The sequence below is a fragment of the Antechinus flavipes genome, chromosome 4 (assembly GCF_016432865.1).
Source record: "Antechinus flavipes isolate AdamAnt ecotype Samford, QLD, Australia chromosome 4, AdamAnt_v2, whole genome shotgun sequence".
NCBI lineage: Eukaryota > Metazoa > Chordata > Mammalia > Dasyuromorphia > Dasyuridae > Antechinus > Antechinus flavipes.
The window spans coordinates 23,545,080-23,653,124 of record NC_067401.1 but is presented as its reverse complement, the minus strand read 5'-3'; the positions used below and the strand labels follow the sequence as shown (position 1 = coordinate 23,653,124).

The 108,045-nt window shown below is 46.5% G+C and overlaps 2 protein-coding genes across 3 annotated transcripts; one reads left to right on the top strand and one right to left on the bottom strand.

The window, feature by feature from the left end:
- Positions 1-35,424: 35,424 nt before the first annotated feature.
- Positions 35,425-74,612, bottom strand: CRCP (CGRP receptor component). 2 transcript variants are annotated; one of them, XM_051992029.1, is made up of 6 exons: positions 74,520-74,612; positions 61,345-61,381; positions 60,398-60,496; positions 56,723-56,817; positions 42,393-42,450; positions 35,425-36,005 (listed from the first exon to the last, which is right to left on the bottom strand). In XM_051992029.1, the coding sequence occupies exons 1-6, from the start codon at positions 74,525-74,527 to the stop codon at positions 35,865-35,867; spliced, it is 438 nt and encodes a 145-aa protein (XP_051847989.1). In that variant the 5' UTR covers positions 74,528-74,612; the 3' UTR covers positions 35,425-35,864. The 2 variants fall into 2 exon arrangements, with proteins under 2 accessions (XP_051847989.1, XP_051847990.1); XM_051992030.1 differs by lacking the exon at positions 74,520-74,612 and adding an exon at positions 69,803-69,822.
- Positions 74,613-77,554: 2,942 nt separating this feature from the next.
- Positions 77,555-95,133, top strand: ASL (argininosuccinate lyase). The gene is made up of 17 exons (XM_051992028.1): positions 77,555-77,669; positions 77,928-77,983; positions 84,546-84,740; positions 85,478-85,561; positions 85,981-86,037; positions 86,194-86,291; positions 87,989-88,066; positions 88,206-88,283; positions 89,461-89,513; positions 89,851-89,913; positions 90,138-90,252; positions 90,606-90,690; positions 90,871-90,930; positions 91,686-91,769; positions 92,518-92,598; positions 92,857-92,963; positions 94,187-95,133. The coding sequence occupies exons 2-17, from the start codon at positions 77,972-77,974 to the stop codon at positions 94,329-94,331; spliced, it is 1,395 nt and encodes a 464-aa protein (XP_051847988.1). The 5' UTR covers positions 77,555-77,669; positions 77,928-77,971; the 3' UTR covers positions 94,332-95,133.
- Positions 95,134-108,045: the final 12,912 nt, after the last annotated feature.

Genomic DNA, 108,045 nt, shown 5'->3' with positions numbered 1-108,045 from the left:
AGGCAGTGTGTTATGCTGGGTGGACAGCTGGCCTGAGGGGTAAAAAGATCCAGATTCAAGTCTTTACTCTGACATAGACTGGCTCTGTGACCTTAGGTGTCCTTTTGGTGGCCAGAAACTTTGGTAAGACTCTACATTGAAAAGGAGGTTCCCATCAGCCTTGGTAAAGGAGGTCCTATCAAGGAGAATGCCCTGATGGATGAAAACAGATCTGAGCCAAACAAAAAATAGTTCCACCTTGAATTAGCATAACTCTTCAGTGTCTAAAAAGGACTTTCATATATGAGGGGTGGGGGTAGGGAAGCTTTCTTTGGAATCCACACCCCTGGAAGGCAGGCAGGCAGGGCAGATATTGAAATTCTCATTCGACAGCTGAGTAAACTGAGTTCCAAAGCAATTGAGCTGCCCTGGGTCATCTAACCAGAAAAAGATCCAGCTAGGACTCCATTCCAGGTCTTCAGAAGCCAAGTTCAGTGGGCTGGCTCAATCCCATTTCACTTTTGAAAGGGACGCTCTGAAGGTGCTCTTCCTTTGGCTTTGGGTCAGAAAAAAGATACACACTGTCCAAAGAAATGTTTCTTACAAATCATTCCAGAGTAATTAATCGAGTGGTTTTTTTCCAAAAAGAAAGAAAAGAGAATGTCTCTGTGTGTGTATATGACAGACAGAAACAGAGACACAGAAAGAGAAATAGAAACAGGAAAAGAATAACAGAGAAAGAAGAGAAAGAAAGAGAAAGGAGAGAAAGGGAAGAGAAAGACAGAGAAGGCAAGGGCAAAGGAAAGAAAGAAAGAATGAGAAGAGAAAGGAGAGAAAGTAAAAGAAAGAGAGAGAGGAGAAGACAGAAAAGAGGAAAAGGGAAGAGTAGAGAGAGAAATAAGGGAGACAAAGAAAAAGAGAACAGAGAGGGGGAAGAGGGGAAAGAGGGGAGAGAGAGAGGGAGAGAGAGAGAGAGAGAGACAGAGACAGAGAGAGAGAGAGAGAGAGAGAGAGAGAGAGAGAGAGAGAGAGAGCAAAAAAAGAACACTTTTCTTAGTTCTCTGAAAGACTGGCATCCTTCCAGCATAAATTTAAACACTTTTTGTACTTGGAAGAAAAAAGAAAGATGGGATTGATTCCAAGAATCATCACAAATCCATCTAGTCCAACTCCTTATTGAATTGAATACACCCAAGGAAACTGAGGCCCAAGGAGATTAGGTAACTAAAATCATAGACTCTAGGTTTCATCAGGACACAAATATCATTAAACTTTATGCTAAGCCCTGGGAATACAAGGAAAGGGAAATGAACATCTCTATTCTCAAATTTAAATTTTATTTCAAAATATTTTAAATAGCTCACAATCTAATGAAAGAGACAACATGCAAATGACTCCAGATAAACTAGATAGACAGAGACTGGAGAAACTGGAGATAATCAACAGAGGGAAAGCTTTAGAATTAAGAAAGAGAAGGGACCTCAGGATCCATTAATCCAAACCCTTTACTTCACAAATAAGCAAAAGGAAACACAGCAAAATCAAGTGATTTGGGGAATCATAGATTATAAATTTCAAGATGAAGGGACCCCAGAATCCATCTAATACAAGGGTTCTCACTCCCAACCCCCAAGGAAGTTAGAGCAAGAGGGTTGCTGGTAAGTGTGTAATTGGCTCTCCCCCCAGAAAAAATTGTATCCTCAATGCATTTTTGAGTTTAAAATGCATTCTACATTTCCCCCATCACTTTCTTAAGTCTAGACAGTCAACAAAGCAATAAATCAAGCTCTGACTAATGGCTTTTGCTGATTTCAAAGGTATCAATGCATTTTAAGCTGATTCCAACATACCCCTGGGTCTATGGATAGAGGGGGAGTGGGAAGTATATCTTTCAGAGGAAATAAATAAACAAACAAACAGACAAACAAACAAATTAATTAATTAATTAATGAATGAATGAATCAATAAATATATATCTTTATTTTCATGAATCTCTAGCTGAATTGAACATTTCTTTCCATTATTTAAAAATATTAATCTGAGAATAATCTATAGACTTTGCCAGATCACCAAAGGGATCCATGATATAAAAATGTTAAGAGACCCTGATAGAATGAAAAAAAATGCAAATTAATGTGGCTTAGTTGTACTAGACCTAAAGCTATATTTTAAAAAGCAGCAGTCATCAAAACCATTTGGTACTGGCTAAGAAATAAAAGTCGATCAGTTGAATAGATTAGGTTCACAAGACACAATAGTGAATGACTGTGGTAATCTAGTGTTTGATATAATCAAAGACCCCAGTTTCTGGGATAAGAACTCACTATTTGACAAAAACTGCTGGAAAAATTGGAGACTAGTATGGCAGACTAGTATGACTCACACCTAACACCCTATACCAAGATAAGGTCAAAATGGGCTCATGATTTAGACATAAAGAGTGATACTATAAGCAAATTAGAAGAACAAGGGATAGTCCATCTCTTGGATGTATGAAGAAGAAAAGAATTTGTGGCCAAAGAAGACCTCGAGTACATTACTGAAAGCAAAATGGATAATTTTGATTATATGAAGTTTAAAAGTTTTTGTACAAAGAAGCTATCATCCACTGAAACTTTTCATTTTACAAATAAGGAAACCAAGGCCTAGGAAGCATCTGATCATAGATTTAGATAAAGAAGGGACCTCAAAATCCATTTAGTCCAATCTCATCCTTTATAGATAAGGAAATTGAGACTCAGCAGGTGATTTGCTGAAAGTCACCCAAGCAATAAGTATCCGAGATAAGGTTTGACCCCATGTGCTCTAACATCAAAGCTTATGTTCTTTCAAATCAGATCAACTTCCTCCCATTTTACAAATAAAGAAATTTGGGATTACAGAAATTAAATGACTTTCTAAAGATCACAAAGGCAGCAAATGTTACATAGGGATCTGAATCCTCTGAGCTTCCAAGAAACAGTATGGCCCAGGGAAAAGAGACCCAGTTGTGAATATTTAAAATATCGTATATATTTAGAAAAATAAAAATCCAAAAGAACTTGGATTTGAATCACATTCAATCTCTGTGACTTTGGGCAAGCTATTTAGTTTCTAGTAGGCTCTGATTTCTTCATTTGTAAAAGAAGGAAACTGGATTAAATGGATTCTGAGGTCCCTTCACTAAGTCACTAATCTTAGTGACTTGGGGACACATAGAATCTATGATTCTAAGTCACTTAACATTTCTGGGGTCTCAGTTTCCTCCTCTGTAAAATCTGGGGCTTGAATTTATATGTTTTGAGGTCTGCTAAGGGCTTCCCTTCACCTTCCATCTTCAAACATAGGCTGGATGACCATTTTTGGTATGTTCTAAGGATGTAAATTTTTCAAGATATGGGTTGGACAAGAGGGTGGCTATGGATTCTGACAACACTGAGGTTCTCTGGTGTTCAAGAATCTTCCTAGGAATTGAAATCAAGTTTACAGAATCACCGAATTGAGAACTAGAAGGATGGTTAACAGCTTGGACTCTAAAAGCTTTCACCTGCCCTCCAAGGAGATCCCCAAGCATTATTCACTCCAATCAGCCTCCAGCACCTTATGTCTTCTGAATCCAGAAATGCCAGAAATGATTTCCAACCTCAAGAAAAAAAATCTGCACTTACGTATTTGAGGATTGAAGCCAGAATTTGCTGACTGTTTGGGGTGCTGGAAAATGGGGGAACTTAGTATGTGAAACCAGCTAAAAAAGACAGGCACCAAATGAAGACAATTCTGAAGTACCACTTCACACTTCTCAGATTGGCTAAGACGACAGGAAAAAGATAATGATAAATGTTGGAGGGGATGTGGGAAAACTGGTTCACCAATACATTGTTAGTGGAGTTGTGAACTAATTCTGGAGAGCAATCTGGAACTATGCCCAAAAGATTATCAAACTGTGCATACCCTTTGACCCAGCAGTGTTACTACTGGGCTTATATCCCAAAGAGATCTTAAAGAAGGGAAAGGGACCTGTATGTGCCAAAATGTTTGTAGCAGCCCTTCCGCAGTGGTAACAAACTGGAAACTGAGTGGATCCCTATCAACTGGGAAATGGCTGAATAAGTTATAGTACAAGAATGTAATGGAATATTATTGTTCCATAGGAAACAATCAGCAGGATGATTTCAGAAAGGTCAGAAGAGACTGACATGAACTGATGCTAAGTGAAGTGAGTAGAACCAAGAGAACATTGTCCACAGCAACAAGATTGTGTGATGATCAACTGTGATGGACTTGGCTTTTTTCAAAAATCAAGTGATTGAAGGTAGTTCCAATAGTCTTGTGATAGAAAGAGCCATCCACATCCAGAGTAAGAATATGGAGACTACATATGGAACAAAGCAATTTTTGGTGGTGATGGAGTTTGTTTGCTTGGGTTTTTTTCCCTTTCTCATGTTTTTTACCCCTTTTATCTGACTTTTTGCACAACATAGCAAATATGGAAATATGTATAAAAGAATTGTGTGTGTTTAACCCATAGTGAATTGCTTGGCTGTGTAGGAAAAGGAGGGCAGAGGGGGAGGAAAGGAGAAACAATAGAAACACAAGGTTTTGCAAAGGTAAATGTTGAAAACTATTGTTGTATGTATTTAGAAAAATAAAAAGCTATTATTGAAAAAAAAAGACAGGTAACTAGAATCTGTCATTTTAGAAGAGACCAAACTCCAGATCAAAAAGATTTTATAAAAGATTACTAGATTTACACCTTAACCAGATATATGACACACAATTGGAGAAGCAGAAAGATAACTCAGAGAGATCAGGGCCACAAATGGGGACTGTTTGCTTCTCCTGAATATTCATTCTTTTTCTCTTTGAGTTTTCATGACAATGCTACTAGTTTTTGGTTCTCCTATTATCTGTCTGCCCCACCAGGGACTCAATTGAAACCGGCCTCCTTTTTCCTTTCTTTTCTTTTCTTCTTCCCCTTCCCTCTATCCAAATAGAATATAATACCCTTACCTATGGATGCTCTACCCAAAGGAATGTAAATTTTGATTGCTGAAACTTCACAAGATATCTAGGGGTATATGGGTAGGACTGATCTTAAATCCAGATCATTCTGGTTCTCCAACGATTAAGTGCCAGGCAAGCCCCTCTGGTTGGGCCTTGTTTGGCTCAGGGTGAATATAAATAGCAATTGTTTCGGTTTTGGTAGGAAACCTGAGGACCTCATCCTTCCAGAAAAATATCTATATACACATATGCACATATATATGTGTGTGTGTGTGTGTGTGTGTGTGTGTGTATATACATATATATATGAGTGTGTATTACATATATATTTATACCTATGTAAATATATGCAGTTTTATATATATAAATATATATGTGTACACATGTATTTTTAATTAGCTAAAAGAAGCCATTCTCTGTCTTATTTCTTACCTGGCCTTAGTCACTAATTAGGAGTTGCCTCAGTCAAACTAAGACCTGTTGAAGACCTTAGCTTACTAAGACCAAGGTCTCCCAGTGCATCCAGGGCCATCTCCAGTCTTCTTGATCTATATCTGACCACTGAACCCAGATGGCTCTGGAGGGGAAAGTGAGGCTGGTGATTGTGCACAGGCCCCCCTCATTTAAATTCAATTCACTCACATATCATGGCATCAACTCCCTGATGTCAGGGTCCCCTTCAAAAATAAAGGACAAACAATAATAACTGCTCCTTCTCAGTCTCTGTGACTATGCTCCATGTCTCCCTCTCCCTTAGTTAAGGATTTCCATCTCTCTCTTTATTTTTTACTAACCTCATCAACTCTCATGGGATCAAGTATCATCTCTAGGCAGATAAATCCTGGAACTTAACATTCTGTCCTAGTCCTATTGCTGAGCTCAAGCATGATACCATCAATCGCCTATTTGGATGTCCTAAAAGCATCTCAAACTCAGCCCAAAAAAAGGACTCATGGTGTTTCTCGTCCTTCTCCTTAAGTTCCCTTTTGTTGTAAAGGACACCACCATTTTTCTAATTACCCAGTTTCATCACCTTCGTCCCTCACTCTCATGGCCAATCAGTTGCCAAGTCTCATTGATTCTACCCCTCTAGGCTGCCGTAGCTTATTCCTTAGACTTCTAACTTGTTGTCCCAGCTCATATCTCCCGCTTTTGTTCATCTGTTCTCCCTATCACCGCCTGTTCATCTCACTCCTCAGTCAAAAAGGTCCTAATACAAACTCCTCTGTTTGGGCTTTGAAGACCCTTCATGATCCAGCTCAAGTCTATCTTTTTTGGCCCATTATACATTACTCCCCTTTCTATGCTTTATGTTCCAGCTAACTAACCTATTTATTTTCCCCTAGTACCAAGACTTGCATGCAATAAGGCCTTAAAACATGCTTTTTCATTCATTCATTCCTCACACAAAACTTCATCTGCTGAGTCCATGACCTTACACTACCTCCTTGCCTTCAAATACCACTATATGAATGAAGCCTTAACCGATGTACCTCTTGGCTAGTGCTTCTCTCATCCACTGCAAGAAATTATCTTGTACCTACTGTGTATGCATTTTGTATTTCCTTTTTGGATATGTTATATCTCTCCAGTATGATATAAGCTCCTTGAAGGCAGGAACTGGTTAATTCTTTGTCTAGTATCCCCAGTATCTAGTACAGTGCTTGGTTCATAATTAATGCTTAATAAATGCTGGTTGATTGATGTAATACTATAAGCACATCCCCCCACCACTACCCCAAAGCAGAACATTTGGGAAATCTCAGGAAGAATAAAAAGTAGCAAAGCTATTACAGGGGATACCTTAAATCTGTCATCATCTTGGACAAATCCAAGGTACCCTGGATTTGTCAAATCTCTAGGTCACAACTGAAATGGGTTCTTCCATTATCTTCCTCTTCCCAATCCCAGGATCCAAAACTTTTGCCAGAAATCTCAGGAAGATGCAAGTTCAGGTCTGTTACAGCATCCTAGGGAGCCCATATATTAGACCCAGGAGACTGCAGACTTTCCCTGAACTGAACCTTCCCTCTTCCAAACGTACTCAACCCTCCCATGGGAGAAGTTTTACAACTTGCAGCTGGATGCCTTGTGGGGTCCCTGGAGGCTTCTCCAAGCAGGCCTAGGCTAAGGTCAGGGCCAGTCAAGGAAGGGAGCTCAGAAGGAATATTTTAATTACACTAGAGGCCACTTCTGAAGGGCTCTGGTTCTGAGTCCAGCTCCAGCTATAGGTTGTTCTTTGGCTGATGAGAGTGCCTTATGGTCCTTGAATAACTAACGCCCAGATTCCTAACTTTAGACTCACTTTAGCTTTAACCTCCTTAGCAAAACAACCCTCTTCTTGGGACAGCCAGTAATGTACTCACTTTTGGTGGACGAGGTAGGTTAAGGGGTAGGGGGTGTGTATATCTGAAGAAAAGGAGTCATCTCAAGCTGGCTGCTCCCCTTTCCTTAGTGATCAGCCTGCATGAGAACAGGGCCCTGTTTCCCAATTAAATATTACAGCATTCCCTGGACACAAAGGATCCTGGCTTCCACTCCCGTGATCCAAAGATCAAACCTGCCCCGGAAGTCCAGGATTTAGATAGATCCCACTTGTATATGTGTGTCTCCATCTCTCTCACTATGTCTCAATTTTCCTTTCATTTCTTTTCCCCATTCATACTGAGGATAAAATTTATAATTCGAAATCTGGAAAGGACTCATAAAGGTTATCTGGTCCAGTTCAATGCCTCCAGGCAAGGATCATCCATCAGTCAATGATTATTTAATAGCAGTCATCCATCAATCAATGATTATTTAATAGGGGTCATCCATCAATCAATGATTATTTAATAGGGATAACCCATCAATTAATGATTATTTAATAAATTTCTATTAAATTGAATGAAGTTATTTTAAAAAATCAACAAATGTAAAGAAAACCAAAGTCTTTTGGCTTCCTCCTGTGAAAAATGAGGGAGGGAATTTCCTGGGTGCTCCTTTAGGTTTGACATTCTAGGTTCGAAAGCTTTGCTCAGCTCTGACTTTCTATGTTCAAAAACTCCTCCTACATCTGATATTCTGTGTTCTAAGGGCACCTTCCAACTTTGATTTCCCTTGGTTCAATTTCTTCATCTATAAAATAAGAGCATTAGATATGACCCCTGAGGTTCCTTCCAGCCTTACATTTGTCCAAGGTCCCAGAAGGCACTTGTAGGGGAAGAGACAGACATCTGGAGAAGTTGGTGTGTGAAGGATTATCTCTTTACAGATTGTTACCCATTTCTTCAAAGGATTTAATGAGAAGGAAGGAGTGATGGTGGGAAAACAATAGCTTGTGAGAATTTGGTTAGATCTGTGGAAGAACTGGATGGTAGAATACAGATTAAATGAAGCTCTGAATTCTCCATAAACATCAGGTAGTCTTCCTCCTTAGCTAGTGGAATGGCTTACGTATGTCCCTTAGAATGTAAGCTCCTTGAGGGAAAGTATTATTTTATTTTTGTCTTTGTATCCCCCAGTGCTTAGCACAATGCCTGACACATAGTAGGTAAAGAATAAAAGCTTGTCAAGTGATTGATTGATGACGCTATCAAAAACAGACCTGGCAACAGTCATTCCACAAACATGTCTTAAATGCCTATTGTGTGCCAAGTTCGATGAAGGTCGCAGAGGGAAGAAATGTCGGTTGGTCCTAAACAGAGGAGCAAGTTCTGGGTTCTTTGCAGAGTCCTGTGTTCATGGCATATTCTATTTACTTGTGTGTCTGCTGAACATGTCAATAAGTTAAAATAAAGGATTATTTTGGAGAGAGGGGAGAGGAGAGTGCAGGAGGTTGGGCTGGTAGAATACTCTGATTCCAGAGGGTAGATCCCAGAAACACTCGGCCAGAATACTGGCCTTGCATGTTTCCCAGGGCACATTCTGAAGGTTTCCTCTGGAGTCAGAAGGACAAGTGAAAGACTGCCTGGTCACCATACACTTCTCAGCTCCCTCCCCAAGAAAGGAAAGGGGCAACAATATCATCAGAAAAAGAACTGACTCAAAGCATTTTATCTTCATCCCCATTATCTCATTTCCTCTCAACAACCCTCGGAAGTCAGTAATACCAGTATTGATATCCCCTTTATCTCCTAGTGGATCCAATGACTTCAAGCCTCGCATCAGGAAAATCTGAGTTCAAAACCAGCCTCAGACACTTACTGGCTGTGTGACCCTGAGCAAGTCAGTTAATCTCTGACTTGGTTTCTTTACCTGTAAAATAGGAAGAATAATAATACCTTGTGGGGTTGTAAGCTTCAAATGAGATAATATTTGATTTTTTTTAAGTGCCTAGCACAGTATCTGGCACATAGTAGGCACTTCCCAAATGCTTATTTCCTTATACTTTTGGAGGGACTAGGCACATGATTTCATCAATGTGAGAAACTCCCAATGAGGAAATGTTCTCTGCTAATGCAGAACAATCATTTAAATCCCTACTATGTGCCAGGCACAATGCTAAGAGCCAGGAGTCCAAAGTGAAAGAATGGACTCTCTCAAGGAGAAACTCTAACCAGGGAGACAAGTATATCTAGGAATACACGCAGAATTAATATAAAGAGAATGAATACAAAAATAAATGCCTGCTTTCCATCTTCTAGTCTGAAAAACTTGCCAGAGGCAGTGGGGGATTAAGTGACTTATCCAGAGTCATGCAGCCAGTATGGCTCAGAGGCAAAACTAGTTCCCTATTGCTAAAAATTCTCTAAGCATTGCACTACACTGCCTTTCATTTTCATATTTCAGGAGAAGGAACAATCTCAGACAGGTGACATGACTTGCCAAGAATAGACAGACAGACTGACACATACTGACATAAAAACCCCACTAGTCAAGTATCAGAAAGAGGATTTGGACACAGGATCCTTTAATTCCTCACATGGATGGTGAAATATGCCAGGAGGAACTTTCATTTCATCCCCCCAGGGAACAAAAAAATAAGATCTCTCTCTCTAGAGTTGGCTGCTGGTCGTGGCTGCCCTCTGAGGATCACTTCTTCCCACCTTCTTTTAGAGAGGAAGAAAATGAGATTCACAGGTTCGGCGACAGCGAGTACTTGTCGGAGGCAGAATTTGAATCGAGGACCTCTGCCTCTCCAGCTTCCATGCTGGGTCCTTTCCCAGATGCCTCCAGTGTCTCTCCTTATGTTTCCTTCTGCCTGTCTGTCTCTCCCAAGCTATGACTGAGTAAGGAAGGTGATGGAAGTGGGCAGGGTGGGCAACGGAAGGGAGCCCCCATCCCCGGCCCTGAAGTTTTGGTCCAAGAAGCGCCATCTGCATTGAACTCCTTTCTCTAGTGCTTGGGAAACACCTGCAGGTCACTCTGAGGTGCCCAAGGGGCTCAGCTCCCAGCAGATCACAAAGTTCACTTACCTTCAAACTCCAGATGGGGCAGAGAAGGCTGGGAGAGACACCTTGCAGCTCTCTTGGAGCATGTTGGACTGAAGGCGCTTTTGAGGAAAGAAAAAGGAGGAAAAAGATGACTCAGTTTTAAGAAAGGAAAAAAAAATTAGTTACATCTCCACCCTCTCCACCCCTGGATCTCAAGACCTGGCTAGGCTGAGGCTCCTCAGCCACGTCATCCCTTTAAATGAGAATCCAGCCCCGGCAAGGGATGAGGGCATTTTCCAGCAGAATTCCTGCACCTTCTAAAAATACCTATATAAGTGCTGCTCCCGCCAGGCAGGGCTGAGAGCCCAGGCTGGACTGCCACTGAGCGGCTTCCCCTAGACCCGGGCACTGACTGCCACCTGCCTGCCCTGCAGGGAGCTCCAGACTAATCCCTGCTGCAACAGGGTTAGTCACTGCTGCCCTCCAGCATGACCCCCCGCCCTTCATGTTGGGGGCTCTTAGGAACACAGGCTTTTCTCTGGCTCAAGAGGAAAGGAGCTTGATCAGCAACAAAAATTATAATAATAAAAGCTGAAGTGATTTTTCTAAAACACTTTGACCAAGTTGCTCCCCTGCTCAGTAAGTTTCAGGGGCTCCCTATGGCTCTTGGGATAGAATATAGATATTTAAAGGTCCTCACAATCTGACCCTGACCTTCCTCTCCAGTCTGATCACACACTAGTCTTTGTATACTCTACAATCCTAGAACACATTCCTTTCTCACTTTCACCTCTTAGAATTCCCAGTTTCCTTCAAGACTCGGCTCAGGTACAACTTTACACGTGGTCATCCCAGACGATAATACTCCCCCTGTCCCATCAGCTTATATCTCTCATGTTAATGTATTTGTTTTCTTCCTCAAATAGAATATAAGTAACGTGAGAGCAGGGTCCACTCGTTTCTCTTTTGTTTCTGGCTCCAGAACCCTGCACCATGTCTGACACACAGTAGGCATTTAAGAAAACTTTTCCCAAAACTGATTTTCCCAAAAACTGATTTTTTTTAATAACCTCAATTTTTTTTTGTTGAAAGCTTTTGGGTTAAGATGGTGATATGGAAGGTCACAAAGAAGCTTGGCTCTCCCACGTATATTATGGAAATAATCTACAAAAGGTATCAAATCAAATAATGATCAAGTAATCCAAAAGGAAACAGTGGTAGGATTCTTCATCCAAGCCAAGTCTGCATGAAAAAATCATCCAAAACTGGATGCAGCCACCTCCCAGGAAAGCCAGCAGGAGTTCGGCTACCTGGACGTAGCAGTACCGGGATAAGGAAGGCCCCCATGGGATGTGTAGGGGAAATAAAACCCCAAAGATGCTTACTGGGGAACACTGAAGCTTATCAGCTCTTTAAGTATAAATATTGTGGTAGCTAAGTGACAATGAATAGAGAGTCAGGCCTGAAGTTAGTAGGACCTGAATTTCACATTTATTAGCTGTGAGACCATAGACAAGTCACTTAACTCTGTTTGCCTCAGTTTCCTCATCTGTAAAATGAGCTGGAGAAAGAAATCACAAACCACTTCAATAGCTTTGCTAAAAATCCCAAATGCTTTGATCCAGCAGTGTTTCTACTGGGCTTATATCTTAAAGAGATATTAAAGGAGGGAAAGGGACCCACATGTACAAGAATGTTTGTGGCAAGCCCTGTTTGTAGTGGCAAGAAATTGGAAAGTGAGTGAATGCCCATCACTTGGAGAATGGCTGAATAAGTTATGGTATATGAATGTTATGGAATATTATTGTTCTGTAAGAAATGAATAAAATAAAAACAAAACTCCCAACTGGAAATCCTCCCTTATGTTCTGCTGGGCACATGACAATGTTCTTTTTTGTGTTGCTTTATTTTGTTTTGTATTCCTTTTCTGTGTTTTTTTTCTTATTCTGTTTTTAAAATAAAATAAATTATTTTTAAAAATGTTTAAAAAGAAGAGTACTAGCAGCCAGAAAGAACAAATTCAACAGCCAAGGATATACAATCAATATCATACAAGCCTTTGGCATAGTATAATAGAAGGTATACTGGATTTGAAATAGAGGACTTGGGTTCAAATTCTACCTTTGCTGTTTACGACCTGTGTGGCTTTAGGTAAATTTTTTTAATCTTTCTCATCCTCATCTGGCTAATACCTCCACTTTCTCATCTATAAAATGAGGAGTTTGGACCAGATTTCTTTAGCAGCTTGGAGGTTCAGCAGGAAAAGTCTGTTATACCAGCATGAGAGTTGAGTGCAGTCCAGTGCAGGCAGTTCCAGCATAGTTTTGACCCCAGCAAACCAGGAACAGGCCTCCAGGTGACTGAATCTGTGGCAAACACAAGAATGAAGAGAAACCTAGAAAAGTAAATACATTTGAGCAATTAGAAGTGATGCAGAACTTACCTTCTAATAGAGGGGGAAAGAGATAAATAACACTTCAATTCCTTATGTTTCCAAAGACCTTAGAAGAAAGAAAAAGGGCGAGGGGTGGTCTGGTTTGATTTTGATGTTCTTAAGAGAGGAAAAAAGAGAGGGAAAAGCATACACATGGGAAGAAGTGAGGAAGAAGGGGGTAGAATTACAATGTTTCATAATTAGGGTATTTAATAAAGATATATAGATATGGAAGAACGGTTTGTGGGGGAGTGGGCATCATATGAGCTTCATTCTTATCTGAACTAGACAAAGAAGTGTTGAACACATATACATACATAAACACCCAAAGAGTTTAGTGTAGTAACACATTAGCTCAATAGAGAAACAAGGAGGAATGGAGGTGGGGAAGAGAGAAGGATTTTAAAGGAAAGATAGAGTCTGGGATGAAATATTAATAAACAAAATAAACTTGAATTTAAGAGGAATAAAGGAAGTTATAAAAAGAAAGAAAGTGTATTAGCTAGTTATTGACATCTATGTGAGAGGAAAAGAGGAAGAACAATGGAGTAGAAACAAATCACTTTACAGATCATGACCATTAAATGCATTCCTTCTCTTTCATCCTCCTCTTCTTTTTTGTAAAATGGGACAGGGGCCAAAAAACAGGGTAGGAAAAAGTATAAGAGTCTGTGATGGAGGGAAACACACAACTCATGATCATAACTGTAAAAGTGAATGGGATGAATTCAATGATAAAATGGAGTAGGGTAGCAAATTGGATTAGAAAGCAAAGTTCAAGAATATTCATTCACAAGAAAAACACTTAAATAATCCAAGACAATTCCAAAGGATTTATGATGAAGAATGCTATCTACCTCTAGATCTGACGGAGTCTGAATGCAGATTGAAGCATAATTTTTTCATTTTCTTTGTTTTTCTTGGTTTTTTTTTGCAACATAGTTAATATGAAAATATGTTTTTATGATTTCATATGTATAACTGATACCACATTTCTTGTCTTCACAAGGGATGGGAAAGGATAGAAATAGGAAAGAGAAATAGTAATTTTAAAAATTTTAAATAAATGTCAAAAATAAATAAAATAATATCCCCAAATAAATATATTGATATAAAGCAAAATACTTGAAACGTAAAGATTCATACACTGTTAATATGAGGAATTATATCAGTTTCTTATATGCTTCAGGTAAACTCAAAATAGCAGGGGTCATAATGAAGACCTCACACAAGATAACGATAAAATAGACATGATTAAAAGACATAAAGAGGGAAACTATGTTATGCTTCAAAGTATCACAGATAATAAAATAATGTGTATATTTTGTGTGTGTATATATATGTGTGTGTGTGTGTGTGTGTGTGTGTGTACATATAAACACAAATGGTATAGCGTCTAAAGGAAAAGTTAATAGAATTACAGGGAAAAAGAGAGAAAAATGACAATAGTTGGAGACATCAGTGTATCCTTTTCATACTGAGAGAAATCTAACAAAAAGATAAACAAGAAAAAAATATAAGTACCTGAAAAAAACTGAAGCAAAGTTAGATGTAAGAGTTCTGGAAATATCAGAATGGGCATAGAAAGGAGGATATAATTATAGACATTGTGGTATCTTTTAATATCATTAGAAATAAAGATCTAAAATGAAAAGCAGACAACATATACAAAAATGATAATCTAGAAGCTTCTTTCTCAATAAGGACAGAAAGAAAGCAAGGATGCTCACTCTTTCTGCTATTATTGATATAGTTCTAGAACTTATAGCAATGAGATAACAGAAATTGAACATGTAAAGATTGGCAAAGAGCTACAACTATTACTAAGTACAGATGACATGATAGTTTATTTAGAAAATCCTAGGGAATCAACAAAGATGCTAATTGAGACAATTATAGTTTTAACAAATTAGATTACAAAATAAGTCTGTAACATGACAAAATCCAAGAGAAAAATAATAGAAAGAAAATTCCAATTTGATATAATTACAAAATGTATTAGACGTTGGTCTTAGTTTCAGTCTTCTCTCCCCAGCCAATCTCTTCTTGCCTTAGTCTTAAAATCTCACCATGCACCTTTCAAGAGATTTGGATTTGGTGGGAGGGGGAGGGGAGGAGAGTTGAGGGGGAAGCATAGGTGAGAGGATTCTTATGGAGAGACAAGGAAAAAAGATAAGAATAAAGCATCATTGAAGCATTTAAAGCAAAATTCAACAAAGTAATTGGAAGGAGATTTAAAAGGCAATACAGATAGCTTTGGAACTAAGACATTGAATTAAATACATGCTTAAACAAACTGTAGGTGCATGGGTGAGATTTTCATTTCATATGCAATCTTTTTTCTTTGTAGGTGGAAATCTTCCTGTTGTTATTTGTCAAATTCAGAATAACACAAAAGAGTTTTTTAAAAGATATGCTGACAGTATTGATTGTTCAATGTCCCTTCTAAAATACATCACCCAGAACTGAACTAAGTGCTCTGGGTATGAGCTGACCAAAGTACAACCCAGTGGGACTACCATTTTCTTCCTCACACATTCTAAGACTCCAAGAGACTTTCTTAACTTATGGGATTCAGTGGGAAGAAAGCAGAGATTCTGAGTATAGAGAGGGTAGGAAACAAGAAAATCAAGGGATGAGAGCTTAAGGAATAAACATCAATAAGGGGATGAAGAAAATGATTAGATGCCAAAGTATTTAAAATAATAACAATTACTTACTATTATTGCATTTATAGAATGATTTAAGCTTTGTAAAGCACTTTATACATATCATCTCATTTAATCCTTACAACCATCTTGGGAGGTGAGTATTATCATTATCCTATTTTACAGATGAGAAAGGTTGCTCCCTAGTCCAGACACTAATCACTTCTTATCTGGACTCTTGCAAAAACCTCCCCCCTTCTCCAATCCTTCCTCCACATCTCAGATATTCCTAAAGTACACATCAGACCAGGTCACTCTTTACTTAAGAAGTGTTGATGGCACTTAATTGCCTCTAGAATAAAGTACAATTTTCTCTGATGATCCAGGACTCTGTTACAAGAACTATAGTAAATCCATCATGTGTCCTACTGATGGTGGGTTAGTAAAAATGACACAGGACTACAATGCTTTCATTTGACATTCATCCACCAAGCAAATAATTTATGAAGTAACTATTAGTCTAGACATTGTGAAAGGCTGAGGATAAAAAGAAGAAACCTAAATATAATGGAATATTATTGTTCTATAAGAAACGATGAGCAGGATGATTTCAGAAGATTTGGAGAGACTTACATGAACTGATGCTGAGTGAAGTGAGTAGAACCAAGAGATCCTTGCACATGGCAACAAAAAGATTTTGTGATGATGGCGGACTTGGCTTTTCTCAACAATGTGGTGATTCAAGGCAATTCCAATAGACTTGGGATAGAAAATGCCAATTGCAGCCAAATGTGGATCAAATGTAGATTGAATTATAGTATTTTCACCTTTTTTATTTATTTGTTTTTTTTTTCTTTCTTATGGTCTTTTCCTTTTTGGTCTGATTTTTCTTGTACGACATAAAAATGGAAATATGTTTAAAAGGATTGCACATGTTTGTGTAAAAATGTTTGTAGCTGCTCTTTTTGTGGTAACAAAGAATTGGAAAATGAGTAGATGCCCATCAGCTGGAGAATGGCTGAATAAGCTGTGGTACATAAAAATAATGGAATATTACTTTATATTAAAAAAATGATGAACAAGGAGCAGCTGGGTGGCACAATGAATAGAGCACCAGCCCTGAAGACTGGAGGACCCGAGTTCAAATCTGATCTTAAGACACTTAACACTTCCTAGCTGTGTGACCCTGGGCAAGTCACTTAACCCCAAGTGCTTCAGGGCAAAAAAAAAAAAAAAAAAAAAAAAAAGTCTGATTTTAGAAAGATCTGGAAAGATCTGCCTGAACTGATGGTGAGCGAACCAAGCAGAACCGGGAATACACCGTATACAATAACAAGAGTATGTGATGATCAACTATGAAAGGCTTGGGTTCTTTTCAGGGTTGAATGATCCAAAGCAATCCCAATAGACTTTGGACAGAAAATGCCATCTGCATCCAGAAAAAGAACTATGGAAACTTAATGAAAATCAACACATGCTCTGTTCACTTCTTTCTTTCTTTTTTTTTCCTCTTCCATGGTTTTTTCCCCTCTGTTCTGATTTTTCTTTCCCAACATGATTCATAAAGCAATGGGTATTAAAATAAATAAAGAAATTTTTGAAAAAAAAGAATTGTCCATGTTTAACCTCTATCAGATTACTTGCTGTCTTGGGGAGGGGGGAGATGAAGAAGGGAGGGAGAAAAATTTGAAAAATAAAGTCTTACAAATATGAATGTTGAAAACTATCTTTACATATATTTGGGGGGAAAGTATCTAAAAAAAAGAAAAAGAAAAAGAAAAGAAAAGAAAAGAAAAGAAAGACTACATGCCCTTTCAATTCCCCTACTTCGCTCAAAGGCTCTTCCATTCTACCAGTCCCCCAGGTTTGCAGCTAGAAGTGGTCCTCAACATTGACTCTCACCCCCCAGCACCAAGCAGTGTTCAAGTCTCGTCCAGTCCCTCTCAGCATCTCTCACGGCTATTTCTGGAAGCGATTAGGGGTTGGTTTGTGTTTTTGTTTTTGTTTTTTGAGGCAATTGGGGTTCAGCGACTTGCCCAGAATCATACAGAAGGGAAGTGTTGATATTTGAACTCTTGACTTCAGGGCTGGGGCTCTATCCACAGCGCCACCTAGCTGCCGCCAAGCGAGTACGTATTATAAGGGCCTGGACTCGGGAAATCCTGAGTTCAAATTCAAACTCCCGTCGGAAATATCTGCCCACCCTTTAAAGGAATGTCCCAGGGAGGAGGTTGGGGGGGGGGGGGGGGCGGCAGCGGGCGCCCCCGCTCGCTAACTGCTCGCGCAAGCCGTGACCCCTGGCAGACGCAGAGACGCAGGCTGAAGCCGGGCCACGTCTGACGGTTCTGTGCGAGTTCCCCGGCCCGGTTTCGTGAGGTGACGGGAGAGCCGCTCGGAGCCACGTGGCTTTGAAGGGCTTTTTCCAGCAGGCCCAGGACCAGGCCCGGGGCTCAGCGAGGGGAGAGGCGCGGCCCGCGCCCTCAGCAGCTGCTTTCTCTCCGGGCTGTCCCCGCTCCCTTCCCCCTCCAAGGCTGCTCCTCCTGGGCAGCGCCCCCCTCTCGGAGCCTGCAACGGCTGCCGAGTCAGGGGAAAAAGGGGGTCATGTGAATTCCTCCGGCGGCTGCCAAGAGACAAACGTGGCAGCCGCACGCGCCCGCCCGGGCGCACAGACGCAGTCTCCCCGCGCCGCCTGGAACGTACCTGCTCGCTCCCTCCCCCTCAGCCCTCCAGGAAAAGCTCCGCCACACTCACCGAGGAGTACGTCCCGTCTACAGAAACCCTCAAACCCGCCCACGTGCAGAGGCAGGGCCGCGGACCGAGACAGGGGCATCTAAACGCACGCCGAGGGGCGCCGTCATCGGTACATGCAGAGAGGCAAGTCGGGACAAACGTATGAAACGGGCACAGAGAATACTGCGGCCAGGGACGGCCAGGTGGCGCAGCGGAGAGAGCCCCAGCCCTGGAGGCCGGAGGACCGAGTTCAAATCCGCTCTCGGACACTTAACACTTCCTGGCTGTGTGACCCTGGGCAAGCCACTTAACCCCAACTGCCTCAGCAAAAGAAAAAAAAATACTACATGCAGATAACACACCCCCCCTTCTGTGGGAATGACTGGGTTCAAGTCCCCTGCCTGTGGCCCTGAAGAAATCACTTCCCTTCCTCGCGCCCGCTTCCCCGCAGGCACCGCATTTTCCATCCTGGGGACCCCCCCCCCCATGCTTGGAATGCCCCCTAAGCCTTTACAGCCAACTCAAGAACGTCTTCCCCCCAGAAACCCAAAATCAGGACCAGAGAGAGGCCTGAGGCTGGGAGCGAGCTCAAAAGCCTTCTCACTCATTTTGCAGGTGGGGAAACTGAGGTCCAGGGACGTTACAGGGTCCCCAAAGTGACAAGAGTTCTTAGGGCTGGGATTAAACCCGAGTCCTCAGGTCCCCACTTCCCTGATGCACTTTTCTAGTGCTACTTTGCACCAATAGCTTTTCTCTTACTGAGTAAACTCCACAAGAGCAAGAACTCTTTATTTTCTCTAAACTTGGAACACAGAACTCTACACATGTGTTGTTACTGACTCTGTCATGATGACTTAGCAAAGATATGAGTAGTTTGCATTTCCTTCTTTGGCTCATTTTACAGCTGAGGAAACTGAGGCAAGCAGGATGAAATGCCTTGCTCAGGGTCTACCCAGAGTAGGTGTCTAATTAGTATTTGTTGAATAGACTTGGACCGGAACCTGTGCCCTAAATGCTCAGTCTTTACAAAACAAACCATTTATGGCCCCATCGCTTCAGTCCAAAATCTCACAGGTCACAGCCACCCAGGGCTCTCCTAAACAATAGTCTCTTGGGCTGATCTCCTGGCCTTTCACCTTCACAGCTCTCATCCAGCCCACCCGGCTCTTAGATTCTTTGGCTCCTCCTGCTAAATAAAGCCCCCGTTCCTCGACCTGGCATCCAAGGCTCTTTGTGACTCGAAGCCTGTTCTGCCCTTTGAACTTTCTCACTTCTCCCCTTCCTGCAGCGTCCTTTGAAATCCCGCTGTTCCCTAAACATGGCGCTCCCCCTGCATCTTTGACCATCCTCTACCTCCCACTGGGAGTGTCCTTTCTGCCAGCCCTGCCCAGTTTAACCACCGGCTCCTCCATCAACCTTCTCAGACCCCCAGAGCTCACCGGAACAGAGTCGTCCTCTGAACGGAGCCCACTGGGGACTTCCCAGATGTGCTTTCCCATGGCATCCTTCCCCATAATCCCATACCCGTCTCCTGAAGTCACCTTGCAAGGATCTTGTATTTCAGGGTTGTCCCTCCTGGTGAAATGGAAACTTCTGAGGGCTCTCGGCTCTCTCCTTTAACCCCTGCATCCCCAGCACCTCCCAGGGTGCCTGCCACATACGGAGAGGAATAGGGACGTACCCAGGTGAGATAATTCCCTCCACCAAAGCCGGCAGCACCTCGATCTAGAAATGAATTGGTTTCCTATAAGATCCTTTCAGTTTTTAAATCTATGATCCTGTGAAGTGTCTGTGAACCTTAGATCAGGATCTGAACTGACAATCCAAACCCTATCCATTAGACAAGACTGCCTTTCCAGGGGCTGCCTGTGCAAAGAGATTTTTTGAAACAGATGAGGAAGGAGGAAACTTTTCCTGTTCAAAACATATGGGGGACAGAGCCCTCCAGGAGAAACAGGAAGCTCAGCTGTATGCATCCTGCAGAAGAACATCCCAGCTGGGTGGTCACTCATGCATCCCCAGCACTCAGGCCCTGGAGCTCCCTACAGCTGCAGTTAGTTAGTCCCACGCCGACAGGGTTCTGGTGGACGCTTCACGCCTGTTCATTCAGCCGATTCGGTTTCCGTCAGACTGGGAAATTCCCGAAGCAAGGACAACCTTCCCACCTCCTCTTTGTCTTGTCCCATCGTCCCAGCCAGTAAAAGCTTAACTTTCCGGGAGAAAACAAGTTGTTCCGAGGGGCTGATTTCCCGATAGCTGAGAATTTGCCGTCAAAACTGGTTTTTAAAATTCTTTAACCCTTTTGAATGAAAAAAAATATTTCTCTGCCTTATAAGCACAGTAAATTGAACATAATTTAATCTTTTCTTGATGACTTAAAACTATCCGTATGAGTTTTCGTTTCTATGCTAGGCTAATTGTTTACCCCGATATTAAACAATTCCGAGCACCCTTTTAAACTTTTTAGCCCCTTTAAAATGTTTTCCTACTTCTCTCTTTCTCCTCCCTCTCTTTCAAATTGAACATAATTTAATCTTTTCTTGATGACTTAGGACTATCCATATAAGCTTTAGTTTCTATACTAGGCTATAAGAGAGGGATGACCTTGAGATTGTTTACTCTGATATTAAACAATTCCGAGCATCCTTTTAAATTTTTTAGTTCCTTTAAAATGTTTCCCTACTTCTTTCTCCTCCCTTTCTGCCAAATTGAACATAATTTAATCTTTTCTTGATGATTTAGGACTATCCATATGAGCTTCAAATTCTATACTAGGCTGATTGTTTACCCCGATATTAAACAATTCTGAGCACCCTTTTAAACTTTTTAGTCCCTTTAAAATGTTTTCCTACTTCTCTCTTTCTCCTCCCTTTCTTTCCCTTTCTCTTCTCCTCCCTTTCTTACCCTTTCTCCTCTCCTCCCCTCTACCCTTGCTTGTGTATGTACAGCAACTCCTTTCCTCTCTTTTAATTTGTTGCTTCGGCAGAGATCAGAAGCCAACAATTGGATTCAATTCCACAAACATTTATTAAACACCTGCTGTGTACAAGGTTCTGTTTGGGACTGAGTCTAGAAAATATAATGAAAACAAATTTAAAATGGTCCCTGCCCTGGAGGAGCTTGAGGATTACAGCCTTGAAACAGTCAAGTGTTGGTGAGATTCCATTAGAGGAGCCAAAGAGCATTAACTACCAAGTCAACTACTAATGGTGTGACTCCCTCATGTGTGTCATGGACCCCCTTAGCAATCTGGCGAAATTAATGTTCCCCTTTCGGAATCATGGATTTAAAGGAATAAAATAAAATATTCAGGATTACAAAGGAAACCAATTATACTGAAATATTATTACAAAAAACATTTTTTTAAACAAGTTGATGGATCCCAAGTTAAAAACCTCCTACAGGGGCCAGCTAGTTGACGCTATAATGTATAGAGTGCAGGACCCGGAGTTAGGAAGATCTGTCATCCTGAGTTCAAATCTGACCTCAGGCACTTAATAACAATGTGACTCTGGGCAAGTCACTTCACCCTGTTTGCCTCGGTTTCCTCATCTGTCAAAAAACTGAAGGAGGAAATGGCTACAGCATTTTTACCAAGAAAAATCCAAATGGGTTTTTTTTTCAGACAAAAGTCTGAAATGATTGAACAGCTCAACAATAACTAGGGGAATCATGAAATGCTTCTCACAGAAGGTGATGTGCTGAGTCTTGAAGGAAATCAGGGAGGGGAATAAGTGAAAGAGCATTCTGGGCATGAGACCACCTGGCAAAAAGGGAGAGGAAGGAATGGCATTAAGCTGGTCTGGTTCATTGTCAAGAAAATAAGAGGAAATGTGCAGACGAGAGGGGACTCTGATGGGATTTATGGTGTTAACTTTGTGCTCCCTCCCCAATCCCTAACATGGTTCCCCCATCCCATCTCCTTCAGCTACGTTCTGGATATGGGAGACCCCTGGGTTATTGACCTCAGAATGAGCAAGTCTGAGATCCATCTCTAATTAATTGATCTAGCCAGCAAATGGTCAGTTGGATCTGCCCACAGAGGACAGGCCAAAGATCTGGTCATCTACTAGCTGTGTGACCCTAGGAGAGTCATCGCTTCTCTGTAAAAGGCGGAAGACCATGAGGGAGAAGGTTGGAAAGACCCCCTCAGGTCCCACCTCTGATACTACATGACCCTGGATAACTCACTGAGCCTCAGTCTTCCCATCTGTAAAATAAAGGCATTGGATGTGATGAGATGACCTAAAAAAGTCCCTTGCAGTTTTCAATGTATTATCCTATGACTTCTAAGCGCTGGAAATCTGCAAGCCTAGGATTCTAATAGGACTTGACACGGGTCTTCTGAGTTCTTGGCCGTTCTCCTAGAGAGGGCCCTGGGAGGAAAAAAGGGGGTTCAAAAATGAAAGCTGAGGACAGTGACTTGAAGCGGGCTTAATGGATGAGTTAAAAGATCCTCAGAGTTTGCTGCCCTTTGGGGGATTAGCCACATGTGGATATATTTTAATCATTAACTCTCCGGCTCAAAAAAATGTAGGGCGAGATGCTTTCCAAGAAGTATCTCTGCCTTCGCTCTTTCCACCCCTTCTTGCCCATCAGTGGTCCCGGAGCAAACCTGGGCATCCCAAGGGAGCAGAGCCTGCCCTGGTCAGGGTAGTCATCCTGGGGGTGCCATGGTACCCCCAAAGGAAAAGCCTCTTGGAGTTCTTCCGGAGGGGGGAGATAACGGGGGGCAGAAAAGCAGCCAAGTGTTTCTTGGCCACCCCTTTCCCTGTCTGGAGGCCAGTGAGCCCAGCTGCAGTTTCAGAGGCAGGATGGGATCGGGCTTTGGGCTTGCCCCAGAACACCAAAAACGTAGCAGGAACCACCTTTGTGTACTTCTAGAGAGTCAGAGATCTGAGAAATCCATTTATTTAACTCAAGTCCCCAGCTAGGTCAGAGGCCAATTACAAATGACTGAGTTCACCAGGTCGTTTTCAACCAGGGCCAGTTGGCTCTGTCTTTCTGTCCTGGTCACTGGCCGCAGCCCTAACTGGGTCTGTCTGAGTCATCACAAACAACAAAGACTTCCTGAGCACTTGCCATGTGGCACAGCACTGTGCTAGGCACTGAGGGGAAAGGGACGGGCGCCCGGAATCAAATCTTTTTATTAATTTATGAATTAACGAAGAATTTATTAAGACTTTATTAAGCAATGCTCAGCGTTGTGTTAGGTGCTAAGGAAAACAAACAAAAACAAAACAGTCCCTCCCTTCAATGAGTTTACATTTTATAACCTATACATAGATAAGAACATATCATTTCCTTTTCAATTAAAAACATCTTATTTTTGTCCATGTCTTTTGTTTGTACATCACTGTCATTTCTGAATATATACTTCCCTCCCCCATCTGTCACTATCCCACGTGACCAATATTTTTAAAAGAAAGAAAAAAAGCAATTCTGCAAAAATCAATCAATGTGTCAATTATTTCTGAAGGTATATACAACATTTGCCATCCATAGCTCCTCGCTTTTGCAAAGGTCCCACTCAGTTATGGCTCGATGATCTTGTAAAGGTCCCTTATGAGTTCTATTAACGCTTGCCCCAAGTCTTCCCATCTCTGCTCCAGGTAAGGCCTGCTTTCCTATTAATAATAATAACAGATAATTACCCAGTGCTCTGGGATTTGCAAAACATTTTACAAATGATATATCATTTGACTTTCACAACAACCCTGGGAGATAGATGTTATTGTTATCTCCATTTTACAGAGGAGGAAATTAAGGCAGATATAAAGTGACATGTTCAGGGTGATACACTCAGGTTTCTTGACTCAAGGAACATCCTAGTGCTACTCAATGTTCTCCAAGCACACTGGGATTGCCTCTCCCCCGCTCCCTTTCTATCCGTCCTTCTCCAGCATTACTGTATCAGCCCCCAGGAAAGTCTCCTCATCCCTGGCTTGGCTTCCAATGGATATCCAGCTTCCTTCTCTACTGACCTTGGGAGACCAGACTCACGACCTTCAGAGAACCTCGGCTCTCTCCCAAGACTCTGGAAAGAGCTGAGCTGGGGCTGTTATAATCAAAAGTCTCCTCCCTTTCTGATAGCAATCCCATTTTTCATTCTCTATCATAATGTCCATGTGCCCCCTGCCTCTCCTATTCCCCCTCCCAGTTCTTGCTCCATCTTCCTAGTCTCACCTTAAACAACCCTGAGACTTACGGGAACTCTGTCTTGGGACTCAGAAAGCTCCAATGGAGAGAGCACTAGCTCTCTAGTCAAAGGACCTGGGTTTGAATCCAGCTTACCTGGAAGGACCCCAGTTCCCTTCTCTTCCCTTTGTCATAGAAGGCTAAAAACAGTTTATTCAATAACATTGTTGCAAAGACAACTCTAAAAGACTTAAGTTTCTTGAGGACCCATGATACTTTTTAAACAGAGCCAATATATGAATTAGTTTTCCTTGACTATACAAATCTATACAATGGGTTTCTTCTTCTTTTTTTTTTTTAAAATGGCTTGGCAGGTTTTTGTTCATTAATAAAACTTTGGGGGCAGTTCAGTGACACAGTAGCTAAAGCACTGGCCCTGGAGTAAGGAGGATCTGAGTTCACATTTCAGACACTATCTGTGTGACTCTAGACAAGTCACTTAACCCCAATTGCCTTGCCAAAAAAAATCCCACAACTTTAATTATATAAGATAAATGGGGGGATTTGACTATGTGGTTTTAACAGCTTAGAGAGCACTAATGTTTCTTACCAGTAAAAGTTCTACAGCCAACTCGCTGGGTCCCATCACTCTGATCCTCCCAAGCTCCCCTTCCACCACTGACAAATAAGGACCACAGGATCCTATATGCTTATAGTTGAAAGAAGCTTTAGAGCTCATGGAGTCCAGCCTCCCTATTTCATAGATGAGAAAACTGAGGCCTGGAGAGATTATGAAACATGCCCAAAGTCAGACAGCTCACAAGCATCTAAGAGTCCCCTGCTTCAAACCCAAGGCCTCCCTGTCTCCATGGTTAGAAAGCCCAGGGCTTTGTGACTCCAAGTGCAGCATTCTAGGCCCTTTACCCCGGGTCTCTGGGCCCTGTCGGCTCTGAATTTCTCTGCTGATTTTCTCACTTCCCAGACTTGTGGAACCCGACTCCTTTTCCTCCTGGCTCTTCGGCGACCTGCCCAGCCTCTTTTCCTGCTGACTCAGTTGCTCTCCTGCGGTGGTGGGCCTGGTCCCAAGGGCTGGGCCTTGCAAGGGAAGCCAGTCTGTTTAGCTTGGCTGACTCCAGACTCTCACCCCCTATCTGGGCCTGGCTGCATCTCCCTTCTGGATGAACTTCTGCAGTTGCTCCAGATGGAAGGGAAGGCAGCTCAGCCAGGGGCCTGACAGCCATGGAAAAGCCCAGTCCCGGGGGAAGGGGAGGGGAAGGGAAGGGGCTCTGAATGTAGACCTTCCCTCTCTTACCACTGACCACTTATTACCGTTGGATCATTTATTAATGATCCAGGCTTAGTCTGTGAACTGAACCATCGTATCCAGAAGCTCAAATTATTGACATACATATAGATATATAGATATTATGTAAACATATTCATAAATAGATAGATGGAAAGAGAGAGAGAATGGATGGAGGAAAAGATAGATATGGAAAGATGGATGGATGAATAAGGAAAGATAGATGGATAAATGAATGAAAAGTAGATAGATGAAGATAGAGATGAAAAGATGGATGGATAGATGATGGATGGATGAAAAGATAGATGGACGTATAGACTAGATAAATGAAAAGATAGATGAAAGGATAGATAGATGGGTGGATGGATGAAAAGACACATAGAGATAGATGATAGATATGAAAAGATGGATAGAAGGATAGATAGAGGGAAGGATAAACAGCTAGATGGATGGAAGGATGGATGATGGGTGGGTGGGTGGATGAAAAAATACATAGAGATGAAAAGACATGGATAGATATGAAAAGATAGAAAGATAGATATGGATGAAAACATAGACAGAAGGATAGACAGCTAGATGGATGGAAGGATGGATGGATGAAAAGATATATAGAGATAAAAAGACAGATAGATATGAAAAGATAGAAGGATAGATAAATAGATGGAAGGATAGACAGCTAGATGGATGAAAACATAGATGGAAGGATAGATAGAGGTGAAAAGAGATGGAAGGATGGATGGATGGATGAAAAGATAGATATAAGGATAGAGATAAAAGATACATACATATATATATGTATGTATATACACACAAAAACATATTTATTAGATGGCACTCAGCCAGGTATTCTCTAAGGTTCTCTCTAACTGAAATTCTCTGACTTTCACACAGATACTCACAGAATTTCTCAGACCCGAGAAGCCTTTTCAAGCTTAGCTCTTTCTTAGAAATTTTCCATGCCTAGAAAGCGGTCGGCTGCCCCAGTTGCCAATGAACTTCACCGGTTTTCCGAGAGATCTCCTAGCATGGTCTCCATCCTTGCTTCTCTTCCCAGAACCGCTTCTCCTCTGCCTGGGGTCCCTTAGCCCTCTAGGCCGCTGGCCCTTGGGAAGGGACCCGAGCTCCATCTCAAAGATCCTCGGTCCCTGGGCTTGAGAAAGGAAAAGAGCTTCCAACTCTTTGAAGATGTATGTGGAGACATGGGAAGGGAAGGCAGCTCTAATGTTCGATGGCGGCGTCTCTGGGCAGAGCTGTGAGGAAGCCCAGTGGGAAGCCCCTCACTGCTCTGTGCCTAAAGGAGTCCTCTCCCAGACCCCTCAGGAGCTCAGCATCCACATGTTGTCTGAGTTTTTCTTCTTTGGAAGTGTGGAAAGACCCCCTGGAGGTGGATTCAGAAGAGTTCCAACTTTGCCTCTCCCTCTTGCTGGATGTGCGACCTCAGCCTTGTTATTTCCCCTTCCTCAGTTTTCCCATCTCTGAAATGAAGATATTACGTTTAACCTATGGCACATTTTTTGCCTTCTCAAAGTGGGGGAAGGGGAAAAGAGGGAGACGGGAATTTATAATTCAAAATTTGAAAAAAAAAGTTAAAATTTTTTCATGAGGAAAAATCGAATGTTAAATATTTGAAAAATTTGAAAAACTAAAAAAAACTTGAAAAAGATTAACAAAATGAATAAAAATATAACACAACATAGGAAAATAAATAAAATGAAAGTATTGAACTAGATCAATGTTAACCTGGGGTCTCAACAAGAGTCTATCATTAGATAGACTTCAAGGGTCTTTGAAGTTGGATGTAAAAATGGCATCTTTATTTCAAAATAACAATTTCCTTTGCAATCTTGCGTATTTTCTTTTATTCATTTAAAAGCATCACTCTGAGAAGGAGCCCACTGATCTCACCAGAGGGGCCCTGGACACAAAAAACCTAAGAACTCTGGACTTTTTGTCCAGCAGGGTCCCCATCCATCGGACTGGCCCTGTCTGAGAAGGAATCAAGGGCTTTTATGAATATGAGAAATAATTACTTATATTCGTGGAAATTTTTTTTATTTCCAGGTAGCACGGGGTAGTGAATGGGGCATGTGAGGAAGAACTGGATTTCCATCCCAACTTGGAAACTTTCTAGCTGTGTGACAGTGGGCAAGTCATTTTATCCCCTGACCTCTCCTCATCTGTCGAATGAGGGCAGTGCTAGCGCCCACCCCACAGGGCTGTTGTGAGCATTGGTGAGATAATGTCTATAAAGAGCATCACCGACTTTAAAAGGCTCTATTAATGTTGGCTATCATCAGCATTTGTGTAAGGAACTTCCAGTGTGAAAACTCCCTGTGCCGGTTGCAAATGAGAAACCTCTCCATTTTATGATCTGGCTAAGTGACTTGTTCAGGGTCACAGAGGCAATATGGGTCAGAGGCAGGGCTAGAAACTCATCCCCTATACCAGGTCAGACTACACTATCAGGTTAACTTTGGAACCTTGGAGGGTGGGTCTTATCAGATCTCACCTTAGACACTCACCGTTTTATCCTGGACAAGTCACTTGACAGCTTGCTTGGTTCCTCTGTTTCCCCATTTGCAAATGGGGGTAAGAAAACTTACAATATTATAACAAAAATAACATAACAACAATAATAACATTTTCTAGATGGGAAATCAAGGACCTGAGAAATCATGTGGCTTGTCCAAGGGAAGGCAGCTAGTGTCGGAGCTCACATCTGAGTCCAGGCCCCCCTGACAGCGAATCCCAGGCTTTTCCCACTCCCTGCACATCACCAACAATGCTCCAGCCTCCCAGGACTCCCCAGGGACTAATCAGAAAGGCCTGGAGGGACGAGCACTGAGGTTTGGCAGTGGGAGTCAGGCCCCAAAGCCTTCCCTCGACCCAAGGATTTCACTAATGATGCAAAAAAGACATGTTCCCTCATTAGCTAAGAGCAAGGTCCAGAGGGAGACAGGGAGAAAGAAGGCTCCATTTCAGCCTGCTGGGAGCTTCTCATCTAGTCTTCCCTCAGTTTTGCCTAAGGGCCAAATGTTCCCTCCCACCCTCCTTAAACTTTCCTCAAGTGAAAGGCTTTCTAGGTTCTAGGGGATGCTCTCCCTCCCTCCCTCTCTTCTTCTTCCTCCTCCTCTTCCTTCTCCTCTTTCTCCTTCTTCTCTCTCTCTCTCCCCCTTTTTTTTCTCTCCCCCCTCTCCCTCTCTCACTGTGTCCCTTGTCTCTGTCTCTATATCTGTGTCTCTCTCTGCCTCTGTCTCTCTGTCTCTGTCTCTATATCTGTGTCTCTCTCTCTCTCATCTCTCTCTATCTCTGTGTCTCTCTGTCTCTGTCTCTGTCACACACACACAGTCCATCAGTTTTCACTTCAGCCAGCTTTTTCCATCTCTGCGGGAAGAATCCCAAGTTTCTCCCGGAGCTCCCACGAGCCAGGGTTTCTCCTTCCCTCCTTCCCACCAGCCTCGTGAAGTCCCAGTGACGTGGCTTGCTTTACTCACAAGCAGATGGTGCGGCAGCCAGAGCCAGCGACCGGCCATGCAGAAAACCCGGCTGGCCGGGAGACGACTTCGATTCTAGCACCTACCTTCTATCTCCCCTGGAAGGACTCTCCCGTTTCCTAGGTCCTCATGGTGACCTTCCCCTGGTTGTCATTATTTCTCCTCCTCCTCCTCCCAATAATATCTATATTATTATCAGTAATATAGATATATGATTACCAGTAATGACTGCTGTTGGAAATAATATAATTTATAGCTACTATGAACACAATAATCATTTATAATAATGTGATTATCTATATATCATACTAGTAATAACGTATTATACTAATCATTATGTTATATACTATATACCAAAGCTTTTTAAACCATGAGTTGCAAGCCTGTAGAGGGTCTTGTTACTGAAGGTGGGGTTTGCAAAATTATGACTGTCAGTTAATGTTTGATTTCAATACCTGTTTATATACTCATATATTAGGGGAAATATAAAAATTTCCTATGGCAAAAAGGGCTCACAAGTGGGAAAGGCTTAAGAAGCTGGGCTAGACTAAATATTATACTAATATTATTATGATATATATTATATGCTATCCTATATGTATATAATATCAAAGTTTCTTAAACTATAGATTATATATACTAGACTAAATATTATATACTACTAGTAATATTATTATGCTATATTATTATTAACAATAATTATTGATAATTATTATTTAATAGTAATTACCATCAATATTATTGAGGAGGAGGAGGATATAAATAGCACTTTTAGGTTTGCAAAGTGGCTAACCTGGGTGGAATGACAGACTCACCTTTCACCCATCTTGAAGCTTCAATGGGTGAGCAAGCAGCGATTTTCTGGGATTATTGGCTGTTAATCAAGAGAAACTCATCCTCGTGGCCATCAGGAAGTTCTGGCTCTTCTGTGGTCCATTGCCGTAGTGAAGAAATTGACTTTCAAAGAAGTCAAATGGCTTCCCTAAGGAAATAGTTCCAGAAAAGGGGATGACTAGTCCCGAGTGTCGTGGGATGTAGGGAGGGATGTCCTGAATTTAATTATCCCTTTAGTTGACATTGAAGCCCATGAGGGTAGACAGCTAATAAATGCCAGCCAGAGCCAGGGCTGGCACCGGCGCTTCCTGCCACCAAACCCAGCTTCCTTCCACTCTCTCCAAATCTCCAGATACTAGTCTATTGTTCTCTCCCTATCAGGTCATAAAATACCTGTCCAGCCTGTGGACTTGAATTACTTTGTTATCTGTGGCTTTCTTTAAGGTTATATTGGTGACTTTTGTTTTCAAGCCATCGATTGTTTCTGGATCTTCATTTTTTCTTGGGTAACTTTCCTTGGTAACCAACTTAAGTAAAATCAGAAGTGTGTGACCGTGTATGCAGCATCCCAAACCCATAGTCCTCCACCTTTTCAAGGAAAGATGGAGTATTTCCCCATCTCTGCCCCTGGTTGGCTTGGTTTCTATCAGATACATTACACTTTTCTTTAAGCCATGGTGAATCTTCAGAGGGAATAAGGGCCCTTAGAGGTGCTGGGGTCCTGAAGGAGATGAGAAATCCAGCCCGTTCCGGATGTCCCAGAGGCTGCTGAACCGCTTTGGAGCTCCTATTCCCCAGGTCCAGAACGCCAGCATTCAAAGCCAAAGGGCAGTCAAGGAGTGCCCCAGAAATGCCCAGAGACTGGGCTTAGAAGCTCACAGATGACAACCCACATCAAAAAGAGAAGCTGGAACTTGTCCAGATTGGCTCAACCCCAACTGCCCAAACACGGTCTCAGCCTCGAGGAGACAATGAGAGTATTGATCGGGGAATGAGACATCAGCTGCCTGGGAGATTCTGAGGCACGGAGTCCTCCCTCAGGACCTCCATGTCGAGCCCGGGCTACAGGGGCCCCGCCGAGGCCATGGGAGCTCGCCAAGGCCTCCTTATCCAACACAGATCTTACTCAAGTGGCCCACGCCATCTCCCCCATTTCCCTTCCCATCACTCCTTGTCAGCAAACATTTTTTCCAAACGCACTCACTTGGATCCCACCCACTGGCACATGCTCCTGGCCCGCAGCCTCAACGTGGAAACGAGGCCTGGTGGGGCTGACTTAGGCAATGGTGTCGCGGTCTCATCCAGATCTGGGGGATGCAAGGCGGGGCGAAGAATCTCCCCTCGCTCCCCTTTCATCTGCAAAAGCAAGCAGCCAGGACATTTAACTGGCTAGTTTCATCTGCAAAACAGCCAACAGATCCCCAACCCTTACTCCCTTATAGAACATAGAGTTAGTGCAATGGGGATACCAAGGAAAAGCAAAAACAGGCCTGCCCTCAGGGGTTACAATCGAATCAGGACGTCCCCATCCAACGTTGGTTGCATTCTCTAATAAATATTGAGACTGGTTGCCTGTTAGTTCATGAAAGAGCTTCCAACAGCCACTAGGTCACATAATTATGGGTATTCAGCAGGTACTTAGTTTTTGCAGCCTAAAGGGATGCGCTATGTTTGCCATTGCCTTGCATTGATCACTAGATGTGAGCTCCTAACGGATAATTCTTCTGTACTTTGCTGTGTCATAGATGTGGTCCTGAATGGAAACCCTATCAGCTCCCACAAGCCCATCTGCTGAGTCATCCATGGGCTTGGAAGAGTCTTTGTTCCCACAACAACCTGCTCATGAGCATCTCCATCGAAGGCTCTTGGCCAACCCTCGAATATCCCAGGGGCTTCAGGGCTGCATCTAGAAGTGAACCCCTTCTGTTCCATTTTCCACGAAGCCCAGGAATGGAGATCTGTTGCTTAGCTTTACTACTGTGGGCAAAATAACGTTTGCTCATTCCCAAAGAATTTCGGTGAGCGTTCGACTTCTGTCGCATGTTCTAAGAATGTCTACTAATCCTCTTCCTCCTTTTTGGTGTGGAAACAGGGAAGCAATATGCACACATGATGGTTAAACCAAGGTAACTGGAAAGAACAACAAAACGATAAAAATCTAACGCTGTGAAATTATAAAGACAGAAATAAAAAAGAGATACGAGAAGTTTGCCTCCCTCTACTTCTTTGTGGGGATGGTACAGATACAGAATACTGTAGATATGTTTTTTGATGTTAGTTTTGCTGGGTTTTTTTTTCTCTTTATTCTTTTGTAAGGAATAGTTCCCTGGGAGATGATGAAGATGAAGATATCATGGGGAAAGAAAGGTGATGCTATCTACCTCCAGAGAAAGAACTGATATTCAGAAATATGCATAATATAGTTTTACTTATATTTGTAAATCTGTATTAAATGGTGGCCTTCTCTAGTGTAGGGCAGAGAGGGAAGTAGACAGTTCAAAACTGAAAATGTAACAAAAATACTTTAATTTTTTAAATTATAGCTTATTTTCAAAATATATATATGGATAATTTTCAATATTCACCCCTACAAAATCCTGTGTTATAATTTTTTTCCTTCCCTTTCCAAAGAAAATGCAAGCAAATAATAAAAAGAGTAAAAATGCTATGTTGTGGTCCACGTTTAGTTTCTCTCTCTGGGTGCAGATGGCTTTCATCACAAGACCATTGGAATTGGTCTGAATAATCTCATTGTTGATGACAGCCATGTCCATCAGAAAAATAATTAAATTTTTAAAAAGGGATGGTGATAGGAGGAATACTTATTTGAAAAGGTTGCCTTAGACCAGGGCTTTCTTAAACTTTTTCTACTTACAACCCTTTTTTGCCTGAGAAATTTTTACATGATCCCAGGAATATAGGTATATAAAATAGGTACACAAATCAAACATTTACTGATAATAAATCGTAATTTCACAACCCCCATATTCAGTTACAAGACCCCATATAAAATCACGACAACAGTTTAAGTAGCTGAACTTTAGATGGTCACCCTTCCAGCCGTCCCACTCTGAAACTGTTTCTGTTACGCCAAAAAGGGATGGCTGGAAGGAGAATGACATGCTGCCATTTTCCTCATGGATCTCTTCCTTTCCCTGATGACTCAACTCTATCCCTGGATAAATGAAGAGATCGCCGCCATCACCCCCTGACAGCAAAGGCGATTTGCCATAGTTCCAGTGAGCTGGGGGAATTCTAACCCGTAATCAGCCTTATTTCCATTGCGCCAAATTGTCTTCTCCAACTTACTTTGGGGAAAGGGAGAAGGGGAAGAAGTACCTGGATTTACGAACGCTAACGGCCTCAAAGATGGCGTCACAAGTTCCCGAATACTTTCCCTTTTTTTACATCCATTGTTCTAAAAAGATGGCATTGGACTAGTTGATTCCGAAGGACCCTTCTACCCTCAAAAGCACTCTCCTACACCTGGATCGTTGTAAATGAATTCGATACACAGCAGTGAGGACCTCACTGCTGACAATATTTCTGATAATGGCCCCCAGAAATATCTACTGCTGCTCTTCTCTGGGATTTCTTTTGTCTCTCCATCCACGAGCCAACTACTCAAGAGTTATAGGGCTTCCCTGGAGCCATCGGACAGCTGGAAATGATTTATCCATCGATGGATTGGGTGCTAAAGGAGGTCGCCTTCAGTAAATCACCGCCCGCACTTGAATTCTCTGACAAGGACATCGGATGGCCCGGGCTCAACGTGCCAGACAAACTGACACAGATGAATCCCTTGCTCACTTCCAAGGTGACCATAGCTGGCTCAGCTTAATCCTGGAAGGGGACCATACGGCTGAGCCCAGCCAACAGGAACCAAAACGGGGAACTGCTGCCCCATCCATCTCCTGGATAACGACATGAAAAAGAACCTCACAGAACAAGGGAGGCAAAAACTCCAGAAAAGAGTCTTGGACTAAGCCAAAGGGCCCAGGTTCAAATCTCCTTGTCTATAAAATGAAGGGCAGCCAGACGGCTCGTAGACAGAGAGCCAGGGCTGGACCCGAGTTCAAATGCACCCTGGGATATTAACCGGGTGACCCTGGACAAGTCACTTTACCCTGTTTGCTTCGGTTGCTCCATCTACAAAATTTGAGCTAAAGAAGAAGACAGGAAGCTATTCCAGTATCTTTGCTAAAAAATCCCAAATGGAATCGCAGTCAGACACAACTAATCAATGAAAATAATATACGCAAAGGGGCATAAGCTGTCCCACATGATGTGGCTAATGTGTGGAGTGGCTATATGTCTTTGTGACAAGGAAGGGTCTGGAGCCAGACCGTGGATGACAAGATCCTATGTCTATGGCAGAAAAACAAAATGTGTGAATTAACCTAAATTAAGAAATAAAATTAAGATGAGGTTGGACCGGATGACTTTTAAAACTTTTTATTCACATCATCTTCCATTCTAAACCTCTCTCACCTTCTTCCCCACTTTACCCCATCCATTCAGCAAGCCATTACTTATTATAAAAAGGGGGGTGGGGAGGAACATAAAACTAACCAATACAATCAATCAAGTCAGACAGCATTTGCAGTGATCCACCCCCACAGCCAGGATGGAGAGATGTATTTTCTCTTTCCCAGCTCTAATTTCTACGACTCCTGTGTCTGGCCCTTAAACTGAAAACCATCTTTTCAGCTCTGATTTACCTGCTGGAGGAGCAAAAGAAAGAAATGGATCTGAGTTCAAATCTCAGCTCTACCGCCAAACGGAGGGGCCAGAATGGCCGGCCCCTGCCGATCTTCTGACTCCAAATCGGTGATCCCGAGGAGACCCCCGGATGGGGGTGGGGGCTCTCAACTCCTAAGCCTTGAATGGGGCAGGAAAGGTACAGATGTCCAATCAGGCCCAGAAACAGGACGGAGGGGCCCTTTAAACCCGGCTGGTGGGTCCTTCCCCCTCCTCTGTTCCCCTCCAGATAGAGGCTTCCTACACTTAGGTCACGTTCAGGACGGGATGATTCACTGACAGATGTGGTCATGGCATCCAGCTGTTTCCACTTAATTGAGTTTTTTTTTATTGTCGTTAGAAGGTTCAGGCGGATGACAGAGAACGCTGTCCACCTTCCACGGAGAGCTGCGGCCTCAGGGGGCAGGAGGGGCAGTTTTGGATGTGGGTCAGTGGGGGAATTTGGTTTGCATCCATGTTACCAAATGTTACCTTTGTAACATGTAACAAATAAAATGTAACAGCCCCCCCCACCCACTCCCCCAAATAATAGAAAAGACAGGGCTCCAAAAAGGAAGGATTAAGCTTGGAGCGATGATTTCCTTGACCCAAGAAAGGCTTTAGACCAGCGCAGTGGACCAGCCTGAGGCAGACAGAGGATCAGAGATGGGACTGGAACCCAGGCCTTGGAGCCAGCTCCCTCACCCACTAAGCCAGAGCTGTCTCCTCTGAAGGAGCCCTGACCTCGAGACAATAAAATGAACTTAAGAAAAAGGCTGGCTGCAGAGACAGGGGAGAATGTTTTTTAATTATTCATTTCTTCTTTTCTTTCTTTATGGTTCTCTAACAGAATAATAACATAGCCCGGAGAGAAAGGCAGCTGCCCCCTTCACAGTGCTTGGAAGCGGATCTGGTGACAAGGTCCTTTGGGGGAGAGAGGCAAACGAAAGCATTTAGGACCCCGGCGTGGGTCAGGGCCCTACCGCGGGGCTGCAACGAGACAGACAGAACCATGGCCCACGGGGGTTTGTGGGTTGTGGCCCTTCCCCCTCCTCCCTTCTCAGCTGCTGCCCAGGAACCGCCTTCTCCCTGGCTCTCTGCATGGGAGTGTCTCCTGCCAAGTGGGGAGGGGGCTTCTACAATGGCCACAGCAAGTCCCTGGGACTCTGGGGTGAGACCAACAGTTCTGAATGTCTTTGAGACTCTCAGCAGTCCTGGGGCCGGCAGTTACTCGGGGTCCCCTTCGTCCACCGCCATGTCCTCGGGCTTGGGCCCGGCCTCGGGATCCCCAGGCAGGATGCTGGTGACGGTCTGCAGGAGGTCCTCGATCTGCTCTTCCGTCAGCCTTTCTTCACTTTCTTCCACCATCTGCAGAAGAAAATCCATCAGCCTGTTAATAAGGGGGAGGGGCATGGGGGGCAGGGGCTCAGGGGGCAGGGGCACAGCGCCCCAGGGGATAGGGGAAGGTCCCAGAGACCTGGGGCTGTGACGGAGGGCATGGCGGCCCAGCTCCTCCTGAATCCAAGCATGGGGATCCTTCAGGAAGCCCCCCTGCCTCTCAAAGGACACCAGATTTGGGAGAGAGGGAGCCCCAGATTCATCTCAGCACTCAGTGAGCTCTGTGACCCTGGGCCGGCCACTCCTCTGGGGGCTCAGTGATCCACAAGATGAAGAAGGCCCCAACGGCCCTTCAGCTCTAAAGCCGAGGCGTCAGAATCGGTGCTACCGCAGAGACACACAAAGTGGATGAATTAGTGGCTTCGATAAGAGTCTTTTCCCCTTTTAAAAAAGTTTTTGTCACAAGGGAAGGCACAGAGGAGTGGGAGAGAATATATTGTACTGGGGGATCGCCATGGGGGCTGGCGTGACTGGAACGGGAGCAAGGGGGCCAGGAGCTAGGCTGGAAAGGGCTTCAGATGCCAGAACAAGGAACCTATATTTTACCTTAGAACAATGATCCCCAAAGCCTGTCAGCTTATGCATCCCAGCAACAAAAAGATTCGGCACCCCCTCCCAATATTTGTAAGCTTGCTTATTTATAAAATATATGAATATATGCATATTGTATTATATTATTTATTAATATTAAATAATAAAATTTATTTATTTATTTATAGATTATACAGGAGATCCCAAAGTCTCAGGGCACTTTAAAGCTACTAAAACTACAATATGACTTATATGTAGCTTATAAAATTAGTAAATACAAAAATGAACAATTGCAAAGAATGCTAGAAATATGAAATAAAAATCTGATCCCAGAAACCATCGGGAGCACTGAAGTTTGAGTGGAGGAGGGACTAGAGTGGGGAGAGCCGTGAGGAAGCCACGGCGATAGTCAGGGAGAGAGGGGGCCTGGAGCATGTGGTGTGGAGGTGGGAACCACAGAGGCAGCACCCGTGGGGAGGCCGCGGTCAGTTCTGGCCGGGTGCAGGAAGGCTGGGGGAGGAGGGGGTTATAGGGGAGAAGAGAAGGCACTAATATCTACTGGGCCTGGAGACTTGGCAGACAGGAGGTAGAGCCGGGGGGCCGCTGCCGACCCAGTCTGAGCCACAGAAAGGGGAGCCACCGCTCCCAGCTCTCTCAGCAAGTCCACGACAGAGCGGGGATTCTAGGAGCAGCCCCCACGTCCTCCCGGGCTTTCCCAGCTGGGGGAGAACAGTGCCCTCCCAGACGACCTCCCATCATGCTCTGAGTGGGGGGACCCCACCACGGATCCCTTTCAAAAGCTGAAATGGCCCAAAGAAAGCTCCACAAGGGGCAGACACTCTCCCAGGAAGCCTTAACGTCAGTGAAACAGAATAATATAATAATTAGCCAGCACCAGGGCCATCCTGTTCCCAAGCCAAAACAGTGGGATGGGCGGTCAGGCTCTCGCAGGCCCCGGCCCGGGACACAAAGGGGTCTGGACCCCACAGAGGCCCCCCGAGGCTTCTCTTATCGCCCCCCACCCTGGCTCACTGGACACATGGTCTTTATTCTCTCCACGCTCGATCCCCTCATAAATAAATAACAATATATCCTGCTCTCTGGCCACAGAGCGGGGGCCGAGCTGTTCCAGACTAATGGAAACCAGGTCTGGACTTCACACAGAACACAAAGGCACACATACACACACACACACACACACACATACACGTATCCACAATCTCTCCTGTTTGGAGAGACCTCACAGTATCAATTCACTCAGCCTAGAAATTGTAATTGAAATAGAAAAGGGCATAGGATTTAATGTGGGGGAAAAACAACTTAAAAAAATATCATTCTTTTGAAGAAGATCTGAGGTTCCAGCAGAAATGAAGCATCAGCCAGGGCGCCCTCCCCCAGAACCCCTTTAAAAATGATGGGGATGGAAGAAATTGAAACTATTTATAGACATATGAAAATATGCTCCAAATCATTATTAACCAGAGAAATGCAAATTAAGACAACTCTGAGATACCACTACACACCTGTCAGATTGGCTAGAATGACAGGGAAAGATAATGCTGAATATTGGAGGGGATGCGGGAAAACTGGGACACTGATGCATTGTTGGTGGAGTTGTGAACGAATCCAGCCATTCTGGAGAGCAATCTGGAATTATGCCCAAAAAATTATCAAATTGTGCATACCCTTTGATCCAGCAGTGCTACTACTGGGCTTATACCCCAAAGAGATACTAAAGAAGGGAAAGGGACCTGTATGTGCCAAAATGTTTGTGGCAGCCCTATTTGTAGTGGCTAGAAGCTGGAAAATGAATGGATGCCCATCAATTGGAGAATGGTTGAGTAAATGTGGTATATGAACGTTATGGAATATTATTGTTCTGTAAGGAATGACCAGCAGGATGAATACAGAGAGGCTTGGAGAGACCTACATGGACTGATGCTGAGTGAAATGAGCAGAACCAGGAGATCATTATATACCTCAACAATGATACTGTTTGAGGATGTATTCTGATGGAAGTAGACCTCTTCGATAAAGAGAGCCTTAATTGATCAAAGATGGACAGAAGCAGCTACACCCAGAGAAAGAACACTGGAAATGAATATAAACTGCTTGCATTTTTGTTTTTCTTCCCGGGTTATTTCTACCTTCTGAATCCAATTCTCCCTGTGCAACAAGAGAACTGTTCGGTTCTGCACACACATATTGTATCTAGGATATACTGTGACCCATTCAACATGTAAAGGACTGCTTGCTATCTGGGGGAGGGGGTGGAGGGAGGGAGGGGAAAAATCGCAACAGAAGTGAATGCAAGGGATAATGCTGTAAAAAATTACCCTGGCATGCGTTCTATCAATAAAAAGTTATTTAAAAAAAAAAAAAAGAATGATGGGGATGGGGCAGCAGGTGATGCGGACAATAGAACCCCAGCCCCGAAGTCAGGACCTGAGTTCAAATCTGACCTCAGCACTTAACATTTAAAAAAAAGAATAATGGAGATTGGTCACACACAGCAGAGGCTCCATAAAGAGGAGAAATGACCTCAAAAAACACTCAGGAGTGGGAACCCCCCAAAAGGAGGGCCAGTGTCTTCCCCCTCCGGTCCCATCCAGATCTGCGGGAGGAGGCAGGACTCACGGCAGCTCCATCCAGGAGGTCAGGATCTCAGCCTCAGGCACAGGTGGAAGAAGGGTAGAACGCGCAACAATTAAGCCCCTACTGCGAGCCAAGCACTGTGCTTTACAAATACCATCTCACTGGATCTTTCCAACAACCCCGAGGATGGTAGAGTCATTATTATTCCCATTTTACAACTGAGGAAACTGAGGCAAATTCAGAGAGAAGGATCTGGTCCTGACTCAGCTTCGGGGGAGGAGGCCTCCAGATTCATTGTCCTTCCCCCGGGCTACCTCCTCCCCACTAAGCTCTCTGAGGCCAAAGTGAGAGGCAGAAGGAAAACCAGAAAAGATACCAAAGAGAACCTCAAAATGGGCCCTTGGGAGCGGGGATGGGCGTGCTGCTGAATGAACAATGCCTCTTACAAAGCACCAATAAACCAATTTTTGAAGGAAAAGAGCAGCAGCTTTCGTTCTATTGTCTCAAAATCCAACAAAGAGAAATCCCTGAAAAGGTCCTTCTAGGTCACCGGATGGCACAGTGCAGAGGGCGCTGGGGCTGGAGTCCAAAAGACCTGAATTCAAATGCAGCTTGGGACGCTTAGCCGTGTGACCTCTGATCCGGCTTCCTCAATTCGAAAATGGGGAAAATGGCGGAAGCTCCCTTTATAGGGAGATGTGAAGAGCCAAGAGGGAGCGGTATTTCTAAAGCACCCAGTATATGCTGGTACACAGTAAGTGCTTAATAAATGCCTGTTTCCTTCCTTCCTATACAGAGTGATGATTTTGGCAAATTATTTCAATTCAATAAGAAAAATACAAAGAAAGAGCTATTACTATTATTATTATAACCTTGAGTGCTGACATCGGTTCTGGTTAGGTAACTGGAGCAGGACTGGAAAGCCCACAATTCCAAGGTCCAAAAAACACGGACTCTCCCTGAAATGCAAGGATTCACGAGCTCTTTGCTTCAGGGCCGGAAGGAACCTCAGACACCCTTTGGAGCAGTTCCTTTTCTTTGGAGACGACCAGGTCACTGAGGGCGGCAGAGGCGAAGCCCAAGGTCACAGAAACAATTAATGCGGAGGCAGGAAGGACGGGAGACCCGGCTTCCTGAACCCAAAGCCCGAGCTGCCCCCGCTGGGCTAGGCGGCCGTCGGCATCCCCGGGTGCCGGGCACTGGGGGACCCCGGGATACACGAACACTCACAGCCCGTCTCCAAAGAGCCTTTGCTCTCCCCGGGGACAAGAGGATCAAGGGATCCTGGGCATGTCAGGGGAGGGGGAAGCGCCAGCAAGAGAGCGGGCAGTGAGGAGCCGGCGCTAGGGAAAGGGGGCACCTGAGAGGCCGCCAGGTACGATCCCCGGCCCCTTTCCATTTTCCACTTTCACAGAAGAAATTTGTTGTGTTTTTCAGTTGTGTTCAACCCTTGTGACCCCATGTGGGGTTTTCCTGCCAAAGCTATGGGGTGATTGGCCACTTCCTTCTCCAGCTCATCTTACAGATGGGAAAACTGAGGCACACAGGGTCACACGGCTACTGTCTGAGGCCAAGTTTGCACTCAGGTCTTCCAGGCCCCAGGCCCGGCCCTCTATTCACTGCACCCTCCGGCTGCCTGGGATGGAATGAATCAACTTTGCTTGCCAGCAAGTGAGGATCCATAAGCAGTTGTACTGCTGCCCCCGAAAGAGAAAATCACTAGCCCAGTGCAAAGAGAAGGGAAGGAGAAAAAAGAGAGCATCTCTCATAGGGGAAAGAGGGAAGAAAGGAAGGGGGGAGGAAGGAAGGATGGGGAGGGAAGAGGGGAGGGGGAACTCTAGGGGAGTGAGCTATTGGGGCTGGAGGCAGAGAGGCTGCCGGCTGCTACAGCAGAGGAGCTTTCCTCAATGGGGTCTCCCTACCCCCGGGGAAGTCATGGGTCCAGCCCCTGCCCCCTCCCCCAAACCCACTCGCACGGCCTTTCATGTGCTTTATGCCCTCCTCTTGCACACTTTTCCCAATTTCAGTGAGGACGAAGTGATCTCGGGGTGATTTGGAGAAGACCTAGAGAGAAAAACTGACGACTGTCCTTGTGTCTCCAAACTCTGCCCCCCCCTCTCTCTCCTTCTTTTTCTGCTTTATTTTCTTCCCAAAGCTTCTGACAAGCAGCGCGTGGGACTCCCTCAGGCCCTCCTCCCGCACACCCAGGGGAAGCTGCGACACCAACAGCACTGGACTTCCCATCTCTGGAGCTCACCAGCAGACACTCGGGGACCGCGCAGCCTTCGGCGACGTGTTATTGGCGGCCCCTGCGGGAGCCCGTCGTCACTGCCTGGAAGGAGCCCACTGCACTTGGGGGTCCCCGAGGCCTACTGCAAGCCAAGTCAGCTTCTGAGGCGTCAGTCACCTGCCCCGGCTGCTTCTAACCCTTAAAAAGGTCCCCCTGAGGACGTATCGAGGCCGCCTGGTACAGGGCCACCACTCCTCAGAGGACACGGATTCGGATCCCAGCCCTTGCCAAGTAGGGGGCGCGGTGCACGGGCACTGGGAGTCAGGAGCCCTCGATTCCGATCCTGCTTGGGATTCCTACCGGCCCTGTGGCCTTGAGCAAGTCCCGCTCCCAGCCTGGTTCTGCAAACTGAGGAGGACGGATCCTCTCACAGGTCCTTCAGGAGGCTCAGATGATAAAATCCTGCAGTGTTCGGCCAGCGTTAAAGCGCTAGACAGATGCTGACCTACAGCAGCGAGTACCTTGGCTGCCTTCATGGGTCTCTGTCTCCTCCTCTGTGAGCACAGATGGCTTCTGAAGCCCCTTCCCCCCCTACACTGTGCCCGAGGACCCTGGCTCCTGCCTCCTCAGACTCAATCTCAGCTTCCGGCTGATCTGGGGATCCCAAGCTCAGACAGGACCGGAGCCACCTGTAGCTGAAGGTCTCCGAAGTAAGAGATGAGAAGGGACTACCCAGTGTCTGTTGGGAAACTCCCAGGGAGAAGGGGCCCAGAGAGCTCCCATGTCGGCCTCAATCTGCCTCTAAGCCACAGCCCACTCCCCAGTCCCCGGGCCAAGCAGGACCCTCCACAAAGACCTTCAAGTAAAAATGCCTCAAGAGACAACAGGAGACCTCCGCCTTCTCGGGGAAGCGCCTCCAGTCTCCTGTGCCCTCGTCCGGCTCCAAGAGCGGCCAGCCGTCCTTCCCACCCTCCCCAAGCCCCCGACGCGGGCTCACTCACCAGCTGGATCTCCACAGCAGTCATGGGCCTGTGGTTCAGCAGCTGCAGCTTCTCCGCCCTGTCAGAAACAACGCAGAAAGGCTTAGTCCCTCTGGTCAGATCCGAACTCAGATAGTGCAACTATCTGGTGTCTGAGGCTGAATTTGAACTCAGGGCCCTCAGGGCTCTAGCCGCTGGACCACCCAGCTGCCCGGCCACTAGCTCCCATTTTCTGAGTCCTTTCCAAACAATCCGGAGGTGTCCCCTCCGGTTCTGGAGTTCCTAAGGAGCATTTGATGCCGCCCTCTCAAAGGGGCAGGTAAAGGTATCTCTTTAATGCTGTAAGAAATGACAAACAGAGAACATGGGAAGGACGGAAGATTTATATGAACTGATGCAAAGCGAGTGAATGGAACCAGGGAAACAAGATGCATGCGCAATGACTACAACAATACAGACAGACAGAATTACGATAATTATTATAACAGATAAATAATTAGATAAATAAACAGATAAAGAATTATAATAATAGCAACAGCTAGGAAGCGAACGCCGTGTAATTAGAACGCCACGGCTGGACACCAAAGCAAGGTGAATGGGGGGCACGTGCCCTCCTCTGCAGGAGAAAGGGGCCTGGACAAGCTCTGGAGTCGGGGGCCTGGAGCCCAGTCTCCCCTTTGTGCTTAACATTCGAATGACCTGGGGAAAGTCCCCTCATGGTCTGGGCTTCCTACACAAAACCAAGGGGGTCGGGCCGGCCCTCTGGCCTCTGAGATCTCCAGGTCCAGATGGGGGTGGGGGCGGGGCATGGACCCATAAGGAAGAATATAGAAACCGGCACCAGACTGGAGGGAAGCCGTCAGGTTTCCTGAGCGCTCTTTCTGTCTCTTTTTTATTCTGACTATGGGAAACAGCTCAAAAACGATGTGATGATTAAAGAGAGTAATAAACTTTAAAACACTGGTCGCTATCTGCTCTATAGCTGGTACGGGGGACTGAGGACCAGGCCCGCAGTCAGGACTCCCTTTCCCGCCCTGACTCTCTGCTGACTCCAGTCCCACATCCCCACTGCCCTTCCCACATCTCCGACAGGATGTCCAGCAGACATCTGAAACCTGTTACGTCCAAAACTGAACTCGCTCCCTCCGCCCTTCCCTACTATTGTAGAGAGCAACATCATCCCCCGGTCCCTCAGGCTGACAACCCAGGACTTCTCCTGGATGCCCCCCCATCTCGCTCTGTCTGTCCATCTGTACCTCTTTCTGTCTGTCTGTCTCTCTGTGTCTGTCAGTCCACCTCTCTCTCTCTCTGATCATCTGTCTGCCTCTGTCTTTCACTCCTGTCTGTCTTTCTGTTTCTCTGTCTCCCTGTCCATCTGTCTATCTCTGTCTGCCTTTCTGTCTGTATATCTATCTGTATGTCTGTCTGTATATCTGTCTGTATGTCTGTCTTCTACTCTGTCTATATGTCTGTCTGTCTCCTGCTCCTCTTTCTGTGTTTTTCCACCTGTCTCTCAGTCTGTCTCCCACTCCTCTCTATGTCTCTCTCTCTCTCTCCTCTCTCTGTCTCTCCCTGTGCCTCTAAAATCCCACCTCATGCAGAAAGCCTTCCCCGACACCTTCTCGTCCCAGCAGACTCCCCTTCCTCCCCCCTCACCCCACCGATTCTCTCTTACTCGTCCTGCGTAGAGCCCGCCTTGTCGGTGCTCCCACGTGACTTCTCTCATCCGACGCCCGCTCCCTGAGGGAAGGGCCTTTTTTGCCTCATCTGTAGCCCCAGCCCCGGTCCCAGGGAGGTAATGTTCACTGAACTGAACCGAGCCTCCCAGAACGCCCTTTCTCCCCGGTGGGGGACGCCCCCCTTCAGGCCCACAGCAAGGAGATGGCTGCTCTCTTTCCCTTCTGGTCCAGGTGAGAACTGTGCACCTGAACAGTGTGAGACTCAAGCATCAGCCCTTGGCTGTGGCTCAGCCTGGCCTGAGGAAAAGCCGAGGAAATTCGCCCTTCTCCCCTCTCTGCAGAGGCTGGGGGGGGGGGGCACAGTATTGCTTTCCCCATTGGACACCAGGCAGGGGGGCAGGTGTTGCTGAGCCGGCCCCTCCTTCCTCCTCCTCTTCTCACATTGACCAGGGGAGGGGGAAGGGATGCATTCAGAAATGAAGTTCGTGCTTTAAGAAATGAGGTTTGGAAAAAAAAAATAGTAGACTAGGGGACAGCTGGGTGGCGCAGTAGATAGAGCCCCAGCCCTGATGTCAGAAGGACCCGAGTTCAAATTTGCCTTCAGACACTTAATACTTCCTGGTTGTGTGACCTGGGCAAGTCACTTAACTTTGCCTTAGCAAAAATTAAAAAAGGCAGAAGAGGGAGGGCTGCATCATTGTCATGAGGGGAGGAGGGCCCCACACTAACATAACCCTCAGCATTTACAGAGTACATTAAGGTTTACAAAGTACTTTATAAATATCTCATCCTCACAACAATCCCGGGAGACAAGTGCTGATTGTCCCAACAAGGGAGACAGAGATGAAGTGATACGGCCTGGATCACACAGCCAAGGGCGCTGAGGCTGGATCTGAAGTCAGGTTTCCTTGACGACAGGACCGGCTTCCCATCCACTGGGCCACCTTTTAAATGCAAATACCTCTCCACACACACTCTCTCAGTGCCTGTTTCCCTCTCCTCTCTCTCTCCTTTTCTCCTTTCTTCTCTATCTTCCTATCTGTCTCTCTTCTAAAGCAGTGAGCTTAATTCTAAGAGAAGTGCTGAAAAACCCTCTATTTAAGAAATTAAAGTCATCTATAGTTACGTGGAAAAGTGCTCTACATCACTATTGATCAGAGAAATGCAAATTAAAACAACTCTGAGGTATCTCTACACACTTCTCAGATTGGCTAAGATGACAGGAAAAAATAATGGCGAATGTTGGAGGGGATGCGGGAAACCTGGGACACTGATGCATTGTTGGTGGAGTTGTGAACATATCCAGTCATTCTGGAGAGCAATTTGGAACTATGCGTGCCCTTTGACCCAGCAGTGTGACTACTGGGCCTGTATCCCAAAGAGTCTTAGAGGAGGGAGAAAAGGACCCACATGTGCACAAATGTTTGTGGCAGTTTTTTTTTTTTTTATGGTAGCAAAGAAATGGAAAATGAATAGATATCTGCCCATCAATTGGAGAACGGCTGAACAAGTTGTGGTACATGAAGAAAATGGAATATTATTGTTCTATAAAAAAATGATGATAAAAAATGATGATTGTAGAAAGGCCTGGAAAGATTTATATGAACTGATGCTAAGTGAAAGAAACAGAACCAGGAATACACTGTATACAGTAACAGCAAGAATGTCGGTGACCAACTATAAAAGGCTCAGTTCTTCTCAGTGGTTCAGGGAGCCAAGGCAGTCCCAACAGACTCCGGACAGAAAACGCCATCTCCATCCAGAAAAAGAACTGAGGAGACTGAATACAAATCAGCACATGCTAGATTCACTTTTTTCTTTTTTTTTAAATCTCTCCCATGGTTTTTCCCTTTTGCTCTGATTTTTCTCTCCTGACATGATTCATAAAGCAATGAGTGTTAAAAATAATAAAGTGAAAGAAAAAAAACCTCTTCATTTGAGTCTTACTCGGTGCCTGCTTGAAAAAAGAATACCTTGGAGCTTAGATGACAAAAAAGAAAATGGCAAACGTTGGAGAGGATATGAGAAAACTGGGATACGAATGCATTGCTGGTGGAATTGTGAACGGATGCAACCATTCTGGAGAACGGTTTAGAACTATACCCAAAGAGCTAATCAAACTGCGCACACCCTCTGATCCAGCAACACCCCTGCTAGATTTATACCCCAAAGAGATCCAAAAAAGAGAAAGGACTTATTTGTACAAAATTATGCATAGCAAGGAAAGCTAGGTGGCGCAGTGGAGAGAGAACACAGCCTTGAAGTCAGGAGGACCTGAGTTCAAATCTAGATTCAGACACTTAACACTTCCTGGCTGTGTGACCCTGGGCAAGTCACTTAACCCTAAATGCCTCAGCAAAAAAAAAAAAAAAAAAAGGATAGCAGCTCTTCTTGTGGTGGCTAAGAAATGAAAATTGAAGGGAGGCCCATCAATTAGCAAATGGCTGAACAAGCTGACGTGTATGGTCGTAAGGGAATATTATTGTTCTTTAAGAAATGTCAGGCAGGAGGGTGTCTGAAAAACCTGGAAAGACGGACTTTCATGAACTGGGGGAAAGTGACGTGAACAGAATCAGGAGGACGACATATCCAGTAACAGCAACACAGTTCAATAAATAACCGGGAGCGACTTTGCTATTCTCAGCAATACAACGACCCAAGACTATGCCCACGGACTAATGAGGGGGCACACTGTCCTCCTTCAGAGAAAGAACGAATACTGACCGAAGACAGATTGAAGCAAGTTATTTTTCACTTACTTTCATTTTTTCCCTTTTATTCTACTTGTCTTGTACAAAATGGCTAATGTGGAAATGTTTTACATAAATTGCGCACGTATAATCTAAAAAAACCAAAAAAGAACACCTTATTTTCTCCCAAGAAAGCAGGGCACTTACATTTCTGGACATGGCCAGTGTGGAAGTGTTCTGATGCATATTGATTATGAAAGGGTTTTTTCCTTCTCCATGAAGGAGGGTGGGAGGAGAGAGAAAATAAACGCTTGTTAATTTAAAAAGAAAAAATTAAACGTTTCAGGGAGAAAAAGAGAACGCTGGGTTGCAAGGCAACCGTTGCCTTCCCTGACAAAAATGGAAAGCCTCAGAGGGATCACGGGCCTTGGGTTTTTTCCATTAGCAAATGGTTTTCTTGCCTTGGTTTCTGTAAATTAAATTGCCAGGCATTGTTGTCTTGGTATTGTTGGTGACACTGCGTTTCTGATGTAGGAAAAATGATCTCATCTGATGAGAAGAAAAGCTGCTTCCTCCGTGTCACTTAAGAGCTTAATTCTAAAAGATGGGCCTGTTTGCACAAAAGGCCACAAGAACCAAGCATGAAGGACATATGGCTAAGGTCATTGGAGAATGGGGCATAAAAACTGCTTCTGAACAGGGGAAAAGCTCCGGCCTCGGTCAAATGGCTTTCGGATTTATCTGATCAGGGAAGCAGGTACTGGCCTGTCCGCTCCCCTTCTCCCTGCTCCAGAAACTCCCCTGGCTCCCTGTTGCCTCCTGGATAAAATGCAAACTCTTCCTCTTAGCATTTAAAGCCTTTCACAAAGCACCAGTCCCATTTCTCATTCCTCCCCTTCCTGTGCCCAAAGTCAAATTGCTCTCCTGGTGCAACTCCCCGGCTGAATCCTTCATCTCCCATCTCTGGGCCTTTGCACAAGCTGTGCCCCTTGCCCTGCACTCCACGCTCCCACCTCTCTGTCATTTCTTGGTCAGGCTCCTCTCCCAGGCTGCTTCCGGCACAAAATCTTTCATGATCCTTCTAGGACTGAGCTCTCCTTCCTCAAAGAATTGTTACTCTATGGCTCTCTTTCAGGTCCTGGCCTCCAGTAGAATGTGATCTCCTTGAAGGAAGGAAGGTTGTTCTTTTTGCCTCTAGATCCCCGATAACTGCAAGGGTCTCTGGAATTAGCATTAAAGGACCTGAATTCAATCCCATCTCTGTCATCCAGCCAGCCATCTACTTATATTTCTATATCCATCCACCCATCTGTTTGTTCCTCAGTGTAACGTTTAACCAGGCTGGCCTCAGTTTCCCCATCTGTCAAATGGGGGCGTTGGCCTAGATGGCTCCAAGGCCCCTTCCGGCTCTCGGCCAGGGAGTCCCTCCCCCCAGGAGACATTTAAACTGGGACCGGCGGGGAGCCTTCCTGAGAAGTGGGACCTGGAGTGCCGGGAGGATGGCTGAGAGCGCGGCTCCCCCTGGTGGCAGAACGGAGGCTTGCAGCAGCTCGCCTTCAAAACCGGAGGTCTCGCCGTGGGCCCCTCCTCCGCCCCCTGGGAACCCCAAGTACAGCCTGGACCCGGCAGAAAGCGACCGTCCCCCCACCCGCCCCCCCCCCTGCGAGCTGAGCTCTAAACTCAGTGCGAAGCAGCAAGTCCACTGCACACGAAGCTTTTACAGAGCGCCTACTGTGTGCCAGGCACTGAACTCTTGTTTGGCTTGGTCCGCACAGCGACCCGGGGAGGCAGACGCCACCACATGACAAACTGGTGAAGACAAGACAGTGCATTATTCTGCCCTTTCCCTACTGCCCAAGAGCTATCTGCTTATCTTTCTTTCACTCTTTCCATCTCTCTCCTCCCCCTCCCTCTCTCTCCTCTCTCGCTCTTTCTCTGGGCCGTCCTCCCCTCACTCTCTTTCTGTGTCCTTCTGCCTCTATCCCTCCACATACTCTGTGACCCACTCTCTCTCTCCCTGTCTTTCTCTCCTTCCCTTCCTCCCTCCCTCTTTCTGTCTCTACCCTCTCCACATACATTGTGACCCAGTCACACTCTCTCTTCCTCCCTTCCTCCCTCTATCTCTCCCTTTCTCTCTGTTTCTCTCCCTCTTTATTTCTCTCTCCCTTCTCCCTCTTTCTTTTTCTCCCTTCCTTCATCCCTCCCCCCTCTCTCTCCTCCCTCTCCCTCCCTCCTTCCCTTCCCTTCTCTGTCTCTCTGTCTCCTCTCTCTCTCTCTGTTTCTCTCTCTCTCTCTTTCTTTCTCTCTCTCTCTCTCTCTCTCCCTCCCTCCCTCCCTCCCTTCCTCTCTCTCTCTCCCATTAAACTTCAAGGTCCTACAGGCACCTCCATAATCTTCTACCTTCCCAATCTAATTGCTCTCCAGCCCACCTCCTTCCCACCAGCGCTGAGCCCATTGCTTTACAAGTAGCAAATGTTTAGGAAATGTGCGCAAATGGGGGAACAGGGGAATGGGGTGTGGAACAGTACCTTGGTCCAGGGGGGAGGAATCAAAAATGGCTCCTGCCCAGGCTCACTGGAACCTCCGGTTTCCCTTCATCTTCAGCAGGCACTTCCTGGTCTCCTCCCCCAACCCCCCAAATTGTGGGAACCTCCCCCCAGGTCCTCTGACCTCAGTTTGTGGGAGCTGGCCCCCCATTCCAGAACAGGGCCCTAGCAGGCAGGGGCTGTTTGCTTTTTTGGTCAGTCCCAGCAGGGCCTCGGCCACGGTGGGGGACTGAGAAATGTCCACTGATCGACTGATGCTCCTCGGGCACGAGCAGTTTCCTTCCAAAATACCTTAAATAGGAAGTGGACTGAGCCAAGATTGGGTCTTTTTTTAAAAAAGTCTGATGTTTGTTTTTTAAGGAGAGGAGGAGGAGAAGAGAGCCCACGGTCAGTTTGGTCTGGCTGACAGCGACAGAGCCAGGGCCCGGTCCAGGCCGAGTGCCGCTCCCGGGCCTGGAGGAACCGTCCAGGCCTCCCCGGGCTCATCCTTTCAGACCCGGTGGGATGTCTGCTCGTCCCTGCTCGCCCCTTCTCTCCCAAGGAAGGAGAAGAGATCAGCTGCGGAGCACTCCCTCTGGCCACGGAAGCACAGATTTTATGGGGAAAAAACAGAAGAGAATCCCCGGACAGCACAGAATGAGGCTCACTGTTTATCTGTAGAAGGAGGGAGGCTGAGGGACGTTGAGAGTCAGTCCCCACAGCAGAATCTTGCTGAGTAAATCACTGGGTCATATTGTTATTGATATTGTTGGGTTTTCTACCTTTATTTCCCAAAAATCCATCCCTTCCTCCTCCAGATGCCAGAAGCTGTGCCTTGGAACAAAAGATTAAAAAGAAAAAGAAGAGGAAGAAACCTATCCCCCAACCAACTCAGATCTTGGGAGGCCATGTCATGTACTGGAGCCAGAGATTCTGGGTTCAAATCTCAGCTACACTCTTTGCTCTGTGTGCAAGTCATTTAAACTCCCTAGACCTCAGTTCCTTCATCTATAAAACAAGAGAGTGGGTCTAGGGCCCCAAGGCCGCTTCTTGCTAGATCTAGAATCTACTCACCATGCAATATTCCACCCCACAATCCCCCACCTCTGCCAAGAGACATGCGCTTTTCTTACCTCATCTCCAAAGCCCAGCGTAGTGATTAGTAACTACACGGTATTAAGTTTCATTTGTTTCCTTTCTATTTAACCTCGCAGTCACGATGTAAACAACGCTCCTCTTACAAAATCCCCTTAATCTCTCAGAAGTCGGAGTCTCCAAATTTTTGCTAATTCCTATCATATTAACTATGAAAGACTCGGTTCTTCTCAGCGCTCCAGTGATCCAAAGCAATCCCAATAAACTCTGGACAGAAAACGCCATCTGCATCCAGAAAAAGAACTAAGGAGACTGAATGTAAATCAACACATGCTTTGTTCACTTGTTTTTTTCTCTCCCCCGTGGTTTTTCCCTTTTGCTCTGCTTTTTCTGTCCCAACACGATTCATAAAACAACATGCATTAAAAAAGAAATAAATTTACTACAATTAAAAAATTCCTATCACAACAAAATTACGAGTATCCATGGCCAATATGTATAGTCATAATATAGTCACACGTATATTTATAAAGTACATACAGGTATACCACATTCATAATTATTTTCAGAGAAAAATTAGAAATTTGGAAAGGAGGAGCTACAGATGGAATGCCTTCTGGTCCTGGAGTCCACAGGAAGCCATCTATATAAGTAAGAGTAAAGAAATGACCTCTGCTTTAGAAGGACCATGTGAAGTAGCTCGGAGAAGGGAGGCAGAGAACCAGGAAGGCCAAAGGTCACACAGTCCAGTCAAGAGATGATGAATACCTGGCACACAGCAGGAGCCTAATAAGTGTTTATTAGCTAACCGATTAATTAAAGTAGGGGAAGGCTGGATCAGTGACAAGAAGGGGTCAAATGAGAGATGACATGAACGTTAAGAAGGACAGAGGTTGTAAACCTGAGTGACAGGAAAGATGCCCTGGACAGCAACAAGGAAAGTTAGAAGGGGGGCAGAAGGGGTATAAGTGGAGGTGGCAATGTCATAAGATCTGCAGCTTTCACAACCGGTTCAGCCCTGCTCACAATGAAAGGGCGGAGTGATCTTTCTCATCTTGCCAGTCACTGCACACAGTGGCCCTCAAGGGAACACGCCCATTAGGCAATCTGGTGGGCAAGGGACGGGTAGGTGGGAAGATGAGGATTTTCCCAGTAGTATTTGTATGGCTGTCACTGGGTGCCCAGTTATAACTGCCTGAAGGCAGGTTCTCAGAAGACTGAAACTCAGATCACTAATAAAAAGAAACAAATTCACCCAACACTGAGGTTCTAGCTCACACCCACGGATTAGCCAAGAAGGCAAGGAAAGATTGTTGGAGGGGGTGGAGATCCAGGCCTAGTCAGTGAGGCTTTGGACGGCCGGAGCAATTTGGAACTGGGCCCCAAAAGGGGAAAGAGGACCCATGTGTACCAAATATTTACAGCAGGTCTTTCTGTGGGGGAAAAGAATTAAAAACTGGGGGATCAAGTGGACACGGCTGGACGAGTGATGGTCTAGGAACGGGATGGAATACGACTGCGCCATTTTAGTTGACAACCATGACCTCGAGAAGAGGACGCCATGACTTATGACTGAATCGGACAGAAGTGCGGGAGGGCTGGGCAAGGTCACCGGCCTCACTGTCCCCTCCAGGGCCAGCTGGGCCCAGGGGCCAGGTACAGATCTGGACCACTGGAGACCGCCCAGGATGTCATGGGAGACCTTGGGCTTTTTAAGCTGAGATCTTCAACAAGTCTCAGTTTGACTGCAGCAACTCCCAATCAGTGGTTAAGAAATGATGAAAGAAAAGAAAAAAAGAAATGATGAAGGGCAGTTTCAGAGAACCCAGACTCAGAGTGAGAGAGATAACTATATAATATTAACAATGCTGGGAAGGCAGCCCTGGGGAAGCTCACAGATCTCTGATCCGTACAGGGGCCGGCGAGGACTCTGGAAGGCCTGATGGGAACTCTCGGGGACGGGCTCACGTGGAGGGCCACAAAGAAGCGGTCACTTTCAGATAGGCCCCATAAAGCACACTACTCTTTTTGCTTGGCTGGCCCCTGGTGACAAGAGCGGGCTTGTTCTGGGCTTGGGAGATGGGGAAGTGATAGTGACGCAAAAAAGGAGAAACAGACAAAGAAAAGAACAACCAATGAAATGTGTTTCTTAAAAAAGACACAGAAATTTCAGGAGGGGACAGAGACAAGCAGGGCATGATTGATGCTGTCGTGTTAAGACAGATAATAACAGCAAGAAGGTGCGATGATCAACTATGAAAGGCTTGGTTCTTCTCAGTGGCTCAGGGATCCAAAGCAATCCCAACAGACTTTGGACAGAAAATGCCCTCCGCAGCCAGAAAAGAACTGAGGAGATTGAATGTAAATCAACACATGCTACTTTCACTTCTTTTTTCTGCTTTTTTCTCTCTCATGGTTTTCCTCTTTTGCTCTGATTTTTTCTCTCCCAACATGATTCATAAAGCAAAGCATACTAAAAATATGTAAATTTACTAGAAAAAAAAAGACAGCTGTATAATTTTTTTTTTTTTTTTTTTTGCTGGAGTAACTGGGATTAAGTGACTTGCTCAGGGAAGTGTTAAGTGTCTGAAACCAGATTTGAACTCAGGTCCTCCTGACTTCAGGGCTGGGGCTCTATCCACTATGCTATCTAACTTCCCCTCAGATGTATAATTTTTAAAAACCAAGCTGTAAACATGGTAGATTCACAGTTTCATAGGCAATCCTTTTTCATCCTTTTTGTACAGAAATATATCTATGTGGATGACTGCCAAGCCCATAATTTTTTTTTTTTTTTTTTAAGGAAGCAACTGAGGTTAAGTGACTTGCCCAGGATCACACAGCTAGAAAGTATTAAGTGTCTGAGGCCAGATTTGAATTCAGGTCCTCCTGACTTCAGGACTGGTGCTCTGTCTACCGCACCACCTAGCTGCCCCTAAGCCCATAATTTTTAAATAATAAAATATTTAATTAGGTGGGAGATAAAATGTCAGTACAAGGAAGGAGTTTTAAGCTAAAAAAAAAATTAAGGAGGCTAAACATACCACAAAGAAATCAAGAGCAGAAAAGCGGCTGGGTGAGCTGTGCTCATATAATAAAAATGACAATTCTACCTAAATTGGTCTGCTTGTTCAGTGCCACACCAATCAAACTGTCAAAACATTATTTTATAGCGCTAGAAAAAATAATAACAAAATTCATCTGGAAGAACAAAAGGTCAAGAATATCAAGGGAATTAATGAAAAAAAAATAAAGATAAAAGAAAAGATAAAGGAACAGGATTCATATGTACAAAAATAATTATAATAGGACTTTTTGTTGTAACAAAAAATTGGAAACAAACCACTTGTTCTCTGGGGGATGGAATTCCACCGCAACACGGTCCCATGAAAAGACTGCATCTGAATCCAGGCTCTGCCTTTACTACTTTGTGTGCTCTTAGGTGAATCATCTGCCCTCCTTACTTTAATAAGGGGGTTAGTATAAATAATCTCTAGGGCCCTCTCCAGTCCTAAGCCTATAATGTTATGATCCTAATTATGCTTTGCATTTTTTCAAGATGAACTCATAAAAGAAAGTCACGGGGAAGGAGCAATATTGGCAAACCCAAGAGGACATGTTGGCAAGCCACTTTGGACTAAAATGAACACCAGTGGGGAGGGACTGTTTATATAAGTCCTTAGTAGCTGAACTTTGCTTCCCAACCATTTTACTGTGAATTCTGGTCTTAAAAGAAATGAAGATGAAGATGAAGAGAAGAGAACAGAGAAGAGAAGAGAAGATTCCCAGATTAAGAAAATCCAGGAACTTAAGTGCTGAACTTGTCTCTGTAAGACTCAGGTTACAGAGTTACAGTCAATGTATGACATCTCTTGGCAAAAAAGGTAATAGACTTAGGATACAGACTAAGATAGATGTTTTGGATATGGCCACTTTGGGAATTGGATTTTTTCTTTTTTTTTTTTTTAAAGAGCTTTTTATTTTCAAAAAATATGCAGAGATAATTTGTATTCCAAATTTTTTTCCCTCCATGGCAAGTAATCAATATATGTTAAACATGTGCAATTCTTCTATATATATTTCCACAATTATCGTGCTGCACAAGAAAAATCAGATCAAAAAGGGAAAAAACTAGAAAAAAAACAAAATGTAAGCAAGCAAAAGAAAAAAAGTGAAAATGCTATGTTGTGATCCACATTCAGTCCCCCCATAGCCCTCTTCTGGATACAGATGGCTCTCTTCATCACAAGACTATTGGAACCGGCCTGAATCACCTACTGTTGAAAAGAGCCATGTCCATCACAGTTGATCATCACATTATCTTGTTGTTGCCACATACAATAATCTCTTGGTTCTACTCACTGCATTCAACATCAGTTCATGTAAGTCTCTCCAGGCTTTTCTGAAATCATCCTGCTGATTATTTCTTACAAAACAATAATAGGGAATTGGAAATTTAAAAAAAAAAAAGTAGATTCAGATTATTAGGACTTTCTTTTTTATTGTCCAGGGCAGTGCAGAGAAAACAGCTTTTTGGTCATTGAAAAAAAAATTTAATTTTAAAAAATGTTTTAAAAGATGAACAGAACCTCCAGAAAGAGGAACACAGGGAGTGAATGTGGATCACAACATAGTATTTTCACCTTCATTGTTGTTTACTTGCTTTTTTTTTCTTATTTTTTTTCCTTTTTGAACTGATTTTTCTTGTGCATCATGACAATTGTGGAAATATGTTTAGAAGAATTGCACATGTTTAATCTATACTGGATTACTTGTGATCTAGGGGAGGGGGATGGGGGAAGGAAGGGAGAAAAATATGGAACATAAGGTTTTACAAAGGTAAATGCTGAAATCTATTTTTGCATGTATTTTGAAAATAAAAAGCTATTAAAAAGACAAAGATAATGATTTCACAGTAGTTTTACGGTAGTAAAGAACTGGTTCCTGTTGGCTAAGAAATGGCTAAACACACTGTGGCTGTGTGATGGCTGTGTGTGTGAAGTGGGAAATTACTGCATGGTATAAATCAAGTAAAAAGATTCCAAAGAGGCTGGGTGGGCTGTGCTCATATAAAAATGACAATTCTACCTAAATTGGTCTGCTTGTTCAGTGCCACACCCATCAAACTGCCAAAATGTTATTTTATAGCGCTAGAAAAAAGAACAACAAAATTCATCTGGAAGAACAAAAGGTCAAGAATATCAAGGGAATTAATGAAAAAACTACAAAGGACTTAGCAGCACCAGACTTAAAGATGTATTGTAAAGCAGTGGTCATCAAAACCATTTGGTACTGGCTAATAAATAAGATTATTAGATCAGTGAGATAGGTTAGGTACATATGACAATAATCAACGACTATAGTAATCTAGTATTTAAAGAATCCAAAGATGCATGGAAGGTCTTAGGAAGGTAGAGCTAGGGAAAGACTCTACACAATGACAACCCTGTAAATAGAAAGAATAAATCACAACTGAACCCTGAAGAATTATAGTGACCAAGAAACTTGACTCAAGAAAAGAGCTGAGAAAATGGACTGCCCTGCTTTCACTGCACGGGGAGGGGACTTGTAAGGTGGGAAATATTACATATGATGTCAAATATGATCATTGTGTTGTATAGCTTAATGAAATGCCTTTTTTTGTTCTTTAAAATTTTTTTTCTTATAAGAAATGGCACACTAAATTGAGTGGGAAATAGAGATAGTAAAAAATTAATATTGAAAACATAAATCTGGGAAATGAATATAAACTGCTTGCATTTTTGTTTTTTTTCCCGGGTTATTTCTACCTTCTGAATTCAATTCTCCCTGTGCAACAAGAAAACTGCTCGGTTCTGCACACGTATATTGTATCTAGGATATACTGTAACCTATTCAACATGTAAAGGACTGCTTGCCATCTGCGGGAGGGGGTAGAGGGAGGGAGGGGAAAAATCGGAACAGAAGTGAGTGCAAGGGATAATGCTATAAAAAATTACCCTGGCATGGGTTCTATCAATAAAAAGTTATTAAAAAAAAAAAAAAGAAAGAAAGAAAACATAAATCACCATAAGAGAAGGAGGGGGCTGATAATATGGATTAAGGAAAGTGATGATCAGAAGCAAAACACTTTTGAGGATGGACTGGGTGAAAGGAGAGAGAGTAGAATAAAAAAGGAAAACAGGATGGAAGGAAATATATAGTAATCATAACTTAAAATTTTATGGCAACTTTCTCCGATAAAGGCCTCATTTCTCAAATTTAATTATTTGTTTTCATTTGTGCAAATATAAACATGAATGGCCTTCCTCAAGTATAATTCCCCTCATGCGCCTCTCCATATCCCTCTTCCTGCTCGCAGGCCAGTCAGGTTTAAGACTTACTTGGTTAACTTGTGGCTTTTCATGGCTACGAGGAATTCCCTGAGGATCTCCGGACTCTGGTGCCTGCAGGGTGTTTTGGACAGGTATTTCATGGTCTGGAAGGAAGGAAGGGAAAGGTATGAAACAAGGCAGGGAGCTCGGGAGAGTCTCCAAACCGGCCCGGCTGCTTTCTCAAGAGCGTCTGAATCAGGGGGTCCCATCCATCCCCGTGTCTAGCACGCTCGTGCCCTGGCACTGGCCAGGATAATAACATGAGATGCAATGACCTGAGAGAACTCACAGATGGAAAGCAAGCTGGCCAGAAGGCCCGAGGGCTAGAGAGAGTCACCTGGACCAATCCCCTAATTTACAGAAAGAAAAAAAAAAAAGCAAGTAAACAACAAAGAAGGTGAAAATACTATGTTGTGATCCACATTCAGTCCCCAGGTTCCTCTTTTTGGATATAAATGGCTCTCTTCATCTCTTAAAACATTTTTTAATTTTAAAATTAAAAAAAGTTTTTTTCCATGACCAAAAAGCTATTTTCTCTCCACTGCACTGATTTTACTGAGAATGCATCATGTAAGATTTGAACTCAGATCTTCAGACTTCAGAATCATGGTACCACAATGTGTACATGGGCTATGGAATCCTTAGTTTAAGGGTAGAAAGAACTTAAAAGATCACACGTTAAACAGGAGCGGACTGAAGTCCAGAGCAGGGAAGGGTTTGGCTCAAAATCACGTGGTGGAAAGGAGCAAAGAAAGGATTAGAATCCAGTTCTTTGCCGGGATGGTGACGAGGTCTCTTTTCCATTAATTACATTTCTCTCCAGGGTAATGGCGAGTTTAAGGGCCTCCAATTTTATCTATTTTTCCTGTGCCCATAATTCAATCCAAGGGGAAACAAACACCCAAATCCTGGCTGGTAAGCACAGCTGGAGGCGCTCTCCCACCCCCCATCCCCCTACCTCCCCCCAGGCACTCAGCTGGTCCAGATCTGAAGCAGTTTGAACCTCGTTCTTCCTGAGACCGGCACAGACTCAAATGCTGGATTCTCCCCAAACTGGAACCTGAGGAGGGGGAACAGAGATGTCCCACTCTGGGATGGGAGCCCTGCTCACAGGCTTCGGGGCCTGCCACCGGCTCCTTAACACCTGTGTGACCTCGGGTTCATCCCATCAAAGGCTCCTCCTCTGAAGGAACCAGAGGAAAACCTGGGGAGAAGCCAGTCCCCTCACGCTCTCTCCTGGGGCCTCTGAGAAGTTCCCAAATCTCATTTGTGGCCCCAGCACCTGGAAGAGGGCCCTGCACACAGTAGGTGCTTAATAACATGCTTCCTGGTTGATTAGCGTGTGTTAAAAATAGGGCTATTTCTCCAACTGAACCCCCTAAAAATGCTCATGATTCTTCTTAGAGACACCCCCTAAAACTCTTGGTTATACGAGTTGACTTTGTGTATACTTATATGTGTCCCCAACAGACAGTCAGCCCTTTAAGGTCAGGGACCGTCACTTTTGTGTCTGAACTCTCACTGCCCAGCAGGGTGTTTGGCACACAGTAGGTGCTTGATAATTACAGACCGCTAAGTGGCACAGTGGGTCCATCACTGGACTTGAAGCAAGAAAGCCCGAGTTCACCTCTAACCTCTGACATTTGCTCAGCTACGGACCCTGAGCCACTTTCCTCAACTATAAAACAGTAATAGCCATAACAACAGGGGATAATAATAGCACCTAACAATAACATTTCCTTTACGTTATATTGCTAGTATAAGCAAAATTATATATTAAATAACATATAATAATAATAATAATAGCACTCCCAGGATCACTGTAAGAATTCAATGAGGGATTATTTATAAAGCATTTTTGAAATCTAAAAATACTATTACATAAATTCAAGATGTTATTATCTTTGTTGTTGCAATGATCATTATGTTACATATATGCAGTTATTTTGTTATATACATGTCATGTTATAATTTATGTTACATAAATGTTACTTAATATTGTTATAAATTTCGATTACATATAATCATATCAGCTGTTATATAGCGTGTATTCTTATATTATCATTACTATTATATTATTGTTGTTATGGAGATTACACATAATTTGTTGTTATAGAATTCTTGCTGCTCTTGTCACTGTTATATATTGTATATTAATTATATTATCATTATCAATGTTACATATTCATATTGCCTGTATAACTTGCTATTCCATATGATTATATTATCATTATTGTTACAATTATATTCTGTAGGATGTGTTTATATAATCGTGTTATATATTATTTTTATTATATGCCTTACAATTATATGGTCAGTGATATTATTATATAATTATTGCAGTTGTTATTGTTGTGCAGTTGGATTATAAATATCAGCGATGATTTTATGATTCTGGCTGTTGTTATTGTTGCTATCTGAAATTACACTATTGTTGCTGTTACAGCATTGCAGCGTGCCCATAACTCGGGTCCCAGCGTTTGGGGCACCTGGCAGCTTCCCTACTGGTCAGTCCCTGAGGGGACGATGGCCCCAGCGGAGGCTCCATGGGCAGCCCGGCTCCCTTTCCGCTGCTTGCCAGCCCTTCGGTTCTAGCTCTCACAAAAGCCTGTCCCCTTGAGTGACCCCAAAGTGTCGGTCAATCCAGGCTTGCCCAGCTCCCCCGAAGCTCGGGCAGGGGGAGGGGGAGACAGGCAGGGGATAAAGGAGAAAGGCCGCTTTATCTTCAGACCCCGCCCGGCCAGCCTGAATCTTCCATCATCTCCCGGCTGGCCCCCCTAGAACAGAGGCAGGTTCTCTCTCCGACTTTAACCTCACCTGCTGTCCAGGTGAGGGAGGAGTCCAGAGAGAGAAAGCTATTCCTTGGACCAGGCCCATGCAGCAGCTGCGGATGGGTGGCTTCTCATACAAGCCCTCCGCTGTGCGGGGGCCAGGAGGGGTCAGGAGGAAATCCCTGAGACCATCTCAAGGGACCTCAAAATGGGGCGCGGTGATGGAGAAGTCAGGGACAATATGGCGCTCCAAGACCCGCCCTCACCCCCCATCTCCCTTATTCTAGTCTCCAAGATCACCTGAACTGAACCGGAAAGCGCGGAGACCACGGGGCCCCTGAAAATGCAGCTGAATAAGCAGGACACATCTTAATGCAATTAACTGACAAAACACAAGTACGCTCCAGGTCGGCGCGTCTGCTTCCGCCATCCAGAAGACTGGAATTGGGAGAACAAAGTGCGACATGTGTCCGCGCCCCATAAACTGCCTCCCTGTTCACCCACCACTCTGTGCCTCAGTTTTTCTGCTGTTAAAATGGGGGAAATAGTTGGCACCTTAAGCAACAACTAAGTCTAAAAAGTGCTTCCGAGCCAGTGTTGCTGGAACCAACTGTACCCAACGAGCTGATTGTTAAACTTTTAACAGGAGCATTTAAATCTCAGAAATTGGAAAATGCTAGAAATTAGGATTTAATTTAGGGTTTTGATGGTCTAGACTTTAAAAAGAAAAAGAGGGAGAAAAGAGGGGAGAGGAAGAAGAGGAACAGGGGAAAGGAGGAAGGAAGAAGAGAGAGAAGGACGGAAGAAGAAAGGAGGAGGAGAGGGGAGGAAGAAGAGGAACAAGGGAGGGAAGAAAAGGAACAGGAGAAGGGGAGGCGGGGCAGACAGACAGACAGACAGCTGGACGCCTCACCTCGTACATGATCGTGTTCAGGTTCTGCTGCCCCGAGCTGTGCTTGCTCTTCCCGCTTTCCTTGCGCTGCTCCTTGAGGTCTGTGAGTAGCTGAAACACCTACGTTTGGGGGACAGGAAGGTTTTGAGGGGAAATCTGGGGCCGTGACCCAGCCACGATCTCCCCTGCCCCACAAGAGGCCTCGTCCCACTGCGTGTGAACCTCTGGGGTCTTTGAAGAGGAAGGCGCCCTGGAGCTGGAGTCAGGGAGTGCGACCTCCAGCCTGGCCTGGGGCACTGACCGGCAGGCAGAGCCTGGACAGGCGCCTCTGTGTCCTCATCTCTTAAAGGAGAGAGAGAACACCCCAAGTGGAGCCCTGACGCCATGTCCGAACCCCCCAAGTCCCTGCCAGGATTGCTGTAACTCTGTGACTGTCAGCTCTCCATGGGAGGCTCCCCTCCCTCCCTAGGTCTGACTGTACATGGAGAGCTCCACAATAAGGCAGCCCCTCCTGGGTCACTCCCCCTTCAGGCACCCCAGGGAACGTCACCCATAACTCCCCATCTCCCACCCCCCCATCTCCCACCCAAACTCAGCTCATGCCCGATCTTCTCCAGGAAGCCTTTCCTGACTGGATTCAGAACCAAAAGGACCTGCCCACAGCTTAGGAAACCCTGGCGAGTCTATCAGTCTCCTCGAGCCTCAGTTTCCCCATCTGTCCCTTCCAGCTCTAGAGCACACATACTAACGACCTCGGGGGCTCATCTCTCTCATCCCAAGGTGGCCTGGATGACCCCTGACCTCTAAACCCTCTCATTCCCAACTGCTGTGGCCGGAAGAGAGGGATTGGGCCGAGTGACCTTCAGTCCACCTGAGGTTTCAGACACAAACCCTCTCTATCCCCTCGGGGATCAGGCGGCCCCAGGGACCGGGAAGCCTGTCAGATAATCCAACCCAGGGCCAATTACCTCGTAATTGCTGAGCAGGGCAGCATTGGCATCCTTCCTGCAAAGGAAACAGAGCCGTAAATACAATTAGCATCCCAGCAAGAAAAATAAATGGGCCAAGGGCGCAGCGGGACAGGCACGGAGCAGGGGCAGCAGGGAGGGGAGCAAGCAGAGGCAGGGTCCGAGCCCAACATGGTCAAAGGAGAGAAAGACCAAGGCCAAGGACAAGACCGGGAGCCCAGCCTCCGGACAAAGACAAGGACAAGACCGGGAGCCCAGCCTCCGGGCCAGGAAGAGCCAGCCTGGAGCCCAGCCTCCGGACAAGGACAAGTTCAAGGCTGGGAGTCCAGCTTCCAGAGAAGGACAAGGACAAGACCGGGAGCCCAGCCTCCGGACAAGGACAAGTTCAAGGCCAGGAGTCCAGCCTCCGCTCCAAGAAGAGCTGGGGCCCAATACTCCATCTCTCTAAGCTCTGCCCAAATCTGACACCCCAAGCCTCAGAGAAGGTGCCGACCCCAACTGGTGGAGGGAGTTCTTCCCCTGGAAGGTCTTGAAACCAGTGAAAGCACAGGCAGAGTCTCTGGTCTCTGTCTCCTATGTCTGCTCAGCCTCATCCCAACTGAAGGACTGGGACTGATGGGTGGAAGGACCAAAGAGAGTCAAACTTCCTCCTAAACTGAGGCTCACAAGTCAATGCCTAACGGAGAGTTCCGTTCCACGCACAGAGCGAAGGGCCCTAAGAGCCTGGTTAATCCAGGCATTCGTTTTACAGAGAAGGAAACTGAGTCTACCTAGACTTTTCCAAGGCCACGCAGGTCATACGCTTCAGAACAGTGAGAGAGAAGGGCTGCAAAGAGACAAATTCAGGAAAAATGTCCTGACGAGGAGAGCTCGTTTAACTACGCTTGTCCCCTTTTCGGTGTCAGGGCTCACTCTCCCTTTGGCAGGCGAGGAGAACCTGTGGACCTTCTCAGAATTATTTGTAAAGCCTTCAGAATGGAAGGAAATGCTAAATATCCAGGAGAGGTTGGTAAAAATAAAGATTTCTTTTTATCCATTCATGGTCATGGACCCCATCCACATGCTCCTCAATAATACCTATTAAAAAGTTAAAGTATGAGGGAGGGAGAGAATTTGAAACCTGAAAAGTGTTTTTAAAAAAGAATACATGTAATTGGGGGGGGGGGGGAATAAAATAGCAAATTAAATAAATAAAAAGTGGAATGCTCGGCCTTTCCCCTCGCTGGAGGCTGGATCTGCTCCAGCTGTTACGGAAGAAATTTGTTTCCAGGCGTCTGTTGGATGAGACAGCTGCTGAACTCCTTTCCAACTCTGAAATGCTGTGATTCTATTCAAGTGTTGGGATTTCCTGAAGTCCCAAGTTGGGATTTCCTGTAGTCCAAAGTTGAGAAATGTCCAATTCTGTCACACGTCCGGGGGAGCATGCAGAAAATGAACGAATGGTCTGTCACTATCCCTGTCACATCAAGAGAAAGTATGGAAGGTCCCTGGCACGCTGAGACCCGAGACTAGAATATGAGCTCCTTGGGGCAGGGAATGTTCCATTTTGGTTTGTGTTCCCAGAGCCTAATAATAATGCACGGAAGCTGATAAACACTTGGATAAATGTGAATTGAATGACTCTAGGATAATATCTGTTCTGACCAATGAGCAATGAACTGGACCACACATGGGTCCAGTCCATGGTCTTGGGATTCATCACTACAGTACGATCCACCCTCTGTACCAGCCCCCACGGGTGCCCCATGGCCTCTGGACCCTAAAAACGGCTGGTTGTGGTAACACATCACTGCTTCAGGAAATCAAAAGCAAGACATACAAAGAACCACCTTCCTCCCAAATGACCTCATTTCTGATTCATCCTTGGAATAGAAAGATGAATTTCCAAAAAAGCCCTCTCTGAACAAAAAGATCTAATTAGTGTCCAGAATGTACATTCATCTCAAGCTGAAAATGGCTAACCAGATCCTACAGCTTCTTCTCTCATTAAATAATGTAATTCAATTTCATGGAAAGGCAGGCAGTCCAATAGACTGAGGACAATCTGTGAGCCCTAAAATACTTTGAATGATGGCTCTGTTCGAAAATGTGTTCTCCCAGAAGAAAGAAGGTTCCTCCTGCCAAGGGAACCCAAAAATATGTGTGTATGTGAACCAAAAAAATACATGTGCATGCGTGTGTATGGTGTATGTGTGTATGAGTGTGTGTTTGTATTTGTGTGTAACCAAAATATATACATGTGTGCATGTGTATGTCTGTATTTGTGTGTAACCAAAAAAAGTGTGTGTGTGTGTGTGTGTGTGTGTGTGTGCCAAAAAAAAATGTGTCTGTGTATGTGTGGACACAAAAAAATAAATGTGTATGTGTGTGTATATATGTGTACACCCACACATACACCCACACACATACACACACGCAGTTAATCAGTTGCTATCCTTCGTTCTTGAGGAAGACTAAGATGGCACAGCTTTGTTAGTCGAGTTACATTGTGTCCGACTGGGGCTGATCAGACCAATACAAGCTTGGAGCGCTCTGCCACAGGTCGGGCACAGTAGTCCCTGTGACCTCTGGGGGCTTCTCTGTGCACATCTCGCGTTTCCTCGGGCTCATTCCATTCTGCTTTGCTCACAGAGCTCAGCACCTTCTCTGAGGAGGGCGCGCCACATTGGGCGGTTCTGGGCCAGCGTCTCCGTATCACACAAGCGATCTGTATGTGGATATGTATGGATATGTATGTGTATGTGCGCACATGCATGTATACGTACACATCTACACACACACACAGAAGAAGCCATGCTCCAACTTGGTGCAGTAAATGAGCACAATATTTGGTCCTGGAGGAACCAGGTTGGAATCCAACCTCAGACACTTACGCTTAATTGTCATTTCCCTCAGTTTCCTCCTGTGTGAAGTGAGAGTACTAGAACAGAAGGTCTTCCCAGCTCTACATCTACAACTACGATAATAATAACAATCAGTATTCATCGGGTACTTTGATGTTTGAAAGCACTTTCCAAGTTCTCTCATTTGACCCTTACTGCAACCCCAGGTAGTAGAGATTAATATCTGTGGTGTTCTTGTTCTTTTTTATAATATAATGGTTCTCTGGGAGCAGATTTCTTGGGGAGGTTTTCTGGAGGCAGCCTTAGTTTCAGTTCAGAGTAACAATCACTCCAAATACAGCCAGCTAATAAAATCCAAACGTTTATTTCTTGTCTCTTTCCTTGGGCCCGGTTAGCTTTCTTAGAGGCCTCTCTGCTTGCTTCCACGAGCTCTTGCAGCTTGTCCTTTGCCTCTGCTTTCTTCAGTCTCCAGACAGCACAAAGGTAGAAGATGGAATGAATCTGACTTCTCCTCTGAGAGTGGGCTTGTGGGCTTCTGTATCTCCCAGAGTGCTCTGTGGCCCTAAGAGCTTCTTGCTTATATGAGCTCTCTAAAGGTGTGAACACAAGCATTGTTTCTATCAGTTCCACTTAGTACCTTGTTTCAAGTTCTGGTCCATAACATCTCCTTGTAAGATCAGATCAAGGAGACTGAAGCATGCTAAATTAGATAATTATTGTCTTGATCAACTCATGACTTAACACTTTGTAAGGATTCCAACAACTCTCCAGGCCCCTTTACAGATGAGACAGACAGAAGTTCAATGACTTTCCTACTCCAACATTATCCACTGCACTGCCCAAATCTATAAGGATGATTTTCCCCCCATTTTCCCCCATTTCCCCTCTGATGATGTGTGGCTCACAGAACTCTCTGGGAAAGCATGAACTGTATGTACATTATATCATATGTTTCTTGATGTTACAGTTAACCTATTTTTCAGGTGAATAAACTGAGTCTTAAAAAGGATAAATGGTTTGCCTACAGCCACAGAGGGTGTCTGAGGATGGATTTGAATCCCAGATTACAAGTCCAGCATTTCCACCACAAATCATCTTCTTTCGGGCCACATCAAGATCAATCCTGCTGGGCTCAAAAGGATTGATATCTTTACTGGATCTAATTAACAGGAAGTCAAAATTATGTTTTCAGCCTCATTTCCCCAGGGTGGGGGCAAAGAAAGAGAAGCGCTAGGGGCAGTCGGGAGCCCAGTGGACAGAGCACCAGCCCTGAAGTCAGGAGGACCTGAGTTCAAATCTGGCAGACACTTAACACTTCCTGGCTGTGTGACCCTGGGCAAGTCACTTAACCCCAATTGCTGCAGTAAAAAAAAGAGAGAGAGAAGCACTTGATGGTGGGGTGGGCTCTGCGTGTTTCTGGATGATAAAGGACAGATGCTCTGGTCCATATAGATCAGTGGCAGTCCATAAATAAATGAGGTATGTATTACACTCACATACAAGTTCTGTATATGAGATACAGACAGAGTGGAAGCGATTTATAGCTGGACATAAAAGAGGAGGGAGAACAGAGACCGAGAGGATGCAGGGAGAGGATGGTCAGCAAAGCCAAATGAGGAAAAGGGACCACGAAAGGCTCCATTCCTGAACAAGGATTTATCAGAAAGCACCTTGCCCCGTAGGACAGCCAGGTGGCGCCATAGTGCACAGAGCATCTGCTCTGGAGCCAGACTGCTCCTCCTGAGAGAAAAGCCTCAGACAGTTACCGCCCGCCTCAGTTTCCCCATCTGTCCAACGAGCGGAAGAAGGACATGGCGAGCCATTCCAGTATCTCTGCCCAAAAACCCCAGACGGGGTCACCAGGAATCGGACTCGAGCAAAGGACCGAACCGACAGCCTGTGAACCGCTGGCCCGACCCCAGATTTCTGTCCTTCGAGCTCTGGGACTGACGCACTTATCAGTGCTCACTGACCAAGACCCTAGACCGAGAGCTGGAGGTGACCTCGCAGATGACTCGCACCCAGTCCAACTTCACCCCCAACCCCCAAAAACACTTTAGAGAAAGGAAACTGAGGCCGACCCGATTTAAGCGATTGGTTCCATCAATTAACAAGCATATTTGTTGCGAACTTGGAAAGAGAAACAATGTCTGCTCTCAAGGAATCTACAAAGTATCAAAGTATACAAAGTATACAGATTTATATCTTCCGTACACACGCAGGATACATATAAAATAAAAACATAGTTAGGGAGGGTGGGCACCAGCATGAGGGGATCAGGGAAAAAAACTTCTTTCTTTTAGAAAGAAGTATTTGAGAGGTTACCTTGAAAGAGAGGAAATCTCGGGGGTGGAGGGGTAGGGAGGAGGAAGAATGAAGGGTATTCTAACTCCGGGGGTTACCAGTGCAGAGATGCCAAGGAGTGGAGAGAAGCCGGTCTGGCTGGACCCAACATGCGCAAAGCGAGATAACTTATAATGAGGATGGGGGAAACAGGAAGGTCAAAGGTTCCAAAAGTCTTTAAAAGTCAAAGAGGAGTTTCTCTTTGATCCTGGAGGCAAGAGGGAACCTTGGGGGGTTACTGAGTATGAGAGAAAGGAAAACCCCAGGCTGCCGTGGGGAGATTCGGGTGAGAGATGAGGAAGGGCTGAACCTCCTGCTGTGGAAGTGGGAAGCCCAGATGTGAGGACTGATTGGACAGAGGGCCACCCAGGAGAAGTCTGAGGCGATGACCCGAGGATGCCAGAAGAACAGCGGTACCTTCCACAGAAATGGGGAATGGAGGAGAGAATGAGGTTTGTGGGGAACGGTAAAGACAAAGACTTGGGTTTTAGACAGCTGGGTACGTGATGGTGCAGGAGCATCCAGTTTGAAATGTCTAGGAGTGGAACTTAGAGAGAGATTTCTTAGGAGGTATATATAGAGAGAAAGACAGACAGATGAATAAGACTGACGGATGATTGGATGGACAGACAGGTGGATAGATAGATGAAAGGTAGATGGATGGATGGATGGATGGATGGATAAAAAATGGATGAATAGAAATAGATGGATGAAAAGGTAGACAGAAAGATAGATGGATACATAGATACAGATAGATGAATGAAAATATAGGGAGATGGATAGATAGATAAAAAAATGATAAATAGAAAGACAGAAAGGCAGAAAGCTAGATAGATTGATTGATCTGAGAATCACTACCATGATTATTAAACCCATGGAATTAAACCCAGGTCACCAAGCAAGAGAATATAGAAAAAGAAGAGAGCCATGAAAGAGCTTTGATTGACACTGATCATTGTGGGCCATGACATACAGGAAGAACCTGCAAAGGAGATTGAATAGGACTGAACACAAAGGTAAAAAAAGAACCAAGGAACTTGAGTCAGAAAAAAATCTAGACTAGAGGGAGAATCTAGGGAGAGGGGATCCTCAGATGCTGGGAAGAGCGAAGGTTACACTGGTCTCAATGTCAGAAGCAAGATGTGTAACCAGGTCCTCAGATTCCAGCCAGGCGGTACAATGGATAGGACACCCTGCTTGGAGTCAGAAAAGCCCGAGTTCAAATCCAGCCTCAGACACTAGCTGTGGGACGCTGGACAAGTCACTTTACCGTCTGCTTCAGTTTCTTCATCTGTAAAACAAGCAGGAGGAGGAAAAGTCCAACCACTCCAATATCTTTGCCAAAAAAAACTCCAAATGGGGTCTGAAAACTACTAAATAATAACAAAAAAAAAACTGGAATTCAAGAAGCATGAAGTATTTCCTCCTAAATTACTGTTTCCCCATAGTATCAAGAAACAGTAACAAGATACCGAGTAGCTAAGTGGGTGTCAAATCAACAAGGAAAAGATTGAACAAAAGAAAGGGGGAGCTACGGGTAACCCTAGAGAACTTCTAAATTTAGTTCTCTATACCATTAATTTTTTAATCTTTGATAAAGATGCACTGGCTCCGGCAGACAGGTTTTATAACCCATCAGAAGAGCGGTGTCCAGTGCGAGCAGCTCCACTATCTTTAGATAATCGCCAGGTGATGTGGAGAGATCCAGAAAGTGGTGAATGGAAGGGACCAGATAGGCTAACTGCTTGGGGAAGAGGGTTTGCTTGCATCTCTACAGGTGGAGAAGGAATCAGATGGGTGCCGACGAGCCGCATTCGCCTTGTCCATCGCAGAGAGACGGAGCAGACCTTTGAAACAAAGGAGAAGACCCAAGAAATATCGGGTGGTTCTGTTGCTGATTGTGCTCACCATTGAAAGAGCATGGCTGACAATGAGACTGTTAAAAGGACTTTTAAAAACTTTAGGAATCACTGGATTTCCTAACACTAAATGAAACTGTTTTAGTTCTTGAAAAACCAGCAAGAATCATTGGATTCCTTCAGATGAAAAATTGTTGATGAGACTTTTGCAGTACTTCAGAGCTTACAGGAATTATTAGATTCCTGGCACATGAACTAATGGACAATGGATTCCTTATGGACTATTTCTAGGACTTATGGACATGTGTAAATTTTCAGGATGATTCTTGTTATCTGTTACATTACTACTAGCCTGTGTTATATTGCTATGTGCTATTGTAAATTATGTATAATGCCTCCCATATTGATGGATTTATGTATAGCATGTATATCTGTTTCAAAGTTCTGGCCCATATTAATGGATTTATGTGTACTTGTTTCTAGTGAGCCCCTTCAGAAACCCCCTAATCTAATCTGACTTCCTATTTCTTTTGGTGTTTTCATCTCCCTTCCTGAGGTGTCAGGGAAGGCGTGATCACCTTTTTTGGGGAGTTCTCACCTCCTTGAGAAGTCAGGGAGGTCATGACCATCCTGTGTTTTAAAACAAAAGAAAAGGGGAGATGTTGGAATCTTTACAAACTACTAACTCATTAGAGTTGATAGATTATTGATCTGCTCTTACAAGAAGATGTTTTGGGCCAGACCTGAAACAAGGTACTAAGTAGGACTAATTAGTACAATGCTTGTGTTTACACCTTTACTCATCAGAGTTCACAAGTATAGAAGTTTCACAAAGTAAACTTTGTAACTTTGTGAATTCACACCTCGATCAACTCTAATGAGTTAGCAGTTTGTAAAGATTCCAACACTGAGCTACAAATAAAATGGAATATTATTGCACCAGAAGAAACCATGGGAAATTGAGAGAAACATGGGAAGATGTGCATGAAGGGATCCAAAGGGAAACAGAAACCGGAAAAGAACACCCCCTGTATCCTGAAGGCTGGGTAACCAATAGGTTGAAACTTGGAGAGGGGAAGAGCCAAAGCATCTGCTTTCTTAAGGTCGAGAGGAGGAGGGAACAGGTACAGAATATGGCATACACTGTCATCCAGTCACTGTGCTAGTCCGTCTTTACTTGTTTGTTTGTTTTTCCCCTTGTTTCAAGGGAGAGCTAAATGGTGGGAGTTAGGGAGACATTTGAAAAAGAAGACACACAGATACTCTAGGCTTAAGTGACTGTGTTCCTAGTGGTGACACGCCGTGGGCATGAATAACAAAGCGTCCATCTGGGAAGACTTCCTGGAAGAGGCGACTCTTCAACTCTGAAGCACATCACAAATTTGCATCCTCTTCCTCCTCCCTATGTGTTACCTCATCAGACCTTCCTGGAGGTAGTTCAGAAGAAAGGCACAACCCGCAGTATCAGTGAGTCACTCTCACCCTCAGTTTCTCCTCCTGTAAAAGAGGGAGAAGCTTGACCCACAGCTACCTCAAAAGAGTGCTGTTTACTATGAGATTATAGAGTTAATTCCATTTTAAAAGCATTTTACTGCTATCTATTCAGATGCCCCCATACAAACTCTGTTAGGGTAGATAGATGATTCCCATTTTACAGATAAGTAAACTAAGACAGAAACCAAGTAGCTTTCCCATGGCCACAAAAGTGATGGGGGAACATGGGAGAAATCTAGCCACATCATTCCTCTAACAACAAAATATACCATCAAACTAGACTCAAGGCCTGAGTTCAAATTCCAACTCAATGTTTACTAACTACATGACCCCCAGCGATCATTAAACAAACTCTTTGGGGCTCACCTGCTGACATAGAATGAGAGGAGTGGGCTGTGCCCCAACTAGCCTGATCCATGGTCACGTGACATCCCTGACTGGAGGAAGTCTAGCCACCCCTGTTCTAAAGCCCCAAGCTGAGAACCCCTAAGAGGGAAGAACTCCTCCTTCTTCTACCCTCTGTGGGTTCAACCTCTAGGAAGCAACAGTCCCTGCTCACTTCACTAATTTCACAATCAGTCCACAATCATCTCACAAAGTTGTGAAATAAGTCAGAACAGGAATATTTTTACTCACATGGAAAAATAAACCCCCAACCGTGGCCTTGAAATCTGACCACCACCTGGTAAGGACTAATGATGGTGACCAGGGAGGGTCCAACCTCATGGGTGGGTCCAAGACAGGGAAAGAGCCCAGAAATGGGAGAAGGGAAAGCCAAATCCCAGCTCGCCTAGCCCAACCCGGGCTTGCTTCCCAGAACTGCATTCCCTGGGCACCTCCTTAGGAAACCCAACCACCAACACCCAAGGCTTCGGTCTCCCTGGTACCAGACAAGGATGTTGAGAAAATGCCGAAACTAAGTGAAAACGGAAACAAAAATCCCTTACTTTCCCCAGACGTGTCACTTCATTCATTCTCTAACTGGGCAGGGCTTTGGGTTTTTCCAGAGCTGCTTGTAGGGCCAGATTTCCAAAAAGCCACTGGCAGGGCAGGGAGGAGACACCAGCATCAAAGATTCAAAGCTGGAAGAGCCTTCAGAGGACATCGAATCTGTCTCAGTTCAGAGGGGGAAACCGAGGCCCAGGGAAGTTAGCTGACTTGAGCCACCCTGCTGGTAAGCATTTGAGGCAAAGAAACCAAAACTCAACTCACTCTACCCAAGAAGTCCTTCCTCCTAGAGACCGTGACAAGTAGAAAGACTTGGACATCTTTTCTCTTTCTTACTAAAGGAGATAAGAATCCATCTACTTAAGGAGTTTACTTACTAATATGCCCCACAACCCTGGGGGGAAAAAAGGGTTAAGACTCATTGAGATCAAGGTATGTTTTCATGTGTGGGGATCTCTGGTTTCACTGAAGTGGGCACTCGATCCCAAAGGTTCCCAAGTCTTGTCGCCCCATGCACCTCCTGTAAATAAAGCCCCACACAGCCTGGGGCCTTCTTGCCTCTCATGGACATCCAATTTGCACCATGGACTAGGGGCTGCCTAGGACATGTCCTGAAGGAACCTCAAACTCAATAGCAACAAAACCAAACTCATCCCAACTTCTCTGTTCCTGCCCCTCCATCCTCGTAGTCGCTTTGATATCCAAACAGAATTCCTCTTCTCCCTCAACCCTCATATGAAATCAGTTGTCAAATAACACTGAAAGTAAGAATTTTGATCAAAACAACGATCACCCATGATCACACAGATAGTGAAACATACAACCGATCTCCTCACGGAGGTGACGTCACTGACCACAGACTGAGATACACATTTCTTGGACAGAATCAATAGGGGCAATTTGTTTTGCACGACTATACCTATTTATTACATAGGTTTTTTTTTTAATTTTTTCCAATGGAAGAGAGAAAAGGAAGGGAAAAATACATTTCTGCCATTTTTAATATTAAATTTTAAAATGTACATTCTATATCATACACAGTAACAGCAATGTTATACAATGATCAACTGTGAATGACGTAGCTCTTCTCAGCAATACAATGATCCAAGACAACTGCAAAGAACTCATGGTGAAAAATGCTGTCTACCTCAAGAAAGAACTGATGGAGTCTGACTACAGATTAGAGCAAACTTTTCCACAACATGGTGAATATGGAAATGCTTTGCATGACTCCTCATGTTGCCTATTCTATAAGGATGAATGTTGAAATGATCCATGTATATATTTTGAAAATAAAAACCTTTGCATTTGGGGTTAAGTGACTTACACGGATAGGAAATGTTACGTGTCTGGGATCACATTTGAACACAGGTCCTCCTGAATTCAGGGCTGGTGCTCTATCCATTGCACCACCTAGCTGTACCACCTAATTAAGAAAAAGGAGATTAAAAAAAAAAAAAAACCTATTCCCACAGGACCGGAGAACATCCATATTGTCCTGCATTCATGGGCCTGTCAGGGGAAACCTGAAAATGATTATACTGTAATCTACCCTCCCAATTTGCAAACTGCATTCCTCACTCTGAAAGTAATTTATGGAACCTCTACTGGATCTCTAAAACTTGCCCCTAGATCTGCTTTGTTCGACTCCAGCAATTCACAATTTAGAGACCAAGACAGAAAAATTCTGTTAAAACAATTTTAAAGTCTTTGTACAAACAAAACCAATGCTGGTAAAATTAGAAGAGAGGCAAGTAAATAGGAGGGAGGGAGGAACCTTTGCAGTATGTTTCTCTGAAAAAAGCCTCATTTCTAAGGTATGAAGAGAACTGAATCTCAAAGTTCCAAGAACATGAGCCATGCCTAAATTCATAAAGAGAAATAAAAGGAAATGAACTGGATGTTTTCAGAGGAAGAAATCCAAGATATACGGGGAGGAAAAAAAGCTCTAAATCACCAATCATTACAGAAATCAAATTAAAACAATTTCTGATGGCCTTAATCCACTGGAGACGGAAATGGCAAACCCATTCCAGTATTATTAATATGGACAGTATAGTTCAGACAACAACAAATGGACAATATTCATCCAATGGGCAAAGGGGGGAGGGGGAGGAAGAGGAGGAGGAGAAGAATAAGAAAATAAGAAACAGAAGGGGTTGAGAAAGAACATTAATACATTATCGGTATCACAGTGAATCATCCAGTCTTTCTGGAAAGCAGTTTGGAGTTATACCCAAAAAAGTTGTTAATTTATACGTACCCTTTAACCCAAAGAAACTACTACTAGCTCTATTCAAAGAAATCAAAGAGATCTGATTTTTCTTGTGCAGCATGATAAATATGAAAATATGTATAGAATTGTACATGTTTAACATATATCGGATTATATGTTGTCTAGGGGAAAGGATGGGGGGAAGGGAGAAAAATATGGAACACAGGATTTAGAGTGAATGTTGAAAACTATCTTTGCAAATATTTTAAAAATAAAAAGCTTTTATTAAAAAAGAAAGAAAGGAAGATCAAAGAAAGAGAAAGAAGGCCCAAATGTACATAACTATTTATAGCAGCTAATTTTGTGGTAGCAAAGAACTGGAACCTGAAGGGGTGGGTGGTTGAACAAGTGTATATGAATGTGACCAAATAAGAAATGAAGCAGGGTGTGGTTCCAAAAACGAGCAGTAATTAATACAGTGAAATGAACTGAATCATTTCATAACAAAAATACGGCAAAAATGGCCCAGTTCTAAGGTTCAGCAGCTCTCAGAATCCAGTGATCTCAATTTCAGGGGGCTCTCCGGGGAACATGCTCCCCACTCCCTGAGTGGGGCCATACATATTGAGTATGTATTCCCAGGATGAGAATGTTTGGTACAAAGGCTTTTTTTTTGTTCTTTTCTCCACCAGAGCAGAGGAAAGATTTTGGCTAATTAAAAAACTTATTTAAAAATATATCCAACGAGGAAGTTTCGGTCTTTGTCAGCCCTTTGATGCTGGGTCCATTAACTAGTGCTTGCTGACTGATGGATTTTAGGATGAGGAAACTGAAGCTCAACAGTGGAGTGTCAGGTCAAGGTCGGAGGCCACAGGGAGCCCGAGTCCTCAGTGCTCGAGACAAGTCAGCAAGACCCGAAGGCATGACGCCGGACAGGTCAACAGCCCCTCCGGTAGCCCAACCCCTATCCCACCCCCACCCCAGCTCTGAGGGTTATATAAAAATGCCGATAAAAGGGCCAGTGGCCGTTGTCTGGAGTCCAACGTCCGAGGTTGAGGGGAAGGGAGGGAGGGGGGGAGGGGAGAGGGGGGAAGAGGGGGGCGAGGTGCTTTGGTGGGCCGGTGGGAGAGAGATGAAGCTGAGTGCAAACACGCCTGGCCTTTCCCAGGTGTTCACGCGCCCTACTCCCACCCTCACCACCGCGGCCCACGCGGGAACGAAAGCACGGACGCACCTTCTCCCTCCCCCCCCCCCCCCGCAGGGACCGTCTCTGGCCTTACTCGGTCTCCCCAGCACTTAGCTCAGTGCGGGGCACATAGTAGGAGCTTAATAAACGCCTACAAATGCACGCGCCTGCAAGTCTAGAAATGCGCGCGCGCGCACGCACAAACGCACGTGTGCACCCACACGCACGCACAGACACACACACACGGGCACATCCCAGCCGGGGCCTTCCTCTCTCATCCCACTCACACTTCCATCGCGGATCCTCCTCCTCCTCCTCGCTCTCCCACGCTCCGGAACCCGGGTTCCACACGGAACTGTAGGCCGCGGAACCCGCCGGGGGGCAGGGCTTCGGCTTTGCGTCACGGAGCAGCCCAGCCTCCGACGCGCGCGCACGCACCGCCTGCCCGCCTGCGGATGCACGCAGTGCGCTCGCTTAGCTCCGGTCCCGGAGCCGCGGGGGCGCTTCTGTGTGGCGGGGGGTCCCGGAGGGCGCCCTTCGCCGTGGCCGCGGGTCTGCGGACTTGGCTCCCCGCGGGCAGGCACGGCCTCGCTTTGACCTCCCCCTCCCCCCTGGGAGCTGGATCGTTCTTGTCCCATTCATTACCGCCAGCCCTAGATGCCCCATAGAGCCCGGCACACGCTGTCAATCAATCAATCAAGTTTTTAAGCTTCCGCCCTGCCAGGCGCCGAGCTAAAGTGCTGCCCGTTGTTGTTGTTTGCCTCCTTCTTCAAAGGGCCCTCTGACGTCCGGGAGCGACGCCATCCCACGCAAGGGGCAGTCCCGGCCTCGCCGCCTGCTCCGGGGCCGGATCCCCCGCATTTGTGGCGAGCTGACCGAGTGCTGGGCGCTTTGTAAATATCTGAGCTTCCCAACTACCCCCGCGAGAGCTGCTCTCATCCCCGCGGGACGGGGAAAAGCTGCAGATAAAGGCACTGTGCCTCGAGTCTTACGCGGCCTTAATCCCTGTTGCCTCAGTTCGGGCTGGGTAAGAAACTGAAGCAGAGAATGGCCTCTTCTTACCTAGTCAAAAAACAAAAACGCAGTTCGAGAGGGGTACGCTCGGGGTTTCTGGCCAAAACGGAAGCAATCACTGTGTATACTCACCTCGGGACCTCAACAATGACCAAGTGAGGTCCGGACACGAGAAAAGGCAAAACTTACTAAGTGCTTATCGGTGGATTGAGCTTCCCATTCTAGTACTTTGCACCAGTGCGAGTGAGAATGGGGATAAGAAATACTCAATTACAATTTTTCAATCAATCCAATTATTAAGCACCTAGTTTCTTCCGGGTGCTAGGTACCAAAACAAAGAAGAAAAGCATCCCTACTCTTAATGATTTAATTGGTTAAATAATTAATGCTACAAGGTAGCAGTTAATTTGATCAAGAAGATATTGACTTGAATGAGCTGCGATAGGTAGGTAGACTTGGATTTTAAACTCAGTCTTCCCCTGTTTTGGGTCAGAAAGTCATCCTATTGAAGGACCATTCAAATAAATATGCCCCGTGTCTGCCTTGGTTGTCTCACCCTTTATGGTTTTCTCAATAGAAAACTCTTGGAATTTTATATCCACTTATAGAAGTCGATAGATATCTCTTCCTCATTTTCTGTGACCATATGTGACCAACCATGGGGTGGCTTCTAAATTACTAAGTGTTTGATGAATGAATGGAAGATCTTATTTATGTTTATCTCTGCCTTTTAAGGATAAGTCTGGATTTACACAGGTAAGCACAAAAGTTGTTCCAGAATGGTTTTCTGCACATTTGCTTTCTTAGATGAAGAATCTGTGATTTAATCAGTGAGAGGAATCAACGCAGAAGTGATTGAAAGATCATTCTGGAGAGTATTTGGAACTATAATAACTATCTTTAACATGTACTATAAGTGTCTGAGGTCAGATTTTAGGGCTAGTGAGTTATCCTAGCGGCCTCAAGAAAAGCTTTTTGTAGGTGGCTCAGGCTTGAAAGGAGTTTGAGATTCCCAGAGGTGAGAAGGAAGAAGGGAGAATTTTTCCAGATTAAGGATAACCTATATCTAAAGAGATGATAGAAAGTCAAGAACGGGAGGAAGCAGAAGAGCTTGGCTCCAAGTTAGACTGTATGGTGGACAGTAAAGTGAAATCAGTCTAGAACATCCATTGGGAGCAAATTTGGGTCTTTGGCATGGCGATTAGAAAGGGCCTCGAAGGCTAAACTGTGAAGTTTGGCTTTTTTCCTAGAAACAAGAGGGAGCCACTGGGACTTCTTGAACATCATGATGGTATCAAGGACGTCAATTTGGCATCCATGCAGAGAACAAACTGGGCAGAGGAGGCAGGCCAATCAGGAGGCTTGTTGTAACATTAAATCCAGCTGAGTCAGGTCCACGACGATCAGGAAAAAACAAGTCCCCAGGAAGGGACAAGCTGGAACTGACCAACTGCCCCCCGGTGACATTTTGTAGATGGCGCAATAATCGAAGGGCGTTTTCACTGCACCCAGAACCGTAGTGTATGCACAAGGGGTTCAAAGACACGACCCCTGCCCCCGCTGCTTACGGGCTAAGTGTTCCATGCTAGCTCTGAGGTCAATGCTCTGGCGAGGAGAGGGACCGACCCAAAGCCCCGGCCAGCAGCGTGGATCCCGCATCCCCAGAGGGCTATCCCTGTAGGGGGGTTTGCGTGAGATCTTGGCCAACGGCAACTTTCAGAAGTCTTACCCGAAACAACGTGGAGTGGGCGCAGAACCTTGGCCCGTGCCCTACTTAAAGAAGAGCAAGCTGACGCTGGGCATAGAGAATAGGGCACGGAACTGGGCACGGGAGGGCAACACGGTGTGGGGGAAGGAACTCTGGACTTTGAGTCGGACGAGCTGGTTCGAATCCCTGGTCTTCTTGTCTGTATCTGCATAATCCTGCGTACGCCCCTTCAGAGCTGCATGCCTCAGTTTCCCCATCTGTGAAACGAGGAGGGCAGCCCTCTGAGGTCCCTTGCAGCTCGGGATCTGGGATCTGAGGAGGAGGCGGGGTCCGGCTCCATGCAGATGGGGAGGGTGGGAGAGGGGCGTAGCAGCCGGGGAGGAGCCGGTGGGGGGCGGGGATGTCATGAACCCGGGGGACATTTTCCATCCGGCCTGAATTCGCACTCGCGAGCGGGCAGTCAGATTTCATCACAGTCCCGGCTCAACAGTTGGCCACACAACTATGGGAGGCGCCGGGTGACGCTCGGGGACAGGAGGCGACCCACTGGAAGAGCAGGTAAAGCCGCTCGCCCCACCTCCGAGAAGAGAAGACCCTGATTGGTGTAGCGCCAGAGGAGGCGGGGCCTGGGGCGGGACCCTGGTGACGTCATTCTCCCGGGGAAGGAAAAGCCTCGGCTGAGGGACTGGGGTCTGAGCAGAAGCTGTTGCGTCAGGTGAGTCGGGTTCTGTCGGCGCCCTCCGGGAGGGGGTGTGGCGCGGGGGCAGCGGCGTGCTGCCCTACCCTGCCCTGGCACGCCTGGCCGGAGCTCGGGGCTCCCCGATGGCCGGGGGCACGGGGCGGACGGGGGCTGGCGGGGGGGACCGGCCCGCGGCCACGTCCCTGTGCGGGGGGGTGGCGGGGACCCCGCCTGGGGCACCTGGGGCTGTCTGCCAGGGGTCGGCTAACCCACCACCCTTGTCTTCCTTTCCAGATCATCCAGGGTCCGAGATCAGCAAGGGAAAAACCTTGTCCGAAATGGCATCGGAGGTGAGCCTCTCTCTACTGCATCTAAGACAAAGCTGCCTAAACTTTGCCCACTCGAGACCCTTCTTCCCGAGAAATGTTTAGGGGACCCCCGGGTAGAGAGACACATACAATAGATATACAAAGCAACACTTGCTGATGACGAATCATAACCTCCCCACGGCCACATTCATTTATACGAACAGATGCTCCGATCTAAGACCCCTCCCGCTCCCCCTGCTCTCCGACCCTCCCTTCCCTCCACTCCCGAAGAGGCTGGAACAAAGGCGCCCCTTATCCCCCGACTTTTCTCCTGGGAAATGCCGAAGAAGAAAGAGACCGTTGAGAGGAAGGGGCAGTGGGAGGGCCACTGACCCCTGGAGAGCTGAGGAGAGAGAGAGATTGCCCCCCACCCTTTTTTTTTGCTGAGGCAATTGGGGTTAAGTGACTTCCTAGCTAGGAAGTGTTAATGTCTGAGCCCAGATTTGAACTTAGGTCCTTCTGACTTCAGGGCTGGTGCCTTCACCACCCAGCTGCCCGAGAGGTCCTTTCCTTTTGCCTCCTGGCCCCAGCTCATCCTGACTCATTTTCCCTCCCTTCCCAAATCACAATGAGATGATGCCTTTATTCCTGAGATCTGCGGAAGAGCTGCCACTACTCTTTCCCAAACCCTTCCTTCTCTCCCATTGATTCCTTATCTTATCGTCTCACTTGCTTAAAACAGCCCCCAGTTAGGTGAAAACTCCCAATATCCACCTGTGGAACTGCACCATCTCCGGCATTGCCGGCACTGCCCCTCCCTACTTCATGCTTTGCTCTTTTACTCTAATCCCCAAATCTTCTGGCCCTGATACCCAAGGGAGCCTGGGGATCCTACAGTTCAAAAATTGTCTGGGGAACGGCTCTCTAGGGGAAGGGAAGGGAAAAAGAATGGGAGGAAATAGCAGAATGTATTAAAAACTAACCAGCCCTGCGCTCCACCTTCTCCCATAGTAGCAGAAAAAAAGCCGAGTTCCATCTCCCATTGCTTACTATGTGGGACCTTAGCCGCTTTTCCCCTAAGCCCTCTGTAAAATGAGGGGGTGACCTTTGCCGTCACTTGTAGCTTTAAATCTATCATCTAATCTCCTAGGTTCAAACCTTGGCCCAGCCAGTCACATTGGACAACACCTGTCCTGCCCCAGCTCCAGTCAAATGAGGGGGTTCTATTTGCCCAATTTCTTAATCCCATGATGCTTTTCATGCCTCCTTTTTTCATCCCCCATACCTTTTTCAGCTTTCCTTATTCAAGTTCTTAGATTTCCTTTGGCCAGTTTTGTTTTTCTTTTAACTTTCTAAGTTCCTAATTTTTAGGGAAATCCAGTGAGGGGGGAGGGTGGGGAGAGGCTTGTTCCAAAGAATCCAAGAGGGGCAAAGTGCAGAGGAGGGGAGAAAAGAGGGGGAGGGGAAGTCAGTAAATGAGGCAGAAACAACATGGAGCGGTGTCTCAATTAGTATCTCATGGAAGCTTGTCCCCGGCCACTCGGGGGCAATGAGGCCAAGACAAATGACCTCGATTTATCTGTCAAAGGGGGATAATAATGGCTGGCAGCTTCTAGGGGTCGGTGGGAGGACCACCGAGGTCAGGGTCCCTCTGGACTTTGAACCCTTGAGAATAGAAGACGCCACTTGCTATTTATGTGCTTGTGTGTCCAAGGGTGCTTAGCGGATGGAGCACTGACCTGGGAGTTAAAAGACCCAGCTCTGCTCTTTTTGACCAATCAGCTAACTGCTCCAAACCTCGGTTTCCTCCTCTCTAAAATGAGATGATGATGATGATGATGACGACGACGACAATGATGATCCCTTCCCTACCAACCTCCCTGGGTTGTTGTGAAGACCAAAAGAGCTAATCAAAACACTCTGGGAAGTTACAAATAGGATGCAAATTATTATTCTTCTCCCACTGACACTGGGCTAGCTGTGAATCTGCCTCTGGCTGTTATTTCAGCACTGGGAGGGGAAGGAAAGCAAAGCATCTTCCTGGTTCTTCTTTGGCCCTTGCGTGACCCAGTGTGGAAAGAACCCTAGGAGAACCTGAGTTCATATCCCAGCTTGCCTCTTGTCTGTGGGACCTTCAGCTGGTCAGGGCCTCCATTTAAATGAAAAAGGGAAAAGGGCTGGATAGGGGTTTTTAAGCTTAGAATAGATTAGGGGGAAGAGGGATGCTAATGAATTTGGATGGCTTCACTGGCTTTTTGTTTCCTTTAATCAAACTTATGTATGTTTGTGTATTTAAAAATATGATTCCGAGAAAGGGTCCCTGTGATGAGGTCTAGATTTGGGGAACCAAAATGAAATTAGGGTTTAATTGAGGTCTAGTGGCAGGTTCGGGGTACAGGGAGTCAAATAGAGCTCCCCTCCAACCTCTTTGGGTTCGGCGCAAGGATACGGAGTTAAATGAGGTCTAGAAGCAGCGAATTTTTTGACCCTAAAAGCTAGATTGATAAAAGAGGTTTATGATGGGGTTTGGAAGTAAGGTTAAAGTCTAGTTAAGGAAATAGGTGAAGATAGAGATAAGGAGGGCACCGGAAACAGGGTTCCAGCGGACAGAGGGTCCTGGCATGCCAGGGGTAAGGCTGCCATGTTTGGGACCTCTGCAAGGAGAGGGTTCCATCTTGGCCCTTTTATAATGGGAGATTTAGCTAGAGGGGCCTGTGAGTTGGCTCAGATCCAGTGGGGCTGGGACAGGTAGGATCTTCTATTGGAATTTAAAGGGACCAGAAATTGTGAATCAAAAGGTCAACTAGGAGGGGTTGGGAATCAGAAAGAAAGGAATAAGTCAATTCTTAAAGGGACCACACTCGCATCACCGAGGTGTCACCACACTGTCTTCCCAAGGCGCCCAGGACATCAAAAAGTGAAGAATCCCTGGAATAAGTGATTTCTAAAGCTCCACCCACTTCTGGTGCGCATTATGTGTCCTTTTGGAGCTCTGAATGAAAGTCATAGGATCACAAAGATTAAGCTGGGATGGACCTTAAGAAATTGAACTTAGTCATTTGGTAGATGGAGAGACAAACTATGGCCAAGTGATGGAAAATAGCCAGGCCAAGGTTGACGAGTCAGGACCCAGAGTCCTCTGGGAGGTTGTCCAAGTGCAAGGCTTTTTCTTTTTTCTTTTTAATTTGTTTTAATAGAGAAAGCTTTTTATTCTTTTAGGCAGTTAAGTGACTTGCCTAGGGTCACACAACTTCCATAAGTGTTTGAACTCCAGGGTCAATGCTCTGTCCACTGTATCATCCAACCACCTCAAGGGGTTCCTTCTTCTGAACCACAGTGGGATAGTACCTTGAGGACTCTCCTCCCCTTACCCCAAGATTGCCATTTGTCACTTCTAGAATGCCCCATTCCTTCCAAGCCCCTCTGACATGTCACCAGTCTGGGGGCAGAGAGATACCAAAGGCTTCTGGGAAGTTTGCAGTCTTGCACGCAGCCGCCCGATTGGACACTAGGGGTTGGCTGGGAGTTCAGAGATAATTGAGTTGCTTTGGAACCTGGAGGCCCTTAAGTTGTTGTTACTACTGGGCCACAGCCCTAGGCCAGGGTTGGCGTGAGTCATTTGGGAGGAAATGGTACCCATGGCTTTGGCCAGATTTCAGTCCCTAATAACAATCTGAATACTCCTAATTATTATTATTATTATTGTAAGACTTTTTATGATGCTTTAAGGTTTTGGATTCAAAACAGCAAGCTTGAAAGAGACCCTGTCCTCAGATAACTTATGCTGTACTGGGGTGGGGGTGAGGGAATACACAGAGAAAGATTGAGGCTGAAGGGAGGGACTTGGTGGGTGGAGACAGCTCAGATACTGAGAAATGGAGCTGAGGGGATAAACAGCCGCTAACTTTGACCTTCTTTAAGAGGTCTGGGTCTGGCTGAGTTCAAATCCACACCTGTGCCAAACTCCAATAAAAATGGAGAACTTAACCCTTCAGGGACAAATCGGCTTAGAAAATCACAAATTAACATTATCTATGTTTCATTGTATTTTTATTTATTTTGTCAGGTGGGATCATTTATTATATTTAATGAATATAATTTAATATCGATTCAATTAGTTAATTTTAATATAAATAATTTAAATATATTATATTCGATTATATTTTAATCTGCTTCAAGTAATTCTCTAAGTGACTGAAAAGCTGCTGACCCATATTGGTAGAGGGAATACCTCTCCTGGGACTTCCCCTTATCAATAAAATCACAGGTCCAGCCCCTATCCTTAAGATAAGGAAGCTCTTTCCTTAAAATAGGAAGGCAGTTATGGTAAAAAAGAAAGAATACTGCCTGTGGAATCAGAGGACCCAAGTTCAAATTCTGCCTTTGGTGCTTACTACAGGCTCCCACAAGTCCCTTAACTGTTCTCAGCCTCAATCTTCTCATCTGTGAAATGGGATGGTTTGATCAGACAACTCTGTGAATTCCCTTCTAGCTCTAGGGACAAGAGCCTGGGACAAGAAGTCTTTTGAATCTAGATCTGTAGTCCTATGAACCCGTAAATTGGGTAATAGAAAGGATTGTTATCCCATTTTACAGATGGGTAAAATGAAGCACAGAGAGGTAGCGTTATCTGTCCCAAGTCACACAGCTAGGCATCTGAGAAGGAACCAGACTTGAACTCGGCTCTCTCGCATATTTTCCTCCCATTCTTGCCCCTCAGACAGAAGGTCTGGTCCCTGATCTTGCTCCTCCAGCTGGGTCTGTGCTCACTGGCACGGGCTGTGCCCGCCCAAGGGCGCTGGGTTGGAGGCTGAGCAAGGTCTCTGGCAAATACAGAAGCCAGAGGCCCGGCTGCTTCCCTCTGACGATCGGCTCTCTGATCTGTTCTGGTCTGATCTGATCTGATCTGGTCTGTTGGAATGTTGACCCCAGGGAGGTCAGGCCCAGGGTTCCCTGCATTATTTCTCTTTGCATGTCTGGAAATGGAGAAATAAGGAAGGGGCCCAGTGGGGAGAGAGAAAGGGGCCGGGGCATGTCCATCCCCCTCCTGGGGTCTGTGGGAAGAGGGGCTCGCCCGGGGTGGTCCCAGTCAGGGGCCCGAGGTCCTAGGGTTCTGGACTTAGGCCTGCAAGGGACGGGAGAGCAACTAGACTGACTGCCTTATTTTATAGATGAGGAAACAGGAGGCAAGAGAGGATGTTAAAGGACCTGGGGGGGGACGGTGGGCAGCTAGTGATGCACCCCAGGGAGGAGGCAGAGAGGCCCGAGGGCAGGGGTCCAGGAGCAGAGTCCTGGGTTTGTGGCCGAACCCTTGGCTCACTCGGGAGCAGAGACAGCGCCTAAATGGGCCCCTTCTGCCAAAACAAGTCCCGGGCACCTTTGAACTTGGGTCTTCCTGAGCCAGCCCATCTTGGCTCTGACAGACTTGATGACCTCAAGCAGCTGAGCTAACTTCTCTAGACCTTTGTCTGTGCATCTGTAAAAAGGGGACAATCATACCCCCTCTGTCTGTCTCTCTGGGTATAGTGAGGACCAGAGAGAGAAAGGATGTGAAAGTTCTTTGGAAGAGATCACCCAAGTGCTCTACAGGCAGCAAATGGAAAAGTCAAGCTAACACACATCTTTCTGTCTCTCTGTCTCTCTCTCCTCTCTCTCTCTCTCTCTCTCTCTCTCTCTCTCTCTCTCTCTCTCTCTCTCTCTCTCTCTTTCTCTCCGTCTCTGTCTCTCTGAATCTGTCTCTGTCTCTCTCTGTCTCTGTCTCTGTCTTTGTCTCTGTCTCTCTCTCTCCTCTCTCTCTTTCTCTCCGTCTCTGTCTCTTGATCTCTGTCTCTGTCTCTGTCTCTCTCTCTCTCTCTCTCTCTCCCTCCCTCCCTCCCTCTCTCTCTCTTTGTCTCTTTCTCTTTTCTCCCCCACCCCTGCCCCATGTGTCAGTGAAGGCAATTTCATCTGGAAGAATTAATAGAGACTAACTCATTAGGATTGATAATTAAGCTACAATTCGGGAGGGGCGACAGAGGTTCCTAGAAGGTGCAGCGAGCGGAGTGTGGAAGGCGGGGAGGCCAGGAGGAGATGGCGGAGAATTCCAGAGCCTGGAGGAGAGGCTTTAACAGCCGGAGAATGTCATACTTGGTCCTGGAGGCACTAGGGAGTCGCTGCAGTTTATGGAGCCCGGGGGGAGTGAGCGGATTTGGGGGAACCATCCGAGCTCGGACCCCAGGGCTGGCTTTTGGAGGTCCCGTGCACGCCAGTGTGTAGTGATACACAGCAAGCTCTAACTAGGGGGCTGGATGGGGCGGCTGAGAGAAGACACGGCTGTAAAGCAGGAGACGTGTCTGGGCTCCCTGCGTCGGACCCGGCTCCCGGGGATTCCCACTGAAGTCTTTTCTGGCCCCGCTGGTGGACAGCAGCCCAGGCGCCAACGCCAGGCCTGGCCCTCGGACCCAGAGTTCTGGGCTCTGCCTCTGCCAGGGGGCGGCTGGCACATTGAATGATGGGAAATGGGGTGCCGGGAGGCGGAGCTGTGTCCCACCTGCAAGGATGCAGGCCCAGGCTGGGGGCTCCCTGCCTGCAGGCACCAACCACATCCCCTTGTCTTCCCGGGCAGAGCGGGAAGCTGTGGGGCGGCCGGTTCGTGGGCTCGATCGACCCCATCATGGAGAAATTCAACTCGTCCATCTCGTACGACCGGCGCATGTGGGAGGCCGACATCCAGGGCAGCAAGGCGTACAGCAAGGGGCTGCAGAAGGCGGGGCTCCTCACCAAAGCGGAGCTGGACAAGATCCTCCAGGGCCTCGACAAGGTAGCCCTCCTCCCCGCTCACGCCCCCATGTCCTCCCTCCCTCTCCCTGGGGAGAGAATCCCCCCACCGCTCCTCTTGGCTAAAGTCAGCGACTGTAACCCCAGGGGCGGGGGGGCACAATGCTCAGGGAGGGAGCCGGCCCGGCGGCTCCAAGGTTCGAGTGTCCCCACCGGCCCACTGGGCGACGGCCCCTCAGGGCCCCCCCAGGTCTAAGATCATAAATAGACACAGGTGAGATGCTTATGAGACAATGTGGGGCAACTGCTGGATTTGGATTCGGGAGAGCCGAGTTCAAATCCCTCCGTGTATGCAGCCGGAGGCAAAGCTTTGGCTGAGTTTCAGTTCCCTGCTCCCTAACCTAGGCAGAATGCTATTCCCACTTTCTACCTCCCAGGGGGGTGATGGGGAAAGCAGAAAGGTCAGCCGCCCTTACCCGGGGGGCTCCCAGGCCATGGCCGGTGGGTGTGGGGGGTTCTGGGGGAGGAGCCAGTCAGGAGCATTTATTAAACACCTACTGGGTGCTGTTTGCTGGAGGTGCTGAGACAGCTTCCATTCTGCTGGGAGGGCAGGTCCATAAGCAATAAGAAGACAGGGGGGAGCACTGATGGGGAAAGAAGAGGTGGGACGTGGAGAGAGCCCCCTGAGCAATCAGCCGGGGGGGCGGGGCAGTGAGGATCCCCTCCCCCCTTCCACCCGCCCCCTTCCCTTGACTCTGGGACTGGATGCCGTCCATGCAGGTGGCTGAGGAATGGGCCAACGGCACCTTTGCCCAAAACCCCAACGACGAGGACATCCATACAGCAAACGAGCGAAGGCTGAAGGTACGGGCCAGACCGCCCTCCCCCTCCCCTTGCCCTTGCCCCCTCCTTCCCTTCACGGAGCAAGCACTTATTAAGCACCAGCTAGTTGTGGAGGCTGCCAAGACAGAAATGAAACATTTCCTGCCCTCAGAGAAGTCCCATTAGGGAAACTCAATCAATATACAGGATATATATAAGGCAAATAGGGGAGACCATTAGCCTAAGTCTCCTTCGCTTCCCCATGTCCAAGGCCTTCCTATCCCATCCTGTGGGGACTGAGACTACCTGGGATGGGGTAGCAGGTCCATCCATCCACGGGGAAGGGAAGAACAGGGCCTGGTCCCGATGCTGGGGGGAAGTCCCCTTCTGAGCCCTGGCAGGCAGGCAGGGAGCCAACGATCGTCCACATCCCCTCTGAGCTTGCCCCCCACCCTTTGCAGGAGCTCATCGGGGAGACCGCGGGGAAACTGCACACGGGACGCAGCCGGAATGACCAGGTAGCCCCCTCCCCCACCCCGGGCTCGACCTCCCGTCTCTCGGCCCTGCCATCACCCACCCCCCAATCCACATCTGGTCACGGAGGGGTTTCCCCGCACCAGGCCCTGGCTCTCGGGCTGCACAGGTTCTGAGAGCCAGCCCTCCCTCTCTGGCAGGTGGTCACAGATTTGAGGCTCTGGATGCGAAAGTCCTGCTCATCCCTGTCGTCCCACCTCCGGACACTCCTCATGACCATGATGGAGCGAGCTGAAGCGTGAGTCCCCCTCCCCGTGAGACCCCAGAACCCTAGAACCTCTGAGCTCCAAGGGACTCAGACAACCGATGCTGAGGGTGACTGAGAGCAGGTGGGTGGGAGGGAATCCTGGGCTACCTCAGGGTCAATTAGTCTTCTGATCAACAAACATCTGGCAAGCTCCTACTGTAAGAGAGGCAGGTGCTAAGGGGAAAGACTGTTTCCTCTGGAGACAGATGACCTGGGTGCGAAAACTGAGAAGGTTGGACTTGAAAGGTCCTTCTGAAGTTGATTCTCTGAGCTAGGATCTGTGTATTTCCTAGAAGAACTCCCCCAACTCCTTCCCTTTGGGGAGAACTTGATAGGTGACCTTTGCTGGGGTACAGGAGCCCCCTTGGGAAAGAATAACGTGGGGGTTGGGGGAATGACCCCCCCAGTGTGCTCAGGCTGAGGTCTGGCTGCAGATCAGGGAGCCCGTGGACGCTGGCCCCCTCGGCGTCGCTCCCCCTTCCTACAAGGAGCCCGAGGGGCAGGACACCTGCAAGGTGTCAATGGAAGGGAAAAGTAGAGCTTCCTATCCCAGCACTGAGCTGGGAGGGAGGGGGAGGGGGAGAGGAAGGGGGACACAGAGAAGAAATCCTAGACAGGCTGGGACCCCAGAGTCCACTGCACTAAGGACAGAAAGACCAAAGGTCCCTTGCAGGGAGGGCTCCTGTTAATGTTTAAGTATCTCTCCCTTCTCCTGCTGTCCTAGGAACACAGGCCAAGGGGAGGGCTAGGCTGGGAACATCGGTCCTAATTTAGACTCGGCCCTGATTTTTGGATAGAGGGGGTCGGCTTTCCCAGTCAATTAATAGTCAACAAGCAAAGCGTTTATCAAGCACCTACTAGTGAAGGAGTGAGGATTTTTTTTAAACGGGCAAAATGGCGAAGGCAATGTGTAAAATATTGTACATATAAAGTAAAAATGGTATAATCGTCGTGTCCTCTCAGAGGGAAGGGACTAGACAGGGGATAGGAAGGGCCTCCTGCAGAAAAGGGGGCCTGGAGCTCAGCCTGGAAACCAGGGGATACAAGGTAGGCCTGGGGGACAGCCACGGCAAAGGTGTGGAGGTGGGAGACGGAGGGTTGGATATGAAGGCTGGCTAGTAGACTAGTGTGCGTTCAAGAAGAATGGAAAAGTCAGATGGATTTACAAAAGATTTCCACCAACAATTAATCCCAATACTTTGTAAGCTATTTGGAAAAGTAGGTAAAAGAGTCCCGCCAAATCCCTTCTACAACACACTAAGGCACCGCTCCCTAAACCAGGAAGAGCCAAATCAGAGAAAGAAAATCACAGACCAATCTCCCTAATGAATATTGTTGCAAAAATTGTAAATAAAATATTAGCAAAGAGATTATAGTAACCTATCAGTAGATAATACACTATGACCAAGTGTATTTATACCAGGGATACAGGGCTGGTTCAGTATCGGGAAACTATTGCCATAATCGACCATATCAGTACAAAACCAACAAATCATGTGGTATCTCTGTAGATGAAAAAGACTGGAAAAGATGGGAAGGGGCAGAAAGACCTCCGAGATATAATCCGTACCTGTTGTTGCCAGGAAGCCCCACCAAAGGCCCTTGTTCCTGTATTGATACAAGCCAGAGGGGTAGAGAGTGGGGGTAGAATGGTACCCCAGAAAATGCTGTACTTGTGTCTGTTCTAGGGAAAAAGATGTGCTCTTTCCAGGTTACACCCACCTACAGAGGGCTCAGCCCATCCGCTGGAGCCACTGGATCTTAAGGTAAGGGCTGGCTCTGGCTCGGGAAGATGCGCTCAGGGAGGAGGGCGCCCCAAACCCTCTTCCCAGCCTCTAGCCAGGCCTCTGGGAGTTTGGGGACCCCCAATCTCCTTCCACCCTGACCTTTGTTCTGTCCCCACAGTCACGCCGTTGCCTTGTCCCGAGACCTGCAGCGTCTGCTGGAAGTGAGGAAAAGAATTGACGTGCTGCCCCTGGGGAGGTGAGTGAGGGACGGGGCAGGAAGGGAACGTAGGGGCCATCCAGCAAAGGGGGTGATTAGACCGGAGGGGGAAACTGAGGTTGGGAGAGGGGAAATCGGGGAATCATAGACTCTGAAACGGAAAGAGAGCGGTGACCATTGTGTCCGGCCCATGGCGTCCAGTGCAACGAGCACTTACTGTGGAGGGTGATTACCACCGGTGTGGCGGCTCCACCCCTTGGGCCTTAGTTTTCCCCTCTGTTAAAGGAGGGAAGTGACTAGAGGGTCCCCGAGGTCAGCCTCCTTCCCGCTCTAAGGTCCAAGCAAAGGAACCCCCACTAAGAGACAGCCAGTAAGTGACTTGTCCAAAGTTACCCAAACCAGAGGCAAAGCCGGGACCAGAACCCGCTGCCCAGACTGCAGGAGAGCCAGATTACCGACCTTTCCCGGGTTATGGGCTGGGCAGGGCGTTTCCTGGGAAAGACGCTCTGGGACCAAGAGTAAAACGACCAAGAGCAGGGGGCTGTGGGACAGGGAGCGGGGGGCTGTGGGACAGGGAGGGGGGGCTGTGGGACCGGGAGCGGGGGGCTGTGGGACCGGGAGCGGGGGGCTGTGGGACAGAGAGTGGGGGGCTGTGGGACCGGGAGCGGGGGGCTGTGGGACAGGGAGCGGGGGGCTGTGGGACAGGGAGCGGGGGGCTGGGCTGTGGGACAGGAGCGGGGGGGGGGGCTGTGGGCGGGAGCGAGGGGCTGTGGGACCGGGAGCGGGGGGCTGGGCTGTGGGACAGGGAGCGGGGGGCTGTGGGACCAGCAGCAGCCGGTGGCCAGGGCTTCCACCTCTTCCTTGCGTGAGGGAGGAATCTCTCAGATTTCTCTTTGTTTGGGGGGCAGGGAACAGCCTCTCCTTCTCTCAGACGAGTTCTGGGGCCATGAAGGGAGGAGTTAGGGGCACCCACAGGGAGAGGGGAGTACTTGGGGAGGGAGGCCCAGATTTAGAGTAGGAGACTCAGGTTAAAGTCCTGCCTCAGACCCTTGGGGCAGATCACTCTCTTCATCTGCAGAATGGGCCCATGTAACTGATCTCCTAGGGTAGAGAAGAAAGCTCTAGGGATGTTAAGATGCTCTATTACCATGAGCACCGTTAACCAGAGTATCCCCCTGTTTTCCTTCCTTCTTCCCTCCCCCCCCTCGGCCTCCAGCGGGGCCATTGCCGGCAACCCCCTGGGAGTGGACAGGGAGCTGCTGCAAAGAGGTAAGCCCCACCCCGGGGAGGAGGCCCTTCAGCCCATCCCCTCCCCCAGAACCACAGCTCTGGACCTAGAAGAAAGCCCCAGGGTCTCTGAGACAGAGGGTCCTAGACTTTGGGCCCTTCAGAGGCCCGAGGGGAGGTGCCCCACGGTTACGGGGCAGATGCCAGCCTCAGTCCTGGCTCTCCAGCAAGCTTTGAGCTGAAGGGCAGACCTCCCACTCCCCTTCCCTACTCCCACCTCCTGAAGCGGGGACTTTGTTAACTGCCCCCTGGGGATACCGAGGCCCCCGGCCCAGAACACGGGGAATGAGTCACTCCCGTGCATTTGTCGTCCCCTCAGAGCTGAATTTCAGCGCCATCACCCTCAACAGCATGGACGCCACCAGCGAGAGGGACTTTGTGGGTGAGTGTTGCCCTCTCCACGGCTCCGGGCTCTTCCCCCAGCCTCTCTTCCTCTCGTGTCTTCCCCCCACTTCCTGTTTCATCAGTGACCCCCCCCCGACCCTTCCCCAAATCCCAAGACGTTCAGGGTCCGGGGCACGTTCCACTGTGGGCAGGAGGTGGCTGCTGGGACGGGGGGCGACCGCTCAGCTCCAGGACGTTCTTTCTCTGCCTGTCCCCCAAAAGCTGAGTTCCTCTTCTGGGGCTCTCTCTGTATGACGCACCTCAGCAAGATGGCGGAGGACCTGATCATTTACGGCACCAAGGAGTTTAGCTTCGTCCAGCTCTCCGATGCCTACAGGTGAGGGGGCGCCCTCCTGCCCCAGTCCCCGGCCTCCCTCTGTGGCGGCTGGGCCAGACCAGCCCGGACGCCTCCTCCCCTCGTGGGCCCCAGCGACCCTGACGGGGCCTGAGAGAGAGGGGAAAGGGTCCGGGGACCCCCGCCCCTCCTTCTAGAGAGAAGGAAACCAAGGCCCAAGGGAGCCCCAAAGTAGTAAGCACAGGGACAGGGCCTGAATCCAGGTGCCATGGACCCAAAGCAAGCTTCTGTCCGCCCACATCTCCCTCCATTTGGGAGTCCTCTGGGACGCAGGTCGAGGGGGCCGGTGGGGTGGGAGCCCCCCCATTTTAAACATGCGGTCTCTGTGTCTGCAGCACGGGGAGCAGCCTGATGCCCCAGAAGAAAAACCCAGACAGCCTCGAGTTGATCCGGAGCAAAGCGGGAAGAGTGTTTGGCCGGGTGAGGGGCGTCGTGGGGGGCGCGGGCCAAGAGGAGATGGGAGGAGCTAGAGGGGCGGGGGGAGGGGCTAGCGAGGGGAGGATTGCAGAAGATGCCGGGACCGGACTGGGATCTCCTCCCCCACCCCAGGCCCTGGCCCCCCGGCCTTGGAGTCTCACTGCCATCCTTCCCATCATGCAGTGCGCTGGGCTTCTGATGACCCTCAAGGGACTTCCAAGCACATACAACAAGGACTTACAGGTGGGACCGCTGACTGAGGGGTGTTCTACTTCCTCGAGGGCGGGGCCCCTTTTAGTGTTCTCTGTCAGCCAATAAACATTTATTAAGCACCTGCTGCGTGCCAGGCACTGAGCTAAGAGCCGGGGGTAACTGGAAGGGCGATTTCTGCCCCCGAGGAGCGGGGAGAGAGGCGTGTTGGAAGTCAGCAGAGAAGGGGGCTGCTAGAACTAAGGGGGGCACAGGAGATGCTTAATGAGTGCTTGGAGACTTGTTGCCTGATCCATGGCAGAGCCGGAGGCTGCCTTTCCCTTTGCCGGGCCCAGCATTGGGGGCTCCGTGGCCCACGCGGCTCGGACGCCCGGGGACCCAGGGTAGCGCCCCAAGGGCTTGCTCGTCCTTGCGTGGAAGCGTGTGGTTACCTCAGGGTGTGAGCTCCCTCCGGGAGCTGGGGCCCATGGATAGAGCACCAGTCCTGGAGGGAGGAAAACCTCCGACCTTAACCTGTTTGCCTCAGTTTCCTCAACTGTAAAATGAGGATAATTTGGGTCCTACCTCGCAGGGTTGTTCTGAGGGTCACATTCATAAAGTGCCTGGTATAGAGTAGTAGGGTGCTTACTACTTTTCCCTTTCCCTGGATCCTAAGAAAGCCCCTGGGCTCTGGTGAAAGGGAGAAGGGGGACCCTCTCGGACCCTGGGGGTAGGGGGAGGGAGAAGGTGCAGGGAGAGCCGGGCCCTCAGCCCTCCCCGCTAACCTGTCCTCCCCCTCGGCCCCCCAGGAGGACAAAGAGGCCGTCTTCGAGGTCTTTGACACCATGAATTCTGTGCTGCAAGTGGCCACCGGCATCATCTCTACCATGAAGGCAAGAAGCCGCCTCCCTCCTTACTGTCCTGGCGCACTCCCCCCCAAGTCTGCCCTGGGGGGCTGAGAACAAAGGGGTCACCGGAGAGGGTGGGGAAGGTGGACTTAGACCAAAAGCCCAGAGGCCCAGGGGGAGGCCCAGAGGCCCAGGAGGAGACCAGAGGCCCAGGGGGAGGCCCAGAGGCCCAGGAGGAGACCAGAGGCCCAGGGGGAGGCCCAGGAGGAGGCCCAGAGGTCCGAGGAGGCCCAGAGGCCCAGGGGGAGGCCCAGAGGGAGGCCCAGGGGGAGGCCCAGGAGGAGACCAGAGGCCCAGGGGGAGACCAGAGGCCCAGGGGGAGGCCAGAGGCCCAGGGGGAGGCCCAGGGGGAGGCCCAGAGGTCCGAGGAGGCCCAGAGGCCCAGGGGGGTGACCCAGTGGATTTGGAGACCAAGGATTCTGAACTTGTCCAGCTTTGAGCCAGTCACTCACTCTGTGGGAGCCTCTGTTTCTTCATCTGTAGATTGAGGGGGTTGGTCAGGATTACCTGCAAGTTTAGAAAAAGGCCTATTTTAAATGTAATCAAATTGACTTTTAAACAAATGTTTAAAATTTTTCTCATTGAGTATTTCCCAGTCACCTGTAAGAAAAGTTCTCAAGAGCCACTTTTATAATTGTGAGGCCCGAGGCCGCCCGTCCTTGGCGGGTGACAGGCCTCCCACAGACTTCTCCCCTCCGGGCTTTTTAATGCCTTTCCATACGTTTTACTGCAGATCAACAAGGTGTGCATGGAGGAGGCTCTCAGCCCGGACATGCTCGCCACGGACCTCGCCTACTACCTCGTCAGGAAGGGGGTAAGGGCCACGGCAAGACCCGGCCGTCACGGGGTGCGGAGGGCGGAAGCCCGGGGGCCGGGAGCCGGGGAACCAGGGAGATGGAGAGCCCAGGAGCCGGGGAGTTAGGGAGGGAGTCAAAGGGCCTGGGAGCCGGGGAGCTGGCGTACCCAGGAGTTGGGGAGCCGGAGAGCCAAGGAGCCCGGGCCACGGAGGGAGGCAGGAACGCATGGAGGGAGGGAAGCTGATGCCCTCCTTCCCTCCTTCTCTCCGGCCCAGATGCCGTTCAGGCAGGCCCATGAGGCCTCGGGAAAAGCAGTCTTCATGGCGGAGACCAAGAAGCTGGCCCTCAACCAACTCTCTCTGTCAGAGCTGCAGACCATCAGGTGCGAAGCCCTTCCTCAGGTCCCCGTAGCTCCGGCCCCTACAATGTCCTGTTAACTGTGGCCCCTGTAGTGGATGTGGTCGGTTCCCCAGAAGGAATGGCGGCCACAGATATCCCAGCACCCTCCCTGCCCTCCACGCCACCAGGGAAGGGCTTCAGCACACAGTAGGCACTTAGTGCATGCTGGCCGGAAAAGGGATGACTCCCTGGGGAGGACGGAGTGGGCAAAGGCACGGCCTCCAGAGCCAGAGGGCCCGGGTTCCAGTCTTGCCTCCCACTTAGGCCCCGGGCATCCTTAGCCGAGCCCCTGCCCGGGACTTCAGCTCACATGCGGCTCCGGGGTCCCCCTTTCCCCCGTTCTCGGGGAGCTTCCGGTCTGGAGCATGAGGAGAATGAGCAAGCCCCAGCTGTGGGCTGCAGAGGGCCTGAGCTCGTCGGGCCGGGCCTGGCCCTTTTCACCCAAGAAGCTTTGACAAGCCCCCTGTTTACAGGCACATAGGCTGGGCATAAACATCCAACATTAATCGCGACCCCCACATTCAGTTAGGAGACCCTCCAGGGGGCCGTGACCCACAGCTTAAGGAACTGGAATCTACCTTCGCTCCACTCTGGCAAAGGAGAAAGCCGGGGCCTTGCCAGAGGCTCCATTTCTGTGGCTCCGGCCCCCGGCCCTGCAGAAATATGGTCTCCTTTGAGCCTCTCACCTACCTGGGGAAGTGGGTGCTTTTATTATCCCATTTCACAGTTAGGGAAACTGAGGCAAAGAGGGGAGTGACCTGCCCAAGGTCACACAGCTGGTGAGTGTCGGGGGCTGGGGGCCACCGGCCGCCTCTGGGGGATGCAGACCCTCGTACTCCAAATCTAGGACTCTTTCCATTGCTTCCACTGCCTCCCAGAGGTCAGATATGGTCAGGAAGGAAGTGAGGCTTCCCAGCTGGGGGAAGGCCAGGGTAAAATCAGGGAAAGCTTCCTGGAGGAGGCAGCCTGAGCTTGGCCGGAGGCGGAGCACGGCTGGAGGACGAATGAGGTGACTTAGAAGGAGAATCTTGTCTGGGATCTCGTGGGGGACGAAAAGGAGGGAGGAGCATCTCCCCACCCCCAGCCTCCCACCTTCAATGTGAACTATAACTAACATTGTATCATAATACATAATACACACTAGACACGACATATAACGTGCATGCTACGTGTGCTGTACACACCCTGCTCCCGCTTTCCCCGCAGCCCCCTGTTCTCCGGTGACGTGAGCCACGTGTGGAACTACTCCAACAGCGTGGAGCAGTACAAGGCCCTGGGCGGGACGGCCAAGAGCAGCGTGGAATGGCAGATTCAGCAGCTGAGGGACTTGCTGCAGACCCTGCCCCAGTAGAGGCCCCAGCCGGCCCCTGCCCCACCTCGCGGAGCCCGGAGGCTCGGCCGTCATCCTGGTGAAGGCAGGAGGGGGGCCGCGGCGGAGACGGTGTGGGGCCGGGGGCAGCAGGGACCCGAGTTCAGATCCTGCCCCCGAGAGCTGGGACATCCGGGGCAAGTGACGTGACTTTCCAGGGCCTCGGTTTCCTCGTCTGTAAAATTCTAGTTCTGAATCTACAGGCTTACATTTCCCCTTTATCATAAAGCATTTCATGGGCTGGGGTGCGGGGGGACAAAGGAAAAGAGAGACGGGCAGGGAAGGGGCGAAGGCCCCTGAACTACCTCCCTTTCCTTGCTCTCCCCCCTGGATCCTCAGTGACTCCCCCACCTCATTTACTGCCCCGGCCTCTCCCTCGCCCCCAAATCGGAAAGCCCGAAGCCGGCTGTCGGCCCCGCGATTCTGGGCCCGCTTAATGGAATCGTGCACGAGCGCTCGTCACATGTCTCCTGTGGGCTCGGGGACGTACAGAGTGCAACAGTCCTGCCTCCGGCGGCTTCCGTTCTGTGCGCGGAGGCTGGGGAACAACGTGTGTCCGTCTGAGTATCTACAGATATACATCGGGTCAATAAAGGAGCATTTCAGTGCCTTCTGGGCCAGGCAGAAAATAACATGGACATCAATATCTAACACACGTACATGTGGAGATGGACAGCAATATCTCTGTAATATATATGGCATTATACACTATCTGCTATAATTAATAAATATACTATAGTATATATAGTAAATAAAAAATAATAAATATATGTTATAAATGAAATATATGGTGTGTGTGTTATATATGACATATATATGTATATGACATACAACTATGTTATCTGTTATATAATTAATAAGCATATTATATATGTACTATATATCACATAATACATACTCTATAGTATTACTATACATCATTTATACATATATTACATATTATATATCCACCATAAGTTACTATATGTAATTACTAAAAATACTCTATGTAATACATGCTATAAGTGACATAGTATGTATACTACTTATTATACATACACATACTACATATTATATATCCACTCCACATTACTATCTGCTACATATAATTAATAAATATACTCTAATATGTGCTAGACATGACATATAGTACTATACATGTATTATACATACACATATTACATATTATACATCCACTGCTACATATAATTAATGAATATACTATATCTAATACTATCTGCTATATATAATTAACAAATCTACTTTAATATATGCTAAGCATGACCTACAGTATACTATACGTGTATTGTACATACACTACATATTATACAGCCACTATACAGAACTATCTGCTACATATAATTAATATACTCTGATTATGCTAGATAAGATCTATAGTATACTATACCTGTATTATTCATGCATACACTACATATTATTATATATATTATGTGTAGCACTATCTGCTGTACATAATTATAAACACTATACATACCATGTGCCAGCCGGTCCAGGTGTGTGGGACCTGCGCGTCCCCCTCCCTTAGCCCCACTCCTTGGGGGCCCCGCTCCCCTTGGTCAGAAGTTCACAAAAGGCCCTAACTTCTCCCTGGAGATGGATGAGATCCAGGAAGGGCTGCATGGGGGGAACAGCCTTCTCCAGGTCCGGCCATGGCTGGGAGCTCAGAGGGGTCCCATCCCCCAGTTTTACAGAAGGGCAGTTTGCCTTCCCAAAATGCATTTCCTCTGAGAACCTGACTCAGGGAGTGTAGAAGAAACAATCCTACAGCCTGTTCACCCTATATTCTCATTTTAGGGGTGAGCCACTAGGAAGCACCATAGAGCAGACAGTGCTAGGCCCTAGGTCCTGAGTTCAAATTTAGCCTCACACTAGTTTTGAGAGCCTGGATATGTCATTCTACCCCATCTGCCTCAGCTTCCTTCTTGGTCGAATGAGCCACAGCAGGAAATGGCAAACCACGCCATGTCTTTGCCAAGAAAACCCCAGATGGGGTCACAGAGGGTAAAGCTGCATATCTTAGGGGTGCAACCCATATTCAGACCCAGGTGATCACCTCCAGTCAGATACCTCCCAAAGCTCTACCTCCAACCCTCGCCTCTCCTGAGCTCCAGAGCCCTATTTCCAAGCCTACCAAGGGTGGTGTAAAAAAGTATTTAATTTGCACTCAAGGCTGAGACGCTGGGCAAGTCACTTAATCTTTCTAGGACTCAGTCTACAATTCTGTAAAATACAGGAGCGGGAATATTTGATCTCTGAAGTCCCATCCACCACCAGACCTTTTACCCTACCTGGATCCAGCTTCCACGTCCCTCCATGTCCCTATCTGCAAATGAGAGGAAAGGTCCGCGGATCTCTCCTGGCTGTAAATCTAGGATCCTGCCTCCCTTCGGCTCTAGCTGTGTGACTTTAGGCAGCTAAATTAATTTGTTTGTATCTCAGTTTGCTGAGTATCCTTCCCTTTCCAAGGAGAGGCTCAGCAGGGGCCAGGCTCTCACCCAGCTCTGCTTTCTTTCCACCTCCACCCTCCCACTCACTTCCTAGGGTCTAATCCACACTGGTTTAGAATCTCACCCTTTTTCTAGAATCCCAGATTTAGAACTGGAAGAGATCTCAGAGATTGGTTATCTGCCAAACCCCTAGTCTGGCAGATGAGGAAACAGGCCCGGAGGATTAGGAATTATTTGCTCAGTGTCATCCAGGTCAAAAATACAAGAGCTGAGATTCCGAGCCAGGTTCCAGGGTGCTGGATCTGCACAGGGCCCCAGAATCCCCAGGATACATGTTTCCTGCAGAGCTGGTGACCACTCCCTTCACTCAGCTCCCAAAGCCGAAGGTTGGGCGAGGGGGGCTGGGTGTGCAGTGGGTGCGATCTGGGTCTCTCCCCAGCACGGCCCGTCTGAGCCCCCAGGGGACCTCAAAGAGTCTCCTCTCTCCTGCTCTCATTGGCTCAGGTTCCCATTGGTCATGTCCCTGTCACTATGAGTATCACTGATTAGCAGTCCATGTCCATGTAAGCTTTTACAGAGTGTTATTATTGGCTTTTGATAGTTGCAAAAGTACAAACATTTCCCCCAACACCTCTGTCTGCGGGGAGAGTAGAGTTAAATTTAGCATGGCTTCTATCGAACATCAGTCCCACAAAACTCACATCCAGATGAGCCTGGGTGATGGTGAGTTACCACTCGGACGGGAGCTCCAGAAGGTCACTCCTTGCTCCTCTCAGCGTCAGTGTGGTCTGGTCACAAAACCTCGCAGGATCCTGGAGCCTCGCTCTCCTGACCTTCCAAATTTCAGTCAAAATCTCCAGGTTCATCTCTAACTAAAACAGAAAGACAATGGATGAAAGACCCAGGCCTGTCGCCTTGGGAGAGAGAAGACCCAAGTCCTCTTCTCATATAGCATTCTCTCAGACCCCCATGGACAAAGGAGAGAGGAGCCCCAGGAAATACGATCAAGCCTCCTGTCCATGGGGCCTTTCTGAAGGCAGCCCATCCAGCTGGCTGGGCCAACAACCAAAGAGGCCACCATTCAGCCCAGGTTTAGCAGAAGAACCAGGTAAGGGCTGGCTCTGTGTGCTCCAGTGTCTCCCCAAAGCCTTTCCTTTCCAGATTATCAGACCTCTCCAGGCTCCCAGCTCTTACCTGTTTGGGGAATAGCGGAGCACACTGAGGCACTTCGCCCATGCACCTGGTTTACAGATGAATAATCTGCGTTAATATCTCACTTAGATGAAACTCTTCCATCTGGAAAAGCTCTTCTACCTAAAACACACCCAAGAATCAGGTGGGCAGCCCTCAAACAGCCCAAATCAATAAGGCAAGGTTCATGTACTCTGCTCATGGATTTCAATTAAAATCTATTTACTTTTGCTCAAAACAAAGTTTTTTTTTTAAATCTGGTTGAACAGCCTTTGAAAATTGGAAGTGGGAAGAGGCTGCTATTAGGAGAGATATACTTATCAGTAAGAAGTAAGGACTGCCAACAAAGAGACAGAAAACTTCACAAAGCAGAAATGAGAACCAGAAACCACATCAATCTGGGGCCATTTAGTGCAGGGTCAAGTTGTCTGTGCTTCCTCTAATTCTCTGGATATTTTGGGGAGACCAATGGGGTGCATGAGTTGAGTCACCCCCTTGCTCTTGCTACATGGGATCCCAGATCTGAAGCTGGAAGGGGATCTCAGAAGCCTTATATAATACAGTAGGCTCTGAAGACATCATTGTATTACAGCTCAGTTCAGAAGTTGAATATTCATAATGACAAAACATCAAGAAAAATTTATATTCTCTTCATCCCACTCTGTTTAAAATGTCAGAAAAATAATCAATTTGGAATTATGCAAGAAAATTAGCCCAGTTGCTCATTCCTCAGTTGCCCATCCTCATTACTGGGATGCTATCCCAAGAAAGGAAGGGAAGGAGGGAGCAAGGAAGAAAGAGAAAGAAAGAAAAAAAGGGGGGGGAGCGATGAAGAGAGGGAAGGAATGAAGGAAGGAAGAAAGAAAGGAAAGAAGGAAGGAAGAAAAATAAGAAATAAAGGAAGGAAAGGAGGGAGTAAAGGAGGAAGGGAGAAAGGAAGGAAAGAAAAGGAATGGAGGAAGGAAAAAAGAAAGAAGAAAGGAAAGAAGAAAAGGACGTAGGAAGGAACAAGAAAAGAATGCAGAAAATAATAGTTAGACTTGTGTTAAGTGGTACAGAGCAAAGAACTCAGAGTGGCAAGAAAACTGTATCTCCAAGACCATCATTATGTCAATAAAGATAATGTAGACAAGAACCCTAGCTTGATGTTTTGATGGTTCCATGATCACCTCAATCGAGTGATCCTTCCAGTGACGCAGATCACAGCCCACCCATGCCATCTTGTCCTATCTGACTGTTGTCTGTGCTTCCTCTAATTCTCTGGATGTTTGGGGGAGACCAACGGGGTGCATGAGTTGAGTCACCCCCTTGCTCTTGCTACATGGGATCCCAGATCTGAAGCTAGAAGGGGATCTCAGAAGCCATTTAGTCTGATCTCTTCATTTTACAACTGAGGAAACTGAGACCCAGGAAGAGTGAATGATTTGCCCAAATCATAACTCATTACTGCATAGTCAATCCATCAACAAACATTTCTTAAGCACCCACTATGTGTCAGGTGCTATGCGAGGGAAAAAGCAGAAGTGAAGCAGTCCCTGCTTGAATTCTTTTGGAGAAAGCGTGCCTGCATAGGAATCACAACAGATTACAAAGAATTAGGGGTGGGAACAGAGGGAAATAGCAACTACAATTCAAGGGAGAATTTGGAGCAATGGAGAATCTGGTACCTCTCTGTCTTCCAGCTGATGAAGTCCCGAATGACTAGGTCCTGTTGGCAGAGAAAGGTTGAAGTATTGATGGAATCAGTCCCTGAGGCAAACAGGGAAGGACATTGATGGCAATCATAGTCCCATCCTCTGTAAAGGTCATCCAGTCAGAAATCTGATTTATGTCAAGCCCCTGAGGTTAAATTTCCCCACAAATCTGTCCTTGGCTCAAGTTATCTTTGCTGAATCCCTTTTGGGGTTATGGTCTGCCATGACACTCCGCCTCGAGCGTCATTCCTCTCAAGTCCCCACCACGTTCCATGGTGTCTCTCTTATTGCTGATAACTATAGGTGTGCTAAGCTTCTTTAGGGGCTAACCTCCTCTATGGCTTTACCCTGTCAGATAAGGGCACGCTCAGGGATGTTCCCTTTCTCCTGGCTAACTGTGAATTTCCCTAGGGAACTTGTCTCTTCCACTGTGGTCATGTGCTCTCCCCATTCTATTTCATATTTACCATCCGGCAGATTTACTTGATCTCTTCATTTTGTCCGTAACCCTTCCCTTTTGCCAAAGAAAATGGCCATTGTGAATTCTTCACATGACCGAACCCCAACATTTTGTGACATAAATCACATCGATGTCGGTCCCCAGCTTGGGTGACCTGGGCAGAATGCCATCCAATGCTGAGTGAACAAAGGGAAAGGTCAAGGAAAACAGACCAGAATGTCACGGCTGAACAAGGGCACCCACCGGTGGTCAGCCTTGCTCCCAAGGGTGTACACAGGATCAGGCACTTTCAGTCACTCGGTCACTTGGCTCCTGGCTGACCGCTCAAACTCAGACCCTCTGGGGGGAAACCAGGAACCCGAAGCAACCAGAGGAACTGGTATAATTTGCAAATGCAACTGGGGGGTCTTAAATATGGTCATTTGTAAAAGCTCTTTTCTAGTCAAGATTTGGGAGAGCAGTCATTTCACTCATTACAGTCTAAAAGGGATTTAGAATCGTCCCAATACTCTTATAAGAGAAGGAACCAGGAGAGCTCCTTGATAGTCCCTTAATGGAATTAATCAGATGATTGGAGATCAGATGGATCCTGATCACTCCATTATGGACCAGACATTTGGAGCCGAAAGGCTTCTCATAGGCCAGCCAACCCCTTCATTCTGTGGCTGAAAAAACAGAAATCAGCAGGTGAAGTGACTAAGGACATGGATCGGGAGTCACAAGAGACCTTAGAGGCAGGATTTGAATTCAGGTCTTCCAAGATTTAGGAGTAGATAATGGATAGAGCCCCAGGCTTGGAATCAGGAAGTCCTAAACTCAAAGCCTTTCTCAAATAATTAGCAGCCATGTGACTCCAGGGCAAGTTTACCTTAGTTTCTTCATCTGTAAAATGATTTGGAGAAGGAAATGGCCAATCCCTCCAGCGTCTATTGCCAAGAAAACCCTCTAGACAAAAAGATCACAAAGAGTCAGACAAGACTAAATCACTGGGCAACAACTTCTTGATTCCTTGCCCACCACCTATGTATCTAGCTGCCCATAGTCCCACAGGCCATTGGGCTAGGAGTCAAATCTCCATCCTTTGGCTCCAAATATGGCACTTTTCTTTGCATCCTGCTGCAGAAGGGAGGATCCGGGTGGCACATGCTAGCTGAATTGTCTTCAAATATTTGATCAACTGTTCTGTGGAAAACACTGGCTGCATTTGGCTTGGCCAGTTATACCTATAACCAAAGTACGCTGCATGGCAGGGACAAAAAATGATGGACTGGAGGAAAGACAAACAAATCAGAGCCCTCCCCACTCAGTCTAAATCCCTTCCTTTAATCCTAATAAATTGGAGAGATTAATCATGGATCAGATATCTTTGTCCTCCTGTCTCCTTCCTGTTTCTTTTTCCACAGCCACCATCCCCGCACCAAATTCTCAGATAGCGTTTACCTGAAGAGATTGAGATGCCCACCTATCCCCCAGCTCTCTCCATTGCCTTTGACTTTTGTTTTGTTTTGTTTTTTTCTGAGGCAATTGGGGTTAAGTGACTTACCCAGGTCACACAGCTAAGAAGTGTTAAGTGTCTGAGACCACATTTGAACTCAGGTCCTCCTGACTTCAGGGCTGGTGCTCTATCCACTGCACCACCTAGCTGCCCCTGCCTTTGACTTTATGAACACAACCACTAACAATTGCTTAAAGGAATTATCCCACGAATAGGGTGCAGACAAATGTAATATAAGCTATAAACAGCACACAGACTTTGTAGTTGAGGTAGTCCCCTTTAAGGGGACTACCTCAACTTTGTAGTTGCTATTCAACTACTAGCTATTAAAATGAGAACTTATGGAAAGATATGCAGGGAAGAGATTACACACAGGAGGGAAAGCTCCGGAGACACTAAACTCCATTCCTGCGTGGAGAATTCCTGTAGCAGTGGGATTCCAGAGGCACACAAATATATTTGTATTATATCATGAGTATTAATGCTCCATTCAAGCTCTTTCCCATCGTCCATACTCAAAGGGATCTCGATGGGCTCGAACACTGGGCTGGGACGGAATAAGATGAGATTTAATAGGGATACTTGTGAGGTAGACAAACTTAAAACAGGACAAAAGGAGACAGGGTTTTCCCACTAGATTGTGAGCTCCTTGAAGGCAGGGACTATATTTTGCTTTTTTGTACTCCCAGAACCTAACACAGTGCCCGACACACAGTAGGCACTTACCTTTTTATCATTACTATGGGCCAGATGTGGGCTAAGTGCCAGAGACAAATTACATTGGGAGGGAAGGGCGTCCTAATGGAGACAAAGCAGCTATTGAGAAGTCCTGGGGACTGAATCAGGCTGATAGAGGAAGACCCCTAGTGTGGGTGAGACTTCCAGTGAAATGATAGTCTGGGTTAGAGAGTCTCCTTCACAGAAAAAGGGCCTCCAGGTATCCTGGATGGCTGGGTGTGCTTGGCAGAGAATGGCTAAAGTATTGCCTGGAGGCGGGCAGGAAAGGGCACAGATGGGAATCAGTTTAACCTCAGAGCCCTTTCTCACAGTGTCCAGCCAAGAAATCCAAGTTAGGTCAAATCCCCAAAAGCCTCTGTGGAGGTCGTGGGTAGACCTGCTATATCCTGTTAGAAATCCCAGTCATGTCGCTGAGATTCACTTTCCCCTGTACAATCTGCCCCTGGTTCATGCCATCTTTGCTGAACCCCTTGGTCCACCACAGTATCTTTCCCTCATGGTATTTTTCCCTTCATCTCTCCTCCACGCCATGGAGTGTTTCTTCTCTCAAACCCATATGCCTCATGGCATCTACTTCCTTACATTCAACTAACTCCTTTAGGGTGCAAAATCCCTTAGCACCCTAGGATTTAGCCTGCCAGCTAAGGTTGGCCCCAACCTCTTGGGGTATTTTTCCTGGATGATGGTGAGTTCCATTGGGAACTTTCCATCATTAATCATTAAAATCCCTTTCTTGCTAAGTATATGTTCTCCCAATCTATTTCATATTGACCATTCCTAGTGTTCGGAAAGTTCTCCTAAATAAACCTATGTTTTGCCAAAGGGAATGGCCATTGTGAATTCTTCACAAGACCGAACCCCACCATTTGGTGCTTCTCCTGGAACACATCATCTGGGGTCACGTCATTTACTACATCAGCCACATCAGAACAGTGCCTTGTGAGAAAGTAGAGAAGTCCAGAGGGCCTTCAAAATGAGCTTCACCAATGTAAGCCAGGAAAGACACGGCAAGATAAGCTGATACCTGGCCAAGACTGACCTTCCTCCTTTTAGTATTCAGATAGCTGAAATGTCCAAGAAAAGGGAAGGAGTTTTCTCTTTACTACGCTCAAAGAAAGGTTTTGATAATTTAGAGATCAACTATCACAGGGAAAGATCTTGCGGTCACCTCAAATAAGGATCACATGAAAGATTTGGAGAGTTTTAAAATGAACATTAAAAACTGTTTTTATATGTAACTGGAGAAAAACAAAATACTAAATAATTTTTTTAAAAAGAGTTGTTTTGGGAGTTCAAATGTTGGAGTTCTTGTTCTTCTCAAAACACAGCCGGTTTAGCGTAGAGCCCTCCAAATATCTCCAAATCCAAAGGTTCTGTCCTTTAGCCTCTGCCTCTGCTTTCTTCAGCCTCCAGCCAGCACAAAGATGGAATGAATCTCTTGTCTCCTTCACTTGGGGCTCGGCTAGCTTCCTGGTGAGTCTTTCAGACTAGCTTGGTCTCAGTGGGGGGAGTGCAGGAGCCCAGCCACCAACTATAGTAGTGTCAGATGAAGATGAATCTAGTTGTCCACTGAACTCTCCACTCATAGCTTCTTCCTCTGAAAACTCTTCTTCTGCCACCAGCCAGCCAAATGGAAAATAAGAAGCCAGAGGGCTTCTGGCGTAATTCAGCTGAAATCTCCCAAAGTGCTCTGTCTCTGCACCAGAGTGCTCCTCTCCAACCAGCTGAACTCTCTTCTGCGACCAGCCAGTCAAGTGGAATATATTCTGGAATAGCTCTCTCTTCACTGGCCTTATATCTGACTCTTCTGAGAGAATGGGATTATGGGTTTTCTCCCATAGTGCTCTCTGGCCCTAAGAGCTTTAAGGGAGGTGTGAATTCACAAAGGTACAAGGTTTACTTTGTGAATCTGGCATACTTGTGAACTCCGATGAGTAAAGATGTAAACACAAGCATTGCACTAATTAGTTCTACTTAGTACCTTGTTTCAGGTTCTGGCCCAAAACATCTTCTTGTAAGATTAGATCAATTCTAATTAGTTAGCAGTTTGTAAAGATTCCAACAGAGTTGGGATATTTAGCCTGGAGAAGAAAGGATATTTAAATGTTTCTTCTTCTCCTCCTCCTCTTCCTCCTCCTCCTCCTTCTCCTCCTTCTCCTCCTTCTCCTTTTCCTTCTCCTCCTCCTCCTTCTCCTCCTTCTCCTCCTTCTCCTTTTCCTTCTCCTTCTCCTTCTCCTCCTCTTCCTTCTTCTCCTCCTCCTCCACCTTCTCCTCCTTCTTCATCTTCTTCTTCTTCTTCTCTTCCTCTTCCTGCTTCTTCTTCTTTCTTCTTCTCCTGCTTCTTCTTCTTCATTCTCCTTCTTTTTGTTAAATAATAGCTTTTTATTTTCAAAATGTATGCAAAGATAGTTTTCAACATTGAATGTCTCTTCTAAGAAAAAGGGATTCAGTGTGCTTTCTTTGATCCTCTGGGACTTGGAGCTATGGTTGGAGGTCACATAGAGGAAGATTTGCTCTTTTTTTTTTTTTTTTTTTTTGAGGCAAATGGAGTTAAGTGCCATATCCAGGGTCACACAGCCTAGTAAGTGTCTAAAGCTGGATTTGAATTCAAGTCCTCCTGACTCCAGAGCCAGTGCTCCATCCACTGTGCCACCTAGCTGCTCCATAATTGACTCGATATCAGGAAAAGCTTCCAGTGCTATCCCCAAAATAAATAAATGGATTGATTCCGGAAGTGATCAGGTGGTGGGCTTTCTCATGAAGATTGGATGACTCTCTTCAGGGATAGATTAGGTTAGAGGTCCCCTTCTTCCTCTGAGACAAGACTGTAATGACTGCATGGAACACAAGATGTGGCTGGTCCCATCAAGCCTCCAAACAGACACCTAGGGAAAAAGCATGACTGCTGTCCAAGAACCAGCCTCGGTGAGTTGAAAGAGGTTCTATACAATATTCTGTATATAGAGAAACACAACACATTGTGTTTGTGTATAGAGTGTGTGCATAATATGCGTATGCGTATAGGTGTCCATACACAGTATGTATGTTTATGTGTATAGTATGTGTATATGTGTGTATAGTATATTGTGTTTGTGTGTATAGCATGTACGTGTGTGTGTCTCTGTGTATATGTATGGAGTGTTATAATGTGTATATAATGTATTGTGTTTGTGTAGATAGTATGTACACATGTGTGTATATAGTGTGTGAATAGTGTTATGTGTGGAACTGATTTAGTTCTGACCATAGCGTATATAATGTGTTTATATGTAGCGTTGGGATGTATGTGTGTGGATAGTATGTGCATATGTGCAATGTTCTCTTCTCTAAAATAGAATGTTTTCTGGGAGCAGGTTTCTTGGGGCTTCTGGGAGCAGCCTTCGTTTCAGTTCCAAGTAATAATCACCTCAAATGCAGCCAGGAGTTAAAGTCCAAATCCCTTCTTGTCTCCTTCCTGGGGCCCCATTAGCTTTCTTCGAGGCCTATCTCTCTCCTTGGTTCCTGCCGTTAGTCCTTTGCCTCTCCAGCTTCAGCCTCCAGCTCCCTTTGAGTCTCCAGCCAGCACAAAGGTGGAAAATGGAATGAATCTGTCTCCTCCTCCGAGAGTGGGCTTGTCCTCTCTGGCTTCTGAATGTCCCAGACTCCAAACTGGTTGAGGCTCCTCCTTACATATGCTCTCTTAAAGGTGTGAATCTTGTGAAATTCTAATAAGTACATTAGTGAACTAGAGAACTGTTAAGTCCCCTGCTAAATTAGATAAGTGACTTAGCACCTTGTAAGAATCCTAACACACATGTGTATGTATAGTGTGTAGTGTAGTATATAAGTGTATGTACACTGTATGTATATGTGTATATATAGTATATGTATGTTTGTATGTGAGCACAGCATTTTACATATATATATATATAGTGCATGATGGTATGTATGTGTGTATACAGAATATGTGTTTGTGTGTGCACACAGTATTATATATATGCATATATATAGTGTCTTATGGTATGTAGATAGGTGTATGTATAGTATATGTGTGTTGTGTATGTGCACAGTATGTGTACAGGTGTGTGTCTATAGTATGTGCGTGTCTGTGTGTTGGGATGAATACAAAATAGAATAGATTGAGGCAATCTAGAAACACTTCATAAAGAAAGTCATTTCTGAGCTGATTTAAAAAATTTTTAGCCATTTTTAAAATAACAAATCTTATTTTCTCACCTTCCCCCTGTAACAAACACGCATCATCAGGCAAAATGATTTCCTACTTTGGCCATGTCCCAGACCAGTCTGTTTCCTCCGGCATTTCTCCTTTGGAGGTGAGCAGCATCCCGCATCTCTGGTCCTCCCGCATCCCTGGTCCTCCTGTGACCCTGGTCCTCCCGCGACCCTGGTCCTCCCGCATCCCTGATCCTCCCACATCCCTGATCTTCCCACATCCTGGTTGCTCATCTCATTGATCAGATGTTTTAATCATTCTGAAAGAACTTTTAAGGAGCCCAAGAGACTAGAGGTGAGTAAATACATTCTAGGGCTCTGCAAAAGCAAAAACAGTAGAAAGCAAACCTGCTGCAGCACCATTTTGCCTGGAAAGTAGTATATATGAAAGAGAGCTCTATGTAAATGAGCCTGGAAAGAATAAACGCTTTTTTTTTTTTAAATAAAGCCTAGAAAGTTGGAGCTAAAAAGGGAAAGTTGCTAAAAGCTAAACCTAAAGAATTGTATTTTGTCCTGGAGGTAATAGGGAGTCATTGAAGCTTCTGGATTGGAAAGGGAAAAGGGAATAAGCATTTCTATAGCCCCTCCTACAAGGAAAGCCCTGGCCTAAGTACTCTATAGGTACTATTGTCTCGAAAAAATTCCCCCAAGGAAGCTGAGAAATTATTCTCATTGTACAAATGAACAAACCAAGGTAGACAGAGGTAAATTGATTTGCCCAGGATCACAGTTAGAATTGTCTGAGTCTGGATTTGAATTCAGGTCCTCCTGATGCCAAGAATAGTACTATACAACTGCCTTACATTAATCAGATCTGTGCTTTAGGAATATTACTTGGAGGAACAGCCAGTTGTTGCAGTGCATACGGCACCAGCCCTGAAGTCAGGAGGATCAGAGTTCAAATCTGGCCTCAGACACTTAACACTTCCTGAGTGTGTGACCCTGGGCAAGTCACTTAACCCCAATGGCCTCAGCCAAAAAAAAAAAAAAAGAAATAAAAGGAATGTTACTTGAGAGCAGCTAGATACTTAACACTTCCTAGCTGTATGAACCTGGGAAAATCATTTAATTCCAATTACCTTGTCATATATTAATTCCAATTACCTTGTCATATATATATATCACTTTGGAAGCTGTGTGGAGAATGGATTTGAATCCAGTTCCACCTCTCTCTCCACTGGAGACACTGAGTGATGAACAGCAACATCCTCAGCCATTGTCTTATATCTTTTCTCCTCACCTCAGTTCAGTTGAGGGAGTTCTTCAAAACCAGTCCCTTAACAACTTCCGAGTTTGGAGGCCGTGTGGTCCAGTGGCAAGGGCTGTGTTTCCATTTCCAGCATGGATGCTACCTAAGTCATTCAGCCTTTACCAATAATATGTTGAAGTGATGGTCAGAACAAGGCCTTCTGGGAAGGAGATACCGGTAATCACAGGCACCAGGAGGCTAGGGGTCCGT

What these genes read in the sequence shown, in the direction of transcription:
- CRCP (XM_051992029.1), bottom strand. An exon ending in TGAACACGATCATGTACGAG is followed by an intron (nt 56,818 to 60,397) that starts GTGAGGCGTCCA and finishes CCTTCCTTCCAG; the next exon opens with ACCATGAAATACCTGTCCAA. An exon ending in CTGCTGTGGAGATCCAGCTG is followed by an intron (nt 36,006 to 42,392) that starts GTGAGTGAGCCC and finishes TTTCTTCTGCAG; the next exon opens with ATGGTGGAAGAAAGTGAAGA.
- ASL (XM_051992028.1), top strand. An exon ending in CATACAACAAGGACTTACAG is followed by an intron (nt 90,931 to 91,685) that starts GTGGGACCGCTG and finishes TCGGCCCCCCAG; the next exon opens with GAGGACAAAGAGGCCGTCTT. An exon ending in GCATCATCTCTACCATGAAG is followed by an intron (nt 91,770 to 92,517) that starts GCAAGAAGCCGC and finishes GTTTTACTGCAG; the next exon opens with ATCAACAAGGTGTGCATGGA.